The sequence below is a fragment of the Euleptes europaea genome, chromosome 7, assembly GCF_029931775.1.
Source record: "Euleptes europaea isolate rEulEur1 chromosome 7, rEulEur1.hap1, whole genome shotgun sequence".
Taxonomy (NCBI): Eukaryota; Metazoa; Chordata; class Lepidosauria; order Squamata; family Sphaerodactylidae; genus Euleptes; species Euleptes europaea.
This window is the reverse complement of record NC_079318.1, coordinates 44456344-44578239: the sequence shown is the minus strand read 5'-3', so window position 1 is coordinate 44578239 and position 121896 is coordinate 44456344. Positions and strand designations below refer to the sequence as shown.

Here is a 121896-nt window from a genome sequence, read left to right as displayed (position 1 = left end):
AGACTCCCATCCCTACTGCGGATCTTGACCTGTGGTTACACATGGCAGATCTGGACTCGGCCAAAATGCACAAACATGGGGCAGGTGCCCCCTTCTGCAGGCAGTACGCTTTACCTCTTCCTTACGAAGCAATTTCCCCTCACCAATCGATTTTTTCGTTTTTGGAAGGTGTGTCGCTTGCCCTCACAGCGAAGGGCTATTTATGGAATTCAACTGTTGGCAGGCACTCTGTGTGCAAATAACTAATCCTTCCAAGAGTTTCATAACAGTGTTGTTGTTCTCAGTTTTCCTGTCAGCGATCCTCTCGACACAATGTACAATTTGAGTAAAGCAGAAACTGAGTGACCTAGCAAGTAACCCCTTGGAATAGGCATGGGAATCTGACGTTGTTTTTGCTATTACAAATACGGAAATTAAATCTACAATGAAGAAGAAGAGTTGGTTTTTATATGCCGACTTTCTCTACCACTTAAGGAAGTATCAAACCGGCTTACAATCACCTTCCCTCCCCCTCCCTTGTGAGGTAGGTGGGGCTGAGAGAGTGTGACTAGCCCAAGGCCACCCAGCTGGCTTTGTGTGTAGGAGTGGGGAAACAAATCCAGTTCACCAGATTAACCCCCGCTGCTCATGTGGAGGAGTGGGGAATCAAACCTGGTTCTCCAGATCAGAGTCCGCCGCTCCAAACCACAGCTCTTAACCGCTACACCCCAACTGGCTGGAAACGTTTTCTGTGCTAACTGTATTGAAGTTAATGCAAGCTCCACAAGAACAAACTACATAACGAAGCCTCCCAGACAGACTTTTGAACCTTCAGCAATAGTAGGCTGCTGCTGATTGTATGTATTTTATCATGAGCCTGCGCAGAGCTTTGGGAGGGTGGTCGAGATGTGCTACTATTGAGGTACTCGTGGGCATAGGGAGGTGTGGTGGAAGAAGGACAGGCTAGTTAAGGGGAAGAAGGGATTAGCAGGTTGTGCCCATCCGGTCTTCCGGCCCTTCTCTCAGCCAAAGGAATCCTGGCAATCTTGCTGATCACCCACCAAGCCTAAAAAGTGCTGTTGCTAAACGCCAGGTCTATTCAAAAGAAAGCACCCCCCATCCAGGACTTTAATAGCAGGTGAAGAAAAGTTGGTTTTTATATGCCGACTTTCTCTGCCACTTAAGGAAGAATCAAACCAGCTTACAATCACCTTCCCTTCCCACAACAGACAGCTTGTGAGGTAGGTGGGGCTGAGAGAGTGTGACTAGCCCAAGGTCACCCAGCAGGCTTCATGGGTAGGAGTGGGGAAACAAATCCAGTTCACCAGGTTAGCGTCCGCCGCTCATGTGGAACAGTGGGGAATCCAACCTATTTCTCCAGATCAGAGTCCACTGCTCCAAACCACTGCTCTTAACTACTACACCATGCTGGCTCTGGTATGTATCACAGAGACCTGGGTTGGTGAAGAGGAAGGGTGGCCCTCTCTCCCAACTTTGCCCCACCCCCCAGGCTTCCTTGTGCAGCATCAGCCTAGGCTTGTGGTGGGGGTGGGGGGTGGCCGTGGTCTATCAGGCTTCTGTGGCACTCCCCAGATGCTTTGTCTTTTATGAATGTCTGTTTCGCTCGCCGTCACCCCTCTGACGACTTTGGGTCTTTGTGTTGATTATGCATGCCATTTACGACCGTCAGAGATTGCCTCGCTCTCCCCCTGAGTTTCCCCACATTTTGCTCACGTGTACAGAGACCTGTTTTATCTCGAATTTGAAAATGCAGGCAAAACGCAGGGAAATGCAGAGGGAGAGCGAGGCAACCTCTGATGGCCGGAAACGGCATGCATAATCAACACAAAGACCCAAAGTCATCAAAGGGGTGTCGGCAAGTGAAACAGCCATGCATAAAAGACCTTTGTTAGCAAGAGCCCCAATTCTGAGTGTATGTATCTGATGCTGGAGACCAAGGGCAGAATAGGGATTCCATTGGTGTACTGCCTACCCCGCTGTCCAACAGAGTCCCTGTCTGAGCTGTCAGTGGCAATCTTGGATTTGGTGTTGAGGACCCTGAGGTTTGTTGACTTTGGGGACTTCAGTGTTCATGCTGAGGCTTCCCTATCAGGAGCAGCTCAGGACTTCATGGATGCCATGACAACCATGGGCTGTCCCAGAACATTATGGTATGCAGCAGGTTATACACTTGATTTGGTTTTCTCTAGGGGTAAGATACATGGTGTGGTAATGGGGGGACTTTCCACTCTGTCCTTGTTATAGACTGACTATTGTCTGCTGAAATTTAGACTCACGGACACTCAGAACCTGTCTTGTTATAGATTTAAAGTATGATTATTACAGTGATAACGATGATGATTCATGCTTTGTTTTTTTATGTATGGTTTTGGATATTTTCTTGTGAGCCAGATAAACGGTATGTAAATGTTTTAAATAAATAAAAACACAGAGCCACAAATCAGTGGTTCAGGAATAAACCTCATAGCTATTTAGTTTATCCTTTGGCACTCAGGCAGAATCCTCCACACTCAAGGATATACAGACTGTTAATTAAGAATTGCTGCAGTTAGATATCATCTATCTATCATCTCTGTGAATAGGCGTGACTTCCTGTTACAAATAGTCAAAGTTGCTTGAGTGTAATGAGTTTACTCAGCCTCCATATTCAGTTATTTATCATTCGTTTAGCTCTGCTGTATACATTCTGGCTTAAAACTTCACATCATGTGAGCAAGTAGTTTAGTTAAGAAACATGTGCAGATAGTTTTGTTACGTTGTTATGTAGCAATGGTGCAGAACTGGATCCAGTAGTACAACATTATTTGCAATAACTACATTCATCCTAAAAGAAAAGGACAGGAGTATTCAGTTCCTTTCATTTTAGATGGCAGACCAACTTGACTTATTTTTCTTCAGCTCTCACAGCAGAATAGAACTAAGTATGGTTCTTATCACAGCTCTGTTAATGAAAGCAGTAGCCCCAGGTTGAGAGCCAGTGTGGTGTAATGGTTAAGAGCACAGGACTCTAATCTGGAGAACCGGGTTCCATTCCCCACTTTGCCACATGAAGGCTGCTGGGTGACCTTGGGCTAGTCACAGTTCTCTCAGAATTCTCAGTCCACATGGAGACAGGCAATGGGAAACCACTTCCAAACGTCTCTTGCTTGAAAACCCTACAGGGTCACCCTGTCAAGTCCGCTAAGACTTGACGGCACTTACCACCACCAGGTTGGGAATCGCATGGAATATCAGTGTGTGCAATTAATCTACCCAGTAAATTTGGGTGTATCAGGGGCAGATAAGAGTAGACATATACTTCTGGGTCCTCTAGCTGCATACAACTAAATGCAATCAGAGCTGGTTTGTGCCATGACATGGTAATAATCTCTGGGATGGAAAAAATATGTATGCTTCAGTTCTTTGAAGGGTGATATGAGTGTTCATTTTATCATGAGTACACAGGTTAGGACATTAGCATTTATACTGGACCGCATAAACAAGCCTATGTGAGTATGTTATATGCTGTCGAGTCCCTTCTGATTTATGGCGACCCAATGATTTAATGACATCCAAAACATCCTGTCATTAACAGCCTTGTTCAGGTCTTGCAAACTGAAGGCCATGACATCCTTTATTGAGTCAATCCATCTCATCTTGAGTCTTCTTTTTTCTGCTGCCTTCACCTTTTCCTGGCATTATTGTTTTCTCCAGTGACTTTTGCCTTCTCATAACATGACCAAAGTACGATAGCCTCATTTTAGTCATTTTAGCTTCTAGGGAGAGTTTTTTTTTAAAAAAAATTATTTAATTTATTAGATTTGTATCCTGCCCTTTCCTATTTTATTTTATTTATTAAATTTGTACCCTGACCTTTCCTGACTACAGTCAGGCTCAGGACAGCTTCCAACCAGGATAGACAATCAATTTAAAATACATACTATAAAATTAAAAACCTCATAAACCTTATACAAACTAAAATCCTGTCGGCACCCTATCAATAAAAAACTAAATAAATACAATGCACTGACAGGAATAGCCAACAGGAAGGAGCGGAGAAGAAGGTGAGGGAAAACAAAAACCAAGACAGCTAAAGAAATGAAAGAAGGTAAAGAAACATAGGGATACAGATAGGGAGGTCAGCTGCGATGTAACCGTCGCTGTCTCAACCATGGGTTCTCTCAACTATCTCAGTCTTGCAGGTCCTGTGGAATTGAGCCAGGCCCCGCAGAGTGAGAGACCGAAGAATGTTCAACTAAGGCTGCTATCCTAAATGCACTGGTGGGGAAGTGAACTCCAGAGAATTCAATGAGACTGGCTTCCAAGTAAACATGATGGATTGGGCTGCAAATTTCATTGGGTAGACTTTAGAAAAAGACAGGCTTGTAGCCAGAAATGTGATGGTGACTGGCCATGAGTGCATGGAGGGGGGGATAACGCTGAGACTAATTTGGCCTGGCCAGGTGACATTTTGAGGTAGCGCTATTGATGCCAAGCCTCCTGCTATAGCGGAAGACATCCCAGGCATCCCAGTTCTTTCCCCAGTGGTACTGCAGGCACTGGCAGGATGCGGTTGGGGTGGTGGTGGTGGAGCATGCACCAGTTTCACACCAGCATGCTGATGTCACCTCCAGTAAAAACCAGAAGTGACATCGTGGATGCTCTAGGATTTACAAAAACTATATTGTTTTACCATCAGGTTTTTGTAAATTCCAGAGGGTCTAATGATATCAGTTTTGGTTTTTACTGGAAGTAACGTCAGCACCAGCATGATTCCAGCATGGTAGGCCCTGCTCCCTATTTCTCCCAGGGGTTGCCAGTTGCAGCTGGGCAACCCTAGGTAGGACCTGGTGATGCCACACTGAATAGTATTATTAATAGCAGTACTTCCCTAAACCACTAGGCACTAACTACATTGGTTTCTGTGAGTAGTTAGAACCCCAGTGTGTGGATGAAATGAGCTATTTATAGGGCTGCCAACCTCCAGGTGGTGGATGGAGATCTCCCTCTATTACAGCTGATCTCCAGGCGACAGCTGATCTCCTGGAGAAAATGGCTGCTTTGGAAGATGGACGCTATGGCATTATACCCATTGAAGTCCCTTCCCTCCCCAAGCCCCGCCCTTCTCAGGCTCCACCCCCAAAATCTCCATGTATTTTCTAACCCAAAGATAGCAACCCTAACTATTTAGCAGACTAAAAAAGAAAACAACAGAAATTAACTACGTGCTCAATGTAAACTGTAGTTGAGCTGTTCGTTCCAGATTATTGCTTTCCAGCCCCAATTTACATGTATTTATTTATTTATTTATACAGTGTACGTCAATGCCATCAATAGAATAAGACATATAATAAGCAATGTAAGTGGACCAAGATTACAAAAATTTGAAACAAAGCAGGAAATATTCGACATCGTTGTTAAACAATGCAGAAAATAGTATTGTGTAAGTAGAAGACGATGTGGTAGGAGCAGGATAATACATACAGCAAACAGATAATACATACTATACATAGTGGTCTTGTCCAGTCTCTATCTCTCAAGAGATATTGCAGGATGTAAGACTGTGAGACAGGATTCAAAACAATTCTGGGAAATTGGTTCTTGTAGGTTAACCAGGCTGTGTAACCATGGTCTTGGTATTTTCTTTCCTGACGTTTTGCCAGCAGCTGTGGCAGGCATCTTCAGAGGAGTAACACTGAAGGAGACACTGTCCTTCAGTGTTACTCCTCTGAAGATGCCTGCCACAGCTGCTGGCGAAACGTCAGGAAAGAAAATACCAAGACCACGGTCACACAGCCCGGATAACCTACAAGAACCAATGAACTCTGACCGTGAAAGCCTTCAACAATAAATTCTGGGAAAGCTGGGTAGAGGAGAGATGGCGATTTATCTGTGTTTGAATGACTAATACGAGAGATTCCTACATTATACCTGCCTGCAAATCACTTCTTCCAATCTAGAAATTATCCCAAGTAGGAGATACCCAACACCAGGCAGGTAGGTTTGTGCGGTTAATTGTGTAGTGAGGAAAAAGCACTCTGCATATGTGCAGTCTCAGCATGTAGAAAACAGATTACTCTTGGCGCAGATTTATTTAGTTATTCCCAAATAGCTTATTTTTTGTAGTGATGATTGATGGGGCTAGAGACTGCTTGGATATTATGCTATCACAGACGTTTGATCTTTCATAGTAAAGTACTTCCTTTTCTGTAGTGAGAGACTGTGGAGTTTATACATGCCTGAGCATTATGCTTCAGGAATTGTTTAGCCATAAGCCCAGATTCCGGGGGAGGCGAGGTAAGGAGGTTGACAGTGGTTATTCTTCGGTGAGTAAAAGGCATTTGGCACATGCTCAGAGGCAGTCATTCATTTACACAGGCAAGTTACAGCAAGGTGGTTTGCAATCAATGATTAAACCAGATACCAGACTGAGTGAAAATGGGCATTCGTTTTTCTGCTCCTGCCCCCCTCTCTGATGGCCCCACCTACCCCTGAAGTGAATTTCCCACTGAAAACAGAGGAGGCAACTCCAAAACCGTATTTGTCTCACTCCAGTTTTCTGCCCAATGTTCTTACTTATCACTGAAAGAGGTGAACAAGAAGATAGATGTAAATGGCCCAGACAGAAAAGCTTAGAGGATGGAGCAGACGAGGATGAATTTGGTTCAGAACGGGTTAGGCGAATCAGTGCCAGCGCCCCTTCCAGCTTCCTCTCTCCCACTCTTTCTCAGGCAATCAAGGCAAAAACTGCTTGCGTGTTTTCCCTGCAATAAAATAGGCTAGAAATGTACTTTTAAAAAAATGTAAGCTGGGAATTCAAGGCGGGACATGGGATATTTCTCAAAGGGCATTGCCCCCCTATGCCTCCTGTGGCAACCAGCCTGGTAAAAGAACTCTTCCACCCTGGCTGATGGTTTCAAAGTACAGTTACATCACCAAAAAAATAGGGGAAAGTTATCAGGTAAAAATTTCAGCCTTGCTAAATCTCTCATTCCAAGAGGAAAAAATTAATTTACGCCTGAAAAAGGAAGCATTGTTGGTTGACAAAATGATGGCTCCACATTATTTTCTCCATTTGTCCTGAATAAATGCATTTGCTTCCATGACCTTTATAGCCAGTCTTGGTAGTGGTATAATAAACAGAATAAAATAATTAACCTAATGATAATATCACCTTAATGTCCTCAGTATTTTCAGGAGTCCAAAATTGTATAATGCACAGTGGATGAAGTCAGACACTAAAATTCAGCTCCAGGAGGTTCTCTGGAAAAGCAGCACAGGTATTTTCTAAATAAAGAAGCAAGTCTTTTGATGTCATTGTCCTGCTTTCACTTCCATACAGACGTTCTAAGGAACAAAGAAAAAGTTTCCGCTTAGAAATTAATGTTTGTGCAGTGAACATTGCACTCTATTGTGCAATAGAGTACTTGGCAGCTGCAACTATGGGCTAATTTCATACTACAAAACCCCTGGAAACTGAAGCCCTCTTCTGCTGTTGTACAAATGTGCTGTCCTGGGAAGACAGATGGCCAGGAAAGTAAATAAGAAAGATGAAAAGGGTTTCTTGGCCTTCCTGGTTTCTTTCCATGAATAGTATTGTGTTAACTTCCCTATTCCGACACTTCCCAAACCCAGATATTTCATTTTTTACATGCTATGCTACATGTTTGATGGGCAGGGTTGCCAGCTGCCAGGTAGTAGCAGGAGATCTGCTAATTCAACTGATCTCCAGCCGATAGAGATCAGATCACCTGGAGAAAAATGGCCGCTTTGGCAATTGAACTCTATGGCATTGAAGTCCCTCCCCTCCCCAAACCCCGCCCTCTTCAGGCTCCGTCCCCAAATCTCCTGCCGGTTGAGAAGAGGGACCTGGCAACCCTATTGATGGGGTCCTTATTGACATTATTAGTGTATGTTGATGACCATGCTCTGACTGGATAGATGCTATGTGAGAGAAAGTAGGAAAAATGAGCTAATGTGGTATAGTGGTTATCCACGTGAGCTGTGTTCAAATGGTCACGCTGCCATTCAGCTTGCTGGGTGACACATTCTTGTAGCCTGACCTACCTCACAGGTATAGGCATAACAGGGAGGAACCCTGGACACCCCTGAAATCTTGGAGGAATGGTGGGGTGAAAATGGGGTAGCTGGATCAATAGAGGGCACTTGTCTTTGCCTTATGCAAAGGTAGTGCACATTAATTTGAAACCTGTTGAGTTTTCCATTTCAATTTCAGTATGCACGCTTGGGATAGGGAACAGAAATGTTGTTTCATTTCTTCATCCTCTGGTGACTCAGGAATAAAAGGAGATGGTAGATTTTTATTGGCTTGGATCCAGAAGAAGAGGAGTTAGTTTTTATACCCCACGTTTCTCTACCATAAGGAGTCGCAAAGCGGCTTACAATCTCCTTCCTTTCCTCTCCCCACAACAGGCACCTTGTGAGGTAGGTGGGGCTGAGAGAGTTCAGACAGAATGGTGACTAGCCCCAGGTCACTCAGCAGGCTGCATGTGGAGGAGTGGGGAATCAAACATGGTTCTCCAGATAAGAATCCACGGCTCTTAACCACTACACTAGCAACCCACAGAAGCAAAGATCACAGATCCTTCCCGTGCTCCGCTCCCCTCAGCAGCCTTTTCTGACCCCAGAGCTGTGTTGAAGGAAGAAGCAGAAAGGGCAACCTTATCCCCTTCCTCCTCCACACTGCAGGCTCCCTAGCTGTGTGGCAATTAGTCCAGGCAGGTGCTGAGACCACAGGAATAAACTTTCCCAAGGTTGAAAAGGATTGTTCAGGTGAGAGAAGGAACATGGAAAAGATCTGTGACCGTCAGCACTTCCTACTAACATATCGCTGGATCCAACCTAGTGGTCAGTAAAATTTCCTTGTTTGAGGAAGCAAAGAAAGCAAGACTCAGAATAACGAATAACCTCCCCTGCCCGGAAGTCAGTACCTTCTGTAGAGTTTGAACATTGTACTGGAATCAATTCTGTGTTATTGCTAGGCAGTGTAGATGCCTCTTCTAAATTCCACAGAATATATTATGTCTTGAATTGGAAACGGATGTTGTCTAATTTTCATGTGATTTTCCACACAGGGTGACTTTAAAGGAAAAAAATTATCTGATGGTGGGGCAGATGTGGTCCTCTGAATCCATTCTTAGTGGCATAGTGAAAAGGGATGGTTTTCAAGTGGTACAGTAGTCCGCTGCAGCTTGGGACACAGCATTTGAGTTATCCATTGTGCCTCCAGATGTGTTGGTGGGGATGGCCCATATAATCTCCGCAGAGGCGAAGGTTTTATGACAGCATCTTGCTGGCAACTTCTACCACCATCCCAGTTCCACTAGATAGAACAGAATGTGCTGGAACGATCTTCCAGGAATCCTGGACTTATTTAACAAAGCAGGTGAGAGCATCCCTGTAATGACCTAGGGAGACAACGGGAATGAAGCCACTTGCTCTGGGTGACATGGGCTATTACTGCTGTCCACACCTTCCACCTGGCCTTATTTCCACCAAATATATAAAGAGATACAGCTGCAATTACACCCGGGAAGAACAAACAGTATCACCTGTGTTTGTCCTAAACGTTGCCCCTCCCTTTCCTCCTCCAGTCAGTTGTTGTCTGTCATTTTCCTGCGGTGTGCCCATCCTTTTCTTAAGACAAACACTGCCAGGGCTTGTATTTCTGTACATGTTGATCAGTAGTCATTATCCCTATCTTAAGACTCAACTAAAATACAGCCAGTTGTGTTATTGCATAGGCATCAGGACAAACTGGCTTACTTTAACTATGTTTTTATCATAGGTCATTTATGCATGGGAGTTTTACCTGAGGTTTGTTGCTGGCTGGACCCACACTTTCCTGTTGGGAATCTCTGCACCAGCAGTCTCCAACCTCAAATCAAGTCATGCCCCTGCTGCTTTGTAACTGGCTTACTTTGCAATGCTCATGTGAAAGAAGACACCCCCCCAACCCAATTGCTGCATAAAAAAACATTTTAAGAACAAAAAACAAAAAATGGAGCAATCTGAAAGAAAGGGGAGGGAGAAATCCAAGCCTCAGTTTTAAAAAGCCTTTCTTCTGCTCAGAAAGAGCTCCGAGAAATTTGAATCTCAGCCTCTTTACACACTGCTTTGTGATTGGCTGTGAGAGAAGCCCAGGTTTTGTTTCCCCTGCTTTGCCTTCTGCACGGAGATTTCAGCGGGCTGAACTCAGAGGAGAGGGAAGAGTCGAGTTAAGAGAGGAATGGGAAGACCCGAACATTGCAAGGGCTGGCAGCAAGGTCATTTCTAAAGGAAGAACTCATGCAGAACTCCAAGGAACAACTGAGTCAGATAGGGAGCAAAAAACCCAAGAACAACCGAGTCAGATAGGGAGTCAGATAGGGAGCGAACCCATGCATAAATGACCTTAGACTTCTTTTTTACTTCACAATCCCATTGGTAAACCAAGCAATTTGTGGATGACATAGAAAAAGAAAAGAAACAAGAGCTGTTTTATTCAGTGCCTTGAAACTCAACATGGGCTCAGCACAACCAAGGTCATTTTCCTTATTTTGAAGCTTTGCCTTCCTGTGCTTCAGAGAGACAGGCTTTAGATAGAAGTATGTTTGTACAGTTAAAGAATACAGTTTGTACAGTTAAGGGGCCATGTGCAGGAAGGAAGAGGAGGTTTAACCCTCAAATCACCTCTATGTTTTGATAAATGAAACTAGGTCCTTTAAAACATGCCTTTTCATTTAAAATGCTAGTAGCAAAATAGGGAAACCAATTTCAATTATTGAAAATTAGTGGAGGTTGGAGGGTGAAATGTCCTCACCTCTCAGCTGCAAGTCAAACTGACCCTGCAGAAGCTTGAAATTTGAATGGTATGGACTGACGGAGATACATGGTCTTCATCCTGTCTGTGCCTCCAGCCAGCACTTTGAGTGATAAAAATGGCTGAATACCGAATACCAATTGGGGATAATGCTGTATGGTTTGAATATGGCCTAAGTGGTCTAATTGGATAGTGTGTCTGTCAAACACAGATCTGCCAAGTGACTCCCTTCCCATGCTGCTGCCTCTGTATCTGCCACTGACCCAGGAAAATGAACATGCATACACAGGAAGGAAATGGAAACTGAAAACAGAATGCAACCAAAGTCATTGTGCCACAAAAGAAAATTGTAGACCTTCACTGTGACAAGTATGCCTCATTGACTGACACTGAGTCATACTAGACAAGATTTTGAGATCTGTGATCTCATCTGTGTTAAAAAAAAGAGAAAAGAAATAGTAGCCATGCAGAACCCTGCCATTTAAAGGTACAAGAGATCCATTCAAGGCCAGGAGTTAGCAATCCTGCACTCTACACAATCACCATGGGGTTTGACCTAGAAATGGAGATATAAAGAGTTTAACAAAGTGGTGGAGTTCTTGAGATTGCAATTAATTGAAATTAAGGATTGCAAAACTGGAGCAGGGTTGATTAAAGGGAGGAGGCATGCACTGTTGGTTGGGACTCTAACCTGGAATTCAAGCACTGTGGGTTCTTCCTACTGCTGTCCCGAGAATACCTTTGTGATGCTGGGCAACTCGGGGTGCAGCAACATGACTGGTTTAGCATGTGTTGATGTCCCCCCCCCCCCACACACACACGCACTGTTGACTGGTGCTTTCCTTTCGGTGCCATGGCTCATGTAAAAATGTTGACTAATCTCTGGGGGACATCTGTGTTTTTCAGTGATATCTAGAAGCAATGTTGGGTCCCTTGTCTGGTGATGTGCGATAGCACAGTGTTATCTACCAGACACTCTAAGACAAGGAGCTAGAGTCCATATTGTATTTGTGCCAGTACTGTATTTATGGTTAGAGCACTGTTTATATACTAAAACTGGAACGATACAAAGAAGGTTACCATGGTCCCTGTGCAAAGATGTCACGCAAATTCGTGAAGCATCTAAATCACTATTAATCATTATGACAAAATTCTTTATTTGGACTTGCTGAAGGTCTAACCAATTAAACACTGGAAGCTCTGTGATGAGATTTTTATTATGTTATTTCTTGGTAAAGCTGTGTAAGGTCATGATTACAATTGGGACCATGGCACGTAGGGGCCTTTTACTCTTCTCTCTACACCATTTTCACAACTGCAACCCCCCCCCAAAAAAAGCTGCTATCTGCCCCACTGAAGTAAACCTACATATTGCTGATGTGTTGCTTGTAGGTTTGACCTGTTGGGACAAATAGGTGCTCCAAGAGGCCATTTTGAGATTGGGAAAACGGAATGGGGGAAACAGTTTTCAGATTTTTTTAAAGGATTGAAGCATGGACATTCCAGTATGTCATCTTATTTGATCCTGATTCCTTACCTTAATTTTGAAGCAGTGAATAGAGTAAATCTCTCTTCATATGCCTGAGGAGCCCTGACCTAGCCCAGGCTGGGCTGATCTGGCTGATCTCAGAAGCTAAGCAGGATCAACCCTGGCTAGTATTTAGATCAGAGATCTACAAGGAATAAGAGGGTCGTGATGCAGAGGCAGGCAATGGCAAGCCACCTCTGAACATCTCTTGCCTTGAAAACCCTATGGGGTTGCCATAAGTCAGCTGTGACTTGATGGCAAAAAAAAATGCCTGAGGCATTGTCTCACTATGACATTCTATTGATTGTGGAAGGAGTGATGAAGTACCATAACATAAAGCTTACATCCAATGTCTAATATTTTTAATCAAGCTTTTAATAATGTAAAACTTTTTATGTGCTTCCTGGCCACCCAAAAATGTTAGCAACTTTTGGAACAATGCATGATGGGGTATTACAGAAAGCTCACAGAAATGAGAGCCATCATGTGACTTCTGAGAGAGCATATCCTTTCTGACAGGTAATGGCATAGGTTTATGGAGCTAGACTAATGTGTAGGCAATACCTAACACAGATTGAAAGCCTCAGCAGCCATCTATACGGTGACGTTGCCAGACCCTAATCTCATTTCTAAGCATTTGTTTGTTTATTTATACACACCCCATGCTTTCAGCCTAGCAGATCCATCCAGCTGATGACATGTCAGCAAGGTGGTTTGCTCCTTCTGCTCCTTACCTTTCTTGCTTCTGTTTCCTCTTTATCATAGGGATCATGGGATTTTCCCGACATGGAACGGTGATGCAAGGACAACTGCAATAAAGTCTGTGACAAGCTTAGACATTACAGTAAAGCCCTTTTTCACGTAGCCCTATAATTATATCAGTGCTGTGCAGGCTATACTGTTAAAGTTACTCAACCAAAGCAGCCTATACCTGTGACTAATATTTATACATTAAATATTACAAAACAGTTGGAAATGATCAATGCTGAGACATAAAGCAAGCCAATACATATATGCATACACATAAAATGATGTATGGGATCTTACACATTGAAATCATATGGTATGCATTGTTTTACTGTATTTTACTCAAGAACCAAGAGGTGAGCAAAATGTTTTGAGTTTAGAAGCTCAAGGATGCAGGGATATGGTTTCCATGTAGTTATACTGACTTGGGGCAACATGGGGTAAACACAGTTGATATGTTGCTTGGCTAACAAGGGATTCCTGCCCGACTGACTTTAGTAAGTTCCTTGTTTCAGCAGTCAGTGGACTGAGTAAATGTTTACGCTTTTGATGTGTTACAAGTTTGAAATCCATTGTACGCTGCCACTGAAAATGTTTTATTATTTTATTTATTTATTGCAAGATTTGTCCCCCACCTTTGCTCCCCCATGTGTTTCACATAACATCCCAATGAAGACCATTCTAAGCCTATGAATGGGTAAAAACAAACAAACAAAAAAAACAGTGCTTTTTTTTGTTTAGAAAAAGTATGCCAGTACTCACATATAAGGTTGCATCTATTTCCACCAATTCCCTCTTCAGGACTTTGAAAATTGCCCCCCAAAGGTGCTATTCAGTACCAGTGAGTACCATCACAAATAGGCTCTGGTTAAAACTGTTCTAACTGCCTTGAGCATGAATTAAAAGTCACTGTAAGAATTGCATTTAGCACACTAGTTCAGTTGTTTTAGGTAACCCTTCTGTATGTGTTGTATGTGAATGCTCATGTTACAGCTAGAAGAATCAGATGTGCAAAAAGACATGATTTTATAAGTTGGAAAGTTGCCATTTTTTTCTGACAGAGTACCTTTGATCTAAGACCATACAACAGTTAGAAAAAGGTTTTCCTGTCTTGGTGATACAACCAGGACAAAGGATTGTCAGCTAAACTTCTGCTTGCTGCACTGCTAGGGTTGCCAACCTCCAGGTACTAGCTGATCTCCTGCTATTAAAACCGATCTCCAGCTGATAGAGATCAGTTCACCTGGAGAAAATGGCCACTTAGGCAATTGGACTCTATGGCATTGAAGTCCCTCCCCTCCCCAAACCCTGCCCACCCCAAAAACCTCCGGCCAGTGGCGAAGAGGGACCTGGCAACCCTATACATTGCTGTTAAAGCCACGGGAGTCCAGCCAGGGGAAAAAAAAAAAAAACACCCTAAGGCATCCTAGAATCTGTTGTGTATTTGTAGATCCTGCTGATCCCTGCTGCTGGTGGCGGTGACCCTCCAAAAGGGAACATCACCTCTAAAAAAAACCCAGATATGCTATTTCTTTCCAGTCCACTTAGTAGTTAGCTCTCAAAGGCTGGCATGTTCTGAGCTGGAGAGAGCAAGAAGCAATTAAATGTTACATAGATTAATATTAACATACAGTTAAAGTAAACATAGTAGGGCTTTCAGGATTCTTGAAAAACAAATTGTAAACCAATACATTTTAAAATTCTTTTTAAAAACTGATAATTGCCCTTTATATCTTAGCACTGGTTACTGGGGAACAAATTGTGGAGGGGTGGCAGGTGAGTTCATGCCCTGCTTGTGAGCTTCTAGGGTCATTGTTAAAGGAGTCACTGGGTTCATCAGTGTGGAATGCTTGAAGCACTTATAATATGAAGAATCAGTGTAGTTTATTAATTGTCATTATCGTCATTCACTGCTGGCTGGATTTACAAAATTTCATCACTGGGACAGATGCCATGTTTTTGCAGCAAACATCAAGTAACAAATGTTCAGCACTGTGCCTGAAAACCTGCTGGAACATGTCTTCTGTGCACTGATAATGGAAACCAAACAAAGAATGCACACATACCCGTGATTCGAGCAAGTGCATTCCCAACTAGCATTCTCTATCAAGTTTGTATCAATTCATACCCAATCCAGATGAAAGATGAGAAAAAACAAAAGGACTTTTCATCTGCATAACAGTCCAGTGTTTCTGGGATACCATTAACACTGTTAGATTTTTCTAGAATTTAATTTAATTTTCACTGTAGGGGCAAACCTGTGTCTGATGCAGAAGTGTGTGTATCACATTTTTCAATGCTCTGTGCAAAACAAAAATTCATGCATTGAGAGAACCAAGGGCTCTAGCTCTTTTTCTTGGCATGATAGCTTAACACGTGTAAAAATCTGTTGTGCTTGGTGGAGGGAGCATTCCATCACACATCCCTATTTGTACAGGTTGAAACAAGCTTACTCTTCAATGAGGCTTTGGAAAAAAGGCCCCATAAATTTACCCCTTCTCCAAGTTCATGCTGACTTTCTACTGTCTATGTCCCCAGCACGAGTCTTCTCCCTTGCTTCAGAACTGGAAGGCATTAGGGAGAATGCCCATCTCACTCCAAACTGGAAACAATCATTTGAATTCCCTAGACTACTAAAATGGCTGATAAGGCTAGGCCAAGGGTACCCTAGAACAAATGGCCCATTCATCCGATGAACAGGCTTTCTGTGGTGTGAACTCAGCTGACCTCTGCAGTATGACTTTAAACGGCACCTTCTAGCTTGCCAAACCGGTAGTGTCAAGACTTCCCAGTGATATTAAATATAAGTTTAGAATCATCCTGAGATCTGGAACATTTTAAAAATCAGATGATCTCTTAAAACGGGTCTACAGATCTAGTCCTTCAACTCTGTGCAAAGTGCGTTTAAGAAGTAAAAGCAGAAGGCAAGATGTGGCAAGGAATGTTTATTACATTCTGAAATGGATCCTGGGACCACTGCGCCAAGGACTTGGGGTTCAAGTAAGCTTACGTGTTGCATTATTATTACTTCTAATATATTGTGAATTGCTGTGAAATTATTATGTGGATCTCAGGAGTGCCACTTCAGTCCTCTGAAATATATTTCCTTTGTGAGTCCTGTTGGCTTAATGGAATTTTCTTATAAGTGCATTTAGCACTGCACTTTGGGACAGAAATCCCAAATCGAAAAGCAAGCCAGGGATGCGTGGTGCTGAATAATTTTCCTGACCTTTGTAGAACATTTCCTCCTTAGGCATTAGACAGCTGGAGCAGATTTGTGGTGGAGATCACTGGGATCAAGTTGTAGCAGAAGTAGGTTGGGTATTTTTTTTTTAAAAAAGCCTTTGGTTGTCCAACTATCCTTACCCAGTTGCAAGAAAAGCGAAGAAATCCTTTTCTCTTAGTTCTTAGAAGGAACTCAGTTAACATCTATTAGGTGGTGGTTTTAATTAATCGATCAGAGTCACAGTTGGTCGGAGGCAAAAAGTCAATAGCTTTTTAATAGTGTTGGTCATAGGATCGAGGCTTCTTTTCCCATGGGGCATACACCCATTTCTTTTTCCCCCTCCACTCTTTTTTCTTGTCAAAAATGTTTTGCAGGGTATTGAAACATTAGCTACACCTACAAAACCAATGACCAAAAGGGATGACATCATGGAATTTTAAACGCTTTTATCATGCCGCCCTTGGCACTCAGAAAAAAAAAAATCTCTCTCCCACTTTAAATTATCTTGCAGCTGTATGGTTCACCACCAGGCATAAAATGTTATGTTTAACCAGCATTTATGAAGTTATTGCTCATGAGGTGCAGGGAATGGTTGGTGAGCGGCAGACAATAGCTTGCATAAGTTGTGGTAAACGTAAATGAGAGTTGGTTGGAAAACCTAGATGGAACTTGAAGGAACACAGTTTTCAGATAGTTGGCAATGCTTGATCCTGCCAGGCTTGCCCGCCCAGCCTTGGCATTATCTCTCTATTGGAACAACAATGTACTTGAGTCAGTCTAATCTCCTTCCATAGAAAGGGGCGGAGGCTTTATTCCTTTTCAGCTTCTCCTGTGCTATCATTAGTGAAGGAACAGCACCGGGCAAGTACAGTTGGCACGCCTCCGGGTGTCTCATATAACTTGAGCTCTCGCAGGGCACTAATATTCAAGTCAGGTGAAAGATTCCTGAGGGACTACTTCTGCTGCTTGGTCGGAGTCACTGGGACTGTCCCTTGTTGGGGTACTGAGGTTGCTGAGAGTGGTGTGGTTTGGAATCTCCTCTTTCCTTTCTGGGGTGAATTTGGGAAACTGCACGTCATGGCTTCAGAAAAGGATGAACTTGTCTTCTTCATAAATGGCAAGAAGGTAGGGGAGCATCCACTTTTTTAAAAAACTGTGTGTGTATTTATCTCTGTCCATGGATTACAATTCTCAGATGTTCCTCTGCTTCACGATCATTGCAGCCTGCAGCCTCAAAAACTGCACTCCCCACAACAGGTATAATCCTTTAACATATGCACTAGAGGAAATCAACGTCACAGTCATTTATTGAATTGTTGTCACTTATTTAGATGTTTCTTTCTCTCCAGTGGAGCCTCAAAGCAGGCGCTCCTCTTTCATTTTATTCCCACAACCACCCTGTGAGGTAGGTTGGGCTGAGAGGCTGTGACTTGCCCAAGGTCACTCAGCAAACTTCCATGGTAGAGTGGGGATTTGAAACCGGTTCTCCTAGATCCCAGTCTGGCACTCTGACCACTACACCACATTGATGCATTTATTTAAAGAGAGGGAGATGGGACCAATAATAAAATCACCAAGTGAATAGTTGCTTTTGTTTTTAGACCGACACGATCAAATTCCTTTCAGAGAAAGACAGATTGCTGGTGGTTGAAACAGCTGTGATACAGCTCAAATTTTAAAAGACGGGCACTAATTTCATTGGAAAACTTAATCCCTGAATTTGACATAACAGAGCAGAGCTGAGCTACTGAGTGATGCCCACTGAAATCCACATGTGCATGTGCAGACATGCACATATGTGAGAGTACTTTTTGAACATACAATATAGGGATATTTATAATGCCAGTTATCCAGTGCATGCCTCACATTGTACTTTGTACAGTGAGTAACAAACGGACCTTGAATTCAACAATCATATCCTTTCTAGCTGGACAGCACAGGACAAATGCTCTGCACATGCTAACTTTAATTTTCGAAAAACCTAACAATCTCCTCCCCAAAGAATCAACAAACTCACAGAAAATTCCTCCATCTCATAGAGAAATTGAATGCTAGGGGCAGCTGCTTGCCAGAGGTGGTACGGCCGGTGAATGGTTCCATTCTCAATTCAGAATCAGGGCATTGTATCCAGATGTTGTTTGACCTAGTACAGCTCTTGTTTATGTTAAAGAATTCAAGATTGCCTGACTATGGAGATGTTGCTCTAGTCACAGGGTAGCGCTGCCCAAAGCAAAGAAAATTAGCACCTCCCCTCTGCTTCACTGTAAATAATTTGGGCTAATCTGGTTTGGCATGGTAGAATTCTGCTTCTTTGCCTGGAGCTGTGGGCGATACTTTCTTGAAAAGAGAGGGACCCCAGTGCTGTTGCTTAGGAGAGTTGTAAAGCATGGCACACAACATTGCATACCGATAGCTGTGGAGATATTTCTTGAGCCTAGTAGAGCTGGGAGGGGTTAGGGGCAGAGATGGGGTTGGGTTACCTCAGCAAATCACAGAACGGATCCGCTGTTCAGTTCCTCTAGGCAGAGGCCTGAGCTTCAACCTTTAGAGGCTGTAAAGCTGCTGTTAGGCAAGCCAGGTGCTTTTCAAAGCATTTTGCTGATGTAAGAGTTAGAAGGCCTTTGCCACCAACGCTGCTTTTGAACAGTATTTGTTCTGTCAGTCTCGAAAAAATGGGAAGGGCCAAGTTTGGATCTAAGTACCAGTTTTCCCATTTCCCAATATATTGAGACTTAATTGAAAGCCTTGTTGTGGATGCTTCTTTCACCGGTATTCACTGCATATCCACAACCCATCGAGGATCCCCAGTATTTCCAGTAAAATGAACCTCAGGGCTGTGAAGATCTCTGCCCAGGAACTTGGAGAGCCAAGGAGATTTTCTTAGTCTTGGAATCAGGGCTCCTTCCTACCTTACCAGTTTTCTGTCACCAAGAGCATGCCTGAAGTGTCTCCCTACCTGCCTGTGCACACAGTTGATCTACTGGGCCACCGTTAGGGATATTAGGGGATAGCCTGTGCTGTACCTCTGCCTAATAGAAGTGGGTCCATACGATCAGAGAGAGCAGTGTCAGTTCTGTGAAAGCCAGGAAGCCTCACAGACTGCGTTGAAAAAGTTTGTTCAGCTCATTTAAGAAAGGAATCAATGGTTGTTATGCAATGCCAGCACAGCAAGAGGGTTGAAGAACGGGAGGAGCTTTGCAACACACCCCCTGGGAATGTTGACGCAGAAACTGGAATGGAACATGATACCCGGCACTGCCACCGAAGGGAAAGGTTACTTGGTTTCTATTTCTGACAGCTTGACTTTACAAATGGGCAGTATTGTTTTTTGAGCACAAGGTCAAGGCTATGGAGCTGAGTGATAAGGGGAGACTTGATAAGATAGAGATTGTATTAGCTGTAGCATTATTTCCTCCTAATAATACAGTTTATAATTGTATTCAGTTCCAATTGGCCCAATCTATTTCATAGGCATATCAGTTGGTGTTCCTTAAGTGTCTGTCTAAAGTAAAATCAGTAGTTTGATTTGTGTTCGTTGTCACTTTATGACAGAAGTACTTGAAGGGGTGTAATACAGAGGATAGCACTGACATGGATGGCCCAGGCTAGCCTGATCTCATCAGAGCTCAGAAGCTAAGGAGGGTCAGCCCTGGTTAGTATTTGGATGGGAGACCACCAAGGAATACCAGGGTTGCTGTGCAGAGGAAGGTACCGGCAAACCACCTCTGTTAGTCTTTTGCCATTTAATTGATTGGGATTTGTAGAAACAGTGGGATCAAACAATTCTCCTACTGAGGCTCCAGCGTCTTGATTTGTGGGTTATTTCCTTCCATCATCGGGTAGGCAGGACCAATTCTTTTGACTTCCTGTCTCCCCCTGGTGGGAAATAGCCTGCAAAACCTCAGTTCCGTCCTGCCTCAGAAGGGTACGCAGGTCGTAAGCACAGCTCTGTGCTTGCTCAGCTTAAGTTAGCCTTTCAGGTTTTCTACCGTAGCTCCTTATCGATTTGTGTTTTTTGTCTGTTTGTTTGTAATATCCTACTGTTTGGGTGTTCCCTCCCTCCCTCATTGCCGTCCCTCGTTTCCCTTGTGAGATTGAGTGAATAGGAGCCCCGGTGTTAATCCCGGAGATTCCTATGGCAAACGCCTCAGAGGAGAGGGAGGATGGCCTCCTCTCAGTCTCGGACTACCTGCTGGTCCAGCCTACTCCGAAGAAGTCCGAGACGCCCACTCCCAATGCCCACAATGTTGGTGCCTTAGGGAGTAGGGATTTGGAAGGCTCAGCGCAGAGTGCGGATGATGCGCCTAAAAGAAAGAGGAAAAAAAAAAAAGGCGCGAAAAGCCGCGGCGGCTCTTAAAAAGTCGCAACGAGCTTACATGGCGTAAAAAAAAAAAAAGAGAAAGCGCTGTCACAGAGCGGGGGGCATGTCGAGAGCCGGGAAAAAGGATCCCGCCTACTCGCTGCATGCCGACGGCACAGAAGGCGCAACCCCCACGGTTTTCCTGGCGGCGACTCTGGACTTCCATCTGGAATTGGTAATGTTCAGCCACTGGTCCCGGGGGCAGGTGGCCATTTTACCTCCTCCTTCCCGGCGGGCGGCCATTTTCCCTCCTCCTTCCTGATGACAGGAGTACAGGCTTCTACTGCCTTTCCAAAGGGGGGCGCCCATTTTCCCGCCACTTATTTGCCAGTGCCAGCACAACCCCCACCATCTCCTTCAATGACGGGGGGGCAACTCTCTCCCTCTGCTCCTAGGGCAGCTGCCCCGGTGCTTACCAGGGAGGAGGCAGATGAGTGGATTAATATAGCCTTGCAAAGACAGTGGCAGGCTTTTCATGCATACTTAATGAGAATTCCCCTCAGGGACCGGTTGAGTCAGCAACTTCCTCGTCTACCAGATCCCATTCCTTTGAGAGTGGGCAGGTTACAGGCCCTGGGGGAGGTCCTTCTACCAGTTCACAATGGCCTACCAAGGCAGCACTAAAATAATCTACTGATCTTAATATTGCTGGCACTAGCTCCCACACTTCCTCCCTCAATGCTGATGTGTTTGACTCCCTGGACAAGTCAGCCCCTGTGGAGTCACAGAGCCGCCTATTCAGTGGGGAGGATTATCAGGCCCTCCTGGCAAAGGCTATATTAGCTTTGGACCTGAATGAAGAGGCCTCCTCTACAGAGGACTCTAATTCTAAACTGAAACAGGAAGTGCCTGAATGCTTTCCTAGAAAGCAGCCATGTCATAATTCAGTACCATTCCCAGAGTTTTTTCTCAGAGCCATTCAAGAGGAGTGGACCAGTCCTGCGTCCAATAAGCAGACGCCTCAGTCCATCAAAACACTATACACCCTCGCTCCTTTTGAAAGTACCTCTTGTGGATGCACCAGTGGTGGATTTGCAGTCCCCTGGCCTTGCGCCTGAGGACGGCATGGGATCCCTGAGGGATCAATTGGATCGAAAGGCTGAGTCTTTAAGCAGAAGGGCCCACGAGAACGCAGCATTAGCTATACAGGCCAATGCTACTACATCAATATTTGCTAGAGCCTCCTTCCTTTGGGTAAAGAAGCTCATCCAGTTGATTCCTTCAGAACATCATAGAATAGTGGGAGGATTAGAAAGGGTCCAGGACGCCATCACCCTAATAGCTGATGCCTGTCTGGACTCCATGTCCTTTACAGCACGATCCATGGCATCGGTAACCTCCATAAGAAGGGCACTGTAGCTCAGAGCCTGGCCAGCAGAATTTAAGGCAAAAACAAACTTAATGGCCTACCCCATTCAGGAAGGGCGCCTGTTTAGAGAGAAATTAGATAAAATATTAGTGGAGACGAAGGATAAAAAGCAGGCCTTGCCTAAACAATTTAAAAAGGAACCATGAGTCCCTGGTTTCCAATCCTTTCGTGCCCCACGAGCAACAAACAGGTATCGTTCTGACTTCAGAAGGGGATTGTGGAACGCTTCACGACCCTTCCGTAGGGGGGGCAAGTTCACCAGACCTCAGAACCAACCGCCCCGGTCGGACAGAGGTGACAAATTCCCAAAGAATAATCCCCAGTGACTCCCATCTGTCTCCAGTGGGGGCAGATTTTCTTTTCTTCAGTGCCAGGTGGACCACCTCACAACCAGACCACTGGGTCTATCAGATCATATCCAGGGGTTACCTCCTGGAATTCACATCTCTAAAAAGGGATCACTTCTTAAGATCTCCCATGCCACACAGGGCAGAGAAACATTCCAGAACATTAAAGGCCATTCAACATCTATTGTCTATTAGGGCCATAGAACAGGTCCCTGCCCTCGAAAGGGGCCTCCATATTTTTTACAGTCCCCAAAAAGAACGGGAACTGGCGAGCCATCCTTAACTTACAATATTTAAACAGGCGGATGGCTCGAAGGCACTTTGTATGGAAACGGTGAAGTCAGTAGTGGATTCACTGCTCCCAGGCACCTTTATGATGGCAGTGGACCTGACAGAGGCGTACCTACACATACCTATACACCCTTCACACAGACGCTTCCTCAGGTTCACCTATGGACAAGACCATTTTCAACTTCGGGCCCTCCCCTTTGGGTTGACATCCAAGACCCTAGTGACAATCATTGCCACTCTCAGACAGGAGGGCGTCCAGGTACACCCGTACCTGGGCGATATCCTGATCTGTGTTCAATCAGAACACCAGTCCATACATCACACAGCAAGGGTGCTTCACGTTCTTCAGGAACATGGATTCTTATTCAATTTTCAAAAGAGCTCTCTCATACCCTCTCAGTCAATGTTACACCTGGGGGTCAGAATAGATTCCTCTCTCAATGCCCTATCACTGCCCCAGGAACGCGTTCAGAAACTAATCAATGTCTTTTCATCCTTAGCCAGAACAAGGAAAGCCGGGGTCATGTCCCTAGCGAAGTTGCTGGGATTAATGATGGCCTGTATAGCGGTCGTTCCCTGGGCCAGATTCCACTCCAGGCCTCTGCAGTGGCTGATTTGACCGTACCAGAGGGACATCGCAAAGAAGAGGAACAGATCCATTTCCCTATCCTCAGAGACTCGGAGGAGTCTTCGATGATGGACTGATCGAAGGAACCTGGTCAGGCACACCTTCTATATACACGGGGAGCCCACACAAGTGATCACAGACACCAGTCTGGAGGGTTGAGGAGCCACCTTGGCCACCAACTCTACCCAGGGACGATGGTCCACAGAGGAGACATCGTTACATATCAACGTCCTGGAACTGAGGCCGGTACGGCTTGCCCTCCGAGCCTTCGCCCCACTCCTCAGGGGGTTGCATGTCCTGATAAGAATGGACAATATAGTAACCAAGGCTTACATAAAGGGGGGGGGGGTCCTGATCCTCTGCTCTGCATCGGGAAGCGGTGCAGATTTTTACCTGGGCCCAGTCAAACCTTCAGTTGATTCGGCCAGAACATATCAAGGGAGCTCTGAATGTGCAGGCGGACCATCTAAGCCGCCAGTTGGCAGATGAAGGAGAATGGTACTTAGACCATGCGGCCTTCTCTCAGATTACAACCGTCTTCGGAGCTCCCTTAGTAGACTTGTTCGCCTCCGCAGAAAATTGCAGAGTAGAAAGGGTTTTCTCGAAGGGTTTTACCACCCGGCAGCAGAGGGCATAGACGCCCTTCTGAGTCCTTGGCCCCGGGGACTTCTGTACGCTTTCCCCCCCGCTGTCCATTCTTCCCAAGGTTCTAAGGAAGACTGGGCCGAAGTCATCTTGGTGGCCCCCTGCTGGCCACACTGGCCTTGGTTCGCGGCTCTTCGTCAGATGTCATGCCAGGAACCTTGGGCTATTCCAACCCATTGGGGAACATTGCACCAGGGCCACTGGTGCATTCAGATCCTCACTGGTTCTCCTTGACCGCTTGGCGCTTGAACGGCAATCTCGCCTAGTTAGGGGCTACTCAAAGGAGGTAGTGATCACCATCTTAGTGGCTTGCAGACCCTCCACTTGACTCATATACAATGCGTCGTGGAAAGCATTTGTCCGATGGGCCAGATTGAAGAAGGTAGACCCACTCCGTCCGGGCATTCAGAGGGTACTGATTTTTTCTTTACAGGAAGGTCTACAGCTTAATCTCTTAGCCTCAACCTTAAGGAGACAGATAGCAGCGATGGCCACAGTTATTCCAGAACTGGATAGGGTACCTATTTCCAGGCACCAGCACGTCATCTCCTTTTTTAAAGGGTGTCTCTCAGACTCAACCACCGGTTATACACCGTTTTCTCTCATGGAACCTCAATTTGGTCCTTAGAGCCCTCACAAAGGCTTCCTTCGAGCCAATATGTACCATAGACATGAAGTTCCTTCAGATGACTGTCCTTTTCCAGATTGCAATCATGTCTGCGCGACGGGTTTCCGAAATCAGAGCTCTGTCCATTCGTGAAGGTTTATGTACCTTCTATAAGGACAAAGTGGTTCTGATACCAGACCCTACCTTTACTCGAAAGATAAGTTCTCCCTTTCACAGGTCGCAGGAAATCAACCTACCTTCCTTTTGTCCTAAGCAATCAGGATCAAAGGAACAGGCCTGGCTTACCTTAGATTTACGTAGGGCTCTACATATATACATAGACAGAACCGCTGACATCTGTCAGACTGATTATATGTTTATTGGTATCAGCAATCCCAGTAAGGGCAAAAGGATGTCGGCAGCATCTATTAGTCATACCCTTAGACTCTGCATCATACAGGCATATAAGGCCTAGGGAGTTATAGCGCCACAGGGAATAACTGCTCACTCCCTGCGTAGCGCGGCCTCATCAGCGGCCTTCGATAGACAGGCCCCGGTTGAAGAAATTTGCAAAGCCGCTACCGGGGCATCTATTTCTACCTTCGTTAAACATTATAGGGTTAACACGTGGGCATCGGCTCAAGCGGCCTTTGGCCGTAGAGTTCTTCAGCACGTGGTGGAATAGGGTGCTCTACCCACCCAGTTGGGAGCTCTTGGAGGTCCCACAAATCAAGACGCTGGAGCCTCAGTAGGAGAATGGAGCATTGTTTACTCACCGTGAATGCTCCTTCTCTCCTGAGGCGAAGGCGTCTTGCCCACCCGGCACAGGTTAGAATTCTTAGTTAAGGCGGAAACGTTAAGGTCAAGGTTCTGGAAAATTTTTCGAGTTAGGTTCCTGAGATGACCGTTTTCAACCAGTTCAGTCCTCCTTGGTCTTATTACTGTGGTCGTTGTCGTCAATTATGTTTACATGTTTTTTATCAAGGAGCTTCATTCCTGTTGATAGCTAGGCAAGACTGTAACTGAGGTTTTGCAGGCTATTTCCCACCAGGGGGAGACAGGAAGTCAAAAGAATTGGTCCTGCCTACCCGATGATGGAAGGAAATAACCCACAAATCAAGACGCCTTCGCCTCAGGAGAGAAGGAGCATTCACGGTGAGTAAACAATGCTCCATTCTGAAAACCTGGGCATATAAACAAGGGACAGAATCAGAGCACAAAGTGCAGTTAGGGATAAAACTCTCAGTAACTCTGAACTGGAGATTTTATTCTACTAACACAACTAACACATTTTAGTTTTATGCATGAATAAAAGCCAAGAGCACATGATTATGTACCAGCCATCTGCTTAGATAATCAACAGCAAAAGAACAGCCTGCCATAGAGCCAGATAGAGAAGGATGCCAGAATGTTGATCATTGACTGATAAGTTTGGCCTTTAAAGCGAATAGGAATTGATACAAATGAGCAATGTTATTAACAAGCTAGGTTGAGTTGGCTGGACATCTACAGACTGAGTTTTTCACTTCAGAATAAATCCTGTCTTCCAAGATACATAGCAAAATATAATGAGGCTAGATCCAACCATCTTTTCTGCTGGTGGAAAAAGAAGTGGATGTCTTATTTAATCACCCAAAAGGGTTGTCTTATGGATCATGTATAAAAGCCATGTGGGATAGAGGGAGGGTATAGTAAGAGCCAGCGTGGTGTAGTGGTTAAGAGTGATGGACTCTGATCTGGAGAACCGGGTTTGATTCCCCACTCCTCCACATGAGCGGCAGAGGCTAATCTGGTGATCTGGATTGGTTTCCCCACTCCTACACGTGAAGCCAGCTGGGTGACATGGGGCTAGTCACGCTCTCTCAGCCCCACCTACCTCACAGGGTGTCTGTTGTGAGGAGGGGAAGGGAAGGTGATTGTAAGCCAGTTTGATTCTTCCTTAAGTGGTAGAAAAAGTTGGCATACAAAAACCAACTCCTCCTCTTCTTCTCTTCTAAGGTGGGAACCTGGGTAAGATTGAGTGAAAAAAATGGCAGGCTCCTGGCTCCAATTCAGGGTTGCCAGCTCCGGGTTGGGAAATGCCTGGAGATTTTGGGGTGGAGTCTGAGGAAGGCAGGGTTTGGAGAGGGACTTCAATGCCATAGAGTCCAATTGCCAAAGCAGCCATTTTCTCCAGGGGAACTGATTTTTATCACCTGGAGATCAGTTGTAATAATGGGAGATCTCCAGCCACCACCTGGAGGTTCAAAAAGAACTCGTGCCCAAAAGTGGAAGTGACTGAAAAAAGGCACTAATGGCATATATAAGCATCAAGTTATATCCAATGAAATAGTTGCTAAATAATTTATGAGAACAATGCAAGGATGCAAGGCAATGTAATAAATACAAGCAAACAAAAGAGGAAAATTTGTGCCTTGCTTGTATTTATTACATTGCCTTGCATCCTTGCATTGTTCTCATAAATTATTTAGCAACTATTTCATTGGATATAACTTGATGTTTATACATGCCATTAGTGCCTTTTTTCAGTCACCACCTTGAGGTTGGCAACCCTAATCCAACCCAATGTCAAATTGACAAGGCAGACCTCGAAAACAAATGGCTTAATGGAAAAAGGAATTTTGATAAATTTCCTCATGCCAACAGAACAAAATAGGCATTACCTTAGAACACTGGTTCCCAACCAGGGGTCCATGGACCCCCAGGGGTCCGCGAGAACTAAATTAAGGTCCGCGAAACAAAGTTATAAACCCATAATAAATTAATATTTTCAATTAAAAGTTCTCTATTATAAAAATATATATTCAAATATTATTCTAAGTTTAATGTTTAACTAACAGTTATGATTAAAGTTTATTTTCAAATTCTCAGAATTTTTATTTTGAACCTTGGGGTCCCTGCACCGAACAAAAAAGTCCTAGTGGTCCCTGGTCAAAAAAAGGTTGGGAACCACTGCCTTAGAAAGTAAAGCCAGCAACTATAGCCTCACGTGTTCAGACCATCCTTGCCAGGGGGAAGATAGAAACACACACACACACACCACTCTGGTGACTGCGCCAATGCCCTGTCTTCCATCACCCCACTGGCACAAAGAAGATTCTTCATAGGCACACTGATATAAGTCTTTGTTAGTGTTAGCTCTAATGGCTACCTGCCTAGACAGCACAGTTCCCTCAGGCAAAGTGCTCCTCCCTGGGCTCCCTGCCCAGGACATTTATTCAGCTTCCTCCTTCTTCGTTCCAGAGGCCTCAGGCTCACCTTTTTCTCTGTTCATTCTTACTGTTCTTCCTGGGGGTGGGATTGTTTAAGTCAGGGCAGAGTGCGATGGGTAGGGTTGCCAACCTCCAGGTGGTGGCTGGAGATCTCCCACTATTACAACTGATCTCCAGCCGAGAGAGATCAGTTCCCTGGAGAAAATGGCCGCTTTGGCAATTGGACCCTATGGCATCAAAGTCCCTCCCCTCTCCAAACCCAGCCCTCCTCAGGCTCTTGTTACCCGAAATGCTCTTTGAATGGGGAATTAGCTGAGCAGATCGGTAACTTTAATATTTTTATAGCGAGATCAACCAACTATACCAGAGCCCATTAACTGTGACCTTAAGAATAAAGACAGACAAGGGATCTCCGAATTAAGAGAGTTTATGTTGTTTCAAGCATTCAGTGGTGCAACACAAACATACACAGGATCTAAGAATTCAAAAGGTAGTAGTGGTGAGGTAATATTTACCATTCTTGAAGAGGAGTGTCCAGTAGACTAAGATGAAAGAGAAGGGAGACATGGGGAATAAACAATGTAGTTAATTTGTATCATTTCTCTCAAGCAATTTTAAAATTTTTTAAATCAAAAGGGGAAGACAGAATCCAATGAATGGGATAAGATCATAGGGAAAGAGTGACAGGAAAACACTGGAAATGATTCTGTTGAGAATGGTATTGACTGAAGTTTGGAAACAGGGCTGGCAAAGTCGGGCATGACGCCAAGACTGTAGGAGTTCTGGGTAATTCTAGTTGCCACAAAGTCAACCTGGCTGCAATAAACATGTTTACTCCTGCCCTAACTTTTTTGCACTACATGTAGGAAGAAAAGTGCTAGTTTGATGTTGACAGAGAGTACCAGCCTAATCCTATGGGTTACAATAGATGCAGCCTCATGAAAAAGAGCTTGTGTTCCTGCAAGCTGCTAAATAGCCTTCCGAAAGCAAGTAGGCATACAATGTCTAACCAGCAAGCCTGCCATTGCCAGGCAGACTTCAATCCTGGACTCCAGGAAAAGGCTAGAGGGTTTCCACACCAGAAATTTTCCTGACAATGCTACTTAAAATGCTCTGGCAACACAACAAGGACAGGGGTCTTGAGAGAAATAACACTAACATGTGGTCAGCAATTTTTGGAGAGTTACTGCTAGTTGTCAGAATTTAGGGCCCAAAAATGGCCTGGGGAAATGATATCAAAAGGACCACCTCCTTTAGGATTGCCAGTTCCAGGTTGGGAAATTCCTGGAGATTTTGGCAAAGATTTGGGGCAGGTTCTTGTAGGTTATCCGGGCTGTGTAACAGTGGTCTTGGTATTTTCTTTCCTGACGTTTCACCAGCAGCTGTGGCAGGCATCTTCAGAGGAGTAACACTGAGATGCCTGCCACAGCTGCTGGCGAAACATCAGGAAAGAAAATACCAAGACCACGGTTACACAGCCTGGATAACCTACAAGAACCAATGAACTCTGACCGTAAAAGCCTTCAACAATAATTTGGGGCAGGGTTTGGGGACCAGTCCCCCCCCCCTCAAGTTAACTGATCTCTGTAGTCTGGCGATCAGTTGTAATTCCAGGAGATCTCCAGACCCCAACTGGAGGTTGGCAATCATGCGTCAGAGCCTGAGGAGGGTGGGATTTGGGGAGGGGAGGGACTTCAATGCCATAGAGTCCAGTTGCCAAAGCGGCCACTTTCTCCAGGTGAACTGATCTCTATTGGCTGGAGATCAGTTGTAATAGCAGGAAATCTCCAGCTAGTACCTGGAGGTTGGTGACCCTAGTCAGATCAGATCACGTTTATTGTATAAGGCCATAGGCAGTTACAATCTAAAACAATTTAACAACAAGTTAAAATATACAAAACCAGAATAATTAAAATTAAGAAATTAAAATACGCCCATTCGGCTCTATCTAGCTTTACCACCTTTCGTGATTTGGTTTGCCCTGATTTTCTTGGCCACCAGGCCAAACAGTGCCGTTTTTCGGGAAATATAAGGATCCATATCTGGTAACAAATAGATTAATCTGTCAACATCAGATGATAATTGTGATGCTGAAAGACTATTTGCCAAAAACTTGTTCTGGGAGTCAGTATATAAAGGAGAGGCCAGAATATAATGGGGGAGATCTTCTACTGAACCACCACATATACAAATACGTTGAGCCAGAGTTTTTTTTTTTTTTTTTTAAACACAGCCTGCAAGTAGCTCCGTGGGCATAGTTTGTAAACACAGTGATGAAAGGGCTGCTCTGAGGATGCAACCCTAGTCCCATACCAACCTATCTCTATGCTGAGATTTGTGTTGGCGGCCCTTCTTTGCCATGTCTCCTGGGTTGGGGAAGTGCAGTGGTCCAGCGCCTTCTCAACACAAGGGTTACAGTTGTTCCTTCAAAGGCCAGGCAACGGTAAAGGTGCTCTTTATTTAACACTGCCTTTGATACCTAGATAGTCTTCCTTTGTTGTCATTGCTATTTGCTTGTTGTCTTTTAAGCCTGTTATTTATTGCTCTTTTGCTGCCCTTAATAAATTGTTTTCAGGAACAGTCATTGACCCTGTGGATATTTTATCGAAATCCAAGTTTGGATATAAATATGTTTAAAATGAAATTGCTGCTCAATGGCAATGTCCTCCTCATTTCTGATATTAACTGTGATGTGTACATATACACATTCATATGATTATTATTTTTTGTCTTTCAGGTGGTGGAGAAAAATGTGGACCCAGAAACTACTCTGCTTACTTATCTTCGAAGGAAACGTATCTGAAATTTCAAATGGTTAAGATATTTCATAGTTGCCTAACAGTGTACAGCTGTTGGATCAAAGTCTTGGGGGATATCAAATCCCCCAAATTTGATTAAAGTACTCAAATTCTGGAAGTCTTTGATCCAGCACCCTCAAACCCTCATGCTATTGTTTGTGAGTGTGAACTGGATACATGCAGACACTCCCTAGCAAACTTTTTTTTTTACAAGGATGGATTGGATCCTCTAGTCAAAAGCTTCTTAAACTGATTTATTATCAGTAAATGTTTGATTTGTATACCTATTTTATATACTTCTATACCCGGGATCACGTAAAACTTTCTCAGGCAAAAAGGGGTCGCGAGTGGAAAAAGTTTAAGAAGCCCTGCTCTAGTCAGTGCACTAGAAACAATGGAGGAACTAGATTAGGCCTCTGATGTGTGGCAACATAATCTCGGTCTAGGGGTGCCCGTCTCAAGGTGGTGCCAGGAGATCTCTCAGAATTACAACTGGTCTCCAGGTTACAGAGATAAGTTTCCCTGGAGAAAATGGCTGCTTTGGAAGGTGGACTCACTGGCATTATACCCCACTGAGGCCCCTCCCCTCCCTAAACCCCACCCTGCCCAGGCTTCACCCCCCTAAATCTCCAGTAATTTTCCAATCCAGAGCTGGGAACTGTCTGAGTCCCAAATTGAGTGGAATATGAACTAAGAATAGATACTAACAGACAGATCCTTTCAGTTGATTGCGGTTGGAACACTGTGGTTCATGTTCCAAAGGCTGGGCAGAGAGGAATTTTATCATTACCAAAGGGTATGCTTTGTAGTGGCCGAAATGAGCTGCATAGCACATTTGTTTCTAGCTAGCTGGTTAGTGTTGATGTTGTTTCCCTGATTTTAATGTTAGTTTCAGTGGCCAAAAAATTAGAAATATCTAGGGGTTCACTTACGGGACTCCTGCCATGGTGCCATTTTGCGTCCTCCCTGCTACATTTGTTTTACCTGACATTGTGGCTCCCCTTCACTCTCATGTCACAGTAACTCTACCATGGAGTCCAAGTAGGGTTGCCAACCTCCAGGTACTAGCTGTAGATCTCCTGCTATTACATCTGATCTCCAGCCAATAGTGATCAGTTCATAGGGTTGCCAGTTCCCAGTTGAGAAATACCTGGAGATTTTGGGGGTGGAGCCTGAGGAGGGTGGGGTTCGGAAGGAGGAGGGACTTTGACACCATAGAGTCCAATTGCCAAAGTGGCCATTTTCTCCAGGTGAACTGATCTCTATCGCCTGGCGATCAGTTGTAATAGCAGGAGATCTCCAGCCACCACCTGGAGGTTAGAAAACAGTACAGGATGATATATATACACAAAGTGCAAATTTTATAAGCTACTGAGATGAAACAAGGACCATATACATGACACATACAAAGCACAAATATATACAATATGTACAATCTGCATAAAGCATAAATGATTCCAAAGGTCTCAACAGAGTACCAGGTGAGTATTAGTATTGTAATCTTTGTGTATAAAGTCCATATAAAGCCACAATCATCATTGGATACGGCCGTATGATTGTGGCTTTATATGGACATTATACACAAAGATTACAATACTAATACTTACCTGGTACTCTGTTGAGAGTTTGGAATCATTTCTGCTTTATGCAGATTGTACATATTGTATATATTTGTGCTTTGTATGTGTCATGTATATGGTCCTTGTTTCATCTCAGTAGCTTATAAAATTTGCACTTTGTGTATATATATCATCCTGTACTGTTTTCCTAACCTCGTGGTATTAGTACAGAGGTGCCTTTTTTCTCCCCACCACCTGGAGGTTGGCAACCCTATCTGTTCACCTGGAGAAAATGGCCGCGTTGCCAATTGGACTCTGTGGCATTGAAGTCCCTCCCCTCCCCAAACCCCGCCTTCCTCAGGCTCTAACCCAAAGATCTCCTGCTGAAGGCGAAGAGGGACCTGGCAACCCTAAGTCCAAGCCTTTTCCCTGTTGCTGCTAAGTAGAAGTCACTCAGCTGTGGTGGCCAGTTAATGCTTCCAGCCCTTACTCCTGTACACACACTTCCATTAAGCGTTTTGGGTGTAGTGGCTAACCATGCAGATCCAGCCCTTTTAGTTATGTCACCACAAAGTGGGGAAAACACATATATATTGATATGGAGGAAAATATCTGGATCCACATAGCAAGCTACTGCTCATGATCAGCTTAGTCATGCGCGAGGTTTTATGTGGGGGACCAGGCTTAAGGATCTCATCTTGGTAATGAAACTTTCCTCCAATCTTTTGGCACTGACAAAGATTTTATAAACGATTTAATACATGAACAAACAGAAAGAAGAACAAAGAAAAGAAACCCTGAACAGGGGGATCAAATTGCTGACATTTCAGCTACAGAGTAGTATCTATTTGGGCAGACCCAGCTGTTCTTGTTTAGTTCTTGTTTAGTTTAAACCTGATAGGACCTTTTAGAATGAGGTCCATAATTATGGGAATCCCTCCATCAAAGTCAGTTTCCTTTCTCGAAAAAAGCTGCCCTGTCTAGCTTCAGATACAGCACATGACTGTATGGTGCTAATTGGATTTCACAATCCAAGAATAATTTTTCCTCAGAATAAAAAAACAGTCATTGACTTCTGTGTTGCAAAATTGCTGCCAGTGCCTTCCCCATATTATCCCCTTAGTCATGCGTAATTGTTAACATCAAATAAATATAGTTTATGCTTTAAAATCAATTCAGCATATCTTTTTCTCCAACTGATCCCCTTCACTAGATACAGCAATTCTGGATATTTTTTTTGTGTACTTTGTATCTTTGGTGTATTGTATTCAACAAATAGGGTTGTCAACCTCTAGGTGGTGGCTAGAGATCTCCTGCTATTACAACTGATCTCCAGCCGATAGTGATCAGTTCACCCGGAGAAAATGGCAGCATTGGCAATTGGACTCTATGGCACTAAAGTCCCTCCCCTCTCTAAGCCCTGCCCTCCTCAGGCTCTGCCCCCAAAATCTCCAGGTATTTCCCAACCTGGAGCTGGCAACCCTATCAACAAATGATAACGCTTGCATACTTAAAAATATATATCAAATAATCACTAACATTTAGCCTCTAGGTTTCTCACAGAAATGGCTTGTGGGGGTACCAGGAAAAGCTAGGCTGCAATATTGCTTTTGTTATGAGCTCAAGAAAGTATATGAGAGACAGCTCAGAATTTCCGCTGGTAATTCCAAACTAAGCTTGATCCTGTTGTAAGGATTAAAGGCTATAGAGACATTTCAAGCTATTTTGCTTTGTTGTTATATTTTTCTTAACCTACGTTCTGTTAGTGGGTTTATGTGGAACCAAACTGGGCTGCGGAGAAGGCGGCTGTGGTGCCTGCACTGTTATGATTTCCAAATTTGACTGTTCCCAAAAGAAAATCATGTATCCTTTTAAACGTGTTGAGATGGAAGAACAGGCCTACGATCAAGGCATCCTCAGAGCAGATACATAAACGGGAAATGTCATTGCTTAAAATCTATTCCTCCTGGGATTGCCAATCTCCAAGTGGGGCCAAGAGATGTTACATGATTACAACTCATCTCCAGACTCCAGAGATTGGTTCCCCTGGAGGAAATGGCTTATTTGAGAGGGGCATTATACCCTGATGGGATCTCTCCCTTCCCCAAACTCTGCCCTCCCTAGACTCCACCCTCAAATTTTCAGGAATATCAGAACCTGCAGTTGGCAACCCAATAGGATATGTGGATAGGATTTTAAAAAAGAAAAAGAAAACAGCATTTCCTTCAAGTACATTGCACAACAGTGGACTGATGATAACTTTTATGTTGTGTCTGGGCTATCACTGGTAACAGGATGTTGCTCTGTGCAAACATTTGGCTTTACAGAAATGGCAGAACACATGATTCTATTACAAGATTTTCCATTTACAATGCATTCTATTATTTTGTCTCAACCAAGACAAACTCTGTTCTGCTGCTATCTTAATATGTTAGCTAAAGCATCTGTTAAAAATGTTACTTTGATTCATTGCATTTGTTTAGCTTTATTGTATTTTTAAACATGGCAGACTGTTAATGTCATAGTGTGTGTGTGTAAAGTGCCGTCAAGTCGCAGCCGACTTATGGCAACCCCTTTTTGGGGTTTTCATAGCAAGAGACTAACAGAGTTGGTTTGCCGGTGCCTTCCTCTGCACAGCAACCCTGGTATTCCTTGGTGGTCTCCCATCCAAATACTAACCAGGGCTGACCCTGCTTAGCTTTTGAGATCTGACGAGATCAGGCTAGCTTGAGCCATCTAGGTCAGGGCATTGCCATAGTAAGATCAGTAAAATCCAAATTATTGGCATTGAATATTTTGAGTGATTATCGATAGTGCCTCTCTCTTTCTCAGTCTTCCACCAGTCCATCTTCTATCAATTTCTTTCTCTTATTTTTCCTTTCACAGTAGCAAGAATTTAAATTTTAGAAATTTAAAAATTGCTCTGGGATTGTTAATTCAAAAAAATTTAGCTAGTTTTTTTTTTCAGAATTCTGGCTGTAGCCATTTACAATATATTTTTTTTCATTTGGAAGAATAGCTAGGCTATTTATTCATGTTTCCTGTGGCTATATATCGCTGCCCTGATCCAGAAACAGAGATGTGTATGTGTGTGGGTGCAAAGTCGCATGCATATTTGTGTCAAAGGAGGCTTCTGAGTACTGATAGTCTTCTTAGATCTTCTTAAGAAACTGTATGACTGTGAATAATTATCTGAGTCCCATCTGTATGCACATCAATATTTAAAGCACCCAAATGAAATCTGCATCTGCTACAGATGGGTGGAGATCCAGGTGTCACTTTTCCATCTGTCTCCCTATGCAGATGGCACAATGCATAGCCCATCCAATGTCTTGGACTATCTGTGTACAATACCTTGTAGCACATGGTTATACCTGGGCTGGAGCCATGGAATGGATTTTTTTTTACCACTCACATTTTATTACAGTGTTTACAACAATATCTTTTTCCTGTCCAATGCTGTCTGAGCAGTTTCCAGTACAAGGGTAACAAGATTTAATTGGCCTTGTTTGGAAATACCAGCAAAGATTATACAAAGTAAAAAATATCCTTGACTGATGGATCTAGACACTATTCTGCCAATGCTTGTTTGTTCCCTATATGTGCCCTTCACCATGTAGCAGTAACTACTGTTGAAGGCATTGGAAGCACAAAGACAAGGTTACACCCAGTACAGGTAAGCTGTAGCATTGTAACTACCTTTTAATGAAGCATCTGGCCTCTGGTATTATCTTTCTGTTTTATCCATGGTGTGTTACATTTCTGGATCTTACTGATCCATTTGTGGCAAGCATGGCCTGATTTCATTGGCCATTTTGCAATAAATGCTGGCATTGTATGAATGTAAAAAAAAACTGGTTAAATGAGAGAAGACAAGTAGAGCTCTTCAAGGTTAAGTCTTGGGACTTATTCGATTGAATATTTTAATAAGAACATAAGAGTAGCCAACGGGCCATCTAACTGAGCATCCTGTTTCAAACAGTGGCCAGTCAGATGTCACTGGGAAGCTCACAAACAGGGCCCATAACCCTCCTCTGCTGACTGCTCCCCAGCATCTGACATCTGTCCAACCCCTTTTTATAGACATCTAAGCTAGTAACCATCACTATGGCCCCTTTCAGATTACCATTCTAAACCGAACGTCATCAGTTGTTTCCAACCAAAGCAATACAGAGATGGGCATTCATACAGCTCATTTCAATCCATCTATGACCCATCTATGACCCATCTCTAAAGTGGTCTGGCCAGTTGAAACAGCACCACTATTGTTTTCCCACCTTTTTTGGCGGTGTGTTCTTTTCCGGCTACAGCAACAGGTATGTCAATGGTGCAGCTATGGTGATATATAGTGATATGTGTGTGTGTGTGTGTGTGTCACTATAGTATTTAATGCTATAGCACAAATCTTAGAATGTTTTTAAAAAGCCAAAAAAGAAAGATGGATTTTCAGTTGTCTCATCTGGGTTCACCCTTAGATTTGTTTGTACTTTGTTCTATAGGAATTCTTTGTCTCTACCTATTCTATTGGGGGAAGATCATCCAATGAAGCAAACACTATGGGAATAGTACCTCACTTAGGGAATCACTAATCAGGCTAAAAAAAATTGATTATCTCTTTCTCAGGAAAGAATAGCAAAAACTCATGGATCCCAGTGTGGTTTCTGCACGCCAGGCATTGTAATGTCCATGTACACACTTCTTCGTAATCAATCTGAACCCAAAATGGAAGAGATTGAAGATGCATTTCAAGGTACAGATTTTTCTTACCTTATTAACCTGCACCTTTTCTGGCCAATTTTCTAGCCCAGTTTGGTTTATTGTTGGACAGTTACTTTCTGCGGTTATAATTACATTAAAATCCTTACAAATATATGTGACATATGAAAAGCTGAGCTGTGCAATTAAAAATGGTCAGATAAGAATTCTTACTAAATTCCAGGTTCACCCTGGTCAGCATTTGCTCCAAGAGTATTCTATACATTGTTGGGAGAAAAATATTGAAAATTGCCTTTCTCACTTTAGATAAGCAGCAACATGGGGAAAACCAGGCTTTCATTTTTAAGTTGCTGGGACTGGGACCTTTTTATATACACCTCAAAGACTCTCTTGGCACCTGGCATTTGATCATAGTTTTCTCAGACATGAAAGTACACTTTATCCAGCAAACAAAATTATGTGGTTCAATGGTGTTGAGCATTAGGTAGCGAGCTTTGTTTCATTTCAGACAGGCAAGGGTTAATATTGAGGTTAACCAGTTCAAGGTATGATGTAACCTGTAATATGTTAATCTAGCATTTGGTCAGTGAAGAGCATCCATTGGAGACATGCCGCTTGTCACGTACACAAGCAAATCTGCATTTTACTGTGCTTTCCATATACCTTTTGTTTAGTAGAGAAAGCACAATCCTAGTTAACTTTTTGATACCAACCTGGAAGGATGGAGGGACAATTGTACAACTTAGAAATGTCTCGAGTTTAAGCTTAGTGCCTGCCAGAAGCATCTGGCAGTATAGGTAACTGTAGAGATGTAGAAAGAATTTATTTGTTTTACCTCCAGTGAAGCCTATCCCTGATTTAGTGAGTAAAGGTTGTTTGACTAAGACAAAAGGATTTTGTCTATTTTTGTGCGTGTGTGTGACTTACTATATTTTCATTAGGCCATAACCAAACGAGCCAATCCCTCTGAATCGGTAGCAGATACTAAGAAGTAAGGCTCAATTCTAACAAATGGGATTACCATGCGTAGCTGAAGAGATGTGGCAAAACCGGTCTATTCTACCGAGTACTCAATGACTGCCCTTGAGTAAACCTTGGTCTCTTAATTTCAGTTCCCCATCTCATGAATGAAACAAGGGTTGTGCATCCTTTTGTATCCTAGAAGTGTCATATTAAATAATTCATAGCCGTTATTTGAGATTTGACACATGTAGTCAAGGAAATCTGATGAAATCATTAAAACTGCGATACTTACAAAAAGTTCTTAATTTTACTTTGCATTGTAGTTGTTAAAAAAAGACTTCCAGTATTTTTCATCTCACTCTGTGTGAGTGGGAGAGAGAGAGATTATGGCACAGATATTCTTGGTGACAGTTTGAGTTTGAATTAGGACGAAACTAGAAATACATGATTTCACAAGCTTTTCTATTTTATTTTTTCCCTGTAAGAACTCCTGTTTGCCTGTAAAAAGTAGGAGATACATTTGGAAAGGACCATTGGTGGGGAATCACTTGATGACAAATTCCATTCTTTCAACTGGGAGTGGGAGACGTCTTGGTGCTTTTTCAGAATACTTCTTCTGGATACAAATGTTTGGTATTGTCCATATTCTCCTATTATTTGACTCTGAAGTTTGCAACTTGATTTGGCAACACAGGAAATCTCTGCCGCTGCACAGGATACAGGCCCATTCTGGAAGGGTACAGAACATTTGCAAGGGTGAGTGGCTAAACATTGTAGCTTTTCAAAGTTTCTGATGGGGTTAGTTTTTCAAAGTTTCTGATGGGTCCATAACTAATGGCTTATACACCTAGAAGGTTGGAAGAGCAGATATTTTGGAAACTCCTTCCCACCTGTCCTTCCCTTCCTCAACAATCATAAACCAGTCTGAATCTCTGCCACAAAACGATTAACTTTTACAATATTTTCTTTACCATTACTTATAATACCAAAATTCATGGTCTAGTAGTGCCTATCAGGAAGACAGCAGGTCAGCGCCACCCCCCTGACGATGTGGAGATTTCTGCATACTTTAAGGACTCTTTAAATAAAAAAAATGAACAGCCCCCCTCACACATGCACAAAATAAGCTGGATGAAAACTGAGGTGTTTGCCCTCAGAGAGCCAATATGGTGTAGTTATTAGATGCTGGTCTAAGTGTGGGTACTCTTGTCAGACACTATTTCTGAGACTGTTAAACCTTATGGAGTTTTTGTAAGTGAAAAAAAGGAGGAGCAGAGAAACATGTACACCATCCTGAATGCGTCGGGCAATATAAAATAAGACAGAGAAGCTGAAAATTCATTTTAGTCCCTGTTCTAAATCTGTGTGCTTAACAGTCAGTCTGTGCAGCACGGGCCCATTGTGCCTGGAGAACTAAGGGCGGAGGGGGGCGCTGGCTGACACTGTGAGGCACACCTGAGGAGGACTGAGGGCGGACCACATCACAAGAAGGAGAAGGCAAAGGGATGGAGAGGCAAAGGTTGCTGCCATTGGGGTGGGTGTGGCTGGATATGCCCTTAGTGGGGAGAGACTGGTTGGTGGCTGCAGCTGTCCTGTGGGAAGAAAGTATGCCATTGGGCCTCCAGGATTCATGCTGAGAGTGGGGGCCAGTGGGGCAGAGCTTGCCAGTGTGGGGCCACTTGTTGGGAAGGGCCTTAAAAACTGTGGTGTGGCATGTACTGGGTTGATTGGTGGACAAGAACTGGGAGACTACATTTTAAACAGGAGCCTGGTGAAGATGAACAGTGGCTCCAGGAAAAAGGAGCTACTGCAGCCTCAATAATGGTGACTCTTTGGGGCATACTCATCCTCCATGTGGTTGCCTGGTGGGAGTGATAGGGTGGAACCCACATCTTTGCCAAGCTTACTAAGGGTACTCATGCTCCATGTTCCTCAGGAGGAAAGTAAAATGACATATCTCTATAGAAAATGTGCTTTTTTAGGAGAAATTTTTTTTTGAAACTTTTTTTCTGTCTAGGATTGGAAATGCTGTGGGGAAAAAGTTAATGGACTAGGTTGCTGCATGGCTGGAAAGGAAAACATTGTGGTAAGTTTGGATAAATATGTTGTCCTCTAAAAGACTACGTTGGATCCAAAGGTTTTATACTGCTAATAGTGGAGTCTTCCTCTGACTCAAGGAATGTTCTGTTGGTGCAAGAAGCTTCCACCAGGGGAAGATGGATCTTCTGCTAGATCGAGGATCCTTGAACTGGTGAAATGCTTGTTGCCCTGGAGGAAGGCAACAGCCTGAACCATCAGTGGAATGGAAGCATCCCGCCGCACATCCTCCATAAATATTTCCCAGATAATTACATTTTCTTAATAATTTCATTCTGAGACATTTAGAGTATGTCAGCACTGCAAACCTTATACTAGTTTAAGCATCATGACTTCCTGAAGCGAATCATGGGAACTGGAGTTTATGTTGCTAAGAATTCTTTGGTCTGTAGCCTCTTCACAACTATGGTTCTCAGGATTTCCTTGGAGAGAAAAAAATGACTGTTTAAGAGTCCAAGGAGATGAGGCAGGATAAAAATGTTTTAAATAAATAAATTAAATAGATTTACATAAATAAAATAAATAAAGCTTCTAGTCAGGCATCCTGGGCAAATGTTGAAAAGGGCAAGAGTCCAGTAGCACCTTAAAGACTAACAAAAAATTTTTCTGGTAGGGTATGAGCTTTCGTGAGCCACAGCTCACTTCTTCAGATAAGATAAGAAAGCTCATACCCTACCAGAAAATATTTTTGTTAGTCTTTAAGGTGCTACTGGACTCTTGCCCTTTTCTACTACTGCAGACAGACTAACACGGCTACCCACTGTGAATGATCTTCATGGGCAAATGTTGTACAGTATATACTGTCTATTTTAAAGAAAGTTTTATACGTGATCTCATAGTTAACCAAACAATATAAAAGTCTAGAAAAAGGACACCACGGATCTTTCCCAGCCCCAAAGGGTTGATGAATCTTATTTAAGTTTTTTTTTTTACTGTCTATGAAAGATGCAGCAAGAATAACAACTGTTATTTTTTCTTTAAATAGGGGAAATGGTTCCATTTCATGACAGTATTTCTCTTTCATCCTCTCCCCCCAGGGTCAGGGGTGCTGTGAAAGAAAAATCAATGGTCCAGACTGCAGCATGAATGCAAAAGACAATACTGTAAGTTTTCAAAACTGTTGGTATTTTCTCTCTCTCAGCTTATTCCTTGTTAGTATTTTATTTATGTATTTATTTATTTTTATCAGGATCCTCAAGGCAGCGATCGTTATAACATTAAAACATTCAAGCAATTAAAACATCATTTAAAATTATAAAGCAATTCAATACAAAAACTCATAAACATACAACACCAGGACCAGGGAGAAGGCCAATAACCATAGTTGGGGGTTTGCCAAATGAAATTAAAAAACCCCCAAAAATCTTCACTCTGAAAAGTCTACAGCAGATCAAGCCTTGATCTTAATTTTGAAGCAAAGCATAAGATTAGATGTGCTATATGTCTTCTTTAGGCAATGATAACTTCAACTCTCTTCAACATTGATGAGTTCCAGCCTCTAGACCCTACACAAGAGCCTATATTCCCACCAGAGTTGTTGGTAGGTACAATTTTTCCTAACAATGTTCTGGAGTTATTTCTCCCCTAGGGAAGATTCTAGTGTCCTTACTAACTTCTGCATCTAGACTGAGGACATGTTTAAATGTAACCAATACTGTGGCAATAGGCTTCGTTCTCTGATTTGTTCACACATTTGAGTGATAAAATAGATGACGTCACATCTCGACATTTACTAGGCAGACTTCGTTTACGGGGTGGTTTGCCAGTGCCTTCCCCAGTCATCTTCCCTTTACCCCCAGCAAGCTGGGTACTCATTTTACTGACCTCAGAAGAATGGAAGGCTGAGTCAACCTTGAGCCGGCTACCTGAAACCAACTTCCGTTGGGATCGAACTCAGGTTGTGAGCACAGCTTGGGCAGCAGTACTGCAGTTTACCACTCTGCTCCACGGGACTCTTAATAGCTTGAGTGGACTGTATTTCATCCCCTCATCATTTTATTTAGTAAAAAATGTATTTTAATGAAAAATCAAATGAAAAAAATCTATTGATTTTTGATGCGTATGCATCAAAACCAAAGAATAATCAGTCCCCTTAATGCAGAAGACGCTGAATGCAAGGTGGCATAGGTTAGTGGAGACAGTTTAAATATTTTGTATCCCTTTGGGGTTAGGTATGAGTGAAACCACAAATTGTAGGAGGGATGTCACTATGATTTTGCAAGAATATTTTGCCACAAGAATATAGAAGTGCAACGTCACCTTGTCTTTATTTTTAAATATTTTTTCTGCTGATGAGCGATCATAGGGGTGTACGTATAATATATTTTAGAGGGATTTTTCCATCTCATGGCCTATGGGCTTGACAAAAAATTGAAAGTTTTGGCATAGCAAGAATGAACCACAGCCCAGATCCCTTGCTCTGGGTCAGTATTTCACTGGTGGTGGTGTAAAGCACCATCAAGTTGCAGCCGATTTATCGTGATCCCTTTAGGGTTTTCAAGGCAAGAGACATTCGGAGGTGGTTTGCCATTGTCTGCCTCTGTGCAGCAACCCAGGACTTCCTTGATGGTTTCCCATCCCAGTACTAACCAATGCCAACCCTTCTTTCTTCCAAAATCAGATGAGATTGGGCTAGTTGGGACAATCCTGGTCAGGGCAGTTGTTCATGAGTGAAGCTAAACCCAATGCTGTTTTCACAGATTCACAAAAACAAACCTCAGAAACAGCTGTGTTTCAAGGGTGAGCGGGTGATGTGGTTTCAGCCCTCAACACTGAAGGAACTGGTGACCCTCAAAGCTGAGTATCCCAATGCCAAGCTCGTGGTAGGGAATACTGAAGTGGGTAAGAGCAAGAATGGAATTCCTGTTTGGCTTTTCTTTCTTTTCCTTTTTTTTTCATTTTTAAGGGATACAGAAAAAGGAAAGGGAAAAGGATGTATAAGGAAAGATATGTGGAGAAAATTTAACAATTCCTTCTATTTCATGACCGTGCCCATGACCGTGACTGTGCCCAGGATAGCCACCCTGCCCGTTCTTTCCCCCAATAGAGTCTCTTATAAACTCCTAATACTTCATTCGATTCTAGACATAACCAATCATCTTCATGCTTTACTTAGAAGCTGTTGTATTACGTAGTCTTCAACTAGTACCAATATCGATATTTCCTTTTTATAAAACCCAACCCGATATAAATATAGTAGTCAAATCAATTTTGGGTAACTCTTCTACTCTTATATACCACTAACGACATCACTTATAGCATTAACATATTTTATTATGTGTATCTATCAAAAAACGGTTGCCATCTCTGCTTATAGTCATCAAACGGTTTTCTTCGAAGCAAGTTTGTTAGCCTTGACATGCTTGCATACTCATGCATTTTTGTAGTCCATTCTGATATCTCCGGTACCTTCTTAACTTTCCAGTACATCACAAACAAAATTCTGAGGGTCGGCGGGCAGCCAGGTGGATTGGTGGGGGTTTGCCTGCCACCACCTGGCACTTCAACACCAAACATATATTTACAATGAAGCATTACATCATGCAAGAATCAAAAGAATACAGTCATGCTCGACTTAAACAATAACAATAAGCCACAAAAGAACTAGCTTTCAAATGGGGCGGGACCTTCCCGTCCAGAAAGTCTCAGCATGTCCAAAAAACAGAAGTCCGTAAAGATTCAAACGAAGGTTACAAACGGTGAACACGAAGTGCAAGGAAAGAAGGAAGGAGGAGAAAGTGTGGCTAGTCGCTGTTGCACGTTTCAAAAGGCTTTCTTCAGCTCCAATAGAACAAAGAAACCTCAGCTTTTTAATCCATTTGGTAGTAAGCCGGTTGTCAATGAGACCGTCAGCTGTGAAATGTACAAGGCATTGTATTGTCACACGCATAAATACATACAACAATAAAGCATGTATGGACCCAATTTAAGAAAAGCAAACTTACCAAATGCGTCTTAATGAAACTCAATAGCGCATTATCAAAGAAGTCAGCGGTGAGAAGCCAACAGGAAGAAGGTTTATATATGGCAACCAATCCGCATGCGCTGACTTCTTAGATAATGCGCTATTGAGTTTCATTAAGACGCATTTGGTAAGTTTGCTTTTCCTAAATTGGGTCCATACATGCTTTATTGTTGTATGTATTTATGTTTGTGACAATACAATGCCTTGCACATTTCACAGCTGACTGTCTCATTGACAACCGGCTTACTACCAAATGGATTAAAAAGCTGAGGTTGCTTTGTTCTATTGGAGCTGAAGAAAGCCTTTTGAAACGTGCACCAGCGACTAGCCACACGTTCTCCTCCTTCCTTCTTTCCTTGCACTTCGTGTTCACCGTTTGTAACCTTTGTTTGAATCTTTATGGACTTCCGTTTTTTGGACCTGCTGAGACTTTCTGGACGGGAAGGTCCCGCCCCATTTGAAAGCTAGTTCTTTTGTGGCTTATTGTTATTGTTTAAGTCAAGCATGACAGTATTCTTTTGATTCTTGCATGATGTAATGCTTCATTGTAAATATATGTTTGGTGTTGAATTTCCAGTTTGGTTTATATTTTGAGCCTTTCGTGCCGCCCATTTCTGTAACGACGTTAAAAACGGCACAGGTGATTGTATTATTGTACCACCTGGCACTTGGCAACCCTAGTGTTTATGTGGCTGTGGGGTGTGTGTGGTGGGGTGAAATGAACCAAAAATGTGGCTGCATATAACTCTGGTGTGAGATGATTTTTTTTCATGAGGCCATCTGCAGCCTGCTTTAAATGTGATAGTGGCTGAGGCAAAAGCACTCTGTCATGGGCCTTTGAACTTTGACCATCATCTCATTTAAACTGGGCTCTTATCTATGCAAAACAGCCAGTGTCATGTTTAAGGCAGGCCTGAGTGCCTGAGGATGGTATGAGAAACGAGATCATGGTGTCCCCACCTACTGGGGTCATGGTGAAAAGATCGTAATAATGCACCTCCTGAGTCAGGTATTGTTTCCAGTACATGACAGATTTGGATTTTCCTTCCAGGCCTTAGATGCTACACAGTTTGAGTGAGTGCAAACCATGCACTCACAAGAGGCCACAGTTAGAACAGAATATGGAGAAACGGAATGGTTTCCAATTGGCAAAGGTGTAAGACAAGGATGTATTTTATCTCCCTATCTCTTCAATCTATATGCAGAACATATAATTAGGAAAGCTGGATTAGATTTAGATGAAGGTGGATTGAAAATTGGAAGGAAGAACATTGATAATTTGAGATATGCCGATGACACTACATTATTGGCAGAAAATAGTGAAGATTTGAAATGACTACTGCTGAAAGTTAAAAGAGAAAGTGCCAAAGCAGGACTACAGCTGAACATCAAGAAAACAAAAGTAATGACTACAGGAGAATTACACAACTTTAAGGTTGACAGTGAGGAAATAGAAATTGTTCAACACTTTCTATTCCTTGGCTCCACCATCAACCAAAAGGGAGACTGCAGCCAAGAAATCAGAAGGAGATTGAGACTGGGAAGGGCAGCCATGAAGGAGCTAGAAAAGATTTTGAAGTGTAAGGATGTGTCACTGGCCACCAAATACTGCCATCGTATTTCCTATAACTATGTATGGGTGTGAAAGCTGGACAGTGAAAATAGATTCCTTTGAAATGTGGTGTTGGAGGAGAGTGTTACGGATACCATGGACTGCCAAAAAAACAAATCAGTGGGTTATAGATCAAATCAAGCCTGAACTGACCCTAGAAGCTAAAATGACTAAACTGAGGCTTTCGTATTTTGGTCACATCATGAGATGACAAGAGTCACTGGAAAAGACAGTCATGCTAGGAAAAGTTGAGGGCAGCAGGAAAAGAGGAAGAACCAACAAGAGATGGACTGACTCAATAAAGCAAGCCACAGCCCTCAATTTGCAAGATCTGAGCAAGGCTGTCAAAGATAGGACATTTTGGAGGACATTGATTCATAGGGTCGCCATGAGTCGGAAGCGACTTGACGGCACTTAACACACACACAAACCATGCATGTTGCAAGTGAAGGGTATGTAGTAGCCAAACCAATTAGATTTTCTGAAAACCTTCCCATCTGGTATTTATTTATCACAAGAGTATATTCCCCAATGTAAAGACACACTACTAAAATGCAGTAATACCCACTAGAAACAAGTGTCATCATGTATTTAGGAAATATTTGTGGAGATTGATGAATGAGAGGGAAAATCTCATTGGTCTTTGACTTAAAATTTCATTATCAGCCCATGCAAATTCTGTCACTGGTCAACATCAGAGAGAGCCACATTCGTCACTTCAGGAGACATGGGACTGTTGCATAAATAGTCTTGTTTTTCTGTTGGGAAACCTGCAAGTTGTGGCTGACTGCCATGTATGTATTGACCTCATTGGATTTTTGTTTCCTTAAGGTATTGAAATGAGGTTAAAGAACATGCTGTACCCAGTGATAATAGCACCAACTTGGATACCAGAAATGAACTCTATTCAGCACACAGAGGAAGGTAAGTAACAACGTATTTATTGCCTAAAGGGATTGGGAACGAGTTCTAGGAATCTGCAAGCATTTCGAAAGATTACAAAGATGTTGATATGATAGACTGATCCTCTTGTGTCTGTTTTTCCTGCGGCCATAATGTTTTGATTGTATCTATTTTAGCAATTTAAAACAAAATGTACAGTAGAAGTTATGTAAGTTTAGTGAGTAAGAACTAATTAAAAACTTCTTTGTTATGAATTAGAACTTTTCCTCCCATGTTATTGTGTTTGTTGTACTAAATTTTATAATATGGAAAACTGAAGTTGGGATCCATTTTGCATATGCCACACTTTCAGAAATGCACATGACCACATTAGTAGGGTTGCCAACCTCCAGGTACCAGCTGGAGATCTCCTGCTATTACTACTGATCACCAGCCTATAGAGAACAGTTCACCTGGAGAAAAATGGCCACTTTGGCAATTGGACTCTATGGCATTGAAGTCCCTCCCCTCCTTAAACCCTGTCCTCCTCAGGCTCTGCCCCAAAAATCTCTGGGTATTTCCCAACCCGGAGCTGTCAACTCTATACATTGGAAGTCATGTGACAACACAGATGATGACATTCCAGGGCATACCAAAGCTGCACGTAAAGCTTACGTTGTTCACAGGGCAGCCAGATGCCTGAAGAGATGCCCATGCTAGGTTGTACCTCAGGACACCAATCTCCAGGTGGGGCCTGGAGGTCTCCTGGAATTAAAACTGATCTCCAGATACACAGACCAGTTGGAGAAAATGTCTGCTTTGGGGGGTGGACTCTATGGCATTACCTGGGGGAGATATCTCCCCTCTCCAAACAGGCTATCCAGGCTCTCCCCCAAAAAAATATTCAGGAATTTCCCAACCTGGAGTTGGCAACTCTAGATGCAACTGGCAGACCATTCTACCCCAAACAAATGTTGAGCTGATGTTGAGGTGAGTCCTCTGCTTGCTGCCATAGGCTACTGAGGGAAGGGCCTCAGCTACTCAGGCTTCTACTTCCAGATGATGCCAGCCTCCAGGTGGGACCTGGGTAGGACTGTTGATTCAGTTCATCCAGAACCGAAAAACAACCAAATTTCCCCCGATTCGGCTGTTTTTCAGTTTGGACGAACCGAACTCAAAAAAGGCGGGAAACGGGGGAGCCGAATTCGCCGACTTCGGGGGTTCGGTGAATAAATTCGGCAGATTCGGCCGCCGTCCCCCTGCACCTTCACGGGGCTTCCATGAAGGCGCGGGGGGGGGGGGCCTTTAAACAGGTCTGCGCCTCCCGGCGGGGAGGCACAGATCTGTTCCACCCCCCTTTAAAAAGATCTGCGCCTCCGATCTGTTTAAAGGGCCCCAGGAAGAGGGGGGATGGGTTGTCAAGCCCCTCTGCTCTGCCTGTGCAGGCAGAGGGGTTTAAAGACCCCCCCTCTTCCCGGGAGTCCCGGGAAGAGGGGGGAAGGGTTGACAAGCCCCTCTGCTCTGCCTGTGCAGGTAGAGCAGAGGGGTTTAAAGACCCCCCCTCTTCCCGGGAGTCCCGGGAAGAGGGGGGATGGGTTGACAACCCCCTCTGCTCTCTTGCCTTTCTAGACATAGTACACATAAGATAAATACATACACCATCTTGTTGAGTGCATTCAGCAAACAGTACAAGCCACCTCCATGCAGTTCTTATACACAGCCATACATCACAAAGGGATTCAGTCTCTTTCGGAGAGGTCTTAGTGGATGTGTATATGTGCTATACCTGCTTGTGCATGACAAGAAGTAAAAATGGCAGAGCTTTGGCGTTTCTCAGTATGGCAACTGCCCAAGAAGTAAAATTTTGGCATATTGACAGCTTTGCTATCTTCACTAACTATGGTCCCCGATGCCCCAGAATTAGGAGACCTCCCCCATGAAATATATTAGATGAAGGAAATAAAACCCTGACTCTTTTAACAGTCACCAGGAAAAAAAAATCTCACAATGCCAGTGCCTATTTCATACATTATACGGCTATTGGTCCAATCCACCTGGTCTTTGCTCTTTCAGGAATCAACTTTGGTGCCTCCTGCACTCTGAGCCACGTGGAAGAGGTTCTACGGAAGGCTGTGGCCCATCTTCCCTCTTACAAAACAGAGGTGTTCCAGGCTGTCCTAGAACAACTGAGATGGTTTGCAGGTCCTCAAATCAGAAACGTTGCTGTAAGTCAGCGTTTCTCGACCTTTTTACACTTGCGGAACCCTTGAAATGATATTCATGTCTCAGGGAACCTCTACATATGATTTACATATGATTAGCCTATTCATCACTGTTTCTTGATTTCTAATTTGTGCGTGTTGTATCTTGGACTCCAGGCTCTTGGGGGAAATATAATGACGGCAAGTCCAATATCTGACCTAAATCCTGTGTTTATGGCAAGCGGAAGTAGGCTGACTTTGGTGTCAAATGGTAAGCCACTCTAAACTTTGGCGCATGTTGTGTCATGGTCAGTAATTCCTTTGGCTTCCTTACTTAAGGCAAAAAGCCTTTGATGGTAGCAGCAGTTTCAAAAAGGCAGCCGTGCTAGTTTGTAGCAGCAGAACAAAATTCGAGTCCAGTTGCACTTTAAAGACTTAACAAATTTCCCCAGGGTATCAGCTTTGGTGAGTCAAAGCTCAGATGGTAGCAGCAGGAGCAGTTTGTGCTTTAGGATGAATATGAGAGAACCATAGCTTGTGTTGTTTACAGCACCTTTAGCAAATAATGTTGCTGTTGGTTTTGCTGGAGAGCCCTGTAATCTCCACATTGTAGGGTCCTTGTGCTGAAAAGGGTGGGCTTCCAAAACTTCCTTTCGAAATTCTCCTTTGCAAATTCTGATGGAAAACATTGTCCAGGTCATGGGTTGGATCCAACCAGCTCTCCCACTAGTGAAAAAGGGTGTGTCCCTATTTACCACGAAAAGAACCTATGGTGGGAATCATGGGGCTGACATAGTTAAAATGGCATATACAAATAGGCTGAGTAAAGAAGGAACTTAGGTGAGCTGCAGTGAACAAGCTGATAGGATCCAACCTGGGATAAGCACACTTGGATAGTCTTGATAAAGATTCTTAGGATTTTTTCTATTTTTGTTTGATGCTGATATTTCAATATTTGATTTCTGACAGTAAGAAGCTTTATGGCATAGTGGTTACAGGGTCAGACGTGGGTTGGAGAAACCGAGGTTCAAAATCTCTGCTTGCTCTGAAATGCATTGGGTAATCTTAGGCCGGTGGTTCTCTGTCAGCCTAACCTACCTCACAGGATTGTTGTGAGGATAACGGCAGAAGCATTATGTACTGAGCTCCTTGGAGATAGGCCAGGATAAAGATGTACTAAATAAATAATTTAATATTTTGCAGTAATTGAAATTTATTTAGTTATTCACGTTATATATAGTCTGCCTTTAACACTTGGGCTCAAGTTGGATTACACAGAGTGAGTCAATACAATCAACCGATGGGACATTCAATAAACAATGCAATAGGATTAGGGTTGCAGAACAACCAGAAATCTAAAAACAGAAATGAAGCCAATCATAAGTATTGACATGACACATTAAATGATGCAAAATTCCATAGTAGGATCCTAGTTTCAGCAAGCTGTACACAGTAATAATTTTTCTAATAATAATTTAATAATTTTTCTAAGTAACTTTGTGAATTATTTCGTACAGTGCAAGTCTATTGCCTTCATAGAAAAGCCCTCTTGAATAATCCAGTTTGCATAGTTTTGCATAGATTCCAGCCAATGGGAAATATCTCCCTTTGCAGAAGGAAACGGTCGCATCCAACTTATTTATCCCAAATAATATATACCACCCAGAATTTAAAACAAAAACAAAAAACATTTAGGAGACTTCATTCCATTTTATTTTAGTTGTAGTATAGTTGCAATTGAGAGCCGGCAGGGTGCAGTTGTTAAGGTGTCAAACTAGGACTTGGGAAACCCAGGTTCAAATCCCCACTCGCGCCATGGCAGCGTGCAGGGTAACCTTGGGCCAGTCACACACTCTCAGCCCTGACCCTGGCTAGCATTTGGATGGGAGACCTCCAAGGAATACTAGGGTCGTGACGCGGAGGCAGGCAAGGGCAAACCACCTCCCAGTGTCTCTTGCCTTGAAAACCCTGCAGGGTTGCCATGAGTCAGCTGTGACTTGACAGCAACAACATCAAAAAAGCTGTAATTGCTAGACTGTATTTTCCCATAAGTATAGACTGCTTAAGGCCTCTTCTTTTGCAAACAAAATGCCAGCTGTGCTTCTGAGAATGATAATTGCTTGTATGAGAGGGAGGTGATATGCTTTTACATTCCACCCATTGCGTGCCCTCTCTTCTTTCTTTACAGAGGGCAGCAGGACTGTCAGGATGGATGAAACATTCTTTACTGGTTATAGAAAGACTGTACTAAAGCCTGAGGAAATACTGCTCTCAGTTGAGATACCCTTCAGCAGGAAGGTGAGGTGGTGGGTGGAATATGAATTGTTTTACAAGGCTGCATAGAAAACTAACTGGATGTGTTTTATCGAGAACACAAACAGTAAAAACCCACCTGTTCTTGAAAGTTTGTTAGGGTCAGGATATTTTTATGGGAGTGCAAGAAATGCAGAGAATGTGGTATTTAGATACAGAATTTATTTCCTGAGAATCTTAGTTTCCATTTTAAAAAATCAAGTTGGTCGGCCTTTGGCTGCCAGGATATGCTTATCAGCACTGAGCAATGACTGTTCAGAAGCCATCCTAAGAGCTGGTGGGTCCCATAGCATAATTCAGCATGAAGCCTCGGTGTCCTACCGTGTGGCCCTGGCCTGTATCCTCCCACTCCACTAAGCAAAATTTGAAGCCTTCCTCAAGCCTAAGGAGCCTTCCTCTAACTCAAGTGGCTTTGGAGAAACTGGAGAAAGGATCCTGAACTTCTTCCAACCTAAGGAAGGATACCATCTACTGATCACATGAAATTAGGCTTGCCATTAACCTGCTGAGGGTGGGAGATCTCCCACCCCCAGCTCCTATTGCCTGCAGGTGCTCCAGTGGCTAATGGGAGAAAAACATTGCTGTTGGCATGATGACGTGACCTCACTTCCAGGGAAAACCTGGTAGTGACATCACTCTACTATAGGAATTGCTGGAAACCACGGTTTTACCATAGAGTTCCTGGTAATTCCTACAGCGGTGTGATGTTCCCTTCAGTGATACAATACCAGAAAAGACAGAAAGACAAGATACGGTGTTGAGATGATGCAGCAAAATACCAAACATAGTTTAGCTGAATTATGTAGGGTTGCCAGGTCCCTCTTCACCATCATTGGGAGGTTTTTGGGGATGAGCCTAAGGAGGGCAGGGTTTGAGAGGGGAGGGACTTCAATGCCATAGAGTCCTATTGCCAAAACAGTCATTTTCTCCAGGTGAACTGATCTTTATTGGCTGGAGATCAGTTGCAATAGCAGGAGATCTCTGCCACCACCTGGAGGTTGGCAACCCTAGAATTATGTCATGGCTTATGTAGTGAGTGAAAGCAGAATGACAGACTAGCAACAGAATATGGGGTCCTTTCCCTATCAAGTGCTCCCAGCCTCTCATGCATGAAAACAACATTGTCATTATGATTTAAAACCAGTTGGAGGCCCACCAGAAGTCATGCACATTGGACAGAAACAGTATAGAAATATCTCCTTACCTCCCCAATCTCCCCTCCAGAATTCTGTAAGCTCTCAGGAGCTTGAGAAGGCTGATTTCTCTCCTCTTCCCCCCCCCCATGAAGGTCTACCTGGAGTAGCTCTCAGCTGCCTGCCATTTTCATATTTTGTTTAATGGACTCCTCTAAAAATATGGTGCTGGATAGTTACATGAGCTTATCAGACATTAAGAGATGGAAAAATATGTCAAGAAGGGATGTATAAATGGAGACATGAAGCTAAGCAGGGTCAACCCTGGTTAGTATTTGAATGGGAGGCCACCAAGGAATGCCAGGGTTGCAATGCAGAGGCAGGCAATAGCAAACTACCTCTGAATGTATCTTGCCTTGAAAACCCTACAGGGTCGCCGTAAGCCGTTTGTGACTTGATTAGCTAAACAAACAGCAAATAAGCTCAAATTTTTACAAACAATCACTTATGTTTTATAAAGTGAATAGTGCAATAAATACTTTTATACTTTTTACACAATTTTTACAAGCATCAAACGAAGCTATAAAAAATCTTTCACAGAGACTTGATGGCAAAAAGAAAAAAGTGCTAATGTTTTAAAGCAGCTTAAAGCCAACCTATACATGAAAGGAGAGAGAGATGTATGATTAGGCTTTTAAAAAGCCAGTTAGCCACCCAACTTGGCTGCTTTGGGGAACAAGGGAGGTTACTGAGGGAAGGGGCTTTTATTACCCCAGATTAACAGGAAAATTTAGCCCTCTCTTGCCATGCTTCTTCAGCTATTTAAATCACCTCTTCAAAGCTTCAGTTAGCTCTATGGGAAGAAAAAAGACCCTGGTGTTCCAACCCTGTCTATCCCTGCACACATTTAATATGGCTTCCATATCTTATTATAAAACGAAAAGGTAGTCTTCTATTTTAGTCCTACTCTCTTTTCTGTAGAAATAGACTAGATGGTTGTACTTACTGTAACGATCTCACCGTGATCCAGATGAGGAACCCAAAACCAACTTCTTCTTGCCCTAGGGTGAATATTTCTCAGCTTTCAAGCAGGCTTCTCGGCGAGAGGATGATATTGCTATAGTGACCTGTGGAATGAGAGTCTTATTCCAAGAGAGAACCAGCTGGGTGCAAGAGATTAAGCTGAGCTACGGAGGGATGGCTCCCACAACTGTGCTGGCTGCTAAAACTTGTCAAAAGCTCATTGGCGGGTAGGAGAAACAGCCTTGTGCTACAGAATAAGCTCCTTTCATGTTATAGCACTAAAGTGGGAGGCTCATGAAAAATCAGAAACAATGTGCTATGGAACACAGGCAGGATAATGCTGCTGCAGTCATCTTGCTTATGGGCTTCCTAGAGGCACCTCGTTGGCCACTATGTGAACAGACTGCTGGACTTGATGGACCTTGGTCTGATCCAGCATGGCCTTTCTTATGTTCTTATGTTTTTATGATGTCACATAAAAGAGCCCCTTGCAGACACTTTCTGCCAAGATAACTGCCTGAGCTGGCCACACTGGTCTCACTACAAACCCTGTTGCCATGCAGATGCATGAGAAGGCAGTCAAGAACCGCTAAGGTTATGCTCTGACAATGACCCCCCTTTCCGGCTGCTGAGATCCAACCCAACATCATATAAAATCCTCATGACCTGCCCATCTTCATGGACTTCCAGATTGACCAGGGCCCCTTGAATTTTTTCTCCATTTGCCCCTCTTCTTGGTGGCCCTGCCAGGGATCTGAACACAGCCTAAGGACTTGTACCACATGGACTGTGGGGAAAGGGAAACTTTTCAATAGTGGAAGAGTTCATTGTTAATTGATTGTTCATTCCTCTGCAGGGAGTGGAAAGAGAAGCTATTGCAGGAAGCCTGTTGCATGTTGGCAAGCGAGATGAATCTGTCTCCTTCTGCTCCAGGTGGCATGGTGGACTTCCGGCGAACTCTCACGCTCAGCTTCTTCTTTAAATTCTATCTCACTGTGCTTCAGAAATTAAGTATAGACCTCAATGGTAATGTGAGTACTCTCATTATCTTTCTAGGGTGAAGGCTCAGCCCTAGTCTACAATGTGCGGAGACAAATATTTTTCCCATTGAATTCTAGCAATCTTGAGAAGCTGGAGTTAGGAGGAGTATTTGTGGTAGATGGCATCAGGTTATCTGATGAGGAACAAATCCATCACATAATCTCTTTGCTACTTCAGTTTCCTCAGCGAAGGACCTGTTGGATTTTTGGATCTGTCTTCCAGTGTTTCCTACTGCTAATCTTCTATACATTACCCACATAACTGAATAGTAAGCAGTGCAAAATAGAATATTAATACATGAGGACAGGAGGACCTCTTATGGTAGAGAAGGCCGGCAATGGGAATTTATGCTTCTTTAGCTCTACTGAGGATATAAAGGCAGGACCTGACTGACACCTACCACTGTTGAAGGGATACTTCCATAAAGGTCCAAAGGAGAGGTGATGGGGAAAGCAACACAGGAAGTTCCCCTATTCTCAAACTATTTGGAGCAAAGCTCGCAGGCAGTGGGCTAAACTGGAGCTCTGCGAAATTTGCAGTGCAATCCTAAGAACATTTTCCTGGGAGTGAACCTGATTGAATAGACCTGAGTAGGATTCTGTGTACACCTGTTTAGGATTGCTCTCTTACAGTGCAATCCTATGCAGTATTATTCCAGTCAAAAGCTATTAAAATCAACTGATAGGACTGCACTATTTATCTTGCAGACAAGTGACAAAGTGGGTTGCTTTCCCAACTGAACGGGCAAGTAGCATAGGTCAGAAACTTTAAAAACAAGTAACATTCTTGTACAAATTACTGCTACAAAAAGTTGAATCTTCCCTAGCAGATTAAATTAATCTGGAGTTTTATATTTGTTTTTGCAGAACAATCTTGATGAAGTGATGCCATCTAGTTATATAAGTGCCACTGAGTTATACCAGAAAGATCCTGTTAACAATGTGCAACTTTTCCAAGTAAGTAGGAAGAATCCTGTTGGTGGCAGAGGATAGGATTCACAATAATGAGTTTAAATTGCAGGTGGAAAGGTATCAGCTGGATATTAGGAAAATGTTTTACAGTTGTTTGACAGTGGAATCAGCCAACTAGGGAGGTGGTGAGTTCCCCCTCACTGGCAGTCTTTAAGCAGAGGCTGGACAAACACTTGTCAGGGGTGCTCTAGGCTGATCCTGCATTAAGCAGGGGGTTGGACTAGATGGCCTGTATGGTCCCTTCCAACTCCTATGAGTCTATGATTCTAATCCAGTAATCAAGATGAGATCATGCCTTCCAGTGCCAGCTATACCATGAACTTGGCCAGCCTTTATTTTTTTCTGGGTTTTGTCATTCCAAGAAGTAGATTTGTATTTTCACTCATTCTATCCTTTTGTATTTATTCAGTGTATTTTTTTTAAGTCTGAAGAATGTGTGAGCACTTTTGATGCTTGATAGAATGTGCTGAATATTAGCATCACTATACAACCCTACAGCCCTAAGAAAGTACTTTGGATTTTTTTGTTACAGGAAGTACCTGCAGGACAGTCCACCGAAGATATGGTAGGACGACCCCTGGTGCATCTTTCAGCGGCCAAACAGGCAAGCGGAGAAGCAGTCTATTGTGATGATATACCTCACTATGAGAATGAACTCTACCTAACGCTTGTTACCAGCACCAAAGCCCATGCCAAAATTATGTAAGTACAGAATGGAACACACAGATGAACACCAGAAGCTGCCCTATATGGATCAGACCCCGGCTTATCTAACCCAGTATTGAGGACTCTGCTTGGATGTGGCTTTTTAATGTCTTGGGCAGAGGTCACCTGCTGCCTGATCCTTTTTTGAAACTGGAGATGCCAGGGCTTGAACCTAGGACTTTCCGAATGCAAAGCAAGTGCCCCACTACTGAACTATGCATCTGCGACAGAAATTTCTCTATTATTATATACTAGTCATGTGCCCACCATTATGCTGGGTGGGGTGAGTGGTTTGGATGGCTTTGAGGTCACAAGGACTTCTGAGGCGGACGTGGGCTGTCTCTGTGCCTTCTGGTCATTAAAACCCAGTGCCCTCCCTAGATCAGATGGGATCTTTGTTAATGAGAGCCAGGCTACCCACTGTTGGGATGAATGGTAAGTTTTGCCCTCACAACAACAGTGGAGCTGTTTTATTCCCCCCCCCCCCCCCCGCCCAAAGACTGCAGTATGGCAAGGAAGGAGTCGGCTGTTCAAAGAAAAAAGTTAAGAATTGCACTGGGCTACAGTCCTGAAATTGTTTTGTTCCCGGTCATAATTTCCAAGGATATCTAGCAGAGTCATCACATACTAACGTTCTAGATGAGAGAACAGCACATGTCCTTTTTATGTCCTAGAACAAATTACTTTGTCCTAGAACAAATTACTTTTATGTATAGCTGCTGCAGGGCCCTGGTGTTCATGCTAATCTAGGAATTTTACAAAAACCTACTCTTTTCTTTACTGATCTTGCTTTTATAGCGTGGATTACATGCTCAGGGTTGAAAACTGGCTATAAAGACTTTTATAATATGTTTTCAGAAAGGAACCTTTGTTTTTAAAACACACTGTGCTTTCTCTGAGGTTGTTTTGGTCGATTTCTGTGTCTCATTGCTTAAAAATACTTACTTTGTTCTAATTACATTTTTTTCCCCAACAAGTCACAGCTGACTTATGGTGACCGTAGAATTTTCAAGGCAAGAGACATTCAGAGGTGGTTTGCCATTGCCCGCCTCTGTGTAGCGACCCTGGCATTTCTTGGTGGTCTCCCATCTAAATACTGATCAGGGCCGACCCTGCTTTACTTTCACGGCCTGAAAGGCTATGGGTTGGTTCCAGCCAGCTTTTTTTACTTTATCTTACCTAAATGTCTTCCTTATTACAACCCCTGCCCTCCAAATCCCATGTTGCTTTTCTCCATTTAGTTACTATGATCTGTATCTGCAGCATAGCCATTTTGGGTGGTCAAAGAGACCCTTCTTTTTTCAGCATCAGACTGGAGCTTCTCTGTATAAAATTTCTGAATGAAAAATGAGAATTTTGAGGCTCTAGGATAGGGTAAAAAACTGATAATCTTGCAGATTTCTCGAGAAAAGGGCAAAAAATAAAATGGTAAATTACTTGGTAAAAATTGTAATAATAGAATTCTGGAGTACTGGCAAATCTTATCCATATTAATAACCGAGTTTACCATTTCAGGAAAAAAATGTAATCCACATTCATGTCTTGAGGTAGCATATAAACTGTAATGCTGGAAACACTCCTAAAAGGGCAAGCTATAGAGTCTGCTAAAATGAAATGTATGTGCTGTTATATCTTGGAATTTTGGTCACACCTTGTCTGCTTGAGCCATATATTCAGATAGTATAGTATTCAGGGATTATTCAGATTTTTCATCCTTGCTGTTTTGACACCCAGTTTTGATTTATTTTCTTTGTACAAGCTGATCCTATCAATCTTTATTTTCATGCCGTTTTCTGTTACCTTACATCCTTTTTGCAATGTTGTTTTTTCAACATTTTTCAATATTATTTGTGTGTCAATAAATGAGCATTACACATTAAAGTGACACAAAGTGTATGTATAAATAATCATATACAAGATGCTTACACAGTGCAAATTATAAAACCAACAGTGAAAAATGGAGAATTGGAGTCAGTGACAAAAATATAAATTAATATAAAACGAAATAAAAGACGGCACATTTCCTCATCTCTAGTAAAACCACCCCCAGTAATCTTTCTCTGTGCTGTTCTTTTTCTTCAGTTCTGTTGATACAGCAGAGGCCCAGAAAGTTCCTGGTTTTGTTCGTTTTGTCTCCGCCAAGGATGTTCCTGGGAGTAATGTCACTGGGATGAAAGACGATGAAAAAGTCTTTGCAGAGACCACTGTACGTTGTTTGCTTTTTTTTTTTTTTAAAGTAAAATGTATAAAGTTGCCCCTGATGAATTGGTTAAGGTGTGAAAATGTTACTTAGTTACTTATTCTTAGGAATCTTACAGGGCAAACCTTTGGTTATATTTTTCTAAATCTATTGAAGTCAATGGGCTTAGAATGATTTTATTTATTTACTTTATGCATAGTCTGCCTTTTTAGCTGAGACTCAAGGTGGATTTAATCAGTAGGATGATACATCTAAAAAGCAATATAATACAACAATGGTTGCAGAAATCTGAACTAAAGAGTAAACATGATTAGACATCATGTTCCACAAATAATATCAACTGCCTGGACTCCTAGGTCACATGTGTTGGCCACATCATTGGTGGGATAGTGGCAGACACGCAAGAACATTCCCGGAGAGCTGCTAGAGTTGTCAAGATTACATATGAAGAGCTTACACCAATTGTCACCATTCAGGTAAGGAGCACAAATATGACATATGTTCCAGTTCAAAACCATGGAATGCTTAGCTGCTTAGAGCCTTCTAAAAAAAGTTGTTTAGGGATGTTTTTTTATTGGTTAATATTGTTACATGTGGCCCAGGAACAATTGGATCAGAGCTGGCCAATTGAAGGAATAGATCTGTAGTCTGACAGTGCTCTTGGACCTAGGCTTACTGTTGGATAATCAGGTGGCAGCTGTGGCCAAGAGTGCTTTTTGCTAGCTTTGACTGGTTAGCCAGCTGTGGCCTTTCTGGGGCAGAAAAGATCAGGCCACTGAGTAGGGTTGCCAACCTCCAGGTACTAGCCTGAGATCTCCTGCTATTACAACTTATCTCCAGCCGATAGAGATCAGTTCAGCTGGAGAAAATGGCCGCTTTGGCAATTGGACTCTATGACATTAAAGTCCCTCCCCTCCCCAAACCCTGCCTTCCTCAGGCTCCACCCCAAAAACCCCCCACCAGTGGTGAAAAGGGACCAGGCAACCGTACCACTGAGGTGCATGCCCTGGTTACATCTAGATTAGATTACCACAATGCGCTCTACGTGGGGCTGCCCTTGAAAAGTGTTTGGAAACTTCAATTGGTACAGAATGCTGCAGCCAGAATGTTGACTGGAGTGGGTCATAGGGAACATATCACTCCAGTCTTGGCCTATCTACACTGGCTTCCAATTTGTCTCCGGGCACAATTCAAGGTGCTGGTATTGACCTTCAAAGCCCTATATGATGACTTATATGAATGTACTGTAATGAAACCTAGTATAGAAGCAAATCATTAGAAATGTATGTAGTAAGTTTTATATATAGATGTCAACTTCACTAATTGTTTCTATATGTTGTAATAGCAATAAAGTCTTTAATTTTTTTAAAAAAAGCCCTATACCAGCGTACCTGAAGTACCGCCTAATCCCTTATGAACCTGCCCAACCATTACGGTCATCTTTGGAGGCCCTGCTTCAGTTGCCCCACCTTCTGAGATCAGGAGGGTGGCAACCCAGGAAAGAGCCTTCTTGGTCATGGTATCAAAGCTCTTGAACTGTCTCCCCAGAGAGATTTGTCTGTCCCCTTCTGCAACTGTTTCCCACCAGCAGATGAAGACTTTTTTGTTTCATTTGACATTCCCTCAATGATCCCTCTTTCTGAACCAATGTTTTAACTTTAACTTGTTTTTAACTCTTTTTAAAAATTGTTTGAATGATGTATGTTTGGGAGGGGGGTTGATTTTAATGGTTTTATAATGTAATTGTATCTTGTATGTTTTAAATTGTTAGCTGCCTTGGCGGCTCTTGTAAGGGCAGAAAGGTGGGATATATTTTTTTGTAAATAACAACAACAATAGTGAGGACAACAATGGGTGTGGGTTCACCTGTCAATTGTCACCATGGTTGGGGCCAACCCAAGAAGTTCATATGGTGCTGCTCACATCACTGAGCCTTGGCTCAGCTTGCTGTTGGGTGCCAGTAGCACTCCAGGGCAGCAGCTCCCTGGAAACTGTCCAGTGAACATTGACCAAGTTCTTCCAGTCATTTCCAGGTTTAGATGTCCTTAGTTTCAGTACAATAACGGTTAAGAACAATTAATAATGTTTGGTTATAGTAGACATTTATTATCATTTTGTTCCAAGTTAATAAGAGATAACAATCATGAGACAAGATTTGATAGACAGTAAGGTCTGTAACTGGGTATTTTACTGCAGTCCAAGCTCTGCTCATGACCTGAGTTCATTCCCAACGGAAGTTGGTTTCAAGTAGCCGGCTCAAAGTCGACTCAGCCTTCCATCCTTCTGAGATCAGTAAAATGAGTACCCAGCTTGCTGGGAGTAAAGGGAAGATGACTGGGGAAAGCACTGGCAAACCACCCTGCAAACAAAGTCTGCCTAGTAAACATTGGGATGTGATGTCACCCCATGGGTCAGGAATGACCCGGTGCTTGCACAGGGGACCTTTACCTTTTTTAATAAGAAATAACAATCATGAGACAAGATTAGATAGACAGTAAGGTCTGCAACTGGGTATTTTATGATGAGCAGTTTTATCCCTATTTTGCCATGACAAGTTTCAACTGCTTCAATGACATAATAGGGAAAAACAGATAATTGCTGCAGGTAAGTGTGTGTTTTACCCAGTTTTGGCTAAGTTATAGAAAACTCCTTGTTAGGTTCAATGGCAAGGTAGAGATGAACTGATGTCTATATATAGCAAAGTTGGTTGCTGCAACTACAGGTAACGTATTGTCATTTGGACAGGAAGCCATTGAGAAACAGTCTTTTTTTGACCTTATAAGGAAGATTGAAAAAGGAAATATTCAGAAAGGGTTTGAAGAAGCTGATCATATTGTGGAAGGTGAGCATGAAGACCAGCTCATCTGGTCTCTTTCCCCCTCTATATATCTTTGGGCCTTTGCTATGCAGTTACTATCAAATGACTAATAGATTCCACTAAAAAATCTTAATCTGACTAGTTAGTTTCTGGCCAGCTTTTGTTGAGAGGTTTCTTTACTTTTCAGGGGAGATCTATTTAGGTGGCCAGGAGCATTTTTATCTGGAGACTCACTGCACGATTGCTGTGCCAAAAGGGGAAGATGGAGAAATGGAGCTCTTTGTATCTACCCAGAATCCAGCAGTTACACAGGTGACCAGTCCTGGCTGGGAGCGGATTTGAAATTTGGGGGGCTGTACAGATTTGATTGATTTTTAGATTACTGCTCTTGTGAAACTGTTAGGCTTATCCAGGGAGCTAAAAGTGAAGTATGAAGACGGATGGTTGTGAAGGCTTGACATTTAACTGTTTCCATTGGGGTCAGTTCATTTATTTGTTTAATATATTGCTATACTGCTTTCCCAAATGTGCTCAAAGGTGCTTCCATATAAAACTCTAATATTAGGCATCTAAAATTCAGTTATGCATGACTTCACTCTGTGACATTTTGTGGTTGACGCTGCCTTTTTTGTCAGCCATTTTGTGGTTGGCTGTACTTCCTGAAGCAGCCATTTTGTAGCTGGCTCCACCCCCTGTAGCAACCATTTTGTAGTTGCTCCCACCACTCTGTGTCAGAATTCCATAGGTGTCCACAGGCTCAAAAAGGTCAGGGATCCCTGCTCTAAGGTATTGTTTATCCTCTTTGAAATATTGGCAAGTTCTGAACGCTTATGGCAAAGCCAAAGCAGTGTCTACTGTTATTTGCTCCTATCTGCTTATATTCAGAGGCTTATGAACACTGAAAGTATGAGACTGTGTCTCCTTAACCATCTTTCTTAGTAGATGTGGATGGTTTTAGTTGCTCAGTTTTGGGGGGCACATATATCTCTGCTTCCAGTATGCTTTTCCTGAGATGTTTACCAGCTCTTAGTTGTCTTAGTACAAAAAAAGTATTGGCTAGAGATGCAAGCTGAATAGCAAAATTGTGTTGGGGATGATGAAGGAATATCTATTAGGGACACTGGCAGGTCACTCTTGGGAAATGGTATACTCTTGTGGAAAAGGGAAACTTTTATTCTTCAAAGCTACCAGCCTGACATTTTCATCCATCTTTGTAAAGAGTTCTGAATCAATAAACAGAGAACTAAAAGACTTAGCAAGCATCCATTTTTTTCCTGTTAAGACAATAACATGATACCTCAGCAAGACAATAAAGAAAGATCCAAAACTTTACTGTAAAGTTCCAGTTTAGGACACAGAGGAGATTGCCATAATATCATATATATGGAAGCTTGTTCAGACAGAGGTCAACGTTTTTGTTTTCTTTTTAGCAACTTTATTGACTGAACTGATTGGCATATGGGGGGTTTGTTTCCATTTTAGGCATTTACTGCAAAAGCAGTAGGAGTCCCATCAAATCGAATTGTGGTTCGAGTAAAGAGAATGGGAGGAGGATTTGGAGGGAAAGAGACAAGAAGCACTATTGTATCAACTGTGGTTGCAGTGGCTGCAGTGAAGTAAGTTCTAATAAATTCATGTCCTGCTTGACTATCCAAATTCACCTCTCTGTATAAGGGGATCAAGAAAGTAGATATGCTTCCGTTCCAAAGCTTCCACATGTGCTTTGGCAGGGTGATCCCCTCCTTCGTTCTCCACATATGGATTCATAACTTTGCTTCTATTCAGACCCAGAACCTGTACTGGGCATCATGGAGGAGCAGCACAAAATGTCAGGAAATAATGGGAATAGCCAAGTCACCCCTAATGCCTCATGTTATGGGAAGCAAGGATGGTGTGACCACAATTTGATCTAGGGCAAAACTTTTGTTGCAACAGTAGACCAATAGTGCTTTTGCTCCTTCCCAGTACAGTCTTGCTTCCTTCCCACTACATATACTGAACTTCTGCTGCCCAGGTACTGCTGAAGTAAAGCCATGAAGGATGGGCAGCAGGCAAAGAACACCACTGGATATGGGTTGCAATTAGAGGATGAAGGGATGCAATAATGCACATGTAATAATGTCCCTTCCAGGGTAAACCCAGAAGCTATGGGGACACTCTAGCATGTCCCTTAAAAAACTCTATGGAAACCATAGTTTTTGGAGGAATGTGCTAGACAGTCCCTGTCAAAACCAGAAGTGATGTGGAAACTCTAGCATATTCCTCCAAAAACTCTATGGCTTCCATAGAGTTTTTTGAGGGACATGCTAGAGCGTCCCCATAGCTTCCGGGTTTACCTCGGAAGGGACGTTATTGTGTCCCCCCCCCTTTAGCTGGCCTGTTAACCCCACCAGGCAGGCCTGTTAATTAACAGGCACCTGGCAACCCTAGCAGAGGGTGATCTAGCACACTCATCTTTGGAAACCTTCAGGTGAAAGAGAACTTCATGGTTTACTGCAAGGAAGGAACTTTTAAATAAAAGTTAAACCACTAAAGTAAGATTCGAAGAAGTTTGTTTTAGATGCTTTACTAGTTCAGTAAGCCTACCACTACATTGCAGAAGCCCCACCACAACCATCTGGAACTCACTGGATCCTTGTAAATTCAAAAGTGACTTTGGAACTTCTTGAATCCAATATAGATTCTGGACATGAGGGAGGATCTAATCACCTAGTTAGAACCAAATGGAGATTAAGATGGGTTTTCCTTAGGAAATTGAAATTGTGGTGCCTTCAGAAATCAGCCTTGTAATATGTATCAGAAATATCCTCACCCCCAGTCTTATTCTCAGCCTGATTTCTGTGGACTTTTCAGAACAGGTTGCCCAGTACGGTGCATGCTGGATCGAGATGAAGATATGCTAATAACTGGTGGAAGACACCCCTTTTTGGGACAATATAAGGTAACTAGAAATTTGTTTTTAGATGACAAGGTCACATTAACAAAGATAAATAGTACTTACAGTGCAATTATGGTTGCCAACCTCAAGGTACGAGATGGAAATCTCTGCTATTACAACTGATCTCCACCCGATAGAGATCAACTCACCTGGAGAAAATGGCTGCTTTGGCAATTGGACCTTATGGCATTGAAGTCCTTCCCCTCCCCAAACCTCACCCTCCTCAGGCTCCTCCCCAAAAATCTCCAGGTATTTCCAACCCAGAGCTGGCAACCCTAAGTGCAATTCTAAATGAAGTCGCACCAGTTAGGATTGTGCTGTTAATGTACATAGCATGTGCCAGTAAATCATCCTCAATGCAGCGTACAGTCACCTTCCTTTCCCCTCCACACAACAAGCACCTTGTGAGATAGGTGGGGCTGAGAGTGTTCAGAGAGAACTGTGACTAGTTTAAGGTCACCCAGCAGACTTCTTGTGGAGGGGTGGGGAATCAAACCCAGTTCTCCAGATTAGAGTCCACCACTCTTAAACACTATACCATGCTGGCTTTAATGCAAATCAAAACACCACAAATTGGAAAATCTAAATTCTGCAATATTACTTTTGTTCTGCTCTCCTCCAGGTTGGTTTCAAGAAGAATGGAAGGATTACTGGTCTGGAAGTTTCATATTATAGCAATGGAGGCAACTCTGTTGATCTTTCTCATGGTGTAAGTAGAAACATCCTGATCTCTTCCTGTTCAGTCAGCTTCTGTTGGTGTAGAAAGAAGTAAGGTATTGAGTTTTTCAATGTTTTGGGGGCATATATAAAGCTAAGATGGCTTTATCTATGGCTTTTATTTAAAATTATAAGAATCTTGGGGGAAGGTTCTTGAGGAAGTGATTTTGGGTAGTGGGGTAGGGTGCCCAACTTCCCTGCCTCTTGTTGGCTATTCTCAATCTCTCCACCACATGTCCCCCAGTAGGGGTCAATACACACGCTTGACGATTTGCTAATACAAAGAACTTTTTTGATCTATGCTACAACAGCTGCGAGACTGCTTTATGCAGCAAAATGGAAAGGGGCAGAAATTCCTGAGAAAAAAGACTGGATTGGGAAAATGTTTGAATTTGTGGAAATGGCAAAACTTACAGCCATTTTAAATGAAAAAGACAATGTTCGATTTTTAGGGGAATGGGAGGATTGGATGAAATATTGTGAATATGAATTAAAACTGGGGAAAATGGAAGAATACTTATTAATCTGATCTAGAGGACACAATTAATATTAAGAGTTATAATCATTTATATTAATAGAAGATGTTTTATGAAAGTTAAATGAATTTATGATAGTTAAGATCAGACCAATTACGATGGGATGAATACTTTATTAAGAGGCGGAGAGAGGTGATGGGGAAGTCATAAATTTTCCTTTAATTTGTTTTTTTGTTATGAATTCAAGAAACCATAACAACATAGAGTTAGAATTTTGAATCTCATATTGCTTTTACTGTTGTTTATTATCATGGAAAATTTGTATTATAAAAACCAATAAAATTATTATAAAAAAAAATACACACGCTTGAGCATAAATACACATGCAGCAGAAAAAAACAGCTTCAGGGGACAACTTAGAGCAGAAAATTAGTGGTAAACGTCATGATGTGACATCACCCCATGGGTCAGTAATAACCTGGTTTACCTTTGCCTATTATAGAAACATTGGAAAAAATACAGCATATTAAATATGTGGATAATTATTAGCAAAGTTTGTAGCTGATGAGTATTCCCACACATGGCCTATGAATAGGTTGATAGCTGAGAACTGAAAAGATGGGTCCAGGACAAAATTATTATGTTTCTTTGCCTCTTGTCAAATTGCTGTGATGACAGGACAAGTCCATAACGTATGAAACGATGCCCCTCCAGATGTAGTACATCTTCAGCAATTATTGTGGCCCATGACACCCAGTCTATGGAACCTATCTGGGTTCCAGCGAGCTTGCAGAATGATTCTTCTTTTGGTGTTAGTTGCAGTCTTAGGTCCAAAGATGAATATTTGATACTTTAAGAATAGCGCTCCAGGGAAATACAATGGTATTTGTGCTGAATTTTTAGAGCTCAGTAAAACTTAAAAGAAAACACTTGGGTAAGGTTCATCCCTCTCCATTTTCTTCTTTTCTTCTTCTTTTGTTTTATTTATTGATTTTTTTTATCTTTCATCCCCCCCCCGCCCCCCGTGGTTAGGGGAGGGAAAGAGAATGGGTTACGAAAGGGACAGGTTGTTTGATAGTGTTTTATATATTATATATTTTTTAAAATAAAACTTTGAATAATAAAATGCTAATTCCTGACATGCTTTGCATCTATTGATTTCCAGGTTATGGACAGAGCTTTATTTCACATGGACAACACTTATAACATCCCAAACATCAAAGGTGTAGGCATAGTGTGCAAAACAAACTTGTCTTCCAACACAGCATTTCGTGGGTTTGGAGGTCCCCAGGGAATGATGGTTGCCGAGTGCTGGATGAGCGACATTGCCTTGAAGTGTGGGCTGCCAGCAGAAGAGGTATGTATGTACTGAGATGTAGGCACAAAGTACACTGTTTAGGTTGATCAAGACCTTCAGCTGTCATAAAAGTAATATAAATTATCTTTTTAGCCACCGAATCTCTGTCAGGCAGTGCACTCTGGTAGCAATTTCTATTATACAATAAGAATTGATCCCAGGCAGTTATCAGAACCGTTCATTAGTTGGATGCCCCAAACCTATTAAATTCCAAAGACGTTGGGCACCATTCCCTTACATACCAATTCTTTATAGACTTTTAGTGGAATTAACCTCTATGCAGTGCATTTAGTATCAGGGTGTCCTGTACACACTTTGCTCTAAATGTTGTTTTCAAAAGATCACAGAATTTTGAGATGCTAGTAAAGAGCTACTAACTTGTTCTTTGCTTCTGGAAAGGTGCGAAAACTCAACATGTATAATGAAGGAGATCTTACACATTTCAATCAAAAGTTGGAAGGATTCACCTTGCGAAGATGCTGGGAAGAGTGTCTTGTAAATTCAGACTATCACTCCAGGAAGAAACTCATAGATGAGTTCAATAAGTAGGTGTCTTACTTTTAAGAATAATCTTAGGTGTACTCAAAAATTCCACCATGTTCTAGTGTAAACTGTTTTTTTGTACTATGAAGTCCTGCAATCAAGATTTGTCTCTTTTGTTTGAGATACTTTCATTCTTAGAGTTTCAGTGCAGGTTAGAGTGACCCACCGTGCAACCAGATGTCCAGTTCCTGTGGATATGTTTCCTGCATCCTATCTGTACTGGTCATTGAAGAGAATGGTGAAAGGCTCTTGATGAAAGTCTGAATGAGTCTCAGTCAAAGCAATGATTTGATTGCTTTGAGAGTTATTTTGACCTGAATTACACCAAAAGCAACTAAAATTGTTTTGTTTTGATCAATGTAAGACTAACTAATGAAACAATTATTATATGCATGTAAGTATTTACCAAGAGATGGATTGACTCAATAAAGGAAGCCACAGCCTTCAATTTGCAAGATCTGAGCAAGGCTGTCAAAGATAGGACATTTTGGAGGACTTTCATTCATAGGGTCACCATGAGTCGGAAGCGACTTGATGGCACTTAACACACAAATATTTACCTATAGACAAGATAAATACATGAAAGTGAGAGTCTTTTTATAATGGAAGAGAGCAGGGCTGTGAAATACCTGAACCGAAAATAAACCTGAAATTAGCCGTTTCGGCAATATTCGTGTTTTGGTTTGACTGAATACCAAAACATGGGAATCTGCCCGAAGCCGAATAAGTGATTCCTGAAAAGCTGAGTTGGGGCCCTAACAAAAAACAACAACATGTAGGTACAAAATGTTTTCCGTATCTTATTTTTTCTTGCGTTTAAGCCATTTCCCTCAGTTTGGAAGCTAATTTGCATGGACATCATGCTATGCACCCCAGATTCAAACAGGGCTCCCAGACTCTGAGGCACTAGCCTGCCAATCAGTTTTTTCCACCAGTCCTCAGCAACGCTGAACTACTTTTTTTATAAATGTTTTATTTCTTTTTTAACACATACATAAAAAACAACACATAACCATACATATGGCATAACGAAAAAAGACAAGAAGAAAATATTAATGTGTGCTCTCTACTTGAATTATATGATATACCCTAAACTTCTGAACCTGAAAACTGATGGACGACTCAGCTCGCAAATGCCTGGAGGATGGGGGTGACCCTTTTGCGGGCCCAAAATTGGACCCCCTGTCCCAAACTTCACCAAACTTTGATGTTCATCTAAGGAGAGTCCCTTGCAGCTACAGTGCGAATTTGGTGACTCTACCTGCAAAATGCCCTCACAGGAGCTTTGGGGAAAAAATCCCCATAGACCATAATGGACTTGAATTTTTTCGGGAAACCCGGAAATAAAGCTGTAATACTCATTTACCCATGGGTATTCAGCTTATTTCGGGTTCACTGAAAAAATTCACACCCAATAAACCCGAAAGTTACCAATTTTTGTATGTGTGCTTAACCCTAGAAGGGAGTCTTTGCATCGAACCTATGGTGTAGTGTGCAGGGTACTTTATCCGTTGTGTCCCCATGCTTAGGGAAGTTTAAGGAAATGTTTCTTTCAAACAAGTTTTAGGTAACCCCCCCTAGCATTTGTGACTTCCTTAACTGGCTTATATTAATGCCCAATATAAATGACCCCTACAGGATATGGATGTGATCATGGGGGGGGGGGGGGGAGACACTGCCCCATCTGGATTTTTCTTATGCCTGAGCTTAATTAAAAACGAATCACTGGTTTGCTAAGTACTAGTTTTATTTAATTCCTGTAAAATGCTGGTCTTGTTCAGATGCTGGATTGTTTAGAAGAATGCAGCACACAAGCTGTGTGTCCCATTTAGGATGAATGTGTGTAAAAAATCAAACATGAAGGAGGGATACTGTTCTATTTTCCCAGGCAGAATCGCTGGAAGAAGAGAGGCATGGCCATTATTCCAACCAAGTTTGGGATCAGCTTCACAGTCCCCTTTCTTAATCAGGTTGGAAAGCATTCTTAATTGTTTTATAATTGGAAGTAAGATTCTGTGCTTACAAGTGTAGATAACCTGTGTTCCAAAATGTGACAAGCTGAAACCCAGGCTAGCCCAATCTCATCAGAGCTCAAGAGCTAAGCAAGGTCAGCTCTAGTTAGTACTTGAATGGGAGACCACCAAGGTAGTCTAAGGTTGCTACGCAGTCAGTGATAAGTCATCTCTGAACAACCCTTACCTCGAAGGCCTTATGGGGTTGCCACAAGTCAGCTGTGAGTTGACAGTTGGCAGTTTTTTAAAAGATTCCTTAGTAAGATAAATGTTCAGAGTGAGGCATCTAGGCACAATTTGATTGCAGATTTTCATGATCTCCTATTACAAATCAGTTTACACAGTTGTATGCTTGTTTTTGTTATCCTCCAGCCTGACTTCATCAAGGACCACACTCCTGGTTAGCTGTTGTTGTTGGGTTGATTGTAACTGTCAGTTTAGAGGATGTGTGGGACACCCAAAGCTCCACAGTTGGTTGTTTTACCATTCAAATTTACCTCTCGATTCCTAATAAACATAAAAAGCCCCACAATCATAGTAGTACAATCATTATGATTTTATATGCTACCAGAAAACATGGAGACACAATTGAAAACCTTTTGAGTGATCCATGAACTTCCTTGTGCCGAATACACAGGGAAATGTTATGCATGATGGAATCGCCAGGGCATTGTCAGGGTTATTAGACTCATAAGTGAGGTCAAGGGATTCTTGTGTAAAGGGGATGATTAGAATGTTATTTATATCTATGAAGCTGGGAAAACTGACTGAACGAAGTCTAACTAGGACCGCTGTGCATGACACTCTACCTCTGGTTGCTGTTGCAGGCTGGTGCACTGGTACATGTGTATACTGATGGCTCAGTGTTGCTCACACATGGTGGGACTGAGATGGGTCAGGGGCTGCACACGAAGATGATCCAGGTAAACAAGGAGTACAGGCCTTCCAGAACTGTTTCCCCCCCCCCCCCCAAAAAAATTATCCTTGTTCCACTTGATAACTATGTGAACTAATGGCCTGGCCTGGCTGGGGAGGGCGGCATAAAAATGAAATAAATAAATATTGGCTTGGGCAGTATCCTGGATCCAGGAGCCTTCAGCAAGCTCCTTTATGTACATCTTGAGTGCATAGTTGAAGCGGTGCTTTTTCTTATTTTTTTCCAGTGCGGTTTTTTCATTACTTCACTGCAAGCTGCTTTTGGTTTGTGGGGAATTATAAGTGGGCTGTTTTGGGGGATAGAAAACGAAAAAGGTCATCTATCCATGCTAATTTGTTTTCTGTGCATCCCTGGATTAGGTCCATAGGTTATATTAATGCTTCCAAAATAACAGGAACAACATAACACACCTTTCCCACTGATTTGAGTGAAATACTGCCTGAATGTGAGAGATATTTTTCTATGGTTGCTTTCCAGTCTTTTGATGGTCATGGTTTTCTGTTGAATAAAAAGTTAAAATACAGTGCAATAACATGCAGCTAGTTTTAAAAGGTTCCATAATGTGATTTGTTTCAAATCCTTTTGAATTAATTGTGAAGCTGTTAACTTCTCTTAACAAATGTGGAATTACAAGTATGCAGATATAGCCTTTAGAAATGTAGCATCTTTCTTTTGTGTTTAACTTTAATTACAATCATAAATAAGGAGGAGTTATAGGAGTGTGAAAAAACGTCTTCCAGAACTGCATAACTGAAAGGCTTTCCTTCCACGGTATTGTGATTTAAAAACCTGGAGCTTTGTAGACCTAGACTGGCACAAAATATTTAGGTTCTAGAAGCCTTACAGTGGAGTCCTAAGCAGAGATACACCCTTCTATGCCCATTGACATCCATAACTTGGAAGGATGTCACTATTATGTATGCGCGGGCGATACAGGAGACCGGAGACCGGAGTTCCAACAGCAACTGCTTTATTAGGTGAACGAGAACAGAACTAGAGAACTGTGCAACAAACCCCTGCTTATATGCCCACACTCGGCCACCCGGGGCCACGCCCCCCCAGTCCATGATTGGACGGCTGCAACCCCTTGAGCCAATGAGATCACACAAGCGCAGGAGCCTGGAGAGACTCCAAGCTCAACATGATTCCATCTTCCCACTGCATACATAACAGTCACTCTGTTTAGAATTACACTGTAACTGTTGCGCAAGTGATAAGACTTAATAAGGACATGATGGATATTCTCTCTCTACAGGTTGCCAGCAGAACTCTGGGGGTTCCGACCTCTAAAATCCATATCAGTGAGACAAGCACCAACACAGTGCCCAATACCGCTCCCACAGCTGCGTCTGTCAGTGCTGATATCAATGGGATGGCTGTTTCAGTAAGAAATATTACCTTCACACAAAGCTCCTCCAGCATTGTTGATTATCCATAGCAAGAAACTCTGCACTGCATTTGTGGCTTCAGAACTACACATTAGGGTGTGTTCTTCATGTCAGTTCAAGGGGACACTTGAATGTTGCATCAATTCTGTGGGAGTTTTGGTTATATCTGATTACTTCTAAAGAATAGAAAGATATTTAGATTCTACATCTTGGGGGATGCGGTAACATCTGGTGCACCATGCAGCTAGAGCCTTCCAATGAGCAGATCAGCAGAGAATTACAGCCACAATCTGGAACATTTTGAAGCAGAGACCTCGTATGGTCATCTGTTCTCACCCAAAGAGGAGTGAAAATTACTATATTTGATTACAATAGGCAGGGACTGCTTTTAAATGTATCAATATCTGTGCTTGTTTTTTTTATTAAGAATGCTTGTCAGACCATCTTAAAGAGATTGGAGCCAATCAGATGTGCTAATCCCACAGGATCCTGGGAAGACTGGGTATGTTTGCAAGCACTGGAGTTTGCAGTTGCGAAGTATGGTTATGATTAATCAGCAATAAACTATAGTAGGAGCCCTTCTACCAGTGGTACATGCCCCAGAGAGATGTGAAGCGTTGTAGGCCGGAAGGGAGTCTACATATCATGTGTTGGTACAATCACTACACCTCTGAACTGTGATGATTCTTTGACCTGACTTGTGGATCCTAAGCAGGTTCTCTATTCCATGCTTAGAATCATAGAATCATAGAGTTGGAAGGGACCACCAGGGTCATCTAGTCCAACCCCCTGCACAATGCAGGAAATTCACAACCACCTCCTCCCACACCCCCAGTGAACCATACTCCATGCCCAGAAGATGGCCAAGATGCCCTCCCTCTCATGATCTGCCTAAAGTCATAGAACCAGCATTGCTGACAGATGACCATCTAGCCTCCGCGGAAGGAGAGCCTACCACCTCCTGAGGAAGCCTGTTCCATTGAGGAACTGCTCTGTTAGCTTACGATGCTGCTTCCCAGAGTATGGTTCCTGTCCCACCTTGTTCCACCATCTTGTACCACCACCATCTGGCATCTTTTCTTCTTGCAGTGAGACCTCAAGGAAGCGGTTCTGGTGAATATGCATTTTCTGCACTAGCTTTGCTGTAGGATGTAAAGCTACCAGTACAGTATCTGGTTGAACATAGACTTAAATTGGCAAGCAAAAAACCAGCAGTGAGAGGTCAACAGTCCCACCCTAGGCAGAGTTACACCCTTCTAAGTCCATTGAAGTCAACAAGCATAGAAGGGTGCAACTCTGCTTAGGATCATACTGTAAGCCTCAAAGACTGCAGTCCTACAACACTTTCCTGAGAGTAAGCCCCATTAAACATTGTAGGGCTTACTTCTGAGTAAATATGCATAGGCTTGGACTGCATAAGCCACACATACCTTGTGGCTATGAGTGAAAATTTTCCAGGACAGCAGAATTGTGTTTTCTGTGTATTGTATTACACAAAGTTGGACCCTGTTTGTTTAGAGGGTATCTGTTCCTGGAAAAAAATGTAAACAGTGTAAGGTTTTATTTTTTCAGGGGTGCTCTCCTTTTAACATGAGGACAGGTTGCACTCATTTATTCTTTGATAATGAACAGTTCTGATCTTTCTCAGAATATATTACAGGCACCAAAGGTCAAGGAGAAGTAAGAGTACTTACTTTTTTAAATTATTTTTTCAATTCTTTATTTTACGGTCATTTGACCAAAAAATAGAACACATCTAATCAGAAGTAACATAAATTTGTAATAAAAAAACAATATCAGTCAGACGAAGAGTCCACAAAATAAAATATATCAATAAAATCCCATATCTAAAGAGGCAAATAAGCTAGCTTCTAAAATATTTATCTATCAAATTTTTCTATTTGTAAATTGCATCCTTTCGGGCCTTGTATATAGCAACAAAAAATTTGGCCACACATCTGGAAGTTTGTGGGTTACTATCTTCCAGTAGTCATTGGATACAAATTTTTATCAGATAGCCCTATATTATTTCTTAAAATTTCTTGGATAGTCTTAGATCTTAACTCATGATAAAGAGGGCAGTATAAAAAGACGTGTTCGCGGGTCTCAGTTTCTTCACCATTGCACCGTCAGACTCTCTCAGAAAGAGGAGTTTTTTTTATATCTGCCTTCTAGGACGGCCGATGGCAAAGAAGAAGAAAGGGCATTTTTTCCTTTAAAATAGAACCCTGTCTTTATGTTTCCACCAGGTGTCAGCAGCCTACCAGGACTGTGTGAGTCTGTCTGCTACAGGCTTTTATAGGTGAGTCAACAGTCTTGGTGAGATTCTCTAGATTGTTATAAGCACCCTTGGCAGCCTGAGCACCCTTTAATTGCTGCTGGCCTAGATGATATGGAATAATTACATATGAAAGTTTGGACCTATAATAAAACATATAATTTGGTGATCTTTCCTTTTTAAAGATTTATCTGCTTTCAGAGGAGCAGCCATGTCAGTCTGTTGCAGCAAGAACAAGTTTTTTTGGCATTGTTTTTCTTTTCCTGAGGGTCCCAACTCAGGGACTGAAGACCACGTTAGCCAGTTCATAGAAACATCTGCTTGGCCCTGCATTCTCTGGAGTTTGCTAGTGGGGTGGGTAGGAGGCAATACAGGAAAAAAATTGCTTTCCCAATTCATAGGGTGTTACTGAGAGTATGCTGGCTTGGAGGGAATTTCACAGCAAAACCCACATCCTCTTTTGCATTCTGGTGTTGGAGGCTGGAAACACCCTGCCCTCATACTACTTGTTTGAAATTCGAGTCCTTATACAGAAGTCGTGGAGTAGGGTCTAGTGGAAATAAAACAGGAAGAGGATGATGATATGGCTTTCTCTTGGCTGGGAAGAATACCCAGATTCGGGCAAAGTCCACACAGTTATTGTCGAAGGCTTTCACGGTCAGAGTTCATTGGTTCTTGTAGGTTATCCGGGCTGTGTAAAATTCCAAGACCACGGTTACACAGCCCGGATAACCTACAAGAACCAATCCACACAGTTACTTCTTCCTCCTCCTAACTGGGAGACCCTACCTTCTTAAAACAGAGTGTGGCCACACTTACAATTAACAAAGGCAAAGGAGATGGGAAACAGCTGGCAGCCATCTTAGTGCTTTGGGGTTTGAATGTGATATTTAGAGGGATTCAGAGGAGGCAGGCCATTTTCTGTTGGTTCTCAGTTGAGGCACACCAAGAAAGAGGATTAAGCATCCCATGTTATAAGAGGCAACAGGGTTGAAACAACAACATCCCATCTGACATAGACCGGCACAAAGGGTCAGCAGAGATGAATAGCATGGGTGGAGGGCCATTTCGGAGGTGGCATTTTAAAGATGAATAGATTATTGTGGCATAAGTTTTCAAGGGCAAGAATCAACCATCACATGCATGATTATCCTTAATTAGCAGATAGACACACACAGTAATAGATAACAGAAAAAAACATATATGTAAAGAAAAAACTGCGATCAGTCATGCCAAACGGGCATGAAATTTGAAAGGGAATGTAATGCTCAGATGTATAAACAGTGAGCATGGTGATCATTCACAACAGCAATAGTAGTTTGAGAACCCAATCTTCCTAGTTTTACAAAGGTATTTTAACATTTGTAGTGTAAGAGGAAGCCTTTGTCTTCATTGAAGCCTAAAGAAATTGAGTGAAACTTACTCATAAAAACATTTCATTCAGAAAATTCACATTAAAGTCTCCCTCTGAAGTCCCTTTGTTGGAGAACGGTGACTTCTGAGTCAGAGGCAGGGCGGGAGTAAACTTCATACTGATTTTATCCCTTGATTAGTTTTCTGCTCTTTTTCAAGAATTCCTGACCTTGGATATGACTTTGAGAAGAATGAAGGGAAGGCCTTCCATTACTTCTCCTATGGTGTAGCTTGCTCTGAGGTTGAGATAGACTGCCTGACAGGTGACCACAAGGTGAGCCACCAAGGAAGGTATTAAAAGCACCTCTTCATTTCAGCAAAGAACATCTTATGTAACAGAACATAACTGATAAGGAAGTTAGTTTGTTGCTCTGGCATCTCTGAGCTGATTCCACCAGGAGCATTCACAGAAGGCAATGACACGGCAAATCGTTCTCCCCCTTTGCCTTCCTCAGGCATCCTTTTGTCCTGAAATACTTTTGAGTGTCAGCAGAGCTTCACAAACGAAATACACCCCAGGATGGGGTGCCGTAGTGGCAATGGGGAATCAGGCAACACTGCATCTTGCACCAATGGAAGATAGGAAGAGTCAACGTGATGTAGTGGTTAGGAGTGGTGGACTCTAATCTGGAGTACCGGGTTGATTTCCCCACTCCTATACATGAAGCCAGCTGGGTGACCTTGGGCTAGTCACAGTCCTCTCAGAACTCTCTTAGCCTCACCTAGCTCACAAGGTGTCTGTTGTGGAGAGATTAGGGGAAGGAGATTGTAAGCCGGTTTGATTCTCCTTAAAATATAGAGAAAGTCGGCATATAAAAACCAACTCTCCTCCTCCTCCTCCTCCTACTCTTGATTTGCCTTTGTTGCTGCGGCCTCCATTCCCCCCACCCCGTGCCTCATTTTCTTTGTAAGACTCTCCCAGGCCCCATGTTTTGGACCAAAAAAAAGGCTGCTAGGCAAAGGCGGGGAAATAGCATTTTCCCAAGATGAAACAGCACTGGGTTATTGGCATGTAGAGTATTCCAGCCGTGCTAAAAATGTATTGTGTAGTTTGGTCCTTAGTTCTCAGCAAGAGATGAGAACCAATGGCCAACTAGACATAATGGTGTCCTTGGGCCGCTGCCTTCATTTTAAAATCATTTTAAAATGCTGGGAGCTCCCAATTAGCCTGGTGGGCTAAGGTGTTCTTGTTCCCACCATGCCTCATCAAGTGCTGATATGGCCCCACTAGTCCCCATCCCTGAGGCTATTTGGGCACTTGAAAAGATAGAGGGGGAATCAAGAGCATCATGCTGTGGGCCAGATCAGGACTGGGCCTTTGCAGCATTTAAAAATCAGTTTAAAATGGTGCTGGCATCTTTGAGGCACATCTAATTAGGCCCTAAGGGGGTTGTCACTAGGGTTGCCAGGTCTCAGTTGGGAAATACCTGGATATTTTGGGGGTGGGGTTTGGGGAGGGGAGAGACTTCAATGGGGTATAATGCCAGAAAGTCCACCTTCCAAAGCTGCTGTTTTTTCCAGGTAACCTGATCTCAATCAATTGTACGGAGATCCATTGTAATAGTGGGAGATCTCCAGCCACCACCTGGAGATTGGCACAACCCTAGTTTTCACATCTAGTTAGGGTCTAAGGGTTTTTTGCCAAAGACTTCATAAAAGAGATGGGTTTTGAGGACGGATTAGCCCTGTGTTGAAGATGGGTGGTTGAAGCTGAGAGATACGGCTCGCCTACAGCAACTTCATGTACTCATGGCTGAAATGAGATTTGAACTAGAGAGTTCCAGCTCACAGCTTGGTCACGATAGGACACCAGCAAAAAACCCAGCATGGTTGAAACAGACCCAGCTCTAATTATTTTACAAGATTCGTTCTCCCCTTAATCAGTCTTTACTTTCGCCCATTTTTAGAATCTTCGTACAGACATTGTGATGGATGTTGGCACCAGCTTGAACCCCGCTATCGACATCGGGCAGGTAAGCGATACACGGTGACGCTTTGCGGGGTGGAACTGGGCATGCACTGCAAGCAAGCAGATTACATTGGTTAATGAACAACATCAGACAAGATAAAGAGCAGTGGTAACATGGCAGCTGGCTTGAAAGACGGCTAATTTCTAATTTGTTATTAGCTTCTTTGCTTATCACCTTACTGACATAATGATACATTCCTTTATACCAGCTGGTCATTATTAAGAGAACTATCCCAAGCTCTGTTTAAAGTATATTCTTCAAGTTACTTATTCCAGAGTAGTTTTTGTTTACTTCTGCGCGTTACTTAAAGTGGTTCTAGATGCTTTTTTCCTGCTATCATTTTGATAAAGTTTTGCCTGCTGCTTTTATTGATAGTTTATTTTGCTGCTGTTTAATTGAATTTTTTTTGTTATCTTTATTTACTTAGAAAATTTATAAGCTGCCTCTCGAGAGACCTGCTTGTGGTGGCTCAGAGAGTGCCGGTGGCTCAGAAGCCAGCACTAATGGAAAGGGACCCCAGTCACTGCAAACACTAAGAACCCAGGACAAGGGAGAATGTAACTTACTTGAGGCTTACTTTTGCAGATAGAAGGAGCATTCATCCAAGGAATTGGACTCTTTACTCTAGAGGAGCTGCGCTATTCTCCAGAAGGCAATTTATACACCCGAGGGCCTGGAATGTATAAAATCCCTGCATTTGGAGACATACCAACAGAGTTCCATGTGTCTCTTCTCCGGGACAGTCCAAATAGCAAAGCCATTTATTCATCCAAGGTATGCTGTCATTGAGAGATACAGCTCTTCTACAAAGGCTATTTGTGAGCATACTCTTAGATGTGTGTGTGGCGGGATATGTTGCTGATAAGTTGCTTCCCTCTCTTTCAGTACCTTTCCCTCTCTTCAAATGACTTTTCTCTCATGTTGCAGTGACTCTCAGTCAGGGATGGGGATCTCCCTGTCCCTTGACATTCAAGGGACAGTTAGAATGAGCTTTGACTGGTTAGCCGGCTGTGGCCTTTCATGGACAGAAAAGATCTGGCCACTGTGGCGCATGTCCTGGCTACATCTAGATTAGATTACTGCAATGTCATGTATGTGGGGCTGCCCTTGAAAAGTGTTTGGAAACCTCAATTGGTACAGAACGCTGCAGCCAGGATATTGACTAGAGTGGGTCATAGAGACCATATTACTCCAGTTTTGGCCTATTACTAGGGTTGCCAACCTCGAGGTAGTAGCTGGAGATCTCCCACTATTACAACTGATCTCCAGCCAATAGAGATGAGTTAACCTGGAGTAAATGGCCACTTTGGCAATTGGACTGTATGGCATTGAAGTCCCTCCCCTCCCCAAACCCTGCCCTCCTCAGGCTCCACTCCAAAAACCTCCAGGTATTTCCCTACCCAGAGCTGGCAACCATACCCATTACACTGGCTTCCAATTTGTTTCCAGGCTCAATTCAAGGTGCTTGGGACCAACATACCTGAAGTACCGCTGAATCCCTTATTAACCCACCTGACCTTTACGGTAATCTTTGGAGGCCCTGCTTCAGGTGCCCCCGCCTTCTGAGATTAAGAGGGTGGCAGATTGAGAGAGGGCCTTCTCAGTCATGGCACCAATGGGCACTTCTGCCATTGCTCAGCTGGGGGTGGAAGAGAAATAAGCGGGAAAATGAGGGGTGACAGGCAGTGTCCCAATGCGCTGATGTCACTTCCCTTGTGCACAGAAGTCATGCAAGTGAATTGCTGGGGACGCTCTAGTATTTGGTCAAAATTCTATGGTTAAACCAGAGAGCACAGCCCCCGGGACAAATCTCTCACTGGTTGCTAGCCAATTGGCAACCCTATCTTCTTTGGACTGAATATTAGCTCCTTGGCTATGTTTTATGGACTCTGTTCAGCTGGGCAAACACATATTACATTGTTTTAAAAGCATTAACTTTGCGGTAAGGTGTGAAGTTATTCATTTGTTTTACTGGTGTATCTGGCCGTAGAATTTTTATAACATTATAAATATTCTCTCACCTCAAGGGTAATTAGTCTCTCTGAAGCAGTAAACCAGGATAATAAAGATGTTGGAGACTTTAAAAAATAAACTGTACTTGGAGAATTAGATATTCAGTTTGGTCTCTTCTGCTTCAATCCTCTGCATTTTATCTGTTATGCATTACCTCAGTATCATTCATTAAGCAATGCCGTTGCAGTATTCTTAGATATAGCTGTGGCTGTAAACAACAGAGTTGGAAGCTCTGCTTTGTGGGAGATGTACAGTACAATCCTAAGCAGTGTTACAGAGAACACATTAGTTTCAAGGGATGAAGAAGCGAGTAACTGTTTAGGACTCTAAAGTAGTCTACTAGGACAGGAAACAGGAAGTAGAAGGGAAGAGATTTGATCAGGCCCAGTCTATCTGACTGAGGGCTCAACTGGACAATACATGTGACGTGACTGGGGTTGCCAGTTCTGGGTTAGGAAATACCTGGAGATTTTGGGGGTGGAGCTTTAGGAGGGTGGGGTTTGGGGGGGAGAGACTTCAATGAGCCCTGGCTTCCTGTGCACATAGGGCTGCCAGCTCCGGGTTGGGAAATAGCTGGAGATTTTGGGGGTGGAGCCTGAGGAGGGTGGGGTATGGGGAGGGACTTCAATGCCATAGGGTCCAATTGCCAAAGGGGTCATTTTCTCCAGGTGAACTGATCTCTGTCAGCTGGAGATCAGTTGTAATAGCAGGAGATCTACAGCTAGTACCTGGAGGTTGGCAACCCTATGTGCATATAGGGCTGGGTCATGTCACAGAGAGCCAGTGTGGTGTAGTGGACAGGAGCGGTGGACTCTAATCTGGAGAACTGGGTTTGGTTCCCCACTCCTACACATGAAGTCTGCTGGGTGACCTTGGGCTAGTCACAGTTCTCTCTGAACTCTCTCAGCCCCACCTACCTCACAAGGTGTCTGCTGTGGGGAGAGGAAAGGAAGGAGATTGTAAACCAGTTTGATTCTTCTTTAAAAAAAAAAAAGGTAGAGAAAGTTGGCATATGAATACCAACTCTTCCTCTTCTTTATTTTCTATAAACCCATCTTGTTCGCACTCTTACAGTGCTCTAGATTCTTTTCTTCACCTTAATTGCTCTTGAAGGTGTGCTTGAGTGGTAACATTATGAAATGTTTACAGGTAGTTTGAGTTGTGCACAGGAGAGTTATTTTTATCTCCTACAGTTTTGTCCTGCCCAAACTGACGCTTGTAGTGAACTTGGGAATCAATGCAAACCGTTTTCAGGCGATGAATACACTGTAACTCAAGGGTGATCTGTACCATGAACAGTTTCCCTGTTAAATATGCAGCGAGAGATGTAGTCTTTGATTTTCTTTGATCTCTGCAGGCTGTGGGAGAGCCTCCCCTGTTCCTGTCAGCCTCTGTGTTTTACGCCATTAAAGACGCAATATTCTCTGCGAGGGCAGAATCGGGACTTAACCAACCCTTCAGACTAGACAGCCCAGCCACCCCAGAAAGAATACGCAATGCATGTGTCGACATCTTCACCAAACTGGTATGTTGTTTTTCTGTGCTTCTATGTGCATTTTAGTTTGCTTTTAATTGTTTTAATGATGTGTTTTTGTTTGGTTTTAATGGATTTTTAAGTCATTTTATTATGTATATTTTCCATCTATTAGCTACCTTTGTGGCCCTGATGAGAACAGAAAGGCAGAGTATAAATTTTGTAAACAAACAAACAAACAAACAAACAAACAAATGTTTCTTACCTCCTTCCATGGCATAATTCCACACCGGAAGGGCTCAGGAGAGCAAAGGTTCAACCTGGAACCTCTTTCCAGTGGTTTCCCTGCTGACTAGCCATAACCACACCCCTCTGACCCCAATGCATGGCATACATAACGGCAGCCTTCCTAGATCAGCATAAGGGGCTGCCAGCCATTTGCTGATTTCCCCCCCTGGCCTGGCTGGTTTGCTACTTCCTGCTAAACCTTTTGTTAGGGAAGCCAGAATTTTGAAGAATGGGCCACAGAGCCACTCTCCCTTTTAGTGCACTTAATACCACTCACCAGTCACTTTCTCAGCCTAACTTACTTAACAGGGTTGTTAATTTGTTGATAAGTAGATTCTTATCTTCTGCCAAGGAGCTCAAGGTGGTGTGCATCATACTTAGGGTTGCCAACCTCCAGGTAGTAGCTGGAGATCTCCTGCTATTACAACTGATCTCCTGCCAATAGAGATCGGTTCCCCTGGAGAAAATGGCCGCTTTGGCAATTGGACTCTATGGCACTAAAGTCCCTCCCCTCCCCAAACCCTGCCCTCCTCAGGCTCTACCCCAAAAACCTCCCGCCAGTGGCAAAGAGGGACCTGGAAACCTTAATCATGCTGTCCATCTCCATTTTATTCTTCAACAATCCTGAAAAATAGGTTATAGTGAGACTTCAGGGCACCATGCATCCTCCTCCTCACCACAAGAACCCTGTGAGGTACATCGGGTTGAGAGGGAGTGACTGGTCCAAGACCCTCTAAGCGCACCAGCTTTCAAATAAGTGGAGGAGGGAGAGAATGAGGCATGAGGCACTGAGCTCCTTGGAAGAAGGATTTGATAAAACGTGACGGACAACAAGACAGACAGAAGTAACCACCTATTCCATATAAAGTAGATGATGGGAGGGTTAATTTATACATAAAAAGGAGCTTCCCCTTCCCCTGCCTTACCACACTGAACACTATGGCTTGAACCACTTTTCATTCAGGTAGCCTAGCTCAGATACCAGAAGTGAGAGGGAGGCGTTAAGAGCTGAACTCTAAAAACTTGGGCTGTGTCCAAGTCTGCCACAGGAACTTTCAGTCGGATTGTGCTGGGGAACTCACAATGTACATCTGGTTGAAATTCCTAGTGGTGGCCCTGGAGGCATGAGGAAGACTTTGTACTATGAAGCCAGGCCCTTCTATTGTCCCTTCATGAAGAAAAAAATAATTAGACCTTTTCTGCTTTATAGGTCAAAGGGAACAGGCAGTGAATGTATTTATTTGCTTCATTTATGACCTGTCTCTCTCTCCAGTTAGGGTTACCAGATACCAGTTGAGGGTGGGAGATCTCCCATCCCATCTCCCATTATCCAACACTGTTCTGTTGGTCAGTGGGAAAAACATAAATGTAAAAATAACCATTGATATGATGGTGTTGCATCACTTCCAGGGAAAACTTAGAAGTGACATTATGCCTCTCTAGGAATTGCTGGAAACTGTGATAAAACAGGGAGTTTCCAGCAATTTTAGAGATGCATGATGTCCCTCCTGGGTTTTCCCTAGAAGTGATGTATCACTGCTGTTTTTCCCACTGTGGCTGCCTGCCTGTAAAGGTTCCATGTCTGACTCAGTCAAGCCCCATCTTCTTACTGCTCCCAGGTGCCAAATGTTTTGAAATAAAAACACTGTTTACAACCAGGCTTGATTCCAACACTTTTTTTTTTATTTTAGAGGTTCTTTGCCTGTCCGTGCTTCCATGTTCCCAAACTAGGAGCTAATGAAAACTGCCTGTAGGTTTATTGTTAGTTTGTGGGAATCCTGACTTTTTTAGCCTTGTCGTTCCGGCAAGACTGAACCAGAAATAGGGCCTTGTGTGGTGACTTAGAGTGTCGAACTGGGATCTGGGAGTTCCCCACATTACAAGGAAGCTAACTGGGTAGCCTTGGGCTTAGTCTTCCTCATAGTGTGGTTGAGAAGATAAAATCTACATAAGCAACCCTGAGTTCTTTGAAACAACATACCAGGGAGAGAGAGAGCATTGACTCTACAGAGGATGCTCAACAGCCTATTTCAATACCCAGCCTGATAGTTTTGCTCTTTTAAGGGTCATAGCTGAATGACTGAGGCCAAACTAGAAGAGATTCTTTAAGATCCAGGATTGGCTCTCTCTCCAGCATGTTTTTCATTCATGAGTAGCAGCCACAGAGCACCTTGTTTCAGTTCAGGACTCCCGTGCAGAGTTTCCCCTGGTATCTTTGTCTTCACACTCAAACAGCTTCTGGAGCTGTTATTTGCTGTGTCAGAAGTACCGGATGGATTTCCTCTATGATGGGGACTCATTTTTTGAACCTTAGTGCCAATCTGAATCAGGGTCTCCTTTGGCTGTTTTCTATGAGGGAAAAATGCATTGGATTTCCACTCATCAATTTCCTATTGTCTTCAGCCTGAAGGCAGATAAGTAAATCAAAAGGTGGTTGTGCCTTGTGGCTATTTAACTACCAGAATCTGTCACATTTTGGACAAGTGTAGGCATTTCAGACAAAGTTTGTGTTTCAACCATTTAAATTTTTTCCCTCCTGTCCAGTGTCCCTCTGCTGAGCCAGGCACCTTTAAGCCATGGTCTGTGAGAGTATGAATGAAGGCACCATCTCCACTCATGAAGCTGGTTTTACCTCAAGGGACCGAAAGAGACAACCCTCATTTCTGATAACTGAAATGTGTTCCTGTATTATCAGTTGCCTAAGAAAAGGGTAATCACTGATGGATTATTGCTGGGATGTAAATGTAATGAAGAGGAAAAAATTGATGGTTTTGCTGCATATGAAATTGAAACTCCTTGTAAAATTCATTTAAGCTTGTTTGTGAATCTGTTCATTTGAAAAGATGAGGCTGATTTTTTTTAAAGGCTGATTTTCGCAGGCTTAGGTTCGATCCATCCTTCTTTTTCTGCTTTCTCCTTAATCTTTGGAAAGGATGGGTGAAAGCAGTGATTGGGCCAGGACCCCGTTGCATTTCCCGAGGGCATAAAAAGAATTTGAGAAGTTTATTATCATTTAATTGATGAACACTCAGCTTCTCCTTACAACTTCTTTTCTGTTTTTTTGAGAGTATCAGATACATTAAAATAAAATGCAGATTTGCACAATGAGAGTTAGCCAAATATTTTGCATTTGAATTCATAAGTTGGAAGCAAAATGCATTGATTCCAGTGAAGCTTATCTACAACTAAGAGAGCAGTCTTAAGCAAAGTTACACCCATTTACATCCATTGAAATCAGTGGGCTTAGAAGAGCATAACTCTGCCTAGGACTGCACTCTGTGAGTACTTACAACTGCAGCCTGATTCAGTAATGAAAAATACCATAAGCTAGTACCGATAAGGTCTGGAAAGTCAGGGTTTTTTCTCATCCTATGGAATGCTTCCCCCTCCCATTTGGTTTTGCTTATCATAGACTAGGCTGGGTGATAAACAGTGGCTTCTGAGAGCGTTGCTAATGAGTGAGGTCCCCTTAGGAACTGATCGGATTCCCCACTTGGTAGTACAAAGAGGTTTAATAAAACACTCCATCGCTTGTAAGAAAAACCCAAGTTAGTTTACATTTTCTCTGTGATAGGATGTTTGTGCAGCAGTTGCTAATGTCCTATTTATGAACCTGCCAGAGTCTTTACTTAGTAGATCCAGCCAGAGGATGTGAAAGTGGAATAGTGTGGTATATGGACATTTTCATAAACTGCCAGTAAGTAGCACTTACAAAGGGATAGCTCAAATTTCTGTGCAGAAAATTGGGAGAGTCCTGACTAGTTTGTGAGATTTATCTGTTCCACAAAAGGTTCATAAATATTACCAGAGATGTTTGAATGCAATATAACTGACCACATCACCCCTCTTACCTGTTAAAGCAGAAACAGCACGCCCTATATTCTGTCCCCTCATTTATGCCCTCCTTATATCAAAACACAGCAGACATATGGGAGCCGTTTGACAGTAAAATCCTAAGCAATGTTACACCCTTCCAAATCCATTGTACAGTAGTTACAGTGGTGAACTAGGATCTGGGAAATGCAGGTTCGAATCCACACTCTGTGATGGAAGCTTGCTGGGTGACTTTGGGCCAGTCACCCACTCTCAGCCTAACCTACGCTGCAGGGTTGTTATGAGAATAAAACAGCAAAGAGGAGAATGATGTAAGCTGCTGGGGAGAAAAGTGGGGAAATAAATAAAGTAAATAAAAAGAACAATGTAACAGTCTGGATTGCACAGCGTGTGGATGAAATGTAACATCCTCCTCCTACACGTCCAGAAGTCAGTGAGTCTGTAGTTCATTTGAGAACATTGGTTTGCATCATGCCTTTTGATCGCAGACTATTATTGTTGACATTGACATTATAGGAAACCAGTGCACGTTCCCTCTGGACAGAAGCATGATCATAATGCATTGAGGTTTTAGTGCCTTGATTACATGTAATGGTATTCCCACAATATTTTTAAAAACTTGTAAAAGCAGGTATGTGTATGAGCTAAGCACACTCCAAACAGGTTTCCTAGAAGTGTATTTTATATCGTGATGCTCCTAATGACGATTAGGAACACTGAATAGTGGTGTTGTACTCTTTAATAACAAGATAGCATCAGTTGGTTGCTACTACTATCAAAATGACAACCGTTTGGTAATGTTTTAATAGTTCATATGCTGGGTTCAGTTGGAGCAAAGAGAATGGATTAGTCTAATCTCTTTAACAATTACTACAGTGTTCAAGCAATGTATTTGTGCTTTAGGTGTAGAATGAGTAAAGTACAGTACAACCCTAGTGCTACACAGTAAGCTTAGAGGTATGACTTGCAAATACACTGTCATTTTCTACTATTTGACATTTACTGTTATGGATCAATCCATGGCTCTTGTGCTGTTGCTGGAGTACTCAGGTGTATTTTGCCAGTTTTGTGGAATGGAACATTTTTCTGTAGAGCCCACAAAATATTATGCTAAGCAAAGGAATAAAAAAAGTACATGGTGACATATTGTTGATAACCCCGTATGACATGATTTCAGGAAGTATTTTGCTCATTTTAAATTGTATACTTTACAAATTATTTTTATTGAGCTTTCTAATTAATTGGTATCTTTATGACCTGAATGTATAAGAAATTCTTCTTGAAAATTGACAATTTTGAAATATAAATGGGCTTTTAAAAAACACTTTGGAAGTTTGTTTTTTTAAAAACTTGGGAATCATCTGGTATTATAGCAGGTGGGGCTGCCTTTGAAGGGAAGCCTCCTCCCCCTTCCCCAGTGCCATGGCCCTGATCCAATTTGGGCAATTGCTACTATTAAAAGGATTTTAAAGAGACTTGAAATCCAAGGTCTAGTTTGACCCTGAGTCTTAAGCAGAAACTGCTGAGATCCTAGCATTTGCACTGAAATGCTAAACCTACCCAACATAGGGTTGCCAACATCCAGGTGGTAGCTGGAGATCTCCTGCTATTACAACTGATCTCCAGGTGATAGAGATCAGTTCCCCTGGAGAAAACGGCTGCTTTGGCCATTGGACTCTATGGCATTGAAGATCCTCTGCTTTCCGAACCCCACCCTCCTCAGGCTCCACCCCCAAAATCTCTAGGTAATTCCCAACACAGAGCTGGCAACCCTAACCAGCTCAGTTCTGCAACATTTCTCTTTGCGTATGGGGAAGGAATGATCCATTTTCGGGGCCGCAATAACCCTAAGTGGTCCCTGCAATGCAAGTAAGGTCCCAGAGCAAGCTGTTAGGAAAGTGAAATGCAGCAAAGTCAAACCGAAAGAAGTGGCACAGCTGTTTCTTCTGCGCAAGAGAGAGTTCATTGAACATCTGCTCTTCTAGCCAGCCATAGGTCCAACGGATTTTGGAGTCGATGAACTCGGGAAGCTGGCTGTTCCCAAGAAGCCCAGCCCGCTGCATCAAATGGCGCACTTCACTGCCAAGGAAGCCAAACATGATTATATAATCATAGTGGACGAGGCATGGCCGGCACAGGCTGACCAGTGGTTTCCATTCAGCGCTGGCATTCCTGGATCCTCTGTATAAGATGTATTGGATAAACTCCTTGAAGGTTAGGCCCTCAGCCAGCCCACTCATGTAAGCAGAGATGAGTCTGTGGAAAGGTTCCCTGATAAAGATCACTTTTGTGTAGGATTTCAGCAGAGCCTCCATTGACGTCAGGTTGTACTGGCTCAGCATCTTTTGGGTGCCAAACTGCCGGTGAATGGGAACAGGCAGCTGCAGGGTAACGTCTTCTCTCTCCTCCAGCATCTCCAACAGCTGCTCCCAGCCTTCGACCCCAGTGGCTGGGATTTTGCAGTACAGTAACTGCAGTTTGTTGTTCACCGTGACTGAAGACACCACCTGAGAAGCTTCCTGCTCACTAGGGGGGAGCTCAGTGATTCTAGCAGTTTGACCACAAAAGGATCTCAATGTCTTTTTCCTGAGCTGTTGAATATGCAGGAGAGTATCGAATGTCACCGGTAAATCCTCTTTCTCTACAGTTAGATCATCTGCAAAACATATGAAGAGAAGAGCTAATCTGGCAAAGGATGCTGGGATCAGATTCTTTTATCTAGCTTATCTGGAAGCATTGGTGTTGGTTGGAACCACCACTACCACAAGTGGCTAATCAGTGCTGAAACATTTGTAGTTAGAGCCCACACATAAGCCAGTGAAGAGTGTGTATTTATGAACATCACTAGGAGCAGCTTCCACAGCTTAGAGCAGGGGTGGGGAACCTTTTTCCCGCCAAGGGCCATTTGGATATTTATAACATCATTTGTGGGCCAAACAAAATTAAAAATTGGACGACCAAGCCCCAAGCAGGCAGCTGCCCTAGATGACCCCCCCCCCAATGCGGGCAGGCATCCAACCAGGGGCATCTTGGGCAGTCCTAGCAGCTCCATAGCTAACGACTCTTCTGCAAGGGGGAAAAAAGGTTCCTTTTCTCGGCAAAACAAACTCACATCCGCTTTGAATAGAGGCTATTCCTGTCCACGGGAGGGCGGGATCACCAGTCTTAGATCCTTCTGAGCTAGAGATCTGCCAGGACCCATGAAGGGCCAGACCAAATGACTTTGTGGGCCTTAAACAGCCCCCGGGCCTGACGTTCCCCACCCCTGGCTTAGAGGCTACAGAGAAGGCTACCCACTGTTGCATGGGTGAGAAAGCTGTAGCTGCCAAAATTTCCTCTTCTAAACCTAGTGCAAACCTAAACCAGGTTACATTGTTCTAAGCCCATTTACTTTGATTGATTTAGAAAAGTGTAACTGTATTTAGGATTGCACAGAAAATTACTATTAAAGGCACAACCCTCTTTCCCTGTCCTTTATTGTGTTTGGTCACCTTTTTTAGAAGATACATGTTAATGGACAAATAATCTGAGAACACTGAACTGCTGCATCAGAATTACTTTGCATACTGCGCCATTGTGAATGATAAAACACTACCTTGGCTCTGAGGTGAATTTCTCCAGAGAAGACGGCTGCTGCACCACAACAAGGAAATGAAAACCAGGGCAGCAAAGAGGAGACGAGTGAAGAAGTGCATTCTCTGGCCTGTACTACCAAAGTGACTGCTCCTAGCGACAGCAGGTAAAGTAGATCTCTAAAGGAATGCCAGCAAAAGAACATTGGATGTTTACTCTGGGAAGAAATTTCAGTCAGAGTAAGGTTAAAGTACAGTTTGTGCACGGGTTTTGTTTCCTAATATATTTGTCGTCAACAGACAGGGATACCTAGCAGGCCAAAGAGGCATAACTCACGGCTTTGTTTTCTACATGTGTATAGATAGGGTTGCTAACCTTCAAGTACTAGCTGGAGATCTCCTGCTATTACAACTGATCTCCAGCCGATAGAGATCAGTTCAACTGGAGAAAATGGCCGCTTTGGCAATTGGACTCTATGGCATTGAAGTTCCTCCCTCCCCAAACCCCGCCCTCCTCAGGCTCCACCCCAAAAACCTCCCGCTGGTGTAGGGTTGCCAACCTCCAGGTGGCAGTATTCAAAAAAAACAGCTAATAAGTGCTTACAGGAGTGTAGAATTCAAAATATGGCACTTAAACAAAAATATCCAAATCAGGAGAGTCACGATACAAAACTTGCAGTTAGAGTAATGTATTAGAACATTAGAAACAAAGCCACTTCTAACGCAACAAATATACAATTAGAACGAAGTTCCAAAACAAATACTAATACAAATTGTAAGCATATGCCGGCAGCGCTCGGCTAGATTCAGTTCGTGATCTGTGGTGTACTTAACAGTCACTTCATACAGCACCGGGAACCAAGAGTAGAGTAGCAATGGAAATCCGGAAAAAATTCCATTTCGTATAGACTTTCTCAAGCCTTTTGAATGTTCCGTGCAATATTCTGTGAAGAGATGCATAGTTCCATAACAGGCCATCCGTTGTGAAGCACCAATAAATAAATAAATAGGAATAAATAGTTAAATAATTAAAACAGCATACCATTCAAAATTTGAAGGAGTGTGCCTTTCCTCTTTCTTGGGACGACAAAAGTAAGACGCCTAATTCATTCAGTGAGCCACGTCATTCAATAGGGTCTCAGAGCAAGCGAACTCATTACCGTAATACCCTTAAAAGTGTTGCCCAGCTACTTAAAGTGCCACGTGTAATAAAACAAGTTGATGTTTTTATAAATAGCTAGATAAATCCATGAATGTATTTAATCCATTGGGGATGAGAGAATTGAACATAAATATAAATCGGGACTCTTGTTGGGACATCAGACGATCAATATCAACGGTAGAAAAAGGCCTGCCCTTGTATTGCCATACAACAAAGAATTGCATCTCCGAATCTAGGTGCCTTTTTTCTAAATAGTGGGCGGTTAATGGCGCCTCTAAATTGCGGTTCCGGATTCTGGACCGATATATCGTTAGATGCCCGTGTGGTCTTCCCTATGTGGGCAAAACAAAGAGACCCATCAAAGACCGAATTCAAGAGCACAGGTCCAGAATCCGGAACCGCAATTTAGAGGCGCCATTAACCGCCCACTATTTAGAAAAAAGGCACCTAGATTCGGAGATGCAATTCTTTGTTGTATGGCAATACAAGGGCAGGTCTTTTTCTACCGTTGATGTTGATCGTCTGATGTCCCAACAAGAGTCCCGATTTATATTTATGTTCAATTCTCTCATCCCCAATGGATTAAATACATTCATGGATTTATCTAGCTATTTATAAAAACATCAACTTGTTTTATTACACGTGGCACTTTAAGTAGCTGGGCAACACTTTTAAGGGTATTACGGTAATGAGTTCGCTTGCTCTGAGACCCTATTGAATGACGTGGCTCACTGAATGAATTAGGCGTCTTACTTTTGTCGTCCCAAGAAAGAGGAAAGGCACACTCCTTCAAATTTTGAATGGTATGCTGTTTTAATTATTTAACTATTTATTCCTATTTATTTATTTATTGGTGCTTCACAACGGATGGCCTGTTATGGAACTATGCATCTCTTCACAGAATATTGCACGGAACATTCAAAAGGCTTGAGAAAGTCTATACGAAATGGAATTTTTTCCGGATTTCCATTGCTACTCTACTCTTGGTTCCCGGTGCTGTATGAAGTGACTGTTAAGTACACCACAGATCACGAACTGAATCTAGCCGAGCGCTGCCGGCATATGCTTACAATTTGTATTAGTATTTGTTTTGGAACTTCGTTCTAATTGTATATTTGTTGCGTTAGAAGTGGCTTTGTTTCTAATGTTCTAATACATTACTCTAACTGCAAGTTTTGTATCGTGACTCTCCTGATTTGGATATTTTTGTTTAAGTGCCATATTTTGAATTCTAACCTCCAGGTGGCGGCTGGCGATCTGCTATTACAAGGGACTTCAGTGCCATAGAGTTCAATTGCCAAAACAGTCATTTTCTCCAGGTGAATTGATTTCTATCATCTGGAGAAAATGGCTGTTTTGGCAATTGAACTCTATGGCACTGAAGTCCCTCCCCAAACCCCGCCTTCCTGAGGCTCCACCCCCAAAACCTCCCGCTGGTGGCAAAGAGGGACCTGGCAACCCTACGCTGGTGGTGAAGAGGGACCTGGCAACCCTAGCTGCTACTGAAAAGGCACTGTCTCATGTTATCACTCAGCCACAAATAACGGAGACACACAGCATAGTGCCCCAGAAAAAGAGCTGAATATTTTGGGAGATAGTTAGGCAGCAGGCAATCTTTGAGGTATAACAGTTCCAGATTATTATTAGAGTGATTTCCCCTCCCCACCGAGCAAGCGCAGTGCTCAGCCCAGACATTTCTAGGATTAACAAGCAAGGCTTCCAAATGAAAGATTAGGGTTAAAAGAAGGATCTACCTCCACTATCTCTCTCCCCCTAGGAAAAGTGCCTCCTCCCCAGATATCTAGGCCACTTCTCAGCTTTCCACCCCCATTGTAAACAGATGTTGAATTTTTTTTTATAAGAGAGACTACTTCCATTATCTTGGTAACAAATGAGTATGTGAGGAGAGGAACATCTGCTTTATAATAATAATAATTTATTATTAGGTCTATGACCGCAGGACCAAGGGAGGAAGAAAAGAAGGGAGGGGAAGACGAGGGAGGATGGGAAGCATAATACATAGTATAATACAATCTTAAGTTAACAATGCTAAAAATTAGGCGTCAGCCCAATAAGTAAAAATCCTAACTAAAATAAACTGGGGGCGGAGCGAACTGACTAAAAGTTGCCAGAGGTAGGCGTTGAGAGTTTTTTCTTCTTAAGAGCAGCCACTCTGGCCAAAAAGCGGGCAACATTCGATGTGGTTGCACCATTAGTTGAGTCGCCAAGCAAAAAAGGCAACACCCAGGCATGTAGAGGGAGGTTCAAGCTGGTGAGGATTGGAACAATAACAGCATCTCTATCTTGAGACCAGCGAGGACAGCAGAGCATCAAATGGTCCAACGTTTCAATTTTGCCCGTGTTACATGGGCAGAGACGGTCCGGAAAAGGTATCCCGGTATATCTGCCCAACAGAACATCTGCTTTCTCATGAGGAGAACTAGAAAGTCATCCAGTTCCTTCATGCAGATAAAACTCTTTATAGAGAAAAAAGAAAGATGTGTCTCATACAGACAACTGACTCAGAGTCAGAAATTGCTGCAGCTCTTGTCCAATATGTATCTGGTGGCTGCTGGCCCTTTGGCCGGGGTTTTCTTGTCCAAAGGATATTTATGCATGGATGTTTCCTTGCGGTCACCCCGCCGACTGCCTTGGGGCTTGGCTTTGATTACGCTTGCATTTTCCGACCGCCAGAGGTTGCCTTGCTCTTCCCGCACATTTCCCCTGAGTTTTCTGGATGCTGGCTAAACACGAATCCAGAAAACGTGGGCAAAATGCGTGGAAACGCACGGCGAGAGCAAGGCGACCTCTAATGATCAGAAAATGCAAGCATAATCAGAGCAAAGCCCCAAAGTAGTCGGTGGGGGGACCACGAGGAAACAGCCATGCATAAATAGCCAGAAAGTCTCAGACTCTTTTATTTGCTGCCTTAAATTTCCACCAGAGGGCGGCAAATTCGTGGGAAACAGCCTCACTGAAATGATAAACAAAAGCCGATATTGATAAAGTGCTCCGAGCATTAAGGGCACATCTGCTTTACATATTGCTGCTGGATCCAGGACAGGCTGATGACTCTGCTCAAGATACAGATCAGGAAAACCTCTGTTCCAGCTTCTTTATCGAAGATGCTGCTGAATTAATTAAAGGGGCCTCTCCTTCACTGGAATGCTTGCCTTGAACGGCATGGCCCGTCTGAAGTGCCTTCATCGTCAGCTATATTTGCAAGGCACAGTGTTGGCAATGATGGGTGCTGAATATGCAAAGCATGTGCAGATACACTGTTTCCCCCACACACTGAATAACTATGGTTGCCAGATCCCTCTTCGCCACCAGCGGGAGGTTTTTTTGGGGCGGAGCCTGAGGAGGGTGGGGTTTAGGGAGGGGAGGGACTTCAATGCGATAGAATCCAATTGCCAAAGCGGCCATTTTCTCCAGGGGAACTGATCTCTATCAGCTGGAGATCAGTTGTAATAGCAGATCTCCAGCTACTACCTGGAGGTTGGCAACCCTATGAATAATCCTAATATTGAATAAGCCTTATCCTAACCAGCCTCAATACAGCTAGATTTAGGAGGGACATTCTGGTCAGAGAGTTTGCTTGTTTCTACCCCGCTTTTATCACCAATGGGAACCATTCAGGTGGGAGAGGGTCATTGTCCCCATCTTGTGCAGCTAAAGAGCTGGCTGGAGATGAAGGAGGACCCCTTCCTAGCTCTACTGTCACATGGGGTAACTGCTTGGGACAGGCTGAAAGAGACACAGACACAACTGTGTGGTTGCCAAGTGATGACATCTTGCCCATTCCATCTTCCCCTGGAAGTACTTCATCCCTAGCATCTCTGTGTCTCCTTTGGCCAGTTTCAAGTGCTTGCCAAATCATGGCTGAGCCGGCCTTCTTCCCTTCCAGCTGGCTCTTTGGCTGCATCAGGTGGGGATTTTGGACCTCCTCTTGGGAGCTGGCTGGGCGTTCTGCCTACCTTGGCACCAGACCACCTCCTGCCACACCCTTTCCCCAGCCCCACTGTGCCCTGGCTGATGGGCTTCCAGCGATTCATGGCACTGCAGCTCCTTATTTAGCAATGTTGCCTTCAACTGCCTCTGGTACCTGCATCTCAGCTTCACTTATCCTGGCCAGGCTCCAATATACCCCTGCACCTAGTTGTGTGGGTGGGGAATGGCCACTACAAAGGACATGGACAGGAAAAATGGTACCAATGTGGTGGGACCAGGTAAGACCTGCACTTTCTTGTTCACTCAGCAGCCACCCTGGCTTTGCTCCAATCTTTCAAAAAAAGGTTCCGGCCATTTATGCTTGGTTACTTAGCCTCGCGATCCCTGTGGGACTGCTTCAGGGCTTCCTTTGGATTATTCATAATTTTTTCCACCTTCAGAAGTCACTTCACAGCCACTAAACACTTGTCCTGCAATTTCAAGAACCTGCTTAATCATGATTTTAAATTTTGCCTTGATCCCAAACTGAAGCTAATTTAGGCAAGTTCTGTGAATAGTCTTAACTTTGGGTTTCTCTTCCCCCGCCTATTCTTGCTTGTCCCTCCCTCATCCAACCCCTCCCAGAGAAGCCATTTTGGTCAGTTTCGGCAGCAAGTATAAAGATCAGAACAGAACCAGCTGTCCCCCCCTTCATTTCTGTTAACTATTTTAGAGTTTTTTTCACTCAAATAACACATTAAAACAAGCAAACAAAATCTTCAGGGCAAAAAGCCCCCTTGCATACAGTTTTGAGAATTCAGATCAGAAACCTGAGCTTTTGCAGAATGACAAACCCAGTGCAAATTTTCTCTGCATAAATGGCCTCTGAGTGAAGACATGTGGAGAAATGGAGAGAAAGTAACTACTTACATTTGTATTTTTTATTTGATTTGTACTCCGCTCTCTCCCGGCCAGGCTCAGGGCAGCTTCCAACAACAATAAATATATAATAGATATGCAGAAGTACAAATATAACATTAAACACTCTTTTTGTGTAAGCTGGTCTTTGACAGTAATAAATAAATGATGATGAACATTAAACACATAATTTAAAACCATAAATCCTATCCTGGTTCTCCAGGATAGACCCCGTAATCACCTCATGTAGGTGGAGGTGTCCTCAATAGATGAAGTTGGTCCCAAGTATGCACTTTGTAGACTTTGCTTTCAGATTGCTAAGCCCCTTTCAATGTTTTTGTTCTTTAAAATATAATAAACACTTCCAGCTGTGGTTGTTTGGGGATTTTGCAAAACAGAGTGACCAAAACTGGAATCAATGCACAAACTGGAGATTGTTTTTCCAGGCTAAATAAAACCACAAAAAAATCAGCAAGACAAATGGCTATTGTTGGGAATGCATGGGTTTGCAGAGGAGGTCAGGTTGTACTGGCGTCCGTCTCTGGGTGTCAGAACTTTGGTATGTGATGACTCCCATTCATCGAGGGATATTTTTACTATGTAAACTGGAGGTGTAGATGGGAAACTTACTCCGGTTCCTTTAAAAAAAGATTTCAGTTAGGAACCCCATTTTTAGACTGAATCCTTAGGTCTTTTTGAGCAACAAGTGCTGCCAGTACTTTTCTATCAGTGGAACAATTAACAGGAAGCTTAAAAGTCTAACACTAATAATGGCCTTTTATATTGCACCACTGCAAAAAACAACAACAACAACACCCATCATTCTAAGTTTGCCAACATCCAGGTGGTGCCTGGAGATTTTATGGAATTACAACTGATCTTCAAACTACATAAATCAGTTCCCCTGGAGAAAATGGCAGCTTCAGAGGGCGGAATCTGTGGTGTTACATCTCTTCTGAGTTCTCTCCCCCCTCCCCAGGCTCCAACCCCAAATCTCCAGGAATTTCTGTACCCGGAGTTGGCAACTCTAGTTAGCTCACCCAGTGATTATAATGATAAGATGTTAACTCACACGCTGAAAAAGCCAAGACTTTATCATACTCTAGCCATAGGGTTGCCGACCTCCAAGTAGTGGCTAGAGAGCTCCCGCTATTACAACTGATCTCCAGGCGACAGAGATCAGTTCCCCTGGAGAAAATGGCCACTTTGGCAATTGGACTCTACTTGCCTTGAAAGCCCATTGCTGGGGTTGCCGTAAGTCGATTGTGACTTGACAGCACTAACATACATATCCATGGAGCCTTTTTTAACATCCTCAGATAACTACATGAGCATCAGTACAGCAAATTCCAGAGGCACGGCAGCTAAAACAAGCAGGAAGCTGCTTACAGAAATTAAAGTTAACCACGCAGGACCCCAGAGTTGATTTTTAACCACAATCCTCTGCATGAGAAGGGAAGGAGGAGAGCGAGGCATGCACACAGGCCCAGCGGCAATCTGGGTTTGTACTAGGGTCGCCAACCTCCAGGTGGTGGCTGGAGATCTCCCGCTATTACAACAGATCTCCAGGTGACAGAGGTCAGTTCTCCTGGAGAAAATGACTGCTTTGGCAATTGGACTCTGTGGCACTGAAGTCCCTCCCCTCCCTAAACACAGCCCTCCTCAGGCTCCACCCCAAAATCTCCAGGTATTTCCCAACCCTGAGCAGGCAACCCTAGTTGTGCACAATTTTTACTTGAAGCACAGTTAAGACCTCTGGATGCAGCCTAAGATGTTTTTAATTCAAGAACAAGTTGCCATAGGCCATTTTTGCATGGTAATTAGCAGCCCATTCCAGGCTGAATTGCCCCGCATATTTTTTTTTTTGAATTTTTCACGCTGAACCGTCTTTCCGGAAGTGACTATGAAGCCAGCACATACCTGCTTCACATTACTAAAGAGCCCATTTAACGCGACCTTTGGTGTTTGCCGTGAAGAATCCCCCTGAAGGAACCATGCAAAATAACAGCGGTGGGTTAGCTATGTACATGCTAATGACTATGCAAACAGGAACAAAGGAGCAGGTGAGTAGGGGGGTGGAATTTCTCCTTTTGCGTCGGGACCACGAATAGGCATTTGTAAAGTTGCACTTTAAAAAAAGAGCTTTGAGTGAGCATCAAAATTGACCATGCAAAAATGGCCACAGAGTTCTGCTCGCTTCATCATCTGCATGAAGCGAAATCTCACTGAAGTCCTTACAGCGACACTGCAAGGTAGGTTAGTGTTCTTGTTCCTGTATAGGGTGGGTGGAAGACTGAATGACAGTAAGTGGTCAGTGGCCATCCAGGAAGTTTATGGCTGAATTTGAATCAGGGAATCCCCACATACGTATAGCTTGCTCTTGCCTTTAACCTTTGCAGCGCTTCAGTGGAAGATAAAGTAACCCCGGGATCATGTCAGCAGGCACCCAGGCAGTCTACCTTCATTCAAACTGGCCTCTGACCCACTTTCAGAGTTCGGTGAGGTTGAGGCATGGAACCACTGCTAGCCGCTTAAAATTCCTGCATGTGTCACTTCCCTGCCTAGAGTCACGCACAGCTGTCACCATGCTTAGCATGAAAATTTAGGCGCACCACTGCAAATGACTAGAATGCAGGGCCAAAGCGCTGAGCAATAAGTTTAATCGCAGGTCTGTGGCAGCCGAACGTAATTTGCTGAGACAGGAGCAGGAAGCTAGCACAGGCGAGGATTTCAGGCACCTGCTGGAAGCCCCAAGGTTATGTGAAGTGACCCTGAACTGGCTCTAAAATGGAGTCAGTAGGGGGTGGGTACTTGGGTAAAAGATCACATGTCTTTCCAGCACACAAACAGGTACAAAAAGGATTAAAATTGGTACACAGAGCTGGCTCTTCCTGTTTTCTTCCAGGCGAGAACTGTGATTGTCACTTATTTTCCAGTTTCTCATCCTGGAAGGAAGATGATATCAGATTTGTATAAGTGCTACAGGATGTTTGCATGACTGTCCATGTCAGAAAGATGCTTTCCCCTTGCCCCTTGCTGTAGGGGTTGGGGGAAGTACTATAGATTTCCATTGAACAAGTATACTCTTAAGATGTTAAATAGTTCTAGGCTAGTATACATATTGAGCAATATGGAAGTTTTTGGTGGGTCATTTCCACAAGCATCAGGAACTATTCACAGTTTATTAAAGATTTCTATAATTAATGCTACCGTATTGAGTGGCTTTACTTAATTACCAAATACACAGTTAAACCCATCCACATGGGTCCCTGTTAATGCTAATTCTCTGCTGTGATGTGCATACATTTGCCAAGGAGACAAAGGCATATCAGCCATATAGGCAGCAAAACAGTCTTGCCACTTATGTGGCTTGTACAGATTGGTCTCCAGTGCATAGGGAGACCAAGCTCCAGATTTCTTTCTTGCCAATGCTGTTCCTTTCAAGGATCCATTACAAATAAGCCAATCTCATTATTTGAATTGGCAGGAGATAGATATGTCAACTTCATATCAATAATCCACAGTTTCTGAAATACTCATCTTCTCCTCTTCAGGCTAAACAAACCCAGCTCCTTCAACCTTTCCTCATAGGACTTGGTCTCCAGACCCCCCACCATCTTTGTTGCCCTCCTCTGGACACATTCCAGCTCGCCTACATCTTTCTTAAATTGCGGTGCCCAAAACTGAACACAATATTCTAGGGCCATTTATGCTTGGTAATTAGCAGCACGTTCCAGGCTGAATTGCCCCACATATTTTTTTGAATTTTTCACACTGAACCATCATTCAGGAAGTGACTGCGAAGCTGGCGCATACCTGCTTCACATTTCTTAAGAGCCCCTTTAACGCGACCTTTTGTGTTTGCTCTTCTGCCACGTTGAAGAATCCCCTCAAGCAAGCAGGCAAAATCACAGCATGCAAAATCATTAGCAACAGAGGTTGCTAATGACTATGCAAACAGGAACAAAGGAGCAGATAAGTGGGGGGTGGAATTTCTCCTTTTGCGTCGGGACTGCGAATAGGCATTTTAAAGGTCGTATTTAAATAAAGAGCTTTGAGCGAGCATAAAAATTGACCCTGCATAAATGGCATAGGTGAGGTCTAACCAGAGCAGAGTTAACTTGATCTAGTTCTTTCATGTGCTGATGTACTATACATAGGGAGATGTTTATGTGGGGGGGGGGGATATTGCTAAACACGATCTCCCCTCAGGTTTCCCTACAGGGGAGGAAAGTGCTCCAGTCCAGAATTCTACCTCTCTCAGTGTACCATTTCCTTTGACTTAAGCTGTAGGACAGCTCTAAGAACTTTGTGCTCCCCAGATAATTCACACATGCATTCAAACTAAAGGTGAAAGATACCACGGGTGTAGTGTTGCCAGCCGGGAGCCTTGTGCTGGTGAGAACATTGAGAGGGGTGATACAAGGGGAGGGGAGTGATATGCAACACAGTGGTATCAGCTCTGAGTGAAGACCTGACCGTGATGTCAACGTGTTGAGTGAAGTTCTAGACTCCCCGTTTCTGTGGTAAAAACATGATGTCACACAATGTCATCCCCTCCTCCAATTGCTCCTGCTTCTGCATTGAGCTGTGACTGGGGTGGGGTGGGGTGGCAAGATTGCGGAAGTGGGAGGCTGCCCACTATTGCAAGCAGACTGGCTTCCCTACAGGGGAGGAAGACTGAGAATATCTTTTTGCCAGCTGCCTGAAGTCAGGGCTGGGCTTCTCTTTCTTGCTGCTTTTTTAAATATAGTCTGAACCATTACAAATAAATATTTGTATGACTTTTAAGATGGATACAGGGTTAAATGTAAGCAAAGGGTATTCATGGCTACTAGTTAAAGTTGATATTAGTCATGATGCATACCTATTCTCTCCAGGATCAGAGGAGCATGCCTATTATCTTAGGTGCTGTGGAGCACAGGCAGGATGGAGCTGCTGCAGTTGTCTGGTTTGTGGGCTTCCTAGAGGCACCTGGTTGGCCACGGTGTGAACAGACTGCTGGACTTGATGGGCCTTGGTCTGATCCAGCGGGGCTTTTCTTATGTGTTCGTATATTACCTAGTGTGTATAAACCAAACCTGAGTGGTGACAAGGGGAAGACTGTGGTAGAGAGATAGCCCTTTCTTCAGTCACTAAGTGGGAGGTGGCTCCTGAAATAGGGACACTCCGGATTCAGTGGTTTGGAGGGATTTGTTTTCCACAGGAGGTGGGCAAATCTAAGGAGTGTGAAAGGTTGTGGAGAAACCTCCATTCTCTGATATTCTGTGTGCTAGGGTAAACTGAGTCCACACTGAGTATACTGAGTATATGAATATATTGAACAACATCTTGAGTATTTTACTGAATAACCTGAAGAAACAGTACTGAGGACTAAGTACTGTGCCTGTAACCATTTAAGATTTGAACTGCTCATAACCAACTAAGCGCTGTGCCTCACTTGAAAAAACCCAATCTAACTACCTCTCTGTAAATAAAAAAACTTAAATTTATATTAATTATTATAAAATCAGTTACAGCCTCTAAAGCCTCTCAGTTTCACCTGGGGGAAGGAAAGGGAAGCTTTCTCCTCACACAAACAAGGGTGTCAGACTGTGGGGTTTAAGAATATTAAAAACCCTCACAGTTATTGGTAACAGCAGAAAAGTTTGTGAGGGCTCAAAAGAGAACTCACAACTTTCCTCCTAGGTAGCTTAGATTTGCTTCATATCTAACTCTCTTGCTTATTAATGTTGTGCGTATTTGTCCCAGTTTCACTACAATGTACTTAATTTGCTCAGGAGATGTGATAATATCATGCATCAAAGAACTTATTATGAAAGCAAAGATTACACATTATATTATAACTTTTCTCAAAAAAGGAATGGGCAATTGAAGAAAAGTGTCACGGGCACTCTTTTTTATCACAATGACACTCTGTGGTTTGTCATTACAAGCACAAGAAGACTTGAGTGGTCAGAGATGGCGCACTGCACATAAAATAGACTGAAAGACAAGCAGCAGTCAAGCTGGTACTCCTGCAAAAACCAACATTTCCCAACCAGCTGTCATCAGAACAGAAATTGATTTCTTAGCACTTGGCTTTGCTTTCTCTGCCAGAAAAAAAACTCCTGATAATAAGTCACCAGTCATTCATGTTTGGATAAGGCATTGCAGGGTCAAAGGAAAATGGCACATCCACCTAGATCCAAAGCATTGTCATTCCAGCAGTAGAATTATAGAATCATAGAGTTGAAAGGGATCTCCAGGGTCATCTAGTCCAACCCTCAGCACAATGCAGGAATTTCACAACTACACCACCCATGCCCCCAGTGACCCCTACTCCATGCCCAGATGGCAAAAAACAAACAAAAAAACAAAAAACAACCCTCCAGGATCCTTGGCCAATCTGGCCTAGAGGAAAATTGCTTCCTGACCCCAAAGTGGTGATTGGCATTACCGTGGGCATGTAAGAAAGAGCCATGAGAGCCACGCATTGATGCAACCCCTCCTGCCCTCCTTCTCATGATCTTCCTAAGTTCATAGAATCAGCATTGCTGACAGATAGCCATCTAGCTTCTGCTTTAAAACCTCCAAAGAAGGAGAGCCCACCACCTCCCGTGGAAGCCTGTTCCACTGAGGAACCACTCTAACTGTCAGAAAGTTCTTCCTAATGTTTAGCCAAAAACTCTTTTGATTTAATTTCAACCCATTGGTTCTGGTCCGACCTTCTGGGGCAACAGGAAACAACTCCATATGATCCTCTATATGATAGCCCTTCAAGTACTTCAAGATGGTTATCACATCACCTCTCAGTCATCTCCTCTCCAGGCCAAACATACCCAACTCCTTCAACCTTTCCTCATAGGACTTGGTCTCCAGACCCCTTACCATCTCCGTTGCCCTCCTCTGGACACGTTTCAGCTTGTCTACATCCTTCTTAAATTGTGGTGCCCAAAACTGAACACAGTATTCTAGGAGAGGTCTAGCCAGAGCAGAATAAAGCAATACCGTCACTTTGCATGATCCGGACACGATACTTCTGTTGATACACCCCAAAATTGCATTTGCCTTTTTAGCTACTGGATCATACTGCTGACTCTTGTTCAGTGTTTGGGCCACTAAGACCCCTAGATTCTTTTCACACACACTACTGCCAAGACAAATCTCCCCACCCTATAATTATGCATCCTATAATTATGCCTAACTCTTTAGAAGCTGATGGAATTACATGTTGAATGGGTGTGGAATCATCATTCATTTTATTTTTTCAGAATTTTATTTAAGATTTATTAAACAATAATCATTATTTATTTTGCATTTGTGTGCATCTGTGCTCATTTATTTCAGCAAAAAAGCACTCTAAGTAAGTTTTGTACTGTTAACAGTCTTTTATGCCTCCTAAAACAATTGCTCCCAAATGCCTAACATAATAACAAAGTTTTTGTTGGAGAAGCAACAGCCTGCTAAGCAGCCTTTTATGCATGTTCATAATATTTCATTTTTTTTTTTAGTGTTTCAGCTGCAAGGTTCAATATTGGATGTTCCCTGAATGCCCCACACCTCTCCCCCCGCAGTTTCCATCATTTCCTTTGACCAAAAAATCCATATTGTCTTGTTTGCATGTACTTCAGGGTGCTGCGTTATATTCTGTGAGTGGAATACACCAGTGAACCTGCCATTCTACATCAGCAAACCCTCCTCCCCCTTTTTAATTTTTTGGCACATGAGTCCTAATGAACCTGCTCTATAACACTACATTTTGGCGACCTCAGGCCATGGGTCTCCATTTGCCATTTTTTAAGTTCACAAAACGTCCCCTTTCAATGAGCACCCTGGAAGATTTTTTCTTAGGGGTATTCTTCACGGAGATCTGCTGCTGTTTCAATGCTGATTCGTGTCGGAGTAAAATTTTGGTTATTCACTGGAGATCCGTATTTTCCCCCACTGAGCAAAATAAACCGCATTAAAAGAGAGGCAATCCAAACCACCTTTGAGACGATCTTTCCTGTGGACGCGTGTTTTGTTGCTCGGATGCCCATGAAAAAATGTTTGCTTAGCTCCCCGGGACATCTCCTTTCTCCTCCCCCAAGAACGATGATTGGCTGGGGGAGTTTCGCGCTCGGACAAGAATACTGCCCCTTTTGCTGCCTGCCTGCCTGCCTAGAATCCTGGCACTTATCTCCCTCCGTCCCCAAACGCCTTCCCCGCCCCTCGCCCGGGATGGGCCTTGGAGCTGGGCCCACACCTCCAAGCCCAGGGGGACGTCGGATGGGAGGCTCCAGGGGGAGACCGGCGGGGCCACGCCATGTGCTCCTCGTGCGCTGGTGGTGGTGGCAGCTCAGTCTAGGGCAGCTGGACCCGTGGGGGGGGGATGTTCAAGGGAAGGGGCTGTTGGCCCCTCTACCCCAGCAGGGAGGGGGGATTTTTGAGAATTTGGATGGGAAAAATGTGCATCCTGAGAGCAGAAAACCCAAGGCAAAACTCCCTCCCATCACTCTTCTGATGAGGGGCGGCCAGCCTGCTCTTATCTCCCTCCTCTCTCTCGATGCACTGTGGCCGGATCATGGCTGGCACGCAATCAAGGGGGCCTTCTTTCCTCTCCCCCCCCCCGCCATGCACACTGGCTGGATCAGGGCTGGCACGCAAGCTAGGAGCCCTCCTGTCTCTCACGATGCAATGTGGCCGGATCATGGCTGGCGCGCAATCCAGGTGCCTTCTTTCCTCTCCCCCCCCCCCCGCCATGCACGCTGGCTGGATTGGGGCTGGTGCGCAAGCTAGGAGCCCTCCTGTCTCTCACGATGCAATGTGGCCAGATCATGGCCGGCACGCAATCCAGGGGCCTTCTTTCCTCTCCCCCCCCCCCGCCATTCCCACTTTCAGCTAAACACTTCTCTGGGCACATGGATTCCCTGCCCCCCCCCAATCCTGTCTATCATTAAAGGACAATAGGTTCCACACCTATAGAAAATAGAGGGAAGCTTTGAGGAAAGCACTGCCTTGCCCCCCCCCCCAATTTGGAATCTGACTGTTCCAAAAGCAGAACAGAGCGAGGGTGGAAGAAAAATGGAGGAGACCAGAGGGACTGGTGCTTGTTTTTTGCACTGGGGCTGGTGAACCGCACGAGGTAATCTGCTGGGCGGAGTTGGGGCGGAGCTGGGGGCAGGCATAAACAATGAGCCTGTTGGAAGGGGAGGCCTCCTGCAAAAGGGACAGACCAAACCGTTGTCAAATACAGCGTACTTTGTTCCCATGAAAAACCAAAACTACAGATAATTGACGGGGATAAATTGCGGCCATGAAATTTTTTAAAAATCATGTTATTTTTTAGTCTGTGGCAAAACAGAAGCAAAATCTACCATGAAAAATGCCCCTTAGCAAATAGTCTCAGGATAAGTGTGACTGTATGACTTTTCATGCTATTGCGGGTTCACCTCAAGCACCAATACAGTCATGATAGCCTAGCAAATTGGTAGAGCATCCATGGGAAAGGAGCTGCAGGAGGGGAGAGGGGAACTAGAAAACATATTTGCATCTGATGTACGGAAAGAGTGCTTCTTGCAACCACGAGGAATCACGTACCAGGAAATGGTGCATGGTTCTTTTGCTTCTTTCAGCCGGCCGGCCGGCGGCAAACACAGGCCTCTGATAGTGCAGGAACTCCCACTCAGGAGCTGCCACCGGCCACCACCCTGGCTCCTCCGCTGGCATCAGTTTGAAGCAAAAGTGACTGGCAGGTGCATCCCCCAGGGCAGCAGCAGAATAACACAGAAAAAGCCCAAGGAAATAATGGGCACAACTAGAGTTGAATTCAATGCTCTACCTCACATGGACAAGGGGGGAAAAACCAGAGGAAAGAAAAAATACAAGCAGTATTGCAAAGAACAGAACTGACCCACTGGCCCAACATTTTCATTTCATCGCAGTATCATTAGTGCGATAATACAAAAAAAAAAGAGAGGAAGAAGGGATCAGGGGTCATGGGAGGGGAGGGTGTTATGTATGTATATAGTTAGGTCAGTAAGCAGGGGAAAACCTAGGCGCTTGAGTCCCTGACGAAGGCTCCTAAACCTGCACGCGCCATTGGCCCTAAGCCGGCGTGCACCATTGGCGACCCGGGGGTTGTTCCCCCTATCACGGATCAGGGGGGAGTGGCTGTGGGAGGCCAGGGGGGCATAAAAGCAGGGCCAGTTCACTGTGTTCTCTAGTTCTGTTCTGTTCACAATAAACGCGTTGTGTTGGAACTCCGTCTCGACCTCGTGTGTCCTCCCTATGCGGACTTAACAGTGGTGACAAAGGCTGGTAGGCAGTCCGGCTATCCTGCTGAGATCACTCTCGCTGAAATCACCTTCGATCTTCCGCGACCTCACAGTGCCCAGTAGGCAGGCTGGCTCGCCTTTGCTGAAATCTCCCCGACTCCCAAAGAGACGCAACACTTCGCACGATGGCCACCAAAGGCTCGATGGAAGTGTTCGACACTGCCAACCCCAGCGATTGCGAAAGCTACACCAACCGCATTGTGTTCTTCCTGGACGCCAACGACGTCACGGACCCCGGCAAGAAGCGCTCGCTGTTCTTCAGCGTGTGTGGCCCTTAGACCTTCCAACTCGCACAGTCCTTGCTGGCCCCCGCCAAGCTGAGCGAGACACGTTTGACGCCATTATGGCTGCGCTGGGGAACCACTTCGCCCCCCAGCCCACGCTGCTTGCCCGCCGCCTGGCCTTCAACTTGCGGGATCAGGAGCCCGGCGAGTCTGTCGCTGCATACCTCGCGGCTCTCCGCCAGACTGCACGTTTCTGCACCTTCCTGGACCTCGACGGCATGCTGCGGGACCGTCTCATGTTTGGCCTCCGGAACGAGAAGGTGCGCCGCAGACTCATTGCCAAGAAGGACGTCTCCCTGTCCACGGCCGTCGAGGAAGCCACAGCGGCCGAATCGTCCTCGAGAGCTGTTCGTTTGGGTGACCGGGATGCCCCAACACAACCTCAGCCCCCGACCCCCGTCCACTACGAGAGTGCCAGCGATGGGGACGTCGAGGACAAGGCCCACAAAATGGCTGCCCAGGTGCCCAAGCCACGGGTGGCCAGGCCACAACTGCCGCTCATGCCGGTTCCGCGACGCTGAGTGCCAGGGTTGCAGACGGGTGGGCCACATTGCCAAGGCCTGCCGCTCCGCCAAGAAGAGACGTCCGCCTGGCCCTGGCAAGAAAGATGGCGCCGTCCGGCTCGTCCACGAACTGGCCGACGAGGACCATGCGTCGCCCTGCCACTGCCGCCACAACATCCGTAGCATCGAGCTTCATAAGGTCCATGGCATGGAAAAAGTCTCTGTCACCATCCGGATCGAGGGCGCCCCGTGCGAGATGGAGGTTGACTCGGGCTCGGCCCTCTCCATTATTTCGATGGACACCTTCCGCGGCCTCGGGCACCGTGCAACCCTCCCCGAGCTGCAGCCGACGGGCATCTTCATCTCCAACTACCAACGTCGTCGAGTGCCGGTCCCATCTCAAGGACTTTGTGTGTTCATGTACTGTTCGGACCTAGGGGGGAGGGGTGTTATGTATGTATATAGTTAGGTCGGTAAGCAGGGGAAAACCTAGGCGCTTGAGTCCCCGACGAAGGCTCCTAAACCTGCATGCGCCATTGGCCCTAAGCTGGCGTGCACCATTGGCGACCTGGGGGTTGTTCCCCCCAATCACGGATCAGGGGGGAGTGGCCGCGGGTGGCCAGGGGGGGCATAAAAGCAGGGCCAGTTCACTGTGTTCTCTAGTTCTGTTCTGTTCACAATAAACGCGTTGTGTTGGAACTCTGTCTCGACCTCGTGTGTCCTCCCCACGCGGACTTAACAGAGGGGAGGGAGGTGGGAATATGGGAAGGAAGGGGTAGTGGTCTTGTTGCTGCAATCAGTAGTGGGAGTGCTTATTTGCAGCATGAAATTTTGGGGACACGATTACACTGCCAATGAAGCCGACTTGCAAGCAGGTCAAAAAACCCACGCCTTATAACCACTCATGGATAACGCAGGGAAAAGGCATAGAAAGCTTGAGGCTAGGGCTGTCAAAAAAAAATTCGGTACAGTTCGGATTCGGCCGAATTTGGCCCTTGTGGGTTCGGTACGTGGCGAAGTCCGAACTCCCCCACTTCGGATCCGTTCAATTTGGCGGGAATTCAAAGTTCGGAAAAAAAATTCGGCCGAATAAAGCCATTAAAAACACAATCGCACCTTTCCGCGGCTCTGGGGGGGAGCATTTTTGGGCTTAGAGGTCCCAAACTTTCAGCAGAGCTTCAAAGGACGTATATTGAAAGGCTCCCCAAGTTTTGTAAAGATTGGGTCAGGGGGGGCTGAGATATGGGCCCTGAAAGGGGTCCCCCCACCCTTAATGTGCATCTCTCAGCAGAGCTTGCCGCCCATGCACAAAGCTCCCAGCCCCGACAAACAGCTGATGAGAGCAAGGGCGGGGCAGGTGCTAAGAACTTTGCAAAGCAACACAACTGAAAAGCAACACCTTTGCAAACATGCAAAGGGCGGGGCAGGTGTGAAGAATTTTGCAAAACAATACAACTGCAAAGCAACACAAGCACGCAATGCAACACCTTTGCAACAGTGCAAAGCAACACCTGACACCTGGGAGTTTGCATACCATGGAAAGGGACAGAGGCAGCTAGCTATGCATAATGAGCAGGAGGGGGTGGAATTTCTCCTTTTGCATTGGACTTGGGACCAGGCAGATGCATTCTTTAAGTCACCATTTGAAAACCAGTTTTGAGCAAGCATCAAAATAACCTAACTGATCTTATGAATGAGGAAAAACCTGAAGAATAAAAATGAAGCCCCCCCTCAAACCAGGGAGAGAGAGACTGGAGGGGGAACACACACCCCAGGCAGAACTGGCAAAAGCCCCCTTTGGCTTCCCCCCCCACCCAGAGAAACTGCTCCCTCCCCACACACACACACAGACTCTGCTTTCCCCCCCACACACAGAGAGAAAAGAAAAATTATAGATTAAAGCCCCCAAAGGGGTCTTACTGTGGCTGCCTTCTGTTCCAGCAGGAGGGGCTGGGAGGCTGGGTAATCCAATATGATTCCATTTGTATCCAATATAAGATCCATATGTATGCATCTCTCGAGGGTGATCCATTCATCCCAATAGGGAAAAGGGGAAAGCCCATATCTCGGGGACCCCTGACCCAATGTTTACAAAACTTGGGTGGTCTCTTAAAAAGCCTTGTCTGAAGCGCCGCTGAAAGTTTGGGGTCGGCACACCCAAAAATGCGCCCCCTGCAGCCACGGAAAGAGAAAAGGGGGGAGCCGATATTTCAGCCCCCACTGAACCCATCTTTACAAAACTTGGGTGGTCTCTTAAGAGGGATTGTCTGAAGCTATGATAAAAGTTTGGGGGCTGCACCCCCCAAAAAGAGCCCCCTGCAGCCATGAAAATGGAAAAGGGGGGAGAGGAAAAAGGGGTGGAGCCCATATCTCGGGACCCCCTGACCCAATGTTTACAAAACTTGGGGGGTATCTTAAGAAGCCTTGTCTGATGCTCCGCTGAAAGTTTGGGGTCGGCACACCCCAAAATGCGCCCTCTGCAGCCATGGAAAGAAAAAGGGGGGAGCCCATATCTCGGGACCCCCTGACCCAATGTTTACAAAACTTGGGTGGTCTCTTAAGAAAACTTGTCTGAATATCCCCTGAAAGTTTGGGGTCTGTAGCCCAAAAAATGCGCCCCCTGCAGCCACGGAAAGGAGCGAATGTGCACAAGCACCCCCTCACACACACATGAGGATTTCCCTCTCTCTATCTCTTTCCCCGGCCGGCCGCACATCAGCTGATTCCTCCAATACTCAATCCTGACTGATTGGCCAGAAGAAGACCCAGCTTGGCCACCGATTGGCCGGGGGAGGAGAATGCTGCTTACTGAAGGTTATGCTGCTTACTGACGGCCCCGAATTGGCCGAATTTATTCGCGAACTCCCGAACTCGCTGAATTCGCCCCCCCCGGTTGCCCGCCAGTTTTGAGTTCGGTTCCTCCCGAACTAAAAACCGCCGAATCAAGGGAAATTCGGCTGATTTTCAGTTCGGGCCGAACCGAATTGACAGCCCTACTTGAGGCTGCAGCAGCAAGGCAAACAACTATTGCATAATTAAAAGAAAAAAAGATGCAATGCTGGGCAATAACAAGCGGAAATTTCCCAAGTGTAAAAATATAAATGTAGTTAACGTAAATACAAATGAAAAAGTCGTTTAGTCCAATTTGACCCTAGGGGGAGTTGCGGTGCATTCTCTAGTGTTTAGGGTTCATTGAATGTTTTCTCTTGCAGTTCGGCCTGCTTCTTATTGTTTTTTTCTCTCTGTTATGTGTTAGTATGTGCTAGCGCTTGTACTCTGATGGCCTCTCATTTGTATTAGTAGCCTGCAGTCGGTTATTGGCCTTTTATGCAAGGATGTTTCCCCATGGTCACCCCCACCAACTGCTTTGGGGCTTACTTTTGATTATGCAGGCCTTTTCCGCCCATCAGAGGTCACCTCGCTCTCCTGCACATTTTGCCCGTGTTTTCCAGATGCTGTTTTAGCCACAATCTGGAAAATGTGGGCAAAACGCACGGGGAAAGCAAGGCAACCTCTGACGGGCAGAAAAGGCATGCATAATCAAAAGGAAGCCCCAAAGCAGTCGGCGGAGGTGAGGGGGGGGGGATGTCCCTGCATAAAAGGCCATTGTCTTTTTGCAAATCCTGTTGCAGTAAAGGTTATTGAAAGCAAACTCCCAGGCATGGGATTGGATTATTTCTCGAATTCTGCCAACAGTTTTTACTAATGTCCTAACATTAATGAGAAACAATTTCCTTCTGGAATTTATTACTCAGGTATGCAATTCTGCTCTTGTTCATTGCTTTTCCCTATATATGGGTAAGAAGGAACAGGCATGTTAGCAGAAGGAGAAGATTACTGGAGCAAATGAACAGCAGGGGTAGAATTCAAGCACAAGTCAGCAAAGAGCTTGCTGAGGTTTGACATCCACTTTCCATCCGTCCCCCTATTCTGTGCAAATATTCAAAGGGGATGGAAGTATTTTGACTAAAACCAGGAAACCTGGAGACCCCAAGTCTCATGTTGAAAAAAGATAACTCCTGCTGCCACGCAGTGGATGCCATCCATTACCTTCAGCAGTGGCAACATGTCAGTCAGTAAGCATTTCCTTCCGTGTTGTCCAATAGATGACAAATTGTTTCAGATATTTTGATGATAGGGGATTGTCCAGCTGGTGGCTTCCTTTGCTTGGTCCAGCTGAAAGAATAGGTGGTGTTCTAGCTAGACTTAGCTTAGCACTGTTTTTTCCTGACCATGTAAATAGGAGGAAGTAACAATGAATCCACTATTCTAAAGCTATCTGCACTTCGGGGTTTCAATTTTGGGATTTCAAAGGTTGTCCTAAAGCCTAACTACTCATACCCAATGGGGGGCTGGATCCTGAGGAAAATCTCCATCGACAGAAGGGAGATATTTTTTATCAGCAATGCATAATTTCTTCTCCTCCCTCTTCCCACTGGAACCCAAAATACCCCTTGAAATGCTGCTCCTGAGGGACTGGGAATTCAGCAAGCTGAAGGGGAAATTGGAGGTCTACAGCAGGAAGGGAACCATTGTAAATCAACCCTCCCCTTCGATTATCGGAAAGTTTCCACTGCACCCAACCCAAGAATTGCACTCTCACCATAAGTCTGTCACTCCTCAGAGTTAAAGCTGTGAATTACATCATGACAAGGGGGTTAGACAAACCAACTGGCTACTTTGAACAGGTAATACGTGATACTCGTGGAAACAAAGGCCTGTGTGACCTGTGCCCTTACACAGCTGCAACAAGTCAAAAGGAAAGAAATAGAGTTGGCGTAGAGAGTGAAGCAAGCTCCTACGTCATAATTAAACAGTGATACACCCTCCTGACCTCAGGAACCACCTTGCCAGCACTTGTGGGCATACCTGCCTGACTTTATCCCTGGGGATACATTTCTTGCTGCAGCTCTAAGAATATACAGACCAAGAACAATTCATACTATCAAGCAACTATTGTTGTGCATGTCTGCTGTTGGGATAGATGACTGAAATAAACATGCAAGGTTTATATTATTCATTCTTATTTATTATTATTTTTATGTGCAGCATTTTTTAATTTTGTTAACTTTATTCAGATTGGTCATTCCATTCATCGGTGCGGCAGAGGACATGGATCAGTTCACTGAGTGACTGCTTTGTGATCTGCTTATCATGCAGCAATCTTGAAGTACGGGAGATTTCAATATCTACCCCACTCAGCAAGGAATTGCCCTTGTGGGAAGAGCTGTATTGAAACGATTGCACATATGCTCTTCCATTGCTCCTATTATGATGAAAATCGATCAAAATTTTAACACCTAATCTTGGGAAACAAGGCTGGATTATCTGATCCTGTACAGGTTTCTTTTCTTTTGAATAATCACTCTCCCACCATAATTGAGAAAGTGGCCACATATTTTCAGAGTGCCATAAAAGTACAACATGACAAAACTCAGGGATGAATATTGTTTACGATTGTAACATTATTTGAGCTACATGTAAAGGTTTTGGTATTGGTAATCTTGAAATAAAGCAGCTGAATATCTTAGGGGCTCGGTGTAGGAATGTGCATTGGAATGCAGGAGTAGTCTTGACTAGGGCCCTTATGCTCAGAGCGTGTCGTCTCTCTTGCTCAGGAGGAAGGGAATGTGATTAAAAAACACACACCCTCCATTCACTTTTATTCTAGAAGAGCTTGTATAGTCTAATTCCAGATTCACTACAAAATTAAACTCTTCCAAATTTTTCAGTCTCTATTTCCCTCTGCTACAGGAAGTTTCAGGGGAACTTCATGGGTTGGTTGGCCATTGATGATAGCATACTAGAGGCTTGTCTTAATACTACTTTGCAAACGTGCAAGGTGAGAATGGGTGCGATGAGGATCAATGAAGCACTTTATCATCATCAGTCCCCATAAGGCAGAATCCATTCCCCTAAGGCAAACCCTCATTGTGACCAAAACCATTTCTTCTGATTCTTTTGTGGGCTGCATGCAAGAAAGCTTCGGAACCCGCAACTCAATGAGGCACTGGGAAAGGAGCACGATTTGCCACAGCAGGTGGAAGGAAGAGCCTAATAGCATGACAATGTTTTTGTTTGGATGCATTTGAGGGAGGATGAAGAAAGCCTACATAAGAGAGATCATCCCCCCTCTTCTTTCTGACTATCAGTGAGGGAGACACTCACCCTTCCAACCTTTATTTCAGAGTGCGCACAAGCTGGTTGCCCATTTTGGGGCTGAGTAGGATTTTTTCACCTCTGGAGGATTGGCACTAGCCTGGATTTTTTTTTTTTTTTTTTTTTTTTGCCTACTCTGCTTTGAAAATAGTAAATGCCTAGGCACTGGTATTCCACAATGGTGGTAGCAGTGCAGGTCAAGTTGTTTGAATGGTACACAGTACAGGTTGGGTAGGGTTGCCAACCTTCAGGTACTAGCTGGAGATCTCCTGCTATTACAACTGATCTCCAGCTGACAGAGATCAAGTCACCTGGAGAAAATGACTGCTTTGGCAATTGGACACTATGGCATTGAAGTCCCTCCGCTCCCCAAATCCCACCCTCCTCAGGCTCTGCCCCAAAAACCTCCTGCCGGTGGCAAAGAGGAACCTGGCAACCCTACCTATAAGTCTATCAGTGGCTACTAACCATGGTGACTGAAGGGAACCTCCACATTCAGAGACAGTGAAACCTCTGAATACTAGTACCTGGCATCAGGGGAAGGCTTCAGCCTCCATGCCCTGTTGTTGAACCTCTGGAGGAACAGGTTGGCTACTTTGTGAGACAGGATGCTGGACTAGATGGACCACTGGTCTGATCCAGCAAGGCTCTTCTTATGTTAAGGCATAGAGCAGGGGTGTCAAACTCATTTGTTACGAGGACCAGATATGACATAGATGTCACTTGATCTGGCCAGGCTATGCCATGCCAGCCCAGATCGGGACTGGAGTGGGTGGTTGCCTCAGTTGGCTCGTGGGCCAGAGAAGAGCTCGCAAGAGGCTGGAGGCTAGAAAAACCCACTGCCAACTCTCATGTTAGTGGAACTCAGCTGGCAGCAGAGTAACACATGAATGGTGCTATTACACCTGCCTTCTCAACTGCCAGACAGAACATCTGGGGTTACCCTAAGGCTTGAGGAGACACATTTTGTGCGTGCCACAAGGAACCATGTTACAGCACAGCATATTTCCTTTAGCATCTTTATTTTTCAGTAGTGGCCATATTTGCATCTCAGTTTTTTTCTCCATATCAGTCTCAGGCGGCCTACAAAAATTGAAACAGTTAAAGCTCATAAAAATACACACGAAGTATAAATAACAAAGATACACCTCCATTAAAACCTAAGCCCCTTTACAAAAAGCCCTCTTAAAAAGTTGAGCCTGGTACCGTCAGGTACTGCTGTATGGCCCTGATAAACGCTATCTTCATTTCCTTGCTTCAGGACCAAATGACATGAGATGCAGAAAACCCACCTTTGAAGCTGCTGTCGTTTTCCATTTTACTTTAGTCAGTAGACACTACCGAGACATGCTTAAGATAGCATGGCTTCTATAACCTTTATTTCATATGAATGAAAAACTGCCTTTGTCCGTGGCTGTAGAATAAAGAGAGCTGACACCTGAGCAGGGATAATCAAAGGGTGGAGTTTATTTTTATGGCTTACGTTCGCTTTCCCAAAGAAGGAATGTCAGCCTGACGCAAGCGCCTATATGCCCTTTCCTTTAGCTGCCTCTCGTCAGGCCCCAGGTGTGACAGCTGACTGGCTCTCCATTCCCGCCACCAGTGGCCAAACCATGCCCCTTTTCTCACTTTCTTGAAGGCTGAGGATGGGGCAGCCTTCTTGACAACTGAAACTAACCGGTGATTTTCAAAATGGTACTGACACGTACAGATCAATGGCCCTGTTCCCTCGGCAGTCGAGCAATTAATCATAATCACTGAAGTTCAGGAAAGCCACATATACCACAAGGGGAAGGCACTGTCTCATAGATATGTGTCTTGAAGAAAGGCAAGTGTGTGAGGATTCAGGACAGGGAACGCTTTTGGTATGGGAGAAGGAACAAGTGCACCATGCAAAAACCCTGTCATGCAGGGGCTTCATTTGTACAGTTTCCCTCCCTTCAAAAAATTTTTTTAAAAAAAAGATGGCAAAAAAGAAGTTGTGCAGACAGGGCCTTAGTGTGATTAGGTTTTGTGCGGAGCGCTTGTCTAACGTTACTCTCCCACCCTTTGGGGCTGTGACAATGCGCTGCTCTGCTCTGCTTGGGGAAATTTGGAAGGTATGAAACAAGGCTAGATGCTTGCATGCAACAAAGGACTAAGATATTCATTCCCTTTGCAAATGAACACGAATGGGCATCCCCATCTGCATCCTGTTATCCTATTATGTTTGGCAGTGGAGGCTTTCATCCCAGGAGCAGACTGAGAAATGAAAATGACTCTGGAGCAAGCCAAGCTGAGAGGCCTTTGTGGCCCCAAACACATACCCATTGCTTCTTCTTGAAAACTGGCAGCCGCATGGGAGCAGACATTTGGTGACCCAGTACCATCGCCAATGAAAGATGAATGAATATTCAAAAGATTATTTTACAAAAAGAGGCATATTTCATTCACTTCCTCAATACATCTGGGCCCTACAGTCTCAATGAGGGTATTGACTTTGCTGCTTTTATATAAAGGTATAATTTTGTAGTTTAGTTTATATAACACTGTATACCTTTAAATTGTTAGGACAATCAGATATATGCAAACATTTATATATAGGGACCAGCTGTAAGGTTCTGTAAGTGATTTACTTTACCAGGTTGGAAGCAATAGCGATATGACGCTGACTACATGATGAATCCATAAGAATACTATGTTGGTAAGCTATATTTGTTTTGTACGGTAATTCTTATATGTATAATCTAAACATTTGGAGAGTGGATTTTTAAAAGTCACCATTATTCTTTTTACAAGGAGAGTTGACAAAGCTTAGCTTATTCTGAGCAATGTGAAATGGTCTTTAAAAGAGGCAGCCAGGCCGTCTTCTCTTCTCTTCTTTGAAGTTTTCTCCTTTGGAAAAGGAAAAGAATAAAATCCAAGCTTCAAGGCATATGGACTACTATTCTTCCACTTACCTTTCTTTTGTGATGTATTCATTGTTCATATCTCCTGCAAGAGATTAAGAAAACACCATGTGTCAGTCTTAATATTGCTATAGTATGTGATGTATATTTGTGTATTGCTCTGTCTGTGAATATGTGTTATTGACATATACTTTGTGGTTGTGATACTTTTTGATATATACATACATTGCACCTTTTTGGCTTATGCTGTTTATTTGTAGTTTAATGAAAGATCTTAGTTACGTGGGGCCTGAGGCATTGGCAGAGTTGCTGGGGCCCTGGCTCTGCTCATTCCTGGCCACTAGTGACTGGCAGGAAATTTCTCTGCTTTATTGCAATGCACGTTTGCTCCTGATCTATACAGATTATAGATTGTGTGCCTGGAAACCCACTGCAGTTCAGAGTTCTGCCTTGTGGTGAAAATGCACCTTGTCAACTGTGTGTGTGTAAAGTGCCTTCAAGTCGCAGCCGACTTATGGCGACCCCTTTTTGGGGGGTTTTCATGGCAAGAGACTAACAGAAGTGGTTTGCCAGTGAGTTCCTCTGCACAGCAACCCTGGTATTCCTTGGTGGTCTCCCATCCAAATACTAACCAGGGCTGACCCTGCTTAGCTTCTGAGATCAGACGAGATCAGGCTAGCCTGGGCCATCCAGGTCAGGGCTATACGTTGTCAATTAGAGAGGGTCAGAATCTTCCACGTTGTAAATGAGCTTCTGCACTGAAATTGTTTAAAAAGCTGTGTATCATCAACAAAACTCATGTCATATTAATACATGTACTACAAAAACTAAATAGTTATTTTTCTTTTAAATTTCAATTGTTTAAAATTATGAAATAAAGCAGGGGCGAGCAGGAAACAGCCTACAGGGAGGATTTCGGAAGAGCGAGTTTAGAAGTTGTGGCACAATGGAGAGATAAGGACGAAACAGAAGGAACATTTTCCAGTGTTCGTATCTACCAGCTATTAATTACCAGCAATAAATCCCGGACGCAGCCCTGCACATCCCTAGAAGCTATCCCTTCCACGCAAATAGCTAACTGATAAGAACATCAACACAAAAGTATCAAAAATAGATTCCAAAAGCTGAAAATATTTCTTTTTAGGAAATTCTCAATGACATCACAAATTCCTCTTTTCTTTTAATGAGTGACAACGGAAAGTATGAATGTCATCCTGTTCCATTACGGGGGTTAGCCTGCAATATTTGGGTTCCTGGGGTTACAACAGACATTTGAAAAAAAAAAAAAAACAGGAATCTTTTAGTTATTTCAACAGGAAATTCTATTTTTACTCAATATTTGAATTAATGCAGGAGAACACATGCGAGAAATGTGTCAAAATTAAATATCTCTCCCCGTCTTTAACCTTAAGTAATTGTTCTTAATGAGAAATCCATGATGAACTGTGACCTGAGCTGCTATATACAGTTTCACCAGACCTAACAACCCAGTCAATAGGGTTGCCAGCTCTGGGTTGGGAAATACCTGGAGATTTTTGGGGCGGAGCCTGAGGAGGGTGGGGTTTGGGGAGGGGAGGGACTTCAATAGCATAGTGTCCAATGGCCAAAGCAGCCATTTTTTTCCAGGGGGTTGCCAATCTCCAAGTGGGGCCTGGAGATCCCTCAGATCAACAATATCACCCTTTTCTATCTCCCTGCTTTTTTCTCTCTCGGCCCCTTTTCTTATTAAACCTGATAAAAAAGTTCTGTGAAACAAAAGCTACCTCACGACGCAGGGGTGGGGATGAGCAAAATTAAAACCAGAATTCTAGTAAATTTTGAATATCTCAGATATGTGAGCACGGAGTGTACATACATGGAGAAACTCAGAGGTTTTACTGACTCAAGTAGGACTCGTATAGACCTGGGGCCTGGTCCACATTTGGGCAGAGGGAAATTAAAAATGAGGATTTATTTCAATTTATTGGGAACCTGGACCAAGATTAGTTGAATGTCTCAGTCTGGGTTTGTTTTATTAATATAGTCTGTTTAAATATGAGCTTTTCTTGAGACTGAACAAAAAAAAATCAGCACACTTAAAAATAAGAGGAATTGTAGGGAGAAAGGAATTCTGTACAGCAGGGTTTTTTGTTTTGTTTTTTGGTTTTTTTGCTTCCCTCTCAATATTCTGGGGGGGGGGAGTAAATTATTTTTAAAAAGCTCAAAACAGGAAATGCTTATCAGTGTGTCAGGAAGTTCCTATTACTTGGTGGAAGTGCTACTTTGGGGTCATTGCTACTTTCAGGAGTTGTTTGTGAATAATTTATGGCTTGTGTTGACTGTAGAACCATCCATGGAAATAGAGGAGAGGCTCTCAGGCTAGGACAGATAGTGGAAAGGGTGGAGGGAAGAGGGAAATGGCATGGGATAGAACTATTATCTTACATTCCATTTGGTACATTTTCACCGATATTTTCATTGTTTGCTGTTGTAAATTATTATCCTGTTTTTGTTCTGAATTCAGATCAGGAAATATACAAACGTACTTTTAAAAGAGTGTTGTTGTTTTTTAATCTCATCTTTTGCTACTCCCCTTACATTGTCAGGCACAGAGAGCTATGCAGATGTGATTCTGCCTGCATGGTTAAGGGACCAGAGTCAAACAGCAGAGTCACGCTTTTCCACCCCAGGCTCTCTCTTGCACAGTTCTTCACACCATTCCCTCCACAATTTACCCACCTGGATATATATTTTTTGCTGTCAAGTTGCATTGATTTATGGCAGCCCCACTGGGTTTTCAAGGCAAGGGATGGTCAGAGGTGGTTTGCTGTTGCCTGCCTCTGAGCAGTAGCTCTGGACTTCCTTGGTGGTCTTCCAACCAAGTACTAACCAGGATTGACCCTTCCGAGATCTGATGAGATCAGGCTACCCTGAGCTATCCAGGTCAGGACTCACTTGAATGAGTTGAGGTTAAAATTCAACACCTGATCTAAAATTCTGGTAGGAATTTCTATCTGTCTGTCTGTCCAATTTCTATGTCATCTCTCCATACAGCCTGCTCAAGGTGGTTTACAAAGTAATGAATAATAAGAATGTAAACACCATAAAAGTTGTAACAATTAATAAACTATTTAAATCCAGCATTAAAACTCCAGTAAGAACATAAAAACAGCCCAAAACACCTAGCATCTTATTGCAAGTCCCAGGAGATCTTCAGGTCCCACCTGGAAGTAAACAACCCTAGGTAATAGTCCTTCCTCCTTTAAAAGGATCTTAGCAGTTGCTGTCCCTTCAGCTGTGACATTCTCACAAGGTGTGATCTGGTAAACCATTGTCTTACTTCAGCCAGAGCTGTTACTATATGTAAGCTCTCAAGTTGTGTTGACATATGCCCTTGGAGCTTGATAGTTCATCTCTAGGCCCCCTCCTTCCTGCCAGGCAGTAGTTTACAGCCATACTCCAATTCATAAGCATTCCCATTAATTGAAATATTGGGGTGAATTCTTGAATGGACGGCATTTCTCCACAGTGCTTTTTGGAGCCGTGATGCTCTTCGGTTCTGTTGCATTCTCTCCTTTGGTAGTGTTAGGGTTCTTAAAGTACACGCAACATGTTACTGGTGAAGATATCTATTGCCTCCATATCACAAGTCTGAGATCAATCAATCTTTCATCTTTTTTGGAGAATCATTAAAATAAATTCAACATGTCATAATTAGATTTAATGATGTCATTAGAGGAACTCTTGCATGACTAAACATGAAACTGGACAGTGGATGGACGGGATCAACCCAACGTTGTTCCAGTATTTAGTGATGAAAAGTTATATTGATACAGATGTTGATAGGTGTTGTAAAGCAGGTGTTATTTGAGAAAGGCAAAATTTGATGCCTGGAATTTTGGTAATTGGAAAGGTTATGATCAGCAAATATTTCTATTTTGTGGGATTTAGATGAGTTTTGAGGGAATACAGCTAAGGTGAACTAAGATAAAGTATTGAAAGCCCATATATTAGTTTCTGACTGGATGACAATATTTACATAAGGCCCTGCAGCATCAACCTGTATCAACCTGAAAGAAAATGGGTTATATGGATGGTACTTGACTGCTCATTGATTAAATAACACCTACTATACTGTTGCAAATGTTGGAGATGCTTGCAATCATGAACAGATCTTATTCATACCTGGTGGAATATCAGTTATGCAGACATTTTAAAATTGGATCATTTAAAGCAGTGGTTCCCAATCTATGGGTTGAGACCCCTATGGGTGGGGTGGGGTGGGAGCTGTGGAGTTACAGGGAGGAGTCTGTGTGAATCCACATGCAAGCATTGCCATTTTGACCTTTATTTAGCTCATACAAAATAGGCAGCATGAATAATAGGAATCAATCAATGGATACTAACGTGGGGGTCTGCAAAAAAAAAGACATTAAAAAGGGGACCTCATACTCAAAGAAGTTGGGTACCACAGCTTTAAACATTCTGCTTAACCCATGTTCCAAACTGGGGGGGGAAAGCAATATAATGACCTGGTTTGAATATAATAAGTGTGGAATTTATCTAACCACAGCTAAAATATGAATAGTAAAATGTTGGCATAGCATTCCTGACTTATTAAATGCTTGGCCATTGTGCAAAAGACAAAAGTTACAGAGAAGCTCCATAGGAAAAAAAGATAAACCATACAAACAGTCTTTTAAACCAAAAAATTGCTTATTTGATTGCTGACTGTTATGGTTTGGAATGTGTATGTTAGGGTTACCTACTCTGTGTTGGAAAATTCTTGAAGATTTGGGGGTGTTTGGGGGGTATAGCCTGGGGAGGGCAGGGTTTGGGGATGGGAGGGACCTCAGCGGGGTATAACACCATACAGTCCACCCTCCAAAACATCTACTTTCTTCAGAGAAACTGATAGGTGTAGTTTGGAGATAAGCTGCAATTCTGGGAGATTTCCAGGCCCACCTGGAGGTTGGCAATCCTAGTGTGTGTCTGTGGATGAGACTGGGAGAGAGAGAAGGGGACCAGTCCCATCCTCTCAAGTCCAGTCATGTGCCAGTCAAGTCCAGGTGAAAAAAAGCCAAGGATTACCTGCTTACCCCTCCCTTCCCCCTCCCTTCCTCATCCTGCTCTCTTGCAAATACAAACTCCTCAGGGTTTTCCACTTCACTCCATTGCTTCCCCATCCCTTTACAGAGGTAAGTGGGAGACAATCTATGTGGACGCCTTCTGTATAATAATTCATTGCGGTCTTTGTCCAGTATTCTGTGGACGCCTTGAGAAAAAAGAGTGAAGGAAGTCCTGTCCCACCCACACCACTGCTTCAGGTACTGCCACTAGAAATAGGAGAGAGGTTGCAAAAAGTATTCTCCTTTAAGCAGCACCGTGGGGTTGGAGTATCAGCATTACATATTAGCATCAGCAATAGTGTGCCAGACTTCAGTTTTGCCCCTCCATAGGTAGAGGTGGAGAAGGGAAGGGTGATGTATGCTTCTCTATCATTGCAGGGGCTTAGGGAGAAGATTGTTTTCTTGGTTACATCCTGGCAACCCTGATCTACAGAAGCTCCAAAAGTATTAATTTTCCTTATGCCAAAGGGTCATCTATGACAACACATTTAGAAGAAAAATAATTAAGTGGGCAACCAAAAACCTTGTTGGATTATGCTTCCAGTGAACCAAAATAGAACTCCAGAACCGATGGCACATTGGTGCTTTGATGTTCAAACAATGATAACCACAGAAAAGTTCAATACTTTTGGTCATCGTTATCTGAAGAACAGGGACATCTTAAACGGAAGGACCTCTGACTTTACTTCAGGTACAAAACTTGTTAAACTTTTCCTGGTCACACTGCTTTTACTGGCAGTTGTATCTTGTCAGGAAAAAAGTTAGAGTTCTACATATTCATGCAGTTGGAATTCTGCCCCTGAGGAAATGCTAAAATCTGATATAAAGACTTAGGGAAATGTCAAACACAGAAAAAGAAACTGATAATACTAACCTAGGAAGACCTTTCGGCAAACCCTAAATAAATTTTTGCTGACACATCTTGCAAGTTTTGTTGTTGACTAATATCCACTTTGTAACATATACACCAACAAGAAAGGGCAATTGAGTTATTTCACAATGGGGCTTTTAATATTCTTGAATGGTTCGATCTAAAGCCTAGTTCTCCCTAACCTCATTTTGGCTGCACCACTTCATCTGGCAGGTGGGGGGGGGCTTATATGATGGAATTCATTTAAAAATGTCCACATTAAAAATAAGCATGTCTTATTTTCTATTTCACATACCTCGTTCTCTGTGTAAAAGGATCTTTTGTGTAAAACTCTTGGCAACCTCATCCCCAAATAGGGAGCAATTGATTTGGGTAATAATGTACAGGATTTTGAAAAAGGAGCACATACAGAAAATGACAAAACTGAACTAAAAGAAGGTCTGCTCGCTGCCTGCAACAGAATCAGGAGTGGAACCTGAGGATACCTCTGCCTGCCTGCCTGGAGAAGACCATTGCTTGGTTTGAAAACATTGATTTAAACATTATTGAAAGTTTTCTTCGATTTTTTGATCTTTGGGCCTGGTGGTGGGTTGTGGGAAACAGAATATAGTCTAAAAGGCCTTTTGTTTCCTTCTGTGTAGTTTCTTTGCTTTTGCTGTTGTGTTGCATTTGATTGCTGCTGTTCTATGTTTTTGGGCCTGTGTAAGGGGGGGGGGGAGCTCTGCTTGTTCGGTTGTTTTTTAAACTGCTTAACTTTGGGTCCCCCCCTCTTAGCATTCCTATACTGTGCAGTTTTTGTGTGTGTGTATCTGTGTGTGTGTGTGTGGGGGGGGCTTTGCTTGCTTAGTTTCCTTTCTGGTTCTTTTTTAAAAATTCCCTTTCGCATTACATTCTGCTTGTTTTATTTGTTAAAAGGCTGTGCTGTGCTTTTGTGTTATGGACTTTGGGTTTGTCCTTTTTATTGTCCTTTTTTGTGCTTGAATTGTTAAAGGGATGGTTTGGGGGGAGGGTGGGTGTTGTCTTTTTCCTGTTATTGTTTTTCTGGTTAGAGGACTTGTGCTCAGTTTAAATCATTTAATTGAATTTAATTGTTGAGAAACAAATTATTGTAGGGTTTTGAAAAAGAGGTTACTTTTAATAAGGGTGTGTTAGGAATTGTTTTTAAAAAGCACAAATTAAATTTCAGCATAGGGCTAGTTCCTCTCTAATTAGGCTTGTGCTAGGCAATTAAGAAGAGGCTAAGTTGTTTGTAGGGTTGCAAACTTCCAGGTGGCATCTGGAGATCTCCTGCTATTACAATTGATCTCCAGACAAGAGAGATCAGTTCCCTTGGAGATAATGGCTGTTTTGGAGGATGGACTGTATGGCATTATACCCCGCTAAGATGCCTCCCCTCCCCAAACCTCCCCCCCCCAGGCTTTCCCCCACAAATCTCCAGGTATTTCCTAACCCAGAGCTGGCAACCCTAGTTGTTTGTCAAGCAGTAATTAGCATAGATTAATTGTAAAAAAACTTTTTAGTGTCTGCTCTGGGCTTCAAAACGATTGAAGCCAGCCGGTTTTAGAATAATAGTGCTTTAGGCTATCCTTTAGTTACATTTTTCAGAAGGAAGCTGCTACATTCTTGAAAAAAAATTAGGCGCTATTTGCAGGAGAGTTGGGGAAAGTTTGATACAGTTCCTTTATGCTTTTGAAAAGTTTTCATATCCATCTTGAGGATAATTAAAAAAAAAAAAACCTTAGCCAGGTTTTAGAAAAGAAAGTAATTCGTTCTTACAAAAACAAAACACAACACTGAAGCAAGATGAG

The 121896-nt window shown here is 43.4% G+C and overlaps 1 protein-coding gene and 1 pseudogene across 1 annotated transcript; both read left to right on the top strand.

Moving 5' to 3' along the window:
- Positions 1 to 11835: 11835 nt before the first annotated feature.
- Positions 11836 to 11934, top strand: LOC130481268 (U6 spliceosomal RNA; annotated as a pseudogene).
- Positions 11935 to 17328: 5394 nt separating this feature from the next.
- Positions 17329 to 83236, top strand: XDH (xanthine dehydrogenase). The gene is made up of 37 exons (XM_056852355.1): positions 17329 to 17427; positions 30499 to 30556; positions 33885 to 33981; positions 35686 to 35794; positions 36742 to 36868; positions 38492 to 38553; positions 39815 to 39883; positions 40932 to 40997; positions 41348 to 41434; positions 42594 to 42735; positions 46302 to 46394; positions 48426 to 48577; positions 48731 to 48824; positions 50742 to 50851; positions 53065 to 53249; positions 53879 to 54053; positions 54930 to 55019; positions 55567 to 55736; positions 57822 to 57945; positions 58296 to 58415; positions 60685 to 60781; positions 60945 to 61069; positions 62240 to 62373; positions 63611 to 63698; positions 64318 to 64404; positions 66054 to 66245; positions 66645 to 66790; positions 68677 to 68758; positions 69628 to 69723; positions 70993 to 71121; positions 71553 to 71627; positions 73375 to 73427; positions 74976 to 75090; positions 76724 to 76789; positions 77372 to 77560; positions 80157 to 80324; positions 83106 to 83236. Exons 1-37 carry the CDS (start codon positions 17380 to 17382, stop codon positions 83154 to 83156), a joined length of 4071 nt encoding a protein of 1356 aa, XP_056708333.1. The 5' UTR covers positions 17329 to 17379; the 3' UTR covers positions 83157 to 83236.
- The last annotated feature ends 38660 nt before the right edge of the window (positions 83237 to 121896 follow it).

Coding starts and splice junctions, on each gene's coding strand:
- XDH (XM_056852355.1), top strand. CDS start 17,380: ATGGCTTCAGAAAAGGATGAACTTGTCTTCTTCATAAATGGCAAGAAG. Junction 55,737..57,821: donor AAAGCCCATGCCAAAATTAT/GTAAGTACAGAA, acceptor CTTTTTCTTCAG/TTCTGTTGATACAGCAGAGG. Junction 58,416..60,684: donor CACCAATTGTCACCATTCAG/GTAAGGAGCACA, acceptor TCATTTGGACAG/GAAGCCATTGAGAAACAGTC.